The following is a 144179-nucleotide window of genomic DNA, read 5'->3' as shown; positions in this document are numbered from 1 at the left end:
TTCTGAGAACAGAAGTGAACATTTCACATGTTCTGGAAACGTTTATTTTTTAGGTTGCAGGGAGGTTCTGAAAAGGTTTTACTCTGGTTCCTTTAAAGTTAACCTGGGAGTTTTTATTAATGCTCTGACAAAAAAAAGATAGATTATTTGAAGTTAATTGAATAACATTCTGAGACCATTCTCTAAATGTTGTGAAAGTTTTGTTATGCTTATTATTGAACACTTTGTTAACGCTCTAAGAAATACATTTCAAGGTTGAAATAATAATTTAATAACACTGCAAGCACAGATAACATATGACACATGGAAATGAAAATACAGTTTGTATTTTTGTGACACTTCATCAGTGAGGTTTGAACCTATCATCTTCTGTTCTCTGTGCCTGAAAATAATCCACTACGCCACCAGGATGGAGCTAGCACGCCATGTTTTATTACGCATACAAAGCTGTTCATTTTGTACATTCAAACAGACACCATTTCAAGGAGTGCAATGTCAAAAACATATTGTTAAATCATTTAATAGTGCATTTGACCTGGAAAGCAACAGTGGCTAAGGAGGGAGGTGATTGACAATTAGTGAATGACTTTATTATGCAGCCATCAATAAAAATGCTGAAAAACATCCCCACAGCGTGATGCTGCCACTACCATGCTTCACCATAAGGATGAGACCAGGTTTCCTCCAGACGTGACGCTTGGCATTCAGTCCAAAGAGTTCAATCTTGGTTTCATCAGACCAGAGAATCTGGTTTCTCGTGATCTGAGAGTCTTTAGGTACCTTTTGGCAAACTCCAAATGGGCTGCCATGTACCTTTTACTGAGGAGTGGCTTCCGTCTAGCCACTCTACTATAAAGGCCTGATTGGTGGAGTGCGGCAGAGATGGTTGTCCTTCTGGAAGGTTCTCCCATCTCCACAGAGGAATTATGGAGCTCTGTCAGAGTGACCATTGGTTTCCTGGTCACTTCCCTGACCAAGGTCTTTCTCCCCCAATTGCTCAGTTTGGTCGCCGGCCAGCTCTAGGCAGAAGACTCTTGGTGGTTCCAAACTTCTTCCATTTAAGAATGATGGAGGCCACTGTATTCATGGGGACCTTCAATGCTGCAGACATTTTGTGGTGCCCTTCCCCAGATCTGTGCCTCGATAATCTACGGACAATTCCTTCGACCTCAAGGCTTGGTTTTTGCTCTGACATGCACTGTCAACTGTGGGACCTTATATAGACAGGTGTGTGCCTTTCCAAATCATGTCCAGTCAATTGAATTTACCACAGGTGGAGTCCAATCAAGTTGGAAAAATGCATCAAGGATGGTCAATGGAAACAGGATGCACCTGAGCTCAATTTCAAGTCTCATTGCAAAGGGTCTGAATACTTATGTAAATAAGTGTTTTTGCCTGTTTTCGCTTCGTCAATATGGGGTATTGTGTTTGGATTGATTATGAAAAATGTATATTTAAGTAATTTAGAATAAGGCTGTAACATAACAAAATGTGTAAAAAGTCAAGGGGTCTGAAAACTTCCCGAATGCACTGTATATGAGTGACTGTGTTTATTGGTTGGTGATACGGTTTCGGACATGTCCTTACACTTTGACAAGCGATGATATTGAGGTGAGTGAAATAAGTAAACAGCAGATATATGTTTGGTGTTGTCGATGTTTGATACTGTGAAACTTGGGGGATAGCCCTCAAAATTAGCAAGTCCTGTCATGTAATGAATAACTTGGTTGGCAAAGGTGAGCACATCAGTGGTGAATCTCGAATGATTGCTCTATGTCTCATGGAAATAAATGCAGTGTTTAGCTGTATGTAGTCAGTATCTACTGATGTACTGTAATTCATATGGAAATGACAGAAGCTGCTTGACATAGCTAGCTACCAAGCTAACAAACTCAGCAAAAAAAGAAAGGTCCCTTTTTCAGGACCCTGTCTTTCAAAGATAATTCGTAAAAATCCAAATAACTTCACAGATCTTCATTGTAATGGGTTTAAACACTGTTTCCCATGCTTGTTCAATGAACCACAAACAATTAATGAACATGCACCAGTGGAACGGTTGTTAGGACACTAACAGCTTACAGACAGTAGGCAATTAAGGTCACTGTTATGAAAACTTAGGACACTAAAGAGGCCTTTCTGCTGAAAAACACCAATGGAAAGATGCACAGGATCCGTGCTCATCTGCGTGAACATAACTTAATAAACATGCTGCAAGGAGGCACGAGGACCGCAGATGTGGCCAGGGCAATAAATCGCAATGTCTGTACTGTCAGACGCCTAAGACAGCACTACAGGGAGACAGGACGGAAAGCTGATCGTCCTCGCAGTGGCAGACCCAGTGTAACAACACCTGCACAGGATCGGTACATCTGAACATCACACCTGCGGGACAGGTACAGGATGGCAACAACAACTGCTTGAGTTACACCAGGAACGCACAATCCCTCCATCAATGCTCAGACTGTCCGCAATAGGCTGAGAGAGGCTGGACTGAGGGCTAGTAGGCCTGTTGTAAGGCAGGTCCTCACCAGACGTCACCAGCAACAATGTTGCCTATGGGCACAAACCCACCGTCGCTGGACCAGACAGGACTGGCAAAAAGTGCTCTTCACTGATGAGTCACGGTTTTGTCTCACCAGGGGCGATGGTCGGATTCGTGTATATCGTTGAAGGAATGAGCGTTACACAGAGGCCTGTACTCTGGAGCGGGATCGATTAGGAGGTGGTGGGTCCGTCCGTCATTGTCTGGGGCGGTGTGTCACAGCATCACCGGACTGAGCTTGTTGTCATTGCACGCAATGTCAATGCTGTGCGTTACAGGGAAGACATCCTTCTCCCTCATGTGGTACCCTCCCTGCAGGCTCATCCTGAAATGACCCTCCAGCATGACAATGCCACCAGCCATACTGCTCGTTCTGTGCATGATTTCCTGCAAGACAGGAATGTCAGTGTTCTGCCATGGCCAGCGAAGAGCCCGGATCTCAATCCCATTGAGCATGTCTGGGACCTGTTGGATCAGATGGTGAGGTCTAGGGCCATTCCCCCCAGAAATTTCCGGGAACTTGCAGGTGGAAGAGTGTGATAACATCTCACAGCAAGAACTGGCAAATCTGGTGCAGTCCATGAGGAGGAGATGCACTGCATTACTTAATACTGCTCGTGGCCACATCAGGTACTGACTGTTACTTTTGATTTTGACCCCCCCCCCCCCCCCCTTTGTTCAGGGACACATTATTCCAATTCTGTTAGTCACATGTCTGTGGAACTTGTTCAGTTATGTCTCAGTTGTTGAATCTTGTTATATTCATACAAATATTTACACATGTTAAATTTGTTGAAAATAAACGCAGTTGACAGTGAGAGGACGTTTCTTTTTTTGCTGACTTTAGTTAATCAGGCCAGAAAAGTTGTGCAATTAGTTGGATATTTGAATAGTTAGATATTTGTATTGGATATGATGATGAGTTGAATATGACGAGTTGGATATTTGTATACATAGCCAGCGAACAAGTTGCTTTTTTTGTCCTGTTTCTACCAATGCAATTTATTTGGAAACTGTTTTATCTTCGTAACTAAATTGCAAACTCTTTAATAAGTCTGTTAGGCAAGAGCGTTGATTGGAGTAGAGAGAGCATGTGTCTGTGTGTGTGTGTGGAATGGGAGGTGTGTAACTGTATCACATTATTTATTTTGGAAACCCCTTATTAGGAAGAGAGTATGTGTATGGTTGAGAAAAAGAAAGAGAGGAAGGAAGAGAAAGACAGTGTGACAGGGAGAGAGATTATGTTCCTGACTACAATTGTATCCTATTTGTTGCTCTTCTCCTCTCCCTCTTTTACTCTGTTCCTCTAGGTCAGTGAAAGTGAAGGAATTGTTATGGAGAGTCAGGGCTCAGCAGCAAAAGGCAGGGAGGAAGAGGAGTTAGAGATGATTGGAGGGATAGAGATGTGGAGCGAGAGGAGAGTGGAGGGAGAGAGGAAAAGGAGAGTGAAGGGGAGGGAGAGGAGTGTGGAGGGAGAGGAACATGGAGAGTAGAAGGGAGAGGGAGAGGAGGAGGAATAGGGAGGGGAAGAGGGAGAGCACACCCAAGAAAGGAGCCTACATTTCCATGGAGTGTGTCTGCCCCAGGTCCCACCATTCACTGTACCACACAGCCTGGGCCTAAAGTGACAGTAGCAGGGGTTTTGGAGCTATTTTTAAAAGTGGTAGGAATGTATATCTGTACCAGAGCTTGTAATAGATTACAACAAGAAAATTAGCAGGGTTGACCATCTTGTCCAACTGTAATGTATATGCCAGGACCCAGAAAGCAGCTGCAGAAGATACATTTAATACTGAAGAGATACAAAAGAACAAACATGGGAAGCGTACTGAACGTTAGAGAAAACCAATAAAAAGTCCAGGTGTGCGTAATGATGGTTGCCAGGTGTGCGTAATAATGGGTTGCCAGGACCGGTGTTTAGTAAACCAGCACTCGACGTCGAGCACCGGAGCGAGAGTAGACGTGACACCAACTGAGGAGCAATTACAATGTTGGACACACAGGCAGAAAATGGTGGAAGTATGTGTTTAGGGGGATGCTCAAAGGCCCTTTCCCAGAAACCTCAGGCTCTGGTCCCTGAAGGCATTCAAAATGAAGCTTGTGCATTCACTTGTCGATTGACTACAGTGGCAGGAAGAGTGTGCCACCAGGGCATGTGGACTGATTTGTAACTCATTTGAAAGCAGGTGCAGTTTGAAGGACGCAAATAAGGGTGTGTGGTGTGCATCCAGAGTGGACGCAGGGCAAGAGTGGGAGATGTATAACATCTCCTTTGTGTGGTCTACGTGTTCTGAGCCACTTTGCAGGATGGGGCCATGCTTCCAGAAGTTCCATGACATGTTGTAGGCTAAATGCAAACACTAAAGTGACAGTGTTGTCACACCCTGATCTGTTTCACCTGTTCTTGTTATTGTCTCCACACCCTCCAGGTGTCGCTTATTTCCCCCAGTGTATTTATCCCAGTGTTTCCTGTCTCCCTGTGCCAGTTCGTCTTGTGTGTTTTCAAGTCAACCAGCATGTTTTCCCGTGCTCCTGTTTTCTATTATTTTGTTGTATTCCTCCCGGTTTTGACCCTCACCTGCCTGCCTGACCCTTCTGCCTGCCCTGACATCGAGCCTGTCTGCCACTCTTTACCTCTTGGACTCAGAATCTGGTTTTGACCTTTTGCCTGTCCATGACCATTCTATTGTCTACTCCTTTTCGATTATAAATAAACTATAAAGACTCTAACCATCTGCCTCCTGTGTCTGCATCTGGGTCTCGCCTTGTGCCCTTATAGTACGAACTGGCCGTGACAGACCCAACAGACTTGGACCAGCTCCACCACGCTGTTTCCCTGCAGGAAGCCACCATTAGGAGACATGAGGAGTTGGTACAGGGCCTTTTGGAAGGGCTCAGGTCCTTGACGGAACACCACGACCATGGATTAAAGGCTGTTATGGAGCAAATCAGGGAGTTAGCTCAGAGGCTACCTGCCACCTCTGAAAAACCCCAATCACCCAGTAATTTTTCCCTTATCTGTGGTGAGTTTGTACAGCCTATACCGGCTCCCCGAGAACTCCGCTTACCTCCTCCGGAGTAATATTCGGGGAATCCTGGTACCTGTTCGGGTTTTCTTTCTCAGTGCCTGCTTATTTTTGAGCTGAAGCCATCTTCGTTTCCTTCAGACAGATCGAAGATAGAGTATATTATTACGCTAATGTCGGGAAGGGTGCTCTCCTACGGCAGTTTGGGAGCAACAATCTGCCATTTGTGGTCATCTGGAGGAATTCATGGCAGAAGTGAGAAAGGTATTTGAGTTTACAGTTTCCGGGAGAAAAGCGGCCAGTAAACTGCTTGACTCACGTCAATACTCCCGTAGTGTGGCAGACTACCCTATTGATTTTCGCACGTTTTCCGCCGAGAGTGCCTGGAATCCGGAGTCTCTTTTCGCTACTTTTTTGCATGGATTATCTGAGGAGGTAAAGGGTGAGCTAGCTGCTCGGGAATTCCCGATGGATCTCGACTCCCTTATTGCCCTTCCCATTTAAATTGATGGATGCCTAAGGGAATGCAAGAGTGAGAGGAGATCTGGTCTCAGGCACACTCGTGCACCCGCAATGGCGCGTTCACCTCCAAAGGAATCCGAAGTTTCCAAAGGCAGCTCTTCAGAGAGGATTCGAAGCCACCCGAGCGCTCTATGACGGGTGAAGAATCTACGACGGGTGAGTTGGATACTCCTGAGCCTATGCAGTTGGGAAGAGCTAGGTTATCAGTTGGGGAATGCTCACGAAGGATGAATAATAACTCTTGTATGTACTGTGGAGGGGCAGGCCATTTTATAGCTACCTGCCCTATTCGGAAACCCTTGTCTCTAGTGGGTACCAGTACTATGGTGAGTCAGAATGGGAGTTCCCAAATTCCCATCCCCCGCACACCCCTTTTTGCTCTTGTGCTGTGGGGAGACCAATCTATGTTTCTCCGAGTGCTCATTGACTCTGGGGCTGATGAATGTCTTGTGGATGCCACAATAGCTTTGGAGCTTGGTATTCCCACTCAGCCTCTCTCTGTGCCTATGGATGCTAGGGCTCTGGACGGCCACTCTATAGGGGAAGTCACCCATAGTACTGTGCCCGTTCAATTACGAGTTTCTGGTAACCACAGTGAGACAATACAGTTCTTCCTCATTGTATCCCTCCATGTTCCGGTTGTTTTGGGATTTTCCTGGCTTCAAAGCACAATCCGAAGATTGATTGGACCAAAAGCTCCATCCAGGGTTGGAGCCCATTTTGCCATTCCCACTGCCTTCAAGCAGCACAGCTTCCTCAAGTCTTCTTCCTCTGGATGTTAGCAAGACTGTGGATGTCTCTGCTATCTCCACAGAATACCATGACCTCCTGGAAATATTCAGAAAGGTTCCCCGCACCATACTTATGATTGTGCCATTGATCTTCTCCCAGGCACTACACCACCTCTGGGTCGATTGTATTCTCTGTCTGAACCAGAGCCAAAGCTATGGAGGAGTACATAGAGGAGTCTCTGGCCACTGGGGCAGTCCGTCCGTCTGCATCTCCTGCCGGTGCAGGGTTTTTCTTGGTGGAGAAGAAGGACAAGACCCTGTGTCCGCACATTGACTACCGGGGACAACCTCTTTGGGATAGGGGGCAGTATTTTCACGTCCGGATGAAAAATGTGCCCAGAGTAAACTGCCTGCTACTCAGGCTCAGAAGTAGAATATGCATATTATTAGTCGATTTGGATAGAAAACACTCTGAAGTTTCTAAAACTGTTCGAATGATGTCTGTGAGTATAACAGAACTCATATGGCAGGCAAAAACCTGAGAAAAATCCAATCTGGAAGTGGGAAATCTGAGAATTGTAGTTCTTCTTTTGAAGAAAAAATTTCAGGTAGCCTTCCACAAGCTTCCCACAATAAGTTGGGTGAATTTTGTCCCATTCCTCCTGACAAAGCTGGTGTAACTGAGTCAGGTTTGTAGGCCTCCTTGCTCTCACACGCTTTTTCAGTTCTTCCCACAAATTTTCTATAGGATTGAGGTCAGCGCTTTGTGATGGCCACTCCAAAACCTTGACATTGTTGTCCTTAAGCCATTTTGCCACAACTTTGGAAGTATGCTTGGGGTCATTGTCCACTTGGAAGACCCATTTGCGACCAAGCTTTAACCTCTCTAGGGTAGGGGGCAGTATTTTCACGGCCGGATAAAAAACGTACCTGATTTAAACTGGTTACTACTCTTTTCCAGAAATAAGAATATGCATATAATTGGTAGATTTGGATAGAAAACACACTAAAGTTTATAAAACTGTTTGAATGGTGTCTGTGAGTATAACGGAACTCATATGGCAGGCCAAAACCTGAGAAGATTCCATACAGGAAGTGCCCTCTCTGACCATTTCTTGTGCTTCTGTGGCATCTCTGTCGAAAATACAGCATCTCTGCTGTAACGTGACAATTTCTAAGGCTCCCATAGGCTCTCTGAAGGTGCCAAAAAGTGGAATGAGAGACAGATCTCTGCTGTCTCTGGGCTAGGTACAGGAGCGCTGTTAGTGAGTGGTCAGGCTGGTGGCTCAGAGACAGGAGATGCGCGGCCCCGAGAAGTGTCCATGTTTTGTCCCACATACCCGAGAGAGGTTAACCGCTATGGGCTAGGCGGGACATAATCGTCCCACCTACGCAACAGCCAGTGTAATCCAGTGGCGCGATTTTCAAATACCTTAAAAATCCTATTACTTCAATTTCTCAAACATATGACTATTTTACAGCTATTTAAAGACAAGACTCTCGTTAATCTAACCACACTGTCCGATTTGAAAAAGGCTTTACAACGAAAGCAAAACATTAGATTATGTCAGCAGAGTACCCAGCCAGAAATAATCAGACACCCATTTTTCAAGCTAGCATATAATGTCACAAAAACCCAGAAGACAGCTAAATGCAGCACTAACCTTTGATGATCTTCATCAGATGACAACCCTAGGACATTATGTTATACAATACATGCATGTTTTGTTCAATCAAGTTCATATTTATATCAAAAAACAGCTTTTTACATTAGCATGTGACGTTCAGAACTAGCATACCCCCCGCAAACTTCCAGGGAATTTGCTAACAATTTACTAAATTACTCACGATAAACGTTCACAAAAAGCATAACAATTATTTTAAGAATTATAGATACAGAACTCCTCTATGCACTCGATATGTCCGATTTTAAAATAGCTTTTTGGTGAAAGCACATTTTGCAATATTCTAAGTACATAGCCCAGCCATCACGGGCTAGCTATTTAGACACCCGGCAAGTTTAGCCTTCACCAAAATCAGATTTACTATAACAAAAATGTTATTACCTTTGTTGTCTTCGTCAGAATGCACTCCCAGGACTTCTACTTCAATAACAAATGTTGGTTTGGTCCCAAATAATCCATCGTTATATCCAAATAGCGGCGTTTTGTTCGTGTGTTCCAGACACTATCCGAAATGGTAAATCAGGGTCTCGCGCATGGCGCATTTCGTGACAAAAAAATTCTAAATATTCCATTATCGTACTTCGAAGCATGTCAACCGCTGTTTAAAATCAATTTTTATGCAATTTATCTCGTAAAAAAGCGATAATATTCCGACCGGGAATCTCCTTTTCGGTAAACAGAGGATAAAACACAAAGACGGGGGCGGCCAGTGCACGCGCCTAAGCCCACTGTCCCTTGATCGGCCACTTGAGAAAGGCGATAATGTGTTTCAGCCTGGGGCTGGAATGACGACATTCAGGTTTTTCCCGGGCTCTGAGAGCCTATTGGAGCCGTGGGAAGTGTCACGTTACCGCAGAGATCATAAGTTTTGGGATGAGATGTCAAAGAAAGACAATAAATGGTCAGACAGGCCACTTCCTGTAAAGGAATCTCTCAGGTTTTGACCTGCCATTTGAGTTCTGTTATACTCACAGACACCATTCAAACAGTTTTAGAAACTTTGGAGTGTTTTCTATCCAAAGCCAATAATTATATGCATATTCTAGTTACTGGGCAGGAGTAGTAACCAGATTAAATCGGGTACGTTTTTTATCCAGCCGTGTCAATACTGCCCCCTAGCCTTAACAGGTTAACTTCCTGACTGATGTCTTGAGATGTTGCTTCAATATATCCACATAATCTTATCTACTCATGATGCCATCTATTTTGTGAGGTGCACCAGTCCCTCCTGCAGCAAAGCACCCCCACAACATGATGCTGCCACCCCCGTGCTTCAAGGTTGGGATGGTGTTATTCGGCTTGCAAGCATCTTCCTTTTTCCTCCAAACATAACGATGGTCATTATGGCCAAACAGTTCTATTTTTGTTTCATCAGACCAGAGGGCATTTCTCCAAAAAGTTCGATCTTTGTCCCTATGTGCAGTTGCAAACCGTAGTCTGGCTTTTTTTATGGCGGTTTTGGAGCAGTGGCTTCTTCCTTGCTGAGCTGCCTTTCAGATAATGTCGATATAGGACTCATTTTACTGTGGATATAGATACTTTTGTACCTGTTTCCTCCAGCATCTTCACAAGGTACTTTGCTGTTGTTCTGTTGTTCTATACATATAAACAATGGTGTGTGCAATCAGTAATCAGTAGTGTAAGTGAGTGGTTGCGTGATTACATGTGATATTGAGGAGTGTTGAAAGATGCCAAAGCAAGCCACAGAAATGCCACAACCAAATTCAAACAGTGTGTCTGCATGAAGAGAGTCTCCTCAATGAATGGGGAAGTGATATATTTATCCCGGGACCCACCCGGGCCAAGGTGTGTCCCATTTCGCTGATGACCCTCCAGACTCCACAAACCGTCCTCCTATTAAGGAAAACAAGAACAAAGATAAAGACTTTGGCAGACAGAGTAGAAGGGTCCTGTGGGTGGGGTTATATCCTGCCTGGTTGGCCCTGTCCGGAGGTATCGTCGGACGGGGCCACAGTGTCCCCCGACCAACCCCTGTCTCAGTCTCCAGTATCTATGCTGCAATAGTCTATGTGCCTGGGGGCTAGAGTCAGTCTGTTATATCTGGTGTAATTCTCCTGTCTTATCTGGTGTCCTGTGTGAATTTAAGTATGCTCCCTCTAATTCTCTCTCTCTCCCTCCCGGAGGACGTGAGCCCTAGGATCATGCCTCAGGACTACCTGACCTGATGACTCCTGGCAGTCCCCAGTCCACCTGGTCATGCTGCTGTTCCAGTTTCAACTTTTCTGCCTGCGGCTAGGGCACCCTGACCTGGTCACCGGACGTGCTACCTTGTCCCGGATCTGCTGTTTTCGGCTCTGAGGGGCTGGCCACCCCTCAGAGCCTGGTTCTACTCTAGGTTTGATTGATTGATTTGATTGATACTAAGTACGTAATTGCTCATAGGTAACTATGTAGGTAACGTACTATGTAGGTCCACAATAATTACAAGTGCCCTCAGGTTACACTACATTTAAACTAGAGAGGTCCTGTGTAACACCTGGTAATTGCATTGTACTCTGTCTGGGGTGTACTAATGTGTTTATCATCCCACTTGGACGGCAAGGAGGTTCAGGTTGTCATAAAGTGGAACATACACATTAATTAAAGGTAAAAAATATATATCATCTGGGATTACACCCGTATGGTAGACCCCAGTCAGTGAGGTTGATCTATATCTGATCTGTTTCTGTGAACTCAACCAAGTTAACCCAGATTATATACTTCTGGGGGGCAACTTCTAACAACAACATTGAGTAAAGATTTTGAAGAGTACGCATTCACGGGTAAGTACTTAGAGCCTATTGAGCCTCCAACCTTGTTAATCTTAGACACCCAGCGTATCTGTCCCTGAAAGATTACAACCCTGTAACAGTTGTTACTGAACCGGATGCAGCTGAGAAGAAACAACACTAAATTGGTGAATTTAGTGGAAACTTGCCCATTTGTAACAAGCCTGGCAACAAACAAATCTTGTTACACCTCTTTAATAACAGACTGCAATTATCACCAGTTACATGTTGTTATTATAAGTTATTACAATTAACTACAATACTTGTTAAAATGGACTTAGACATGTAATTGCACTGCAATAATGACTCCTTAAAGTGTTACCCAAATTCATTATATTAAGCAAAGTATACAGCACGATTTTCTTGTTCTTGATTTATTTACGGATAGCCATTGGCACCCTCCAATACTCAGGCATCATTTACTACTTCTAATAATCATAAAATCACATTTTTATAACGCCTTTCCACCTATAGAAGGTGCTCAAATCACTTTCCATAGTAAGGGAGAAACTCACCTCTTCCACCACCAATGTGTAGCACCCACTTGAACGCTAGAACGCTCACAACAAATCAGCTATCATTGTGGAGCGTTTGTCTTAGTCCGCCAGACCAGAGGCAGTAGGGATGACCACATTTTCTCATGATAACTGCGTAAATTGGACCATTTTCCTGTATTGCTAAGCATTCGAAATGTAACAAGTACTTTTGGGTGTCAGGGAAAATGTAGTGGATTACACTCCTTATGTCTCACTTTCACACACACACACTCCCTCTTTCACATGCACACACACACACGCCCACGCACACGCACACACGCAAGCACACACACACACACTCCCACTATTTGTCCTTTTTTCTTCCCAACGTGCACCTGCTCCCACTCACGTTTATAGCTTCAGCTTTTCAGTGTCCCTGGGGAACCACTTTTCACAGAACACCATGTTTTCACTGGATTAAATAAGTCCCCTGCCGATTACAGTTTTTTCTGATTGCTTAGGCACTATCTTTGAAACTATAGGCTATTTTTGCAAAACTCTACACACTAACCACAAAAACTTACACCAAACCAGCAAAACATTATACATCTCTTGCAAAAGCAAACAATTCTTGCAAAACTCTTCAAACTCTTTTAAACAATTGTGTTTTTGTGTCAATACAGTACACACAGACCATCATTTGAATAAGCTCATGAAGCACCAACTATGCACTGATAGTATAAATGAAAAACACTTGTGGCTTTTGCTTTTTCTGTGTGCAGGGCATAGCAGTTTGCAATAAAGTTTTGTCATACATGTAGTAAACACACATATACACAGGTATCCAAATGTGTAAAGTATGGATGTGTATTCCGAACATAACACACTATCAATACAAATAAGGGGGTAAAGTTTGTATTTTTTTCTCAAAATGTTCTAGCAATCCTCAAACAACAAAAGTGCAGTAGAAGAAAACAAAAACATTTGTGCTAGAAAAATAAGAACAGATAAAAATTAGGCTACATCTCACCTTCTTTGTGGGTCAAGCCATAAGACTTCATCCACATCACATGTGATGTTGTCTTGAGCTAGGCAGCGTGGAAAGTATCGCCTGGAGTGCCGTATCCTGGCCTGGCATGACCCCTGATCGATGTCTCCACAAGCCTCCACCACTGCCTGTAGAAGGGGTATGTGTTGGTGGGGCTGGCAATCATACACCTTCCAATGCCATGCAGAGAATAATTTTTCAATAAGATTCAAGAACAGAGAGTATGGGGGTAGATTGAGTGCGATGAAAAGTGGGTGACCTGTGAACCAATTGTGGACCACAGCAGCCCGGTGGAAACTACCATTGTCCCAGATGATAACATACCTGGGCTGCTCTGGCCCCGGTCATTAGGGATTAGTCTGTTGTGGAGGGTGTCCAGAAATGTGATAATGTGTGCAGTGTTGTATGGGCCTAGGATTGCATGATGGTGAAGGACGCCGTTTTGACTAATAGTCGCACACATTGTTATGTTGCCACCATGATGTCCCGGGACGTTGATGATGGCACGGTGTCCGATGATATTTCTGCTGTGGCCCCTTGTTTTTGCAAGGCTGAAACCTGCCTCGTCCACATATATTAGCTCATGATGCACTGCATCTGCTTCTAGCTCCATGACTCTCTGAAAGAGACAAGACAAAACAATGTAGCACAGTACGAAAAGACAGTGGTCAGTCAATATGATGTAGCACCATACACTTCCAGATCCAGTACCAATGATAGTATAGCATAGCTTACCTGCACATATTCATATCTCAGTTGTTTTACACGGTCTGAGTTTATTGTGAAAGGGACTCTGTACAGCTGCTTCATCCTAATTCTATTGTGTTTCAGTAGGCGAGACAGACTCGCTCTGTTGACGTTTTGGAATATGGTGTTATCTGCCATTATGTGGTCCTGCAGTTCTCTGAGTCTGATGCAGTTATTTGCAATGATCATATTTACAACGTGGGTCTCCTGCTCTGGGGTGAACAGTCGACCTCTTCCACCAGATACTAGTTTTCTTGCAGTTCTGTCAAGACATTTGAATGGTTCTAGTGATAGATCCTTCTCATTATGAACGTACAGTACATATTACTGTACCAGTAAGACTTCAGCACTTACAGTTACTTACCGGTTCTCTTTTCGAAATATCCGGATGATACCTGCAACAGTATAGCGGCTCAGATATGGTTGAACCCGTTTCCCAGCCTCCCTCATGCTCATCCCATGATTGACAACATGGTCAACCACAGTCGCTCTGATTTCATCAGTTATTGTGTTCCTGAGTCCTCTTCCTCTTCCACGTCCTCTCCTTCACCCCGTCCTACTTCACCTCCTTGTCCTCCTCATCCTCCTCCTCATCCTCCTCCTCCTCTAGTTCTCACCCCTCTTACTCTCTGTCCAATATTGGCCTCCATTGTTGTCCAAACCAAATGTTTACCTGTGGCCTATTTATAGTGCTCAATCTCTGATTTCTAAGTGAACTCATTACCTAAAAGTGTTTTCACGTATCAATGTGGAAAGGCAATTGGCAAAATAGTGTAGCAATGTAGAGACCAATGTTACAGTTTTGATAGAAGTGTGTTATTAAATTGCAAACTGTGTGTAAAGCAGTGAGTTGTGTTCACAGTTTTGCAAAAAGTGTGTTATAAAATTACAAACTGAGTGTAAAGCATGCATTCAGTTTGGCACACTTGGTAAATGCATTGGCTACAAGTGTTAATGGTTTCAGAGATAGTGCTTCAAGAATCACTGTTAGTGTTTAAGCGTTCAGAATAAAATACAATTAAAGCTCCAGGAAAATGGTTGCCATAGATAGATAGCACACTGCTGGTAAGACAACATACTGCAGCACATGGTTCCATCATGGTCCACAAAACCAGAAATAAACAACTGACCACAGCACCTGAAATAAATACACTAAGCAACTGACCACAGTACCGGAAATAAATACACTAGCAACTGACCACAGCACCAGAAATAAATACACGAAGCAACTGACCACAGTACCGGAAATAAATACACTAAGCAACTGACCACAGCACCAGAAATAAATACACTAAGCAACTGACCACAGCACCGGAAATAAATACACTAAGCAACTGACCACAGTACAGGAAATAAATACACTAAGCAACTGACCACAGCACCAGAAATAAATACACGAAGCAACTGACCACAGTACCGGAAATAAATACACTAAGCAACTGACCACAGCACCGGAAATAAATACACGAAGCAACTGACCACAGCACCGGAAATAAATACACTAAGCAACTGACCACAGCACCGGAAATAAATACACTAAGCAACTGACCACAGTACAGGAAATAAATACACTAAGCAACTGACCACAGCACCAGAAATAAATACACGAAGCAACTGACCACAGCACCTGAAATAAATACACTAAGCAACTGACCACAGCACCGGAAATAAATACACTAAGCAACTGACCACAGCACCGGAAATAAATACACTAAGCAACTGACCACAGTACAGGAAATAAATACACTAAGCAACTGACCACAGCACCGGAAATAAATACACTAAGCAACTGACCACAGCACCAGAAATAAATACACAAAGCAACTGACCACAGCACCGGAAATAAATACAGGAAACAACTGACCACAGCACCTGAAATAAATACACTAAGCAACTGACCACAGTACAGGAAATAAATACACTAAGCAACTGACCACAGCACCAGAAATAAATACACGAAGCAACTGACCACAGTACCGGAAATAAATACACTAAGCAACTGACCACAGTACCGGAAATAAATACACTAAGCAACTGACCACAGCACCGGAAATAAATACACTAAGCAACTGACCACAGCACCGGAAATAAATACACTAAGCAACTGACCAAAGCACCAGAAATAAATACACGAAGCAACTGACCACAGTACCGGAAATAAATACACGAAGCAACTGACCACAGCACCAGAAATAAATACACTAAGCAACTGACCACAGCACCTGAAATAAATACACTAAGCACCTGACCACAGTACCGGAAATAAATACATTAAGCAACTGTCCACAGCACCGGAAATAAATACATTAAGCAACTGACCACAGCACCAGAAATAAATACACGAAGCAACTGACCACAGCACCAGAAATAAATACACGAAGCAACTGACCACAGCACCAGAAATAAATACACGAAGCAACTGACCACAGTACCGGAAATAAATACACTAAGCAACTGACCACAGCACCGGAAATAAATACATTAAGCAACTGACCACAGCACCGGAAATAAATACATTAAGCAACTGACCACAGCACTGGAAATAAATACACGAAGCAACTGACCACAGTACCGGAAATAAATACACTAAGCAACTGACCACAGCACCGGAAATAAATACATTAAGCAACTGACCACAGCACCGGAAATAAATACATTAAGCAACTGACCACAGCACTGGAAATAAATGAGTGACCATTAGACCAGAAATAAATGATTGGGCACAGAGCTGGAACTAAACCATTGACCACAGGAGGGGAACTAGATGGCTGACCATCAAGTGAGGAGCGGGCTTAACGCAGAGGGCTTGACAGCCGTGGGCCGTGCATGCACTCCCTGACTGAGCTCTGCAACTCAGTGGCTCTACTGTGAGTACAGCATCAGTCTCAACTCCTAGTCCAAGCTAGCTGTCCCTGAAGATATGGGTCAGCCACTCCTAAAGGTTGGAGTCTGTCACTCCAGAGGAGCCAGGTCAGCTGTTTGAAGAGATTACTATCAATCGGCTACTGATGTTTAGAGTCTGTGGAGTGTCACTGACAAAGGCCTGTAGCTGATACAAGTGGGTAGAGTAGGTAGCTCTTCAGCTGTGACTGTGTTGACTGTGAATGTATTAGAAGGAACTACGAATACATGATATGAGGCTTGGGAAAAGCATAATGAGGCAGGTGCATATGGCCATGAGAGGATGCGAGACTATGAAGGTAGAACAGATTGCATAATGGACAGTGATGGTAGATGATTTACCTCTACGGGTATAAGGTATGAGTATATGTGAGAATATTATGCCCTGAAAGTATGTGAGTCAATGAGAGCCTGTGACAGTTAGAACACTATCTCCTGGGCCTGTGTGTGTTATTGCGTACAGTAGTAGACATTGTGAGTGCACCGTATGAGCCTCTAATGGCTAGAAGAGTGTGAGGTGGAAAGGAAGAAAATGCTCATCTATGCCGACGATGGAAAAGGCAAACAACGCTAATTCCATTTGGATTTATAGTTATGGCTAATTAGATTACTGCTTAAGTGTCATGTTTGTCAGGTTTAGAGATGTAAATGGGAGCAGTTTAAGTGTATCCTAGGAGGCAGGCGACGGGCAGGCAGGGAAGTGATAAGCAAGCTCTCACAGCTGACACAGAGATCTTGTAGCCTTTATACAGGCTATAGTACTGCACGTTAATCCCTAACGGATAGATGCTAGGCCTCCATGATTTACAGCATATAATACTAAACCTTTAGGAGCGTAGAGGGCATAAAAAACATTGTGTAAAAATATTTTATAGACCCTATAATGAGATTTAAAGCATCCCATTGGTCTGTCCAGCCAAAATGAACATTTCAACCGTCTTGATGAAAATAATTAACTAAACTCAGCAAAAAAAGAAACGGCCCTTTTTCAGGACCCTGTCTTTCAAAGGTAATTCCTAAAAATCCAAATAACTTAACAGATCTTCATTGTAAAAGGTTTAAACACTGTTTCCCATGCTTGTTCAATGAACCACAAACAATTCATGAACACGCACCTGTGGAACGGTCGTTAAGACACTAACAGCTTACAGACGGTAGGCAATTAAGGTCACTGTTATGAAAACTTAGGATACTAAAGAGGCCTTTCTACTGACTCTGAAAAACATCAAAAGAAAGATGCACAGGATCTGTGCTCATCTGCGTGAACGTAACTTAATAAACATGCTGCAAAGATGCATGAGGACTGCAGATGTGGCCACGGCAATAAATTGCAATGTCCGTACTGTGAGACGCCTAAGACAGCACTACAGGGAGACAGGACAGACAGCTGATCATCCTCGCAGTGGCAGACTACGTGTAACAACACCTGCACAGGATCGGTACATCTGAACCTCACACCTGCAGGAAAGGTACAGGATGGCAACAACAACTACCCGAGTTACACCAGGAATGCACAATCCCTCCATCAGTGCTCAGACTGTCCGCAATAGGCTGAGATAGGCTGGACTGAGGGCTTGTAGGCCTGTTGTAAGGCAGGTCCTCACCAGACATCACCGGCAACAACGTTGCCTATGGGCACACACCCACCGTCGCTGGACCAGACAGGACTGGCAAAAAGTGCTCTTCACTGACGAGTGGCGGTTTTGTCTCACCAGGGGTGATGGTCGGATTCACGTTTATCGTCGAAGTGATGAGCGTTACACCGAGACCTGTACTCTGGAACGGGATCGATTTGGAGGTGGAGGATCCGTCATGGTCTGGGGCGGTGTGTCACAGCATCATCGGACTGAGCTTGTTGTCATTGCAGGCAATCTCAACACTGTGCATTTCAGGGAAGACATCCTCCTTCCTCATGTGGTACCCTTCCTGCAGGCTCATCCTGACATGACCCTCCAGCATGACAATGCCACCAGCCATACTGCTCGTTCTGTGCGTGATTTCCTGCAAGACAGGAATGTCAGTGTTTTGTCATGACCAGCGAAGAGCCCGGATCTCAATCCCATTGAGCACGTCTGTGACCTGTTGGATCGAAGGGTGAGGGCTAGGGCCATTCCCCCCAGAAATGTCCGGGAACTTGCAGGTGCCTTGGTGGAAGAGTGGGGTAACATCTCACAGCAAGAACTGACAAATCTGGTGCAGTCCTTGAGGAGGAGATGCACTGCAGTACTTATTGTAGCTGGTGGCCACACCGGATACTGACTGTTACTTTGATTTTGACCTTTGATCAGGGACACATGTCTGTGGAACTTGTTCAGTTTATGTCTCAGTTGTTGAATCTTGTTATGTTCATACAAACATTTACACATGTTAGGTTTGCTGAAAATAAACGCAGTTGACAGTGAGAGGACATTTCTTTTTTTGTTGAGTTTATGTGAAATTTTATCAGGTAACAATAATGTCTTTGCCAAAGCCTGCCAGCCTATCTTCCAAAGGAGATGTTTCTTATTAAGTGCCTAATTGTAATTTCTTCCACTGTACTTAGTTTTTTTGTGTTTTTTGTTGTTGTTGTTGTTTATGCATATATTTGTATATATTATTTAATGTATTATAGATGATGGCTGTACCATGTTTGACCATGACTGTTTTTAGTGTCTTAAAACTCAATTTGAGTGATACACAATTTGGTTGAAAAAAAATCTGTATTTTGTATTGTTGTATCATTTTGGAGTGACACTTAGCCTCCTGCTGTGTTCCGGTCGAATTGGACCAATTTACAAGTTTTCTCTTGGAAAAATGTAGTTAATTTAATCTGATTGCCATAAAGTTACATGACTTTGTCCACACAGGGCATTTGAACACACAACATACATTTTGATGATTTTCATTACATTTTGGGTGTTTTATTTAACTTTTGTACACCTGTGGTGTTCTTGGTCATTAGAATACTATGGGTGAGACTACAATTAGTGTATAAAATTGAGTTCAGGCACATGCCCATTCATCAGATGGACACACTTCCTCTCCCAGACCCCCACATGTATGTGTGTTTGAGCACACACACACACACACACACACACACACACACACACACACACCACACACACACACACACACACACACACACACACACACACACACACACACACACACACACACACACACACACACACACACACCTCACTTCCCTTCTTGGCTTCCATGGCAACCCCCACGGGAACCTTTCCCCAATATAATCTTTCCCCCACGGGAACCACACCTGTTGGCATTCTCACAAACAATCGCAACATTGTTTCAATAATATAACTTTTCTCGCAGCTCTGGTATATAAAGCTTTTTTGAGGCCTTGTTCACAATTCATTCTGTGGCAGCACAATGACCAAAGATATACTGTATGTGAGGCTCTTGATAATATCTTTGATCATGACACTGGTGAGGAAGAGAGGCCAGGAAACTGACAGTGAAGATGTATTAGAGGAGGAAGTTTCAGACGTTGAAGACAACACAGAAATATGATCCAGACGAAGAGACAACCGATGTGGAACAATCCAGTGATGAGGAAGATGGCCCTGCTGAGGTTGTTGTTACATTCCGGTCAAAGAATGGGAATTTGTCCTGGTCTTCATCCCCAACGAGGGGAGAGATCGGCTGTCGGCTGACAATGTTATCACGATGACCCCAGGGCCAACGAGATACGCCATATCCCGGGTTGATTACATAAAATGCTGCCACTATTGAAAAATGTGAAATGGTTTCAAAACAAATGTCCTTGTTAAACTTTGACACAAAGGAGTCTGTGATACATAGCACAATATGTTTCATCTGAGCATTTGTTATAGTCAAAATAATCCATACATTATGTTTTTTTTTACTCAAAAACAAGTTGTATGAGCTCAGGTCAATGAGGCCTACAGGCCATAAATAGCAAATAGAAGTTCAAAACTTCTAATGTTCACAAGAACTTAAGTTGAATAAAAAGATCTAACACAACATTAGGTAATAATATATGTATTATTATGGATTTATAATCAGCTCTAATGGGGCGGTCATTTAGTAAACATTAGAATTAGCAAACATGAAACGAACATAACTGGACGGTTTTAAATACATTTTTCTAACTCTAACTCTGTCTGAATTACAGGATATTGATGGTTTTCATTAACGCCATAGTCTGTCCGTATATATGTTAAAGCTGTACTGTTTCACTCTGTTCTTTAAAAACAGTAATGTTACAATGGAGGAGGACTGGCTGCAAAACACGATTTTGGGTTACTTTACTATACAAACAGCAAATGTTGCCTTTTGCTGCCATTGGCCCTGATATGCTAATGAAATGCAGGACAGAATCGCTTTTACAGATGCGTCAATGTTTTTTTTGTGTGTGACAATATCCTATTGGAGGCTGTAGGAGTGGAAATTGAGGGTAACAGTCATTTGTTATACTTAATCAGCTGTGTAATGCCAAATTTGAATGGAATATTGCTGAATCGGCAAGTACTGTACAAATTGAAAATGTTTCAGCAACAGCTTTTGAGAGGAAAGAGGATCATAATGCTAAAAAAATGTTTTGTGGTTTTTGTATGGTGATTTTCATATATTTTGATTAGTGCAGCAAGGCATAGAATTCCAATGGCCAATATGCTAACATTAGCTGTTTGCAAGTAAATTGGGGATTGCAGCCAGCCCTCCTTCATACACCATGTATCCAGAACCTATAACGATTAAGCAATACAGACAGCGTTAAACTGTGGGGGAATGGAGTGGAACAGATGGGAGACAGCACACAGTGGGAATAGGATAGACTACAGTTTAAAATGATCATGAAAAAGCAATACGTCTACATATTGGGGACACCTAACAAAATTTCAATGTAGTCCCCCATCAATCTAACAATCCAATGGTATAAGGGATTTATGAGGGATTTATCACCGTGTGCATTTTCATTGGTGAATATTTAATAACAACTCTGAATGTGTGGGCCTGGCTGTGTGCCTCAGACTGATCCTGACTCTGGGTGATCCCATTGGATGGTCAGAGTCACATGGATATGTGGATGATTATGTGATTGATTCTTGATGTGTCTGGGTCTAGTGGTGGTGGTTGTGTATAAGGCAGGGTACAGTGTTGGATGTGAGCTGGGGGCCTCTCTCCGAGTGGCCTGTGTATGTAACGCGGGAGCTGTGTCACAGCTAATGGAAGGCTCACAGGTATTTCAGGAATCAGAGACGATTGGGAGATTGAGGTGGGCGGTAATAGACTGTCACATGAGTATGATAGCGCTTTCAACAGAGTAGAGAGAGGTTGCTTTTAGAAATGGGCTGATAAGTGTGTGTTTTTATTCCTCACAGAACCTTTGTGTGTGTGTGTGTGTGTGTGTGTGTGTGTGTGTGTGTGTGTGTGTGTGTGTGTGTGTGTGTGTGTGTGTGTGTGTGTGTGTGTGTGTGTGTGTGTGTGTGTGTGTGTGTGTGTGTGATTGTGTGTGTGTGTGTGTGTGTGTGATTGTGTGTGTCTTTGTGTGTGTTTGTGTAGTATGGGGGTTTGTGCGTTTTAAATAATGAAGTTGGTTTATGTAGGACATGCAGTGCGGAGTCTTCCCAAGTGTAGTTATCGACTTTACACCAAAAAACTTCTGTAATTATGACGCACTTTAAATTGGTCCATTGATTTTAACCCAGCAATTACATCTTTAGTGTATGAAAGTCAATACATAAGACAGTAATACAAATGGCTGGCTATGATTATACACCAGTGATTTTCTATGGGAGTTAAGGGCTTATGAACCACAAACCTTACTTCACTGAAATATATGCTCTGTTAGTATCGAGGACAGTCATGCATAATAAAATATATGGTAATTGAAGGCACGTTTGAATGGATATGTATCTGGGTGTAGAATGAACTGTAACTCCTGTATGAATGCTAAAGGAAAAAAAGAAATACATATGTTCACGTGTGCATTACCAGGGAACACATGATGATGTGTATCAATCAACCATCAAGTTTTTTCCAAATCATGTTTAGATGGTGTTAAATGTTGTTGGGAACATGTTCCTGCCTAAAGGAGCATGGATAATGCTTCTGAAAACATAGCATTTGGAACAATAACATCTTAAAATGGAACCTGATCCATTTTGTAAATGTACTTAGCATATTTGTAAGAAAGATGGCTTTTGGACATATTCATCTTCCAAAGCAAGCAGCACACAGTTCAGGCTTTTAGAAACATTGCTGTGGGGCACATGGTTTATTATATAGAGAGTGGATGTAGCTCTAAGAAACATTGCTATTTGACAGTGTTTAATTGGAGAGTGCGTTTCAAGGCAGCCAGCCCTGCCGCTGGTTTTATTTCTAATTGCCAGCAGCAGAGCGTTTAACGAAGCGAGCGTGCGTGGGTGAAAGAGAGAGAGAGAGAGCGGCCAGGTTTCCACGGCAACGGCAGATCTACAGCAGCAGTAGCCAAGGCGTAGTTTCATCTTGAGGAAATGGCTACAGGAGCACAGTGTTTTCCCTGCCGGAGCTGTTGAAACACAGTACTAACTGTCCCTGCACGCATCAAAGACTTGTCATTGCATCCCCATAACTAGTCATCTAATAATGGTATTCATACTCTATCTTCAATCTCAGAAACCTAATGGATAAGGATGAGTAGAGAGAGAGAAATAAATGCAATATGTCTCAGGAAAACCTGGGAGTCCCAAGATTGGACGACTGTATCTTTCCTCCATATATATCCTCATTATTTCTGTCCAACAGTTCACAGTGCAGTTTCTTCAGCATCCAGAAGGGGTCAGTTTGGTCTGCCTCAACCTGCATTGTGTCAAGTGATTTTGTAGCAGGTTTAGCATTTTCGCTAACCCTATCCATATTCCTAACCTTAACCTCAGTCTCTTAACCTGCAACGGTAATTCTGCAAACCTGCCGCGTAAGTTACCTGTAATAACCTGTTATGAAAAAGTCACTTCGGTCTCGAAGTGCAGTGAAAGAGTGTTTCCCGTGAGGCTGCATTGTGCTTTTCTGACCACTGCTGTTTAAAATCTCTGACCAGTTTGAATTTACACTCTCCTACTTGAGTTGGTGTAAACAATAACTTAAGACTAGGTAATAATTTCCGTACTAAAAAGTATTGGAACCACTGCCTAAAATGCTGCACATGTAATATGGATTCACTTATTAACTAATGTTTTACAGTGCCATCTTCATAGTCGTGGCTTTATTGTATGGTTGATTATTGTGGGGTCTTAGGTCTGTCCCTCTATCTGGTTAGCTGACAAAACAGTGAGTGACTTCTCTGAATAGCAATGTAGACACTTCCATGAGTCCTAAAATCAGGTAATATCCTTGACATTGAGCCAGCACATCCCTCAAGTGAGAGGCTCTCCTTCATATTTGCAGAGTGCAGACACATTAATAATTGATTGATAGACAGTCAGCACTACAGTGTAGTTCTGAAATGCGATGGCTTGCCCTCATACATGAGCCACATTGCAGCACGATAGGTCCTAGAGGTGTCAGATAAATGTTTCACCACAAGGCTGAAATGCAATACCTACCATGTCCAAAAAGCAATAGACACTAGCAGTCAGAGAACATGCTTTTCAGAGAAAATTTTAAGGAAAATCAAAATATGGCGAACTGCAAGAGCAAAGGGTATGAGTCATCACCTATCGACGCTATAAGAATACTAAACACTACCAAGCTACATGTGATGGGATATTTTATGTATTTACACAGAGTAGTGGATAAATGTACCAGTAGAAACAATTACTCGAATATTCTACCAATAACCACACTCAACACTCAATAAGTCACTGAAACCATTGTTTTTACTGGACTCATTTTATTACAAAGTTCTTGAGGACTTATTACAAGGGATTTTTCCTTAACATGCGAAAAACAGAACGAAACGGAACACATGGGAATTGAACAAACAGGTAGGATCCGACAATCCACTGTTCACGATAAACATAAGTTCTGATAAAGCCCTCGGGAGCAGGGAGCCAGTGAATGACTACGGTGCAGGCATAGAACGGCCACATTCACACTGACTCAGCAAAGATCAATCCAACCAAGGCAAGATGTGCACATCTCAAGAAACACATTACAATGTTTATATGCCATCGGCTTTTGTCATACGTTTTAAAAAGCTTCACTTGCATGTACATAAAACTGTACAAAAACATGGCATCACAAGCATTTTGTCCTATATAAATATAACCAACAATTAGGATAACAACTTGGTACTCTCCTGCTAAGACATACTTTCAAGGTAGCTGTCTTTATTTTAGTGTGAACTGTCTGTGACAGTGATGAAATGTGCAGTGAAGTGAATGTCAGCTCATTTGGGGAGAGGGGTCTTGAACAGAAACCAGCACTAACACCTCAGCAAAAAACAGTAAACAATTTCTACCAATTATCTTTGGAATTCATGCTAAACTCATAGCCTGCCTGACAGCACACACGGGGACGTGTAGATCTACATATGTACAGTTCACCTTCAGGAAAGATTTGTCACATACAGCTCACTTTGATTTACTATGTAACACCTGCAAGGAAAATCCTTTGCCCATTCTCCAGTGTTTCATAATGTCCCAACAATCTATAGCCACAATCACCATATAATACCACTACAGAGAGGCAGAGGATACTCAGGTGAACTTCACATTAAATAAAATATCAAAAATACAAACTAAACATGACTGGACATACTGTGGAGTGTATCAAAGATTTTCATGCTGTCCTCTACTTTGATAAAGGACAACAACCCTGCTTTCTCTAGAGAGCAGTCGACACAAATAATAAATTCAGCATGAGTTCAAAAGACAGGTAAAACCATGTGATTCAGTATATTCAAGGAATCAGAACAATTGATATAGGCTGGAGAAAAGGAGTATAACACAGTTATTCAGGCCGAAAAAACAAGAAAATGGATGCAAAGACCGGTGTTGGTAAGGACTCAAACTCAGTGGTTTGATTTTAATATGGTCTTGAGTCAAAACCAGTGATTCAGTCAAGCCAGAGAGAAGTGATTCAGACTGTCATTAGTAAAGAAATAAAACTGGTGATTCATGCCAGATCACTCAGGAGCTTCAGGCTCGAGTCAGAGGAGTCGGTGAATCACAGTAGTCAGACGAGTCAAAGCCAGTGAATCTGAAAGGAGTCAGACATAGCGTAGGAGCCAAAGCCAGTGATTGAGTCTGTGTGACGTTGGCTTTATCACTCATCGCTATCTTTCACACTTCTCATTAATTCCAGGTCAGTGAACTCACCCGCAGCTGTAGCTCTGTAAAGCTGCTCTGTTCTACACTGAGAAGGGGGTGGGGGGCAGCGAATGGTTCTTCATCACAGTGTATCATGACTCGCTGTATTTTATTTCAGCGGCTAAACCCTTGCAAAAATAAAAACATGTACAAGTTGCAGTTTCGCATGTACATTTTTTATGTGATTTATTCACACGTGTGTTCACACGTGTCCGAAACCACGTTTGTTTCACATGGGATTTTTTCTCCGTTTTTTTGTTGTTGTAAGAGAAATGGCTTTGAAAACAGCATAATGTGAATTTTTCCCTCAAGGCTAGGATAATCACCCACCTTATTTAGTCATGGCCGTGTCCAGTCATTTCCATATGTTTAATTATTCTACATGTGCTGCCAACGGCAGTGTGATGAGGTAAGTGCAGATAAAAATACCCCTTTTTAACTGATTTTGCGGATGGATTTGGATTATCTGGCTGCTGTGTTGTCCTCAGGGTGTGTGCTCAGTGCTCACATATGCCCTGGCTCAGGACTCATTACTCACAGTAATTAGGGGAGCGGAGCACCAATTCTAGGCCCTTCCACCCTTACTCAGACCATACCCACTGTTTCTCTCGCTATAGAAATACACTGCGGTCAAAACTAAGGTACAAATCTAATCGAATCAGTGTACAAATCAAAAGCTATGAGTAATGCTACTGTGCTGCAAGGCGGGCTGGTGGCGTTATCATCATCCAATTACATACTAATAGTACTGTGTCCTCCAGACGTCTGATTTTAAATGACTTTGAAATTATGTATTTGTAAAAGATAGCTGCTGCAGCCTACAGGAATGTCCTCTATCTACATCATACTCAATTGAAGAGTGAGGAACAACAGCTAACAAGCTAACATAACCTGTTGGCCTCAATGAAAGTCAACTGGAAATGGACTGGAAATATGGGACAGTAAATACACTCTTGCTACCAATACTTAACTTTATTTGAAATGGCACCATTTCACCATTGTTTATAACATGCACCAATGGATGCAACAGGTCTATTCAAACAAAATGGTGACCAGAGTGTTTTCTAAGGCATTGACAACCGCTTCCCTTCTTTGCAAATTGAAATGTCTCTTAGTCCCAGATTACTGAAACCTTTCAGGAGTCAGCCTGGGAATGTAAAAAGCTTCGTTTCTGTGAGACAGGGGAGTTCAGTCACAGCACTCTCAGTCACTTCAGTGGTTCTCAGGACTGAAGAGTTCTGTGCTGAAACTCGTGTGAATAACTCCTCATGCATTCATCAGAACCATTGAAATTCCTGCGGATCGTGAAGAGAAACCCTAACGAGGCTGGAGACACAGGGTTGAAGTTAATGGTGACCTCTACGTGGAGAGCCACTGATTAGCTTAGTGTTGTTCAGGCATAGGGAGGCCTAGCATTGGAGAGGAGCTTTTCACACAAGACAGAGAATATAGTCTCATCTAGGTGGAGAACCACAGGTTCTAAAGGAACTAAACTATAAAGGATTGGATAAAGGATTGGGAAAGGATTGGGAATGGTCAGTGCGACCAGGGGCGGTGGCCTCTAACTGTACTGTTTCCAGGAAAAGAGACAGGTCACAGTGCTGAGACTCAGTGAAACACACATTGTCTGATTAAATGCTGCCACACAGCTCTCCTCACTGGCTGAAGAGCTCTCCAGAGAGCATGAGGTACAAGGCCATGGTTCTATCATGATTGGGGGTCACGGGTGTGTATGTGTAGAATTCAATCAAGAGCTTTTCCACACTGTTCGTCCAAGCTTTAGGAAAACATTTCAATCAAGTTTTAAACAGCAGCAGCTCAAATGAAAGAAAAGCTCAACTGCAAAAATTCTGAGGCTATTGTTATCAGCTTGAGCCAGACAGAAATATGTACAGGATACAGTGTACACCATTCAAATGTATTTACAGCACTGTACATTAAGAAAGACCATTCAATTTGATTTGTAATCAAAAGCATTGTCTACCCTAGGGATTTATCGCCTGTCAGTTGAATGTTATCTGGTTATGGCACTAAAGCACTGATCACACATTAAAGTTCCAGCGAACATTCCACAGGCTGGGGCTAAGCTAAGTAAATCAGTAGCGTTTGAGGGATTGATTGTATATTTTTTTGTGTGATATTACCACAAGTGTTCAACCAATGCTTTCAAATAAACTGCATCAATAAATGAATACATTAACTAATTAATACATTATTGAACCAATAAATATGTAAATAAATAAAATAAATAAACTGAAAAACTCCTATTGCACATACCAATGGTTCCACGAATTACAAACCATATTTCCTACAGAACGGATATTTATTTAAATAAATGGACATTTCAGATCCTCATGCTGAGTTCTTAACCAAGTGGGAAGGTGGTAATTACCAGTTGTGAAGTCGTAAATACCAGTTGGATGCATTCGCATGCTTTAAATCTTTTGAAAAATGCAGATTGGCTAAAGGCCAACAAGCTACTTCAAACATAAACTAAAAGTACAGCTATCATGCTTGTAAACAAACTATAGTGTTAAAAAACCATATGAATAGATTACTTTTTATAAATACTATCTTGTCGTTGCATTTAACTGCCGAAAATGCTGTTATCAAGGTAATTTCCTTAGTAAGTGACAGAGGTGAGCATGTGGGAGAAGTCGGAGTTTAGGGATGATAGATGTGTTTCCCACTAGTAATTACCAGCTGGAGGGGCGTTGGAGCCGATTTTACCAATCTTATGAGGTAATTACCACCTTCCCACTTGGTTATGAATGCAGCATAAGAGCATGTTTCTTTTTATAAAGTGGGTGTGTCTCTGTGGCTCCTCTATCTGTGCACCAATCAGACATGGGAGATGAAGCTTTCTCACAGGTAGATCTCTCGTTTGGGGGTGTGGCTAGGAGGGGAGGTGGAAGGGAACTCGGTGGCCACGCTCATGGGCACCTCCTCCAGGGGAAAGTCCTGACTTGGGGCGTGGCCGCTGTTGGAATAGGCACTCCGGGAGGGTGGAAGGTGGGCTCGGTGCTCCTCTCCACCCAGCCTGGCGCTCCCATTGGCCAAGCGGCCCAGGCTGCCTCTCTCCTGGTAAGGCACGAAGGTGGAGAGTTTGGGGGGGTTTCTGGTCTTGCGCACTGGGGAGGGCTGCCCAGGCATCCAGCAGGCGTCTGAGTGGCCCAGCTCGCTGCACTCTTGAGTACAGTTCCCCGTCATGGCCACATCAGGAATGGATCGCATATCTGCAAGGAGAGAAGAACACCCATGTTCAGAGAGGTTCAAATGTTAACAGAGAAGAAAGACAATAGAGAGAGTTTCACTGCTGATATAACAACGCCCAGTCTGTGAAAACCTTCCTGCTCTGTCTGCTATTTCCCTTGTAGTTGTTGCTATGCACAGTACAGCTGTTGCTATATAGCTGTTGCTATGCACTGTGCCATGGATGCTACAGTAGTTGCAGTCCGGTGGTGTGTTCTATGAAGTCCTTTCACTGATTTGGGCAATCATCGCTAAGCACTGAGCAAGGGTCACGACCGTGTGTCTAGTGGTGATTGATAGTTGCCATCATTTCCCTGTTGTTGCCATGTTCTGTGCTGCCCCGTGGCTGTATTGTGTTGTATGTAGGTTGCCATCTAGTATGCAGTGGGTGTAAATGGCGCCCCCAATGTGTTTCCAGGGAGAAAAAAAAGTTTAACACACAAACACGCATGCATGATCAGGCAACACACCCACACACACACTGCTGCATGTGGCTCCACAGGGATCCCTGCAGGGCCCCAGGGTAAACCCATTGTGGTATGGTTGTTATTGACTGGCAGGTCTGAAATGAGTCCATGTCCTTGATTGTTATACATTTTCCATTCTACCGTTCCTAATTAATTAAATAGGTCCACGACCTACTGACCTCATTCCAAACAGCACAGATCCAAATCAATAGCTGTTTTGCATACCTACACCCTTTTTGGGCAGTCACAGAAAATACAAGGTATGGTGACTGGGTCACAGGGAACACCCTCTCAGTCAATATGTACAGTAACTTGATAGCACCTATGAACCTCAAAACACAAACAACAGAGATATTCTGTCAGTTCAGCTTTCTGTGCAGTTCACAGGGAAACAAGCATGCAGAGGAACCCTTACATGTGTTTGCCTGGAAATTGCAGGCGGCAGCCTGTAGGCCTTCTTAGCAGCCCAGGGGACCTGTTCCCCACTGGTCTCTCTGTGTCTGTACACACAGCTAGCGCTAATGCAGCCATTATGTAGGACTTCTGGGCTGTTCCACCTGCACAACACAAAGCCACAGTATTGACCCTTTTACCTACTGTGCACATTCAGTTCAGCACAGCTCACACTGCTGAAATAAACAGACCCCAAACACACAGTGGACATGGAAGATACATCAAAGAAGTTGCACAGTAGGTTAAAGGAGCAGCCAAAGAAAGGTGAGGGAAAAGGAGAATTTTTTCTCCTGGAGTGGAGCCTGGAATAAATCAAGCTCTAGGCCTGAAACAAACCCTTTAAGAGTTCACAGTCTCATGTGTCACGGATGGAGAGTGCAGCTTCAAAAGGCCGGGAGCAGGAAGAGAGCGGGCAGCCCAGAGAGTGGATGGGTGAGCCGCAGCACTGGCAGGGCACTGGCTTTAACAGGGAGGTGATTGGATTTAGAGAGCAGGTGATTGGGTTTTGAAGAAAGGAGACTCAATGCCATTTTTCTCCCTACACAGCAAGTCCTGAACTCTCCAGATCTGGAGACAGCCCAGTGCAGCCCATGTAGCTATCGCTCATTCACTTACAGTCTGTTTCATTTATAAGCATATCTATTTCATATATTCCAATCATTACATCAGACACACTTAGCCATGAACAACAGGAAACCCTGCCGAGCAACATTCAATATCCCATCCACCTCTCGCTTTTTGATTCCCAGTGAACTTCATCATTGATTTCAAATGCACTTCCTTCACACTTTTGTAATACACACTCTGCCATGCACAGCCACAGAGGAGAGGAGAAGGGGAGTACATGCAGAACTTAACCCCCCAGCTGATACACGTGAGGGGTGGGTTTGCATGCTGCTTGCATCAGGGTGCCAGTGGGAGGTGTTGGCTGTCTGAGCCAGGCTTCCTCTCCGTCTGATCCCCTGCCCATGGGCATGGGGGGGGGGGGGGGGGGGGAAGCTGCTCTTCCTGAGATTTCACACTGCTCCTCTCTGTTTGATTGCAAATCCTCCCTCTCCCCACCGGCTGCTTTCCAGTGTGTGCCACAGCGCTTGTGATCGATGGGGAACAGACATTAGAGACCCGCAGTTCATAGAAAGATGGAGGAGAACAAAATAAAGTCATTATAGCTGGAAATTGACTGTGTGGTCTTATAATTATATAATTGTGGTTAATGCTAAAATGTTCATTTATGAATGAAACATTTATTCAAGGCACCCCACGGACAGTGGAAACAACACCCAATGTATTCATATATCTTTACATACTCTAGGCGTTCTCAATAGAGATGGAGCGTGCTATCAAAACAGGCTGTGATTAGATAGTGATCTGTTCATGCATAGTAGGATAAATACAATTCCGGGGTCGTGTTTGTTTTTCAGTGACATACTGAGCGTGTTTACTAAAGCATTCACAACAGTTCCCTTCGGTAAGCAGTGATACCTGACACTTTGTCTCCCTCAAAAAGAGGGAGTGAGAAAACAAGAGGCAAATAAAATATGTGGCAAAACAGAAACACAACAAAACACTAAAAATATCACATGTACACAAGGAATACACAATTTTCACGAATGAAATTGGGACTTTTCCTTGTTTTCTAGAAATATTGTTTTGACGTGTTTGGGATCATTTAGCATATACATTCTGCATACGCAGAATAACAGTCAAATTGTCATGGGAATTGTGGGGATTCTCTTTGAGAGGCTGACACTCGAGTGAGAGGAGAGGCAAACAGCATATCCTCCCAGTGATCATCCCTGCCCATCCTCCAGTCTTTAGCTGCTCTGTGGAGCCTTTCCTCAGGCTAAGGAAGCAAATCTCAGCTTGTGAATTTTTTACACAAAAAAAATGAGAAGTGGATACATTTCAAGAGAATATTTGATTAATTATTGAACCTGTGTCTGGTTTACTTTCTCACCGATAACGATCCCCCTTGAAGAGAGAAAGCGTCAGTAGAGCTTGTCTGAAGGCCACTCGGCCCCTGCCTACCACTCCCACCCTCCCAGTTGTTCCTGTCTGTGGACTAATCCCTTTCATTCAGCTTCCTGTGTTTCTGACCAACTTTTAGCTACGAGGAAGAGAGGTCAGCGCAAAGGTCCTTTGAAGAAAGTCTTGGAATCCTTAGATAGAAATAACCAAAGTAAAAAACCACGGCAGATCTAAGAGTGGCTCAGATGTGGCAGAATGGGCAAGAGAGGAGAGACACAAAGGCTCAGGTGTTTCTGTGAGGCCAAATGTTTTGGTTAAATGACCTTTAAAGTGCATAACAGAGCTCCCAACTGCCCTTCACTGATGGTTTTGTGGGATCAGCTGCCTACTGCTGCAATAAATCATGCACTATAGAGTGTAGTTTAATATAGGTCTACATTCAATGCAGCATTTGTATTGGCATGACATTGGCCTTATTACACTACCAGGATGTTTGGAATGGTTTGTTTTGTCCTAATACATTTTAATGTGCTTTGGCTGAGTAAGGATACTGGCTCTAACTTGAGGCTTATCATACTGATATTTGCCTACTATGGTATCTTGGGATCTTTGAGATCAATGCTACTTACATTTGGCTATGATAGTAGCCTATGTTTTGGTTTTATGATGCTTCAGTAATATTTGTCAGTTTGGTGAGAGCTTTGTTTGAGCGTGTTTGGAGAGCAGGTGGGGAGATCTTCTGTGTGACTGCAATGCTGCACTGTTCCTTGTTGAGGAGGCAGTGGCCATGAACCCCAGTGAATTGTGGGACACACTCCACTGGCTGTGAGAAAGCCTTAAAGGCCACAGCGGCTCCATTCCACAGTGACTCGCTGGAAATAAGGAAGTACATGTCAGACCCACACAGTTCCAGTCCCTCAAGTGCTATCCATCATGGAAGGGCAGTGCACTAGTTCGAGAGCTGTTGAGCGGCTTTCGGTCCCCGTCGCACTGTGATGGAGAGATGACCCCCAGGGCCTCTCTCTAATGCCAGTCTGAGCAGCCCAACTGGGGCGGAAAACGATGTGGCCCCAAGCCAGCTCCCCTCCCCAAATTACTGCGTGTTACCTGCTCTATGAACCCAGGGATGGTGAGACTGGGCTTAGCAAACCAACGCCACTAAGACCCACAGAACTCCATCACCACTTTCTATATCTGATCCTCTAATGACCCCCTTCCATGCCGCCCCCTGCCTGCCCTGGACCCCCTGTTGCTGCAGTGGGACCCACAGCCGAATGGGCCCTCTCCAGTGGCTGGGAGAAGAGATAGGCTAATGGAGACATTGTTCTGCCTTTCTCTTTATAACCACATACTCTCAAGTCCCAGCTCTCACAGATATCATCACTTCTAAATCTGCAGCTTCAGCTCGCCGGTTCCTGCTGATAAGGTGCTAGCAGGCACAATCCTATCCGAGATTTTTCTATGTACAGAGAATGATATATTTCTATTAAAGTAATACATGCACACACATTGTAAATAGAGCTTTGAGATACTGGCACACTCGTCCACTTTACAAGCTTAGCCGTAAAACCGTACATTTACAGTGAGTGCGTGGTATTAAGAGCAGTCATTTAATACTTGGAGAGTGTAGTTAGAAAGATTATTTAAGGGACCTAATGTGTATTCATATCCGTGTGCTCTGACTCTGACAAATAGCTACAGTAATTCATAGTGATCATCTATGTTTCACAGCACTGGCATGGCTTTAAAGAGGCTTATTCATTCACCCAGTTTTAATTTCAAGTGAAAAGGATTTCGGGATTTTGTCAATAGAAACAGAACGAATGTCAAAAATGTGAATAATATGAGAATGTTAATAAGCACTGTTTGATTCAATCACGTCCCTCGTGATTTACGCTCTTCTCATAATACTGTGGCTGAAACCCCAAAAGTGACTTTGATGAACACAACAGTGAAGAAATGGAAATACAGAACAATCTCCCTGACATCCATTTCAAATGCGACATGGAATATAGCCAAAATGAATTTAAGTTCCTGTCAAAGCAGCGCTGTTATCAACAGTATTATCAAAGCCTTACAGCGAACTGGACTGGCCTCACTGAATGATGAAACTTTTGGGAAATCTTTTTAAGTGGAAGAAAAAAATTGTGAAATTGCCGGCAATGGGTAGAATTTGGGCAGTAGAATAATAAGGACAGCATCGTAATGTGGTTGCTACTGCATGTTGTGGCTGCAATCTGTTTTATAAGCTTCCATTCCAATCCTCCAGGAAGGACAATGAGCCTATCTCCTATATGATACGGTCAATGGTTTGGTCCTTACCCTGTCCTCACTTAGTCCATCCCAATGGTCTCTCTTCTCTTTAGGGGTATCATTTTACAGTCATTGCAGTGAGTGGGTCGATGCATTGCCAGTGATTACAGACAGATAGATAGGAGTTTTCCAGACTGATATTTAATTTAATTATTTAACATTCATTTAACTAGGCAAGTCAGTTAAGAACAAATTGTTATTTACAATGACGGCCTACTCCGGCCAAACCCGGACGACGCTGGGCCAATTGTGCGCCGCCCTATGGGACTCCCAATCACGGCCGGATGTGATACAGCCTGGATTCAAACCAGGGACTATAGTGACACCTCTTGCACTGACATGCAGTGCCTTGGAGCACTGCGCCACTCGGGAGCCGAGGGGCCTCTAGAGACATCTATGACACCCTAAAACATCATCACTACATTAGCCTTTTGTGTTCAGCTCCATTGCCCCATAAACACATCACCAAAAGGGATATTGTGAAACATTGTCCATAGTGTCAAAGCTCGTGGCAGGTTAGAGAATGTAATTCTGCTACAGTAAGAAACTTCTCTACCACTGACCTGCTTGCTCTGCAGTAAAGATACCAACAACAACTAAAAGAATTGGGGGCAACAAACAGCAGCAGCTGATTGGAACTGAGCACAATAGCTGTGCCAGAATGTGCTCTGTATTAAGGCCAGATTGCTCATGACAACTTGCCTCAGGGGGACCCTTTGCATGGGACTGCATTGTTCACACATTTTCAACCAGGCCCAAAATAAGCTGTGAGTCACATGACCTATCGCCTCTAAGGTGGTGGCAGTCCCATGATATGCCTGCATAGGCCACTGTCCTGGGAGAGGCTGGCACAGGCCTCTGCAATCAATTCTACTAACAGGCAGGGACTCTGACAAGGCCCAGCACCATCTGTCTGGGCAAAACCATGCCCCCGCATCGCCACGCCACACTGGCACCCGGGCAGCAGCCCAAACTGGCACCCGCAAGACAAACAAGCCCCCTCAGACTCACACTGACTCTCAGTCTGTCTCATTCTCTTTCTCCATGTCCCCCTCTCTCTCCCTCTTTCTCCTTCTTTCTCCCTCAAACACAACAAAAATCAGTGCAGTACACACACACACACACACACACACACACACACACACACACACCCCCCCCCCCCCCCCCCCCCCCCCCCCCCCCCCTGCACTCACATACACACAAGTATGAACATGGACACACGCACAGACAGAAAAACATGCACAAACCCACCCACCCATGCACAGACACACATACAGGTGCTCAGTGGCATCCACATATGGCACCCTAGTGTGACATTAATTAGTTACATGTAGTCTGTTGGGTAGAAGGTGGGTGCAGAGCTTTTGAAACAACCACAGAACAAAACAATCTCTGATAGGAGTTCAAAAGAACAGAAATATAAGGCTACATGCATCATCGGAGACATCTGAGGGAGAAAAATCACACAGCATCGCTAATGGTCCTCATTATTATGCAAATGCCATTTTATTAAATTTTATCCCTTTCTCTCACTGGCCCATATGTGTAGTGAGTCCGCACAGAGGCAGACAGAGTGAGGCCCCATGCTGAGCACCTAGCCACATGGAAATACCTCCATCTGGGGTGCCCAGAGAGACTGTGTGTGTCAGTGTATGTGTGTGTGAGTGTGAGCATGCCCTGGTACCTGTCTCCAATACACAAGGGGTCCCATCTGTGCCAGTGCACACGCCACCACAGCCAGGGGGCTGAGCACTGATCCTAGTGGGAATCATCACCAACCCGGGGGAAAGAGGACATGACTAGAACACTGGGAGTAATGTTTTCACTGACCCAGAGTTTATGAGAATCCTAATTATACTGCTGGTCACCACTGACCCAGAGTATGCTGCAGCAGTCACTGACCTAGAGTGTATCATCTATGAGTGGGGGCTGTGGGCCCATTCAGGGTCCCCAGTGACCCGGACAGAGGGGATGTAATGGGGACAGTGGAGTGTCAAACACTTGAGGTCATTGATAATGTGAGGCAATGGCTGCGCTGGGGCTCGTTACTGGTCTGGGTTACTGCCTCATTGGTTTAGATATGATGGAAATGAGCTAATAGAAGCTGCAATGAGCATAGCTTCTCATAGTCATGACAGAAAGACTGGCGGCATTTCAGAACTCATATGAAGCAGAATCAAAACAACTCAATTAAGCGTTGAAGGAAGTACTATTTTACATCTGCAAAGACTTAGCTTGTGAACACCCCCACCACACACATGCACACCTAACACAGACACACACACACACACACACACACACACACACACACACACACACGGTGTGTGCACATGCACACTCAAACACTCACTCCCACTGCTTTAGACGCTTGTTGCAGATGTGCTAAAGTGTAAAAGGGTGAAAAAGGCATTTGAATAAAGCAGAATTCATGCACATGTATACACCACAGTGGAGAATGCACATGGGAGAAAGAAACCTAATGTAGAGCACTCCAACACAGCCTGGAGTCAAGAATGGAAATACAGAGGAGGCCTACAAAGAAAGGAACTGGAGAAATCAATAGCTGCAGATCATGTAGCATACAAATCAAATATCACAGATCTTCCGAACGCTGTCTGAACCTGCTCTCTGAAGACAAGAGGCTTAGCACCAGGGAAGTGCATGCTTCCGTCTCTATCAGTGATCCAGAGCCTGAGTCAAAGACCACACACTCCCACCCACACCACACAGGCTTATACCACCCGAGCAAGAGAACACATTCCATTACACAGTATCAACCCCAATTGCTTTCACAAAACTAGCCTTAATATAGTGGTTAATTAAAAAGCCACAAGAAACTACCACACATAGTTTCTTAGGTCAATCAGACTAGACATAGAAACCTAGGAAATTAGCTTTTTTGCAGTACATTTTCTCACATATGGTGAGCAGGAGATATTTCTGTATAAGATAGCTTGATGATAACGAAGGGTGTTGAGAAATCTACCAGAGTAGTTTGGAATTCACGTTGGCACTCAAATAAATGTGGGATTGTTGTAGTGTGGGTTAGCAAAGTTAATTGAAGGTCTAGTTTCAGTTTCTTTTCAGAAAGACTAACTTCATGCGACCTTCAAGGCATCCTGAACAACATGAACAAAGGAGGAAGTGTAACAAAAGACAACAGTGAATCATAACATCACTGAGTCATCCTAACTTCAATCTGCTAATACAGACTGACTACCAGTTCACACAGCAAAGGACAGAGCTGGACATCAACCATTACAGCAGGCAGCAGCACTGATACAGACAGATCCAGAAAATCCAGAGTTCATAGAACAGAAGGCCAGAGTGAATCATTAACCACAGTTCCTCCTGCTGTGGGCCATAGACACACTTTTAAAATGTAGATTTCCCATAACAAAAGGCCAGCCTGCATTGTAAACCACATACACGTCATTCCATCTGCGGGCCAACGACACACACGCTGAATGTTTCGAGTTCACATATTGCTTTTCATCCACCTTAAATGCAGTGACACCTCCCTGCTTTCCACCTGTCAATCATCTCAGGAGCCGTGAATAAAGCTCGGCATTGGTACAGCCGGTCACCCTGTCGCTCAACTTCGTTCTAACAGAGCAGGAAAAAGACCAGGTGGAGCTGGGGAGGGAGCAATCCCTCTGTCTCGCTCCATTCCTTTCACATCCATCCTTTTCTGTGGGCCTTCTCTGTAATCTCCCTGAAGTGAGTATCACATTTTAATTAGGTCTATCCATTGTTAGCGGTTCATCTCCCAGCTCCCAGTCCCTACATGCTGCTACGTGCTCACCCTGTTGGCTTTGCATCTCTGTCAAAGACGACACAGTCCCGGCTCCCTGTCAGCATCCAACATCTCCCTCATCTCTCTGTCTTTTTCATTCTTTAACCGCTCCAGCTCCGATCACAATCTTGTCCTCCTGCCACCAACAACAAACAAGACAACAAAGTCCTCTGTTCTTTAAATGGAGTTTTTTTTCTTCTTTTTCTCAGCCAATATGCTTCCTTGGAAAGAATACAACACAACAACAGAGCCAGAAAATAAAGCATGCATAATATATCATATGTGAGGGAAGTGGCTGTGAACGCACAGAGCAGGAGACTGGCCCCACCTGTTAGCGTGTCACTCATCCTCTCCCCCAACACACATCGTTCCCGGGTGGAGCTGACATTTCTCTCCCTAACGTTTCCTTTCTCTTCCCTGTCTGCTGCTGGGCGGCTGACAGCCACTCCCCACATGGGGCGACTGAGGCTCTGGGAGAAAGCCACAGGAAGCCATGTTTTAACCAGAAAAAAAGGAAACAAAGACAAAGCCATGCTTTGGAGTAAAAGCAGTGGAATAGGTAAAAAGGCTTAATATTGGAGACGAAACCAATGAGGACATGTTGTGGAACAGTAAACTATTGGCAAGCAAACATAGTTGAAGCATTGCCCTTCTGGCTGGTGCTTGCATCCAGTGTATGATTTAGTGCATTGTGGTACAGGACTAACAATGCACTACGCTGAGCCTTAAGGACCCGCGGTTCTTATTGTCAGTGCATGCATGGATAATCTTAATAGGGTTATTGCTCTTTGCTATGGGTAAAGGCTTTTCCATGGACCTAGATGTCTGTGTGTATTAGGCATAGTGCACAGCACAGGAGGTTGATGGCACCTTAATTGGGGAGGATGGGCTCGTGGTAATGGCTGGAGTAGAATAGGTGGAATGGTATCAAAGACATCAAACACAAGGTTTCCATGTGTTTGATGCCTTTCCATTTGCGCCGTTCTAGCCATTATTATGAGCCGTCCTCCTCTCAACAGCCTCTACTGGTGCACAGCATATATGGATGTGGTATTGTGGTTTGAGCACTCTATACATAGCAAAAGGAAAGCATATCTCTATATCTGGCACACCTAAGTACACTTGGCTGCAGAGAGAAAGCTTGGCGTAAAGAGGGGAAAATGTTTACGGCAAACACACTGTTGTCTACACAGATATCACAGAGCAGATTTATTTGGAGGCCAAACGCTCCATTAGTTGGGGTTTTTAATTAGCACACTTGTGAGAGAGGGTCATTAGGAATGACTTACAGCTCTGAGAGAGGGATGAGAGGGCCTGCTAAGGGAAAAGACAGAAACACTGCTGACTCCCTCTGACACCACAACACATAGATCTATCTACCCACTGGTCACAGACATCAATTCAACGTCTATTCCACGTTGGTTCAATGTAATTTCATTGAAATGACCTTGAAACAACGTTGATTCAACCAGTGTGTGCCCAGTGGGTATCTATCTATCCATCCATCCATCCATCTGTGCCACCAGCCAAAACAACAGCAAAAATGTCAATACAACGCTCTGCAAACACAAAACACATAAGATGGCACCAGAGAAGAAGGCTAATGGTTTACGTGTCCCTAATCGATTGTGTTTTTTTTTTTATTTTGTACATAACGTTGCCGCTACCTTCTCTTATGTCTGAAAATAACTTGTGGACGTCAGAACTGCGTTTACTCACCACGAACTGGCAGAATCCTTTTTTTCCTTTAACCTCTTGGGGCTATGTGGGACGCTAGCGTGCCACCCGTGGTGCACCCCATCAACAGCAGGTGCATTTCAAGAGCGGCAAATTTGAAACCAAATAAATGTCAAAATTCAAATTTTTCAAACATACAACTATCTTACACCCTTTGAAAGATAAACATCTCCTTAATCTAACCACGTTGTCCGATTTCAAAAAGGTTTTACGGCGAAAGCATAAAGTTAGATTATGTTAGGAGAGTACATTGACAATAGCTGTGTGTAATGTTTTGTCAATTCAAAGACAGGCGTCACCAAAACCATAAAACCAGCTAAAATGATGCACTAACCTTCGACAATCTCCATCAGATGACACTCCTAGGACATTATGTTAGACAATGCATGCATTTTTAGTTCTATCAAGTTCATATTTATATCCAAAAACAGCGTTTTACTATGGCGTTGATGTTCAGGAAATCGTTTCCCTTCAATAACCGGCAGTCAAGTCAGCACCACAAATTAAATAATTAAAATTAGAAAACATTGGTAAAATATTATATTGTCATTTAAAGAATTATAGATTTACATCTCTTGAACGCAATCGACTTGCCAGATTTAAAAATAACCTTACTGGGAAATCACACTTTGCAATAATCTGAGCACTGCGCCCAGAAAAATACGCTTTGCGATACAGGCAAACGGCCATGTTGGAGAGATCTAAAATCGAAAATACTATGTAAATAATCCATTACCTTTGATTCTCTTCATCAGATGTCACTTCCAGGAATCCCAGGTCCATAACGAATGTAGTTTTGTTCAAAAAAGCTCATCATTTATGTCCAAAAAGCTCTGTGTTGTTAGCACATGATCTAAGCCCGCCGGACTTCACTTCATGAACGAGGGGAAAAAATATATTTACGTTCGTTCAAACATGTCAAACGTTGTATAGCATAAATCATTAGTGCCTTTTTTAACCAGAACATGAATAATATTCAAGGTGGACGAATGCATTCTCTTTTAAAACGTATTGGAACGAGGGTACCCAACATGACCTCGCGCGCCAGAGTCTAATCGGCCATCACCGTTCCAAGGCTCTTGTTCGGTCAGATCTCACAGTATAAGACTCAAAACACTTTGTAAAGGCTGGTGACATCTAGTGGAAGCAATAGGAAGTGCCAAAACATTAATCAGCCCCTGTGTGTTTCAATGGCATAGGCTTAAAGGTAATTCAACACATCAGGTATCCACTTCCTGTCAGAAATGTCTCAGGGTTTTGCCTGCCAAATGAGTTCTGTTATACTCACAGACACCATTCAAACAGTTTTAGATACTTTAGGGTGTTTTCTATCCATATATAATAAGTATATGCATATTCTAGTTACTGGGTAGGATTAGTAACCAGATTAAATCGGGTACGTTTTTTTATCCAGCCGTGAAAATACTGCCCCCTAGCCCCAACAGGTTAACAACTCCAACGAGCCCGACGTGAACAACGTACTGCTTTCCCGGGAACAGGCCCAGATACCGGTCATTTGTGTGAAAAGAAGATGGAGAAAAAGGGGCCGGAGGGCGGGCTGCCTTCTGAGAATTCAAAGGCGATGGAATAATCCCCCACTTCCTTCCATTCTGCTAGCAAACGTGCAATCTTTGGAAAATAAAATCAATGACCTACGCGGAAGATTAAACTACCAACGGGACATTAAAAACTGTATTATCTTATGCTTCACGGAGTCGTGGCTGAACGACGACATTATCAACATCCAGCTGGCAGGTTATATGCTGTATCGGCAGGATAGAACAGTGGCGTCTGGTAAGACAAGGGGCGGCAGACTATGTACTTTTGTAAACAACAGCTGGTGCACGATATCTAAGGAAGTCTCAAGGTTTTGCTCACCTGAGGCAGAGTATCTCATGATAAGCTGTAGACTACACTATCTACCTAGAGAGTTTTCATCAGTTTTTTTCGTAGCTGTCTTCATACCACCACAGACTGAAGCTGGAACTAAGACCGCACTCAACGAGCTGTATTCCGCCATAAGCAAACAGGAAAATGCTCACCCAGGGGTGGCGCGCCTAGTGGCAGTGGACTTTAATGCAGGGAAACTTAAATCTGTTTTACCAAATTTCTATCAGCATGTTAAATGTGCAAACAGAGGGAAAAACTCTGGACCACCTTTACTCCACACACAGAGACACATACAAAGCTCTACCTCGCCCTCCATTTGGCAAATCTGACCATAATTCTATCCTCCTGATTCCTGCTTACAAGCAAAAATTAAAGCAGGAAGCATGATCAATAAAAAAAAGTGGTCAGATGAAGCAGATGCTAAACTACTGTTTTGACTGTTTTGCTAGCACAGACTGGAATATGTTCCGGGATTTCTCCGATGGCATTGAGGAGTACACCTCATAAGTCATTGGCTTCATCAATAAGTGCATCGATGACGTCGTCCCCACAGTGACCGTACGTACATACCCCAACCAGAAGCCATAGATTATAGGCAACATCCGCACTGAGCTAAAGGCTAGAGCTGCCGCTTTCAAGGAGCAGGACTCCAACCTGGAAGCTTATAAGAAAACTCGCTATGCCCTCCGATGAACCATCAAACAGGCAAAGCGTTAATACAGGACTAAGATCGAATCGTACTACACCGGCTCTGACGCTCGTCGGATGTGGCAGGGCTTGCAAACCATTACAGACGACAAAGGGAAGTACAGCCGAGAGCTGCCCAGTGACACAAGACTACCAGACGAGCTAAACTACTTCTATGCTCGCTTCGAGGCAAATAACACTGAAACATGCATGATAGCACCAGCTGTTCCGGAAGACTGTGTGATCACGCTCTCAGACGCAGCAGATGTGAGTAAGACCTTTAAAACTTCTTAGGGATCAGGCCCCTTTTTCTCCATTTCCACCTGAATGACGTGCACAAAGCAAACTGCCGCTCAGGCCCTGAAGCAAGGTTATGCATATTATTGGTACCATTGGAAAGAAAACACTTTGAAGTTTGTAGAAATGTTAAGATAATGTAGGAGAATATATCACAATACATATGGTTGGAGAAAATCCAAAGAAATCCAACCGGATACTTTTTTTGAGATAGACCATCCTCTTAGAAAAATGCAAGAGAAAGCTCATTTGTAAAATAGCTCCCTGGGAGTCAGCAGTCTATGTTCAAAGTTTCAGGCTTGTAAAAAACTAATATGAAAAAATAGTTTTTGTATGAGGACACAGTCTTGAAAATCTGTGTCTTCGCACGCCATGATGTAGTTGCGCTCCTGCTAAAATCGGTTTCCTATTGAACATACTTCTTTCAGAAAGATATATTATAGTGTGATTACATTTTAGGGTGTCTGAGGAGTAAATACAAATGTATTTTGACTTGTTGAAAGAAAGTTTAGGGGTAGATTTTCGGATTCCTTTCTCTGCAAGTTGAACGAGTGGATTACTCAAATCAATATATGGACTTTTTCAGATATAAAAAAAGATTTTATCTAACAAAATGACACTACATGTTATCTCTGGGACCCTTTGGATGACAAATCCGAGGAAGATTTTCAAAAAGTAAGTGAATATTTAATCTTTATATGTGAATGTATGAAACCTGTGCAGGTGGAACAATATTTGGATGTGGGGCGTCGTCCTCAAACAATCGCATGGCATGTTTTCGCTATAATAGCTACTGTAAATTGGGCAGTGCAATTAGATTAACAAGAATTTAAGCTTTCAGCCAATATAAGACACTTATATGTACCTAAATGTTTAACCGCTATAATAACTATGAGAATCTATTTGAATTACGCGCCCTCCAGTTTCAACGGAAGTTGACCCGCTAGCGGGACACTAAACAGGTCAACATTCACAAGGCCGCAGGGCCAGACGGATTACCAGGGTGTGTACTGCAAGAATGCGTTGACCAACTGGCAAGTGTCTTCACTGACATTTTCAACTCTCCCTGTCTGAGTCTGTAATACCAACATGTTTAGGGCAGACCAACATAGTCTCTGTGCCGAAGAACACTAAGGCAACCTGCCTAAATTACTACTGACCCGTAGCACTCACGTCTGAAGCCATGAAGTGCTATGAAAGGCTGGTCATGGATCACATCTACACCATCATCCCAGAAGCCCACTCCAATTTGCATACCGCCCTAACAGATCCACAGATGATGCAATCTCTATTGCACTTCACACTGCCCTTTCTCACATGGACAGAAGTAACACCTATGTGAGAATGCTATTCATTGACTACAGCTCAGCGTTCAACACCATAGTGCCCTAAAAGCTCATCAATCAATCAATAAGATGGGACTAAACACCTCACTCTGCAACTGGATCCTGGACTTCCTGACGGTCCGCACCCAGGTGGTAAGGGTAGGTAACAACACTCCCGCCACGCTGATCCTCGAAACAGGGAACCCTCAGGGGTGCATGCTCAGTCCCCTCCTGTGCTCCCTGTTCACTCATGACTGCATTGCCAGGCACGACTCCAACACCATTATTAAGTTTGCCGATGACACGACAGTGGTAGGCCTGATCACCGACAACGACAAGACAGCCTATAGGGAGGAGGTCAGAGACCTGACCGTGTGGTGCAAGGAGAACAACCTCTCCCTCAACGTGATCAAGACAAAGGAGATGATTGTGGACTACAGGAAAAGGAGGATTGAGCACACCCCCATTCTCATGGAGCAGGTTGAGAGCTTCAAGTTCCTTGGTGTCCACATCACCAACAAACTAACATCATCCAAGCAAACCAAGACAGTCGTGAAAAGGGCATGACAAAACCTATTCCCCCTCAGGAGACTGAAAAGATTTGGCATGGGTCCTCAGATCCTCAAAAGGTTCTACAGCTGCACCATTGAGAGCATCCTGACTAGTTGCATCACTGCCTGGTATGGCAACTGCTCTGCCTCTGACCGCAATGCACTACAGAAGGTAGTGCGTACGGCCCAGTACATCACTGAGGCCAAGCTTCCTGCCATCCAGGACCTCTATACCAGGCGGTGTCAGAGGAAGGCCCTAAAAATTGTCAAAGACTCCAGCCACCATAGACTGTTCTCTCTGCTACCGCACAGCAAGCGGTACTGGAGCGCCAAGTCTAGGTCCAAGAGGTTTATAAACAGCTTCGATCCCAAGCCATAAGACTCCTGAACATCTAATCAAATGGCTACCCAGACTATTTGCATTGCCCCCCCCCCCCCCCCCCTCTTTTATACCGCTGCTACTCTCTGTTGTTATCATCTATGCATAGTCACTTTAATAACTCTACCTACATGTACATTTTACCCCAATTACCTCGACTAACCGGTGCCCCTGCACATTGACTCTGTACCGGTACCCCCCTGTATATAGTCTCACTTTTGCTATTTATTTTTAAACTGCATTGTTGGTTAGGGTAAGGGTAAGTAAGCATTTTACGGTAAGATCTACACCTGTTGTATTCGGCGCATGTGACTAATACAATTAGATTTTGATTTGATTTGATTTGTCACTAACACTGTCTACCCTCTAAAAAACACACAAACAGCCCAAACAAATCCCCGCCTTAGGTCACAACCCTGAATCGCTCATTTTACAAACACAAAACACTTTACAAACACAAAATACCAGACTACAAACTACTATTAGATACAACACACACACTGCAACTCACAGAGAATTCAGGATCGTACCGTTTTCAGGGTGCTCCATTTCCCCGATGCTGCCATCCGGGGTGGTCCTCTCGTAGTGGTCCTCAGGCAGGGTCAGTGGCCCGATGCGGGGGCCTGATGATGACTTACTGCTGGGCGTCTCAGATTCCTCCAGGCCACTGTCATAGTAACTGTGCTGAGATGCATCCTGCACCGGATTGGCTGTGGAGAATGTCACTCTGCGATGGGGGAGCTGAAACCAGAATAGAGCTCCATCAACATAAAAGTCTAACAGAAACCTTCTTAATAGAGGAGCATAATGATAAACGACAGAAGACCATGTCCTATATAAAGCATAGACTCAACTCTATTAGCTGTAATGGAGTTGACTCCGGTGGGAATCTCCCTCTTACAGAGATAAGTTTACTAAATGTCCAGTTGCCATATTCAACAATGGAAAGATGACTTCTCATGGCACACACACAAGCACACTCCCTCACCCATGCACACCCCTCGTAAAACGGAGGAAACCACTGATACAGCATAAAATGCCTTATTGCCTATTCTGTGCTGCTAAGAGTCTGTGGTGGAGATCAATAACCCAGGTCTGTACTCCACTCTCTCCTTCTCCATCCTCCCCTCTTCTTTCAGGCGAACTAAACAGATCCATTTTAGCAGGGATTGGAAGCATTTGGACAGTCATTTTAGCACGTATACTGTACAGGAACCAGCTTTTAGAGCATACATTACCATCAACACTGGGTTGTTCATCAGGTCTACCAGACCACTAATGCTGCCACGATGGTTTCGTTATTATCAATCATTTATAATCTAGCAACTCTTAATTTACTCTCTCTCTCCTCAGTTTCATTCATTCTGTCTTTCTTTCTTTCTTTCTTTCTTTCTTTCTTTCTTTCTTTCTTTCTTTCTTTCTTTCTTTCTTTCTTTCTTTCTTTCTTTCACTCACAATCAGTACTTCCTTTCTGTGTTCTGTAGTGCTGGCCAACATATGCTGCGTGTAAACTTCCTCCTCCCACATGCCCCAGTGCAAATGGTCATGGCCATACAAAAAGCCCATCGTTAACATTTGCACAGGAAAAGTTAGTGAGCTTTATCCATCAATTTAAGCCTTACTAAACGAGATGTTTACTACTTCTAAAATCGCTCTCTCACTGTGTTTGTGTGTGTAATGTACGTGTTTGTGAGTGTGTCTTAGGGCATAATCTTTTATGCGTTTCCTCCCTTAATTACATTATTTGATTTGAAATAAGGACCATAATGTGACGTCTTGATGAGTGGTAAAACAAATGTCTTGAGAACCTCTTACAAACATCCTAACATGCTTCTTAACGACGTCCTGGTAACTGACAGGGAACTACACAAAGGTCCACCAGAGAACATTCCCTTGGGACAATTACGTGATGTCCTACCCTGCAAACAAAAGTTTGTCGTTAGGACGTCCCTGGAGCGTCACAACATTTTTGCCTAAAGTGGTCAGGATGTTGTGTCATGGTCCCCTGCAGGTTTTGTCTAGTTCCCAGTTTGTCCCGGGGATGTCCCCAATAATGTTTTTAGGATGTTCTTGGGATGTTGTGTCATGGTCCCCTGGAGGTTTTGTCTAGTTCCCAGTTTTGTTCCAGGGATGTTCCAAGGACATTTTTAGGACATTCTCGGAATGTTGTGTCATGGTCCCCTGGCATCCTAAAAATGATCCCGGAACTAGACAAAAGCTCCAGGGGACCATTTATTTTGATTTATTTAACCAGGCAAGTCAGTTAAGAACAAATTCTTATGTACAATGACGGCCTAGGAACAGTGGGTTGTTCAAGGGCAGAACGACATATTTTTACCTTGTCAGCTTGGGGATTCAATCTAGCAACCCTTTGGTTACTTGCCCAACGCTCTAACCACTAGGCTACCTGCCACCCCTGCCGACCATAACATAACGTCCTGACTACTTTAGGTGACCATGTTGTGACATTCTAGGGACATCTTAACAGCAAATTTTGTTTGCAGGGACGTTCCTTTTGAACATTCACGCAATGTCCTGAAGATGAGTAAAGTTAAAGTCTTGAGAACAACCTAAAAAGGTAATGACATGGTCCTCAGTGACAACCTGGAAACTTACAGGTAACTAGACAAAGGTTCACCAGAGAATGTTCCCTTGGGACCATCATGCAACGTCCCCTTGACCATCATGAAACGTCCCCTTGTGGTCATCGAATGTCCCACAGATAACGTCCTGTAGGTACCAAATAGGAACCTTTTCGTAATGTTGTCTAATTGACATCAAAATACCTTATTATAAAGTTATTCAGTGACCAAACCGGGACCTGTACTAAACGTCCTCTTATGGTCCTGAGGATAACATCATGTTTTAATATCCCTAGAACGTTCTCAGAACGTCAGTGGGATAACGTCTGGCCAAGACTTAATGGGACCTAATCGGAATGTCGTCTAATGTCCTGAGGACATCCCCTCTTTGCTGGTTTGCTTTACTAGGATGAACCGAGGTAATGGTATTCTCAAGGAGAACTCTCAGACTGTGATTAAAGGTCTCCAAGGCAGACACATTACTATTTAAATGTAAGGGGGCATTTAGTTGTTTAAATATGGATTCTTGCTTAAACTGCTCCTCCAGGCATAGCTACAGAGTCAGCATTTTGGTAGGCTGGGAGGCCGAGAGGCTGGGGCTACGTAGATGGGAAATAAGATTCCCCCTTTTAGTCTGAACACAACTACTCCACCAGGCCTGGAGGGGGTACAAAGAGGAGACAGAGAGGGAGGTGGAGCAGTAGAGGGGGCATCAGGCTGGTAGTCGGGATCAACGCTTGGGGCTAGAGGCGACTTGCAGGAGATTCTAGAGGACTGGAGGCTGGAAACTCGGAAAGATTTAGAGCTGGGGGTGGGGCTAAAGCAAAATCAGAGAGGACTGTATGTAAATGTGAATATCTAATCAATCTGATCAGTGTCACATAGAATTATCCTTCCTTGCTCAATGTCACATGGTTTGATCATGATATGAGTGCAAAAGAATATACAGATGGGATTTGTCTGAATCAGAGAGTTTGAGGCCCAGACTGAGGATTCGTCTGGCCTGGCACAGTAGAGCGTAAATTATGCCCTGTAGCTGGCTGATGGAGCTGGCTGTTCTTCTCACAGTAGGTGTGGTCTGGTGAGAAGTGTTGCTCTAATGGAAGGAGAGACATTCTCAGTTCAGCATGGGCCTGTTGAGGCCGGTGGGAGAGCGTTTTTGTTGTTGTCTGTGAGTGATTCATTCACACCATTACTCCTGCATCCTGTCATTTGAAACGGTGTGAACAGTGAGATTTGTCATTAGTGGCAGCTACATTCACACTGGCTGATGCTGGCTACAATAATGCAGGGCTTCATAGTGACAACATTATGGCATTTCAAGGCCACTGCACTCATTGTTAAGTGCATGATTTCCTGGGTATAGAAAGGTTTTCCCATGGAGGGAAAGGTAGTCTCAGAGACAGTGAAGAGCATGAATACACATGAATATAACTCACCAAATGGCAATATATAAGGGTTTGGTAATCTAGCCATCTATGTGCTCCCTCTCTCCTCTCTCTCCCTATCCCCATCTTTATAAAAAATTATGTTTTTTCCTCCTTCATCCTTATCCTCTGTTCTCCATCCTATCTAGTCTCATCTCCCTCTACCCTAATTCATGTTGACCCCCGTATAGTGTCTCCCTCTTGTTCCTGCCTCTTGCCCCTGTCCCCCTCCCTCCCCCCTCTGTCTCTTGTCCTCTAGTTTTCTGGTAGCTGTGTCTCTTTGATAAGCCTGCAGTTTTGAAGACTCCAGTTCCACACTACTTGCCTCCAAGCTATTGCACCTACAATACAAAAACAACTATATGATAGAGAAAGAGAGAGAGAGAGAGCAAGAGAGAAAACAAGAGGGGGTTCGGTCAGTAACAGAGGAGACGGGAGTGAAATTGAAAAAATAAAAACAGATCTGAATGCAATTCTTTCACTTCTGCTTCACGTTCTATGATTTTATGCTTGCTGCATCTCTTCAGAGGTACACTCCTTCATTGTCATATTTGTTCGTGCAGCTCATATTTTCTGTGCTCTCCTCCACGCCTTCAGAGAACGCGGCTCATTGATCCCCGCGTACACGCCCAGACTACCAGAGCCACAGCGTACTCACAACACACTGTAACTAACTGGGAATGCTGCTAGGATTTACATGCAGGGCGGCTAACAAACTGTCAAGAGTTTACAAAACACACAGGGACTCTCTAACTAATGCCAGAGTTTGAGTTGAACAAGGCACTGTTTATACTGCTATAAACCTATACGACAGTATTGGATAGAGAGTTACAGACACACATGCATTGCATTTTGTTATGCTAGGATTTAATTGATCTTGGCAAAACTATGTCAAATGATTATGTAGTAAATCTCCAGATTAACTTTCAAGAAAAATCCTTGACTCCCTTACACATACTGTGAACCAAAATAGATCACAAGAGGCATCTCCCATACTAGAACTAGCCTTGCAGTAAAGCATCTGACTTTGATCAGTTAGAAAATAGGTAAATTGCTAAACACCCGGTCTCTAAAAAAAACTCCTCTTACTGGAATTGGTAGTTGTTACAAGCCCATTTACCCCCACTTCCTTCTAAAATGTCTACCTTGGCTCTGATTGTCCTAGCTAGACCATTACCCCTTTCTATCCCCTTTTCTCTCTCTTTCTCTGCTGTCTGTTCAATGCTCCCTGCAATTCTCTCTACCTCCCTGGAAAAATCCTACTCTCCCACCATACTCTCCCCGTTGTCTCAGTCTCAATCTCTCTCCGCACTGCTCTCTCTCCCTCCATCTTCCTCTATCCATCCCTTTCTGTCTCTCTGTCACTCTCCCTCTCTTTGGCAGAGTAGCTTGCCATTGGGATTTAGAGGAAATTGAATTGAATTATGAAGGAATTTCTCTGCAGTACGATTGGCATAATTTCCCCCCTCACAATAAAACATCATTCTCATATCTCTCGGTGTGGGAGAATGAAAATAGGCCGTGCACAATTCTTTCTCTCATCCTTTTAAATTGAATTTTTCATATCACAAGGCCATGGAGACATCTGCCATTTCCTTTAAGATGGGCAGAAACCCATTTCATAACATCCGAAAGGCACAGACTGTGATTCAATGGGGAAAAGTTATACTTCCAACAGCAGTGTATGTATTCCTCAACACTGAATGATAACAAAGGGCAGCATAGATCTCAGCAACTTGAAAAGGTAAAAGCATACCAGTACTATAAATTGTATATGTTTGCCTTCACAACCCATTTGGAGCACTTCATTCAAACCTTGGTGGAGCGGAGTGTCTTATTCCTAACCTCACTCTCTCTCTCCCACTCCTGTTGTCTCTGCCTCTCCCTTGGGCATATGAGGTTTTCTGTGTTTTAAAAAAAATATTAAACTGTACTGTGTACAAATAAAGAGGTAGCGGGTCTCATTCAATCTCCACTCCTTTTGTTTTAAGAGAACTAGTACTGAATTGACAAACAAGGTAGGCTTTTACAGAAGATGAGAAAATGCTGCCTACATTAACATAATGAGAAAATGACAGTAATTGTCCTCCTTTACAATACCTCACCCATTCCAAGTAACAAGAAATGTTAAAAACCTCCCTGTAGAATATGAAATATAGTCACACAAGGCTTTGTCAATCAGGCCAGAAAGAGGGTGTGGAGGAGAGGAGAGATGGAGAAAGCCAGACACCAGAGAAATTAATCCGCAATATCCACTCCCTAGTGGGTACCTTAGTCCCCCTCAAAGTTCTCTCTTTCAGGGTGAATATCTCTATTCCTGCGCTATCGGGCTGGGAGGCATGCATGGAGCTCCAATTGCTTAAAAGAAGTGGAACATAATGGGGTTGTGAAGTGAGATGACAAAGCCTTCAAGCATGCTTAAAACTTTTTTCTGGGCTTCCTCTTCCTTTTTTTTCCCCTTAGTCTTTTTTCCGGAATGTCTATTAATAGCGTCTCATATCCTTGGTGATCGTCTTCATTTGTTAGCCTACATAGGAGATGGAAGTTCTGATTGACAAGTCATTTTATGAGGAAGGGGATCTTGGAAATGCATCTCCATCTCATTCCTGCGCTCTAAGTAATCCGTTGGAAACAACTTGACGGGCATTCCATGTGTCCCTTCATCTTATCAAATCAAGGAACTGATGACATTAAAAAATCATTCTTAATTAGATCCGGAGCTGCCTTTTTCATCTCTGGCTACAAGCACCCTGCCACTGCCAAAGCAGTGGGACATGTTCCCTCCATTGATCTATCTCAGCAGACCAGGGGATTCAGCAGGGCCATAACACTGTGAAATGAGGCAAAAAAACCCCGACATACCAAAAATCATCAGATCAAGAGATTATTCTATCTGAGCTAGCGAGATGTGCTGTGTGTCCTCTATTGCCTCTCAATCACATTGCTTGGCAGGCTAGATAGAATGTAGTCAGAAAAAATCTAAAGGTATCAAAGGCTGAGAAGCATCAAAGCCTAGGAAACAAGCAGTCCAGATGATCCAGTGGTACATACATACTGTAGCAGTGTTTATTAGTGGCGTGAGGTTTAGCTGTTTGTTCACCCACATCCGACCACAATTGCAAACATCCCAACCCATCCACAACCCCCAACTATATGTGATAAAGTGAAAATCTGAGGCCCGCACCCGACCCTAACCCGCTAATATAAAATGAGCTGTTGGCTACAGTCACAGACCGCGTAATGATTTATTTGACAGGGGGTGCATGATTTTCTTTTGCCTGATTTAGATATGGTTCTGCTTATAATTTCAGACATTTTGGTAGGCTATTTGTTAGTCCACTTGTCTATAATTAGATACATGCAGCTTCTCTTCTGTCATTATATGTTGCCCTAGAAGACTACATAAACCCTTGCTCAGCAGAATAATGTCATAAATCGATAAAATAAATGCTTCAATCTAGTTGACATCAGTAAAGTTCTCTGTCATCTTTCGTGGCGCAAAAATGTTTAGTGACTGGGGAGAAAAATACGTATGACATTAGTTTGACTGGTTGTAAGGAAATAGAAAGCTCTAAAAATGACATGTTTTGATAAGATTTCAGTTCAGCATATTAAGCAAGAAATTAAGCAAGAAATGCTTAATTCTGCAGGAGTTCATATTAAGGCTATGTAAGAGAATATAGACCTATTGTCATTGTCCAGATTTCAGTTTCCGTCGAAACCATCTGAACAGTAGGCTACAGTTCCCTTGACGTGCCATAGGCCTATTTCAAGTCCCGTCTTATGACTGTTGAATTTGTATAGCGCCTCACAATCATCACACATAACAAAGCCGGCACTGCTATCATCCTCTTTTACAACTTCACCAAATCTTTCCCAAACATTACTTTTCTGTCCCTCCCTTCTCTTTATTTTTAACTCTCCATTTCACAGCTTTTCTTTTATTCAATTAAATTCCGACATTGTCCTTTTTGGATCGACGTTAACTTTTTCTGCCTGTTCCCAAAGCATTTGGTGATTGGCTGTGTAGGATATTTGGAGCACGAACAGTTAGGCCCTGAATCTCAGGCTGACACACTAATGCCAGATAGCCTAAGATAATGAAAGAAAAACCTTAATGTAGCCTATAGATATGACTTGCACAAGAGTTATACATATATGTCTTTTTTAAGGTATTGTTTTCTCTTTATTCAATCCGCCGCCACCCACCCTTCTTTCATCAACACAATATTTCATGACACTAAACCCCCCCCCCCCCCCCCCCCCCCCCCCCCCGTGGATATAACAGCGGGGACTGTGGGTTATGAGTCAACCCGCGCATCACTAGTGTTTATCCAGCACGCTGTAAAGAGGCCAGGCTCAGATAGATGCCAGGCTGATGAATCTGCAACTTTCTCCACTTAATGAATTTAAAGCTGATTAGTGATCGATAGGGACAGGGCTGGCTGTTGGGGGAAGGGGTGCTAGGCCCAATCATAGAAGAAGAGGTTTTGTGAGGAAAAACACAGGTCAACGGTTGAAAAGCACTGTCGTAAACAATAAACAAACTATCCAATGAAGCCTTGTAATCAGAATGCATTGATCCAGCATTTCCAATTAAGTGGGAATGGATGTTGGGGTGAAAAGTTTGGAGAAGTGCTCACTCACGCTCGTGTTTGCAGGGTGCAGTAAAGCTCTGATGAGGGCTTGGTAATTAAGACAGGATTTTGAACATCTCTCTCTAAAACATAAATCACGTAAGCTTTTTTTTCTCTAGCGATGTGCCCAGAGTATGTTAAATAAACTCACACCAACACACCAACTGTTTATCATCTGGCCACAAAGCCACAAGCAACCTAACTGGAGAGATGCAGTAATACTGTCTTTTTAAAAAGATTGCTGAGAGCATTGCTATGGTTTTAAAAATGAAACACAGTATGTCTTAAAGAGAGTAGTATTGAGTTGGATACAATAACTAATAACAGTGCCCAGGCTAGGCCGTCGGATAATGTGTTATTGTTGAAATAGATCCAGCATGAGATTGATGACAGATCTGATTAAATGATGGCTGAACTAATAACACTGGGCCATGGTGGAAGTCCCTAAGCACAATATCTGGCAAAAATATTGTATCCCAATGTCCCTTCACAGCTCATTTGAGTCCTATGTGACATATTCATGGCTCATCGTGTCAAATTCTGGTCATCAGAGGACAAGAACGATGAACCCTATAATTACTGAGGGCCATTCTGTCATCTCCTGTTAGAAAAACACTGCTGATGCTTCAGGAACAACTTGAGTGTCTGATGTTCAGACTACTGCATGCGTGAGAAGCTAATTTCATCACTGTGGATTTAGTGAGTGGTTAGTAGGGTCAAGTAGGACAGGGTGTGGACTGTAGTCATGAGAGGTTAAAACATGTTGTACTGTCTATGGTGTATAAGGGTTGTAGTTTACAGGAGTAATCATAAGACAAAGCCAATGTAGAGATGTCAAAACATACTGTTTTATAAGGGGGAAAGGTTGTTATCCAAGTTCACTGCATATGAACAACCCCACGCACTGCTGCTATTCGCTGCTTATTATCTACGCATAGTCTCTTCATCCCTACCTACATGTATAAATTACCTCAACTAACCTGTACCTCCGCACATTGACTCGGTACCGGTACCCCCTGTATTTAGCCTCGTAAATGTTATTTTATTGTGTTACTTTTTTTACTTTAGTTTATTTAGTAAATATTTTCTTAACTCTATTTTCTTTAAATTGCATTATTGGTTAAGGGCTCGAAAGTCAGCATTTCACGGTAAGGTATACACCTGTTGTATTCGGTGCATGTGACAAATACAATTTGATTTGATTCGATATCACGTTGAAGTTGATATAACCAGCATGTCAAGTTTTACTTTAACTTTTAATGAACAACGTTGGATGCATTAGGGTCTCAAGAGGTACAAGTTATCACAGCGCTCATAAATCCAATTCCTTTACAGTGAATTAAAGTGCCAAACTATAAACAAGTCCCTGTAATCCACAGGCTACAACATTGATTTACTGTTAAACAGTAGAAATTCCTTAGACTGAAACCTTTAAACTATTAGCTAAGGTGGGCAGAGACTTCAAAAAAGAGCATCCTCTATTCTCTGCATGCTTATTATAATGGGAGCAAAGCAATATTGCCTTTGCTGTTGTAGGTGGCAAAGCAACGCAGCAACACAAATAATTGTCTTTCAGTAGCTGGCTGTAATTGCTACCTATTGTGCACCTAGGCCTGCAGGGTTACCGTTTTTGTCATCACACAGGATTATATAGCATGAGATAACGAATATGATCCGGGGGAGATATACTGTAAGAGATAGTGGAAAGTGATAGGCAGGATAGGATGAATGGCTGTTGCCCCTCCATTCTTTTAAATAATTGATCAGAGCGCTAGAGTTAAAACTAATTTGTATTTTCATTCTATATGTGTCTCCCAATAACTAGCCCATAAATTACACATCAAAACATGGCTGCATCAGAAAACACAACTGTACGTCTGTCAATGGGGCTGTTGTCCATAAAATGAATACAGAACTGACAAGCTGACAAGTGATGGACACACACACCCCCCCACACATACGCACGTGTGTACCCACCCATGCACACCCACACCTGTCTCATTCTATGCTGCTCACAAATAAGCCATGTTTATTTCACACTGAATAATGCTAAGTGTTTACGCAAAGGGACCCAAATAAGACATTGATTGAAGATGTATTCAGTGCCCAACCAACCCAACACAGAGCCTCTCAATCACACAAATGCATGATTAATACATCAAACAGTACCAGCTCCCCTCCCTTTACTTGTACATGCACACACACGCACACACACACACAAGTATGAACACAGACAAACACACACACACGCATGCACACACACGCAGTACCCACATACACACAAGTATGAACATGGACACATACACACACTCACACTGCCCCCTCCCTCATGGTTAATACATCAAACAGCATTAGCTTCCTGGATTCCTAAAGCTTAGACAGACACGGTTCTGACAGCCCATGATTCCTCAGTCGCTGCTGCCTCCCCCTCCAGCTTCACCAGCTTCTTTACTCCCTATGAAGTCTACTGTATTTGTGTGGTTACAGAACATGCTGCCAAACTAGATTCACTTACGTATTACCTTCTCTTTTGTAAGCTTGTATAATGTCAAGTTAGAAAGCAAACCATACAACAGGATGACAGTGGCGAAGGGCTTTATGTAGACTCCAGAGACATAGCAATCAATAAACACATGCATTGATCAACACCTCCTTATTGTAGGAATGCTACATCCAATTGGTATAGTGGTTATTAAGAACGATGTCCTTTATGAATACCCTGCACTAGTGGTATATCTGGAATCAGTTCTTGGATAGGTAATTTCACCATCCATCAAAACATTCAAATCAACATACACTGAATGAGTTAAATTACAGTGTGCCCTGTGCAATTAGGCTGCTTTTCTTTTAACCATTTGTAAAGCAGCAGTGAACAAGGCCTCTTCTGAAAACAGGCCAGTGAATGGAGAGAGCAGGTGGCCTATTGGATCCAACCCTAATGAAATGGACACTCATTAGTATATCAACAGCATTGAAATGCTTTATAATTACCATGGCAACTCCATGGCCTGTTACCCTATAAATACTGGGTTTAAGTGCCCCCTTTCCCCTTCACATTTACAATGCTTTTATTATGCTATTGGATTTAATTATTGGATTTAACTATTGGATTTTAAACAGGGTGTTGTATGCTTGCTGTGGCCGCATGAATTAAGCAACAAAAATACGCTGTCTTTAGCCTTCACTTTGATGCCTATCAACCACACAGGAACTATAATCTTGTTCCTGCCTCACACCGTTCAAACATCATCAATGTCTATGAGCTGTTTTTCACATCAAATGGATTTATAAAAAAATCCTATTCTCCCAAGTCTCCATTTGGTTACAATTTCTCATGTGCATTAGAAAATACAACTTGGACGCTATGAAGTTCTAAATGTGCCTTGACAATCTGAAGCCCAATTATTATGCCAACTTAATATTAGCATTGACATGCTACTATCTGGAGACTGGGGTGGTGTTATCTCCAATTACCTGATCATTTTCAGAGTGAGCAGGTAATCCGTGAAATAGCCTGTTAGGCTGCAAGGACAGAGATGCAACGTCTGTCTCATCTTTTTTACACTAGGACATTTCATTAACTTAAACCAGCAGTTCAGACGTTTCGACGTAAGACACTTAGCAGATGGATTTAGGTGTTTGAAAGGTATCCGGGGAGTATTATGCCAGTCTAAATGATGTCAGAGTGAAAAGGGGAGGGCTGTCTGTGTTAGGGGCATCCCATTGGGCCGCTGATAGCTTAAGCGTGGCGAGACTCAAATGGATGTGATCCGCTATACTGCAAATCCTAAAAAGCGGATAGAAGAGGCTTTAAAATCACATTTCCAGGAGCATCATGCAGCCAGCCAACCACAGCAGAGCAGAGGAGTCACGTAAATAAAGACCATGGTGTTAGACCCTGTCCATCAGCACATTGACAGGACCTGATTTCTTAACTGTCCACTGCAGCCATGTACACTGAACAAAAATATCAACGTAACATGTAAAGTGTTGGTCTGGTGTTTCATGAGCTGAAATAAAAGAGCCCAGGATGTATGTCTGTAATAAAGCCCTTTTGTGGGGAAGCATGTATTCTGATTGGCTGGGCCTGGCTCGCCGGTCGATGGGCCTGGCTCCCAGGCCCATCCATGGCTGCACCCATGCCTAGTCATGTGCAATCCATAAATTAGTGCATAATACATTTATTTCAAATTACTCATTTCCTTCTATGAACTGTAACTCAGTAAAATCTTTGAAATTGTTTCATGTTGCATTTATATTTTTGTTCAGTATAGATTGATGTGTTTCCTATGTCAGTCAGTCACAGACTACAGGGTGGGTGTCAGTGCAAACTAACAGGGCCTGATTCACTGGCCTGCGCTGCACTCACTCTCAATAACAGCACCAGTTTTGATACCCGTAGAACAACAAGGGCCAATTTAACTGAACTACGGCTGCTTGGATTCTTCATAAATCTCCTCAGTCATTTAGGCTGCCATTGCATTTTTATGGAGATGGAAATAGAAGCTTGGATATCACTCTGGGACTCTTTGGAATCCACCCAACTGACACAAAAGTGCCTCAAAATGTGAGGATGATATGGATTTCTGGAAGGGATAGTGTGTGTGTGTGTGTGTGTGTGTGTGTGTGTGTGTGTGTGTGTGTGTGTGTGTGTGTGTGTGTGTGTGTGTGTGTGTGTGTGTGTGTGTGTGTGTGTGTGTGTGTGTGTGTGTGTGTGTGTGTGTGTGTGTGTGTGTGTGTGTGTTTTCAAGACTCCTTTTATCATTTCAGTTCTGTATTAATTTGATGGATTGTTGCCATATCATAAAGCATTATATTGTCTGTTACAGCTATGTTAGGCTACACAGTGAGGACATAGGGAAGTAGGATGTGGATGTACAGTACAATACCAGTATAATGTGAAAAATGCACATCAGTGGTATTAAAAGTGACATAGCTCCACTTTTATTGGCAGAAACACAAAGAAACAAATTGGACATTGTTACACAGCAGGGTGTGCCTCACCACCCACAATAACTGTGTGGGCGAAGACGCACACACACACACACACACACACACACACACACACACAGAGAGAGAGAGAGCGAGAGTGCAACTGAGGTTTCACTGGAGGAAGGTCGGTTGGGTTTACTGACAAGATTCTTCTGTTTTCATTAAAACGACAGAACTTTTTCATAGACCACAATCTTCTCTTCCAGAAGAATCCTACTTAAGGATGAAACCAGTCAGTGTGACATTTCTAGAAGTGTTTTCTGCGTATCAGCCTGACATCTGCCTTCACCATAAACACATAAGGCAGACATACGAGAAGACTCCTAACACGCTGCAAGAGTTCATATCAAAGGGCCCCACATTAACTTGTCAGGATGGAAATAAATAATGAAAAGAAAGAGAGGAACACATCCCAAGTCAGCTAGTGTGGCAGTCCTTTGATACACTATCAAATATAGAGGATGTTGTTCCCACTATTGAAATAAAGTTTCTGCTCCAACTCCACTACGTGTGACAATACTGGGGGAAAAAACTGCACAAACAATCGGCTTGTTTTAAATAATTTCATTGTAATCTACATTTGATTTCCTGCCATTGTACTGCTAGCTGACATTCTATGAGTGTAAGCAGATCTACTGGTGTGACTCAGCGGAGAACGGTGATATTTGCTGGCAATAATGAAGAACCACTCGAGGAATCCTGCCAATAATTTTTTTTTAAACGTTGGTACACTCACAAAAGGTGATATCTAGAACCTAAAAGGGTTCTTCAGCTGTTCCCATAGGATAACCATTTGAACAACCCTTTTTTTTCCTAAAGGGTTCTCTTATGGGGACAGCCTAAGAACCCTTTAGGAACCATTTTTTCTAAGAGTGTAGAGTCTGTGAAAAATGCCTCCATTTCCCTGCTGGCATTTTAGTGGCATTTTGATGTGAGGGTGTCTGGAGTGTCCCCAGGAGGGTGTGCTGAAATCCAATATAGACATTACATATAACGATTTCCCTGCACTAGATAACCATCCCATCCCTAACATCTCAAATCAATAGCTAAACCCAAATCCAGATGACCATCTTAAATCAATAGGAAGAAATGAAATGTACTTTAACATTTCATTATACTAACTCCCCCATCCTTTCATGAATAAAGTGAGCATTTCTCCTCATTGTGGAGCATTTGGCGGATATAGAGCGGGTAACTCCCAGGTGGAGAGAAACAGTGGGAGAGTGGCTCATTTTTGGACTGAATGCAGTGGTGGCAGGTTTTCTCTGGTCTCTGCGGTAGGTTTGCAGGCTTTATTTTTCCCCCGGTTATGTAAGGGAGACGGAGCAGTGCTGGGCTGGGTGACTCAGTGGCAGGCGCTAGCAGCTTCCTGCTTTATTTATGAGAGCTGGTGGTTTTCTCCTGCGCTTCCCTCCCTGCCCCAGTGATTCATGAATGGACTGGACAGCCCCGGCCTGCATTAGAGTAGAGGTGCAATGGGACCATCCTCAACAAGGGTAGCAGGTAGCCTAGTAGTCAAACCGTTGGGCCAATAACCAAAAGGTCGCTAGTTCCCAATCCCTGAGCTGACAAGGATGAAAAATATGTTTATGTTCACTTTAGCAAGGCACTTACCCCTAATAGTTCGAGGATCATCATTAACAATGGCAGACCCTGGCCGTGACCCCACTGGAGTGTTGGGATATGCAAAATAAACATTGTCAATACACAAATAGGACAAATATAAGCACCCACCAAATTATTATTAATAAGGGAGCAACAAGGACTCTCTCCTATTCCCCTTTAACTCTCCATGTGACTCCAATCAACAGCGTTTCTGAGTGGTTGAGAAGGGTAGCTACGCCATAAGATTGTCTTCGAGACACTACCCCACTTTGGTGTATCTTGAAAGACAATTTTTCGTTTATTAATCCTCACTGGAAATGCACAGCACCCATCTAGTGTAATGACTGCTCGGCTGAGGCAGGCAGGCACGGTTACACTGTTAGGGCAGAAAAGAAGATGGGAGGATGCATGAAAAACTAGAACTAACGGTGCTGCTGTAATAGTCAAGGGGGTTAAGATCATAGCAGAAAACCCAATAATACTGCTCGGGAGCTTTTAACAGCGGGTTTATCATTAAGATGAATACTGAAGAAAAGGAGTGGAATAAGCCACAGTAGCTAGACAGCCGAGCAACATGACCCAGCTCCTGCTCATCATGACACTTTCATCTACACAGCTACAAGGACCAGTGAATAATAAGAGGGAATTGTATTTATTCTCCTTTCCCTCTCTCAACCCCCCCCCCCCCCCCCCCCCCCTCTCCTTGGCTCTCTGTCACTCACTGTCTGATGGGTGGAAGACCATGTCGGACATGCTTCCATTAGAGGGGAGACTGTTCAATTACCTCAGCTCAAGATGTTTAAGCCCTGCCAATTACTGAAACATCTTCCCTTTAAATTATGCATACACAGAGCTGCTAAGGTGGTGTGTAATGATTTTCTCCTTTTGATACCATCCTAGTGTGTTCTAGTGTGTCGGGTTCAATTCGCCCGTGAGATAGGGAAAGGCTCATGGATATCTCATGTCTGTTTCAGCTCCCATGATGCACCAGTACTATATAGCCCAAAACCCTGTGTGTAACTCTAGGCATATTTTTTTAATGAGCATGGCCTTATTTCTATTACAGCATATTGGATGACTGTCATTCATATTCCATTCACCCAGTTCAATGTAACATCAGTAAGTTTAGGCTACTACATGATACTCTAATTCTCCATGTACCCATCATGAGGTTGATACATCCGAGCCTATGAATTAAAGTTTACAACGTAGATGCACAGGTCGAGATAAGTTTTAGTAAACAAGGTAATAGACAGTGCCTTGCCTGCATCTAGCTGATATAACAGTTCCAAATTCTGGTACGTTTATCCCCGTTTCATTCCGTTTTCTTCCGTTTAACAAATGTTTTTCAACAGAATCGGCGGAATGAATACACCCCTGAATACACCCCTGTTCACTTTCAAAGCAGACACATAAAAACAGCATGATCCCTTTGCTCGTTGTATATATAATTCCTTCTCACAACTATCTACGAGCTCTCCTCCTGTCACCTTTTCCCTTCGCTTGCGGACTTTAGTGCACAACACATCAGCTGCCTGTGACCAGGCAAAAAAACTTGAACTAATGCTTTAGTAAACACGCTACAATCATGCAGTACAGTGTACAGTCAGAAAGCAGCTTAGCAGTTACACCTGCGGGCACCGCTGGCAATAAATTAATAAAACCAAAAGCTTACTTTGACTTGGAAGAGTTCCAGTGTTAGATAGCCATAGCCAGCTAGCTAACATAGCATCCCTCTCTGTTTGAGTTGGGGGTTTGAGTAGGCTAAACTAGCTAGCTGCATTTGCTAACTGAAAGTGGAAGTTTAAAAAAATACAACCAAATATAGCTAGCTAGCTAGCTCTCTCTCTCTCTCTCTTGCTTCTGCTTAATGTTCAAAACTGTTAAACTATTGTCTTTCACTCTCTGAGTCAACTACACACATAATTGTATGCACTGCAGTGCTAGCTAGCTGTATCTTAGGCTTTCAGTACTAGATTAATTCTCTGATTCTTTGATTGGGTGGACAACATGTCAGTTCATGCTGCAAGAGCTCTGATAGGTTAGAGGACGTCCTCCGGAAGTTGTCATAATTACTGTGAAAGTCTATGGAAGGAGGTGAGAATCATGAGCCTCCTAGGTTTTGTATTGAAGTCAATATACCCCGAGGACAGAAGCTAGCTGTCCTCCAGCTACACCATGGTGCTACCCTACAGAGTGCTGCTGAGGCTACTGTAGACCTTTATTGCAAAACAGTGTGTTTTTAACAATTATTTGGTGATGTGAATATATGTAGCATAGTATTATATAAAAATGATAACTTTTTAACGTTTCACTATTTATATTTTTATGAAATACACTGAGGAGGAGTTTCCACTGATACAATCCTAGGCTAAAGTAATCTGCAATCATTTGGCCTAGTCTGCCTAACATAAAATTCACACAGTCTCTCTGTATGCTCTGAGAAAGCACCCCCCTCTCTTGTTCCCCTGTATCCTAGCAACCCCTCCATTTCAGACACAAGGGATGCACTTCTGCACCTTCCCAGTCACGATGCTTCTCGCCTCCTCTTGCTGTCCTCTGACTTCCATCCTTCTACCTTTAACTGACCTCAACCCTCAGGTGAAAAACTATAGTAGGTCCACTGCTCCACATGGCCATGTCTGTCTCCATCTTCCTCCGACTCTACATGTTGGTTCTTCTCAATCCTTTCACACAATCCAGGCCTCAAAACTGCAACCAAAACACTTGTATTTACAACACTTGGACTGGGCAGTGCGACACCAATGTTTTATTGGCCGCAAGTGTGCCAGTGGAAAAAATATGTAGCTGGTCACATTAGTTTTTGGTTCACAATTTGCTTATTTTTTTATTATCATGATTTATTCAAACAGTAATGTGCAATTGACCAAAAATAAACCACATGAAAGTATCTGCCTGTCCCTGTTTCGCTGTCGGCTGCTGTGTGAGCGAGCCACTCCCTCTCCCTACTGTGCCCATGGAGGAGAGAGAGGTGCATTCTAATAAACACAACAACATGATCGTTGCTCAAAATGCAATTGCGTGAAAAATATAGTTCTTAAATTACTGTTGCTCTAGTTACAGAGAGAATAGTTACAGCTTTCTGTGTATATACCGTATAATCTACTTCTTACATCTCAATATTGAGTTCAAAGCACCACTTTACAACCAGAGTAGGCTATGTAGTATGGTTTTGATGCACCAGCAGAGCGGAGCCAAGCGGAGTGCACCATTTTGAGTGAATAGGCCTGCATCAAGTAGTCTTTAAAGGCCTATAGCTGGAAAGTTTTTGTAGGGCTTTACATTTACTGATAGATTAATCAATTAAATCTGCATGTCTATCTAGCATCATGATCATATTTAGAGTTAGCAATCTAGCTAAGTGTTTTGAGTTCCCACTGTCCTCAGGTGGTAAATAATATAGCCTATGCACAAAAATTTCTGGATAATTCGGAATATATTTTGACATGTATTCCCTTGATAACCCTACTGAAAAAAACAACATAGACCAGAATAGGCTGGTGACCAGCCTTAGTTTTGGACGCTGGTGACCCGTCGTTTTTGTGGTTTCACTGGCGACCAGCCTTCGCTGTTTTCGCTTTTGACCATCCTTCATTGTGTTTTCGCTGGTGACCATCCTTCATTGTGTTTTCGCTGGTGACCATCTTTCATTGTGTTTTCGCTGGTGACCATCTTTCATTGTGTTTTTGCTGATGACCATTAGGGCTGTGGCAGTCATTACATTTTGTCAGCTGGTTGTTTTTATGCAAAATAGTGCCGGTCACACTTTAATTGACCGTTAATTAAAACATTTTTTACCTTTATTTAACTAGGCAAGTCAGTTAAGAACAAGTTCTTATTTTCAATGACAGCCTAGGAACAGTGGGTTAACTGCCTTGTTCAGGGGCAGAACGACAGATTTTTACCTTGTCAGCTTGGGGAATCGATCTTGCAACCTTGATACAAACCTTAGAATGTCTTAGAAATCAAAACATACATGGGCTGCGTGATCCAACTACAGGCTATTGATGATTTGAGAAAGTTGCAAACAAAGCCTCACACTGTTCTCTCATCAAGTGATCATATTATCGCCCATCAGACTATTCTCAATTTAATATTTTCTTTACTAATATGTTAAATTAGTTTAGATTTAGAACGGGCCAATATCAAATGGGCAGGAACAGGGTCAGGGGAAAAAATACAGGGTATATGCATTTGAATAGTGAACGGAAGGCTACTCTGGTTGTTTCACGCCACACACCAACCAGTGTTTGAGAAGCATTCAGCCTCTCACTGCGCAACAGGTGATATTCTGTCCAAACTCTGTATGCCATGGACTCCCCAACCCTGTTCATGAAGCTACCAACTGCTTGATTTTGGAAACCAAGTGAAATCTGTTTGGGAACATCGAAAGAAACATGTTTTCACAACGAAACCTATGTAATTAAACTGTTGACAGCTCCACTCTCTGCGTGCTTGAGAAGGTAATAGAGAGAGGGGAGGAGATGGAAACGCACGGTGGTGAGATATTCTGTAGCTAAAGGTAGCCTAATGTGTCTCCCTGTTAATTAGGAAATTATAAACAAATTCTCTAAGACTAGGCTAATCAAAATCAAATACAAATTCTCTATTGTAGGCTAACTCTGTAAGCCGCCCTGCATAATCAATGAACCGACAGCATCACCTACAGTGAGGGAAAAAGTATTTGATCCCGTCACGTCCTGACCAGGTGAAAGGGTCATTTGCCATAGTAGTATGGTCAGGGCGTGGCAGGGGGTTTGTTTTGTGTGTTTTGGGGTTTGTTGGTTTCTAGGGGAATGTGTTCTAGTTTTCATTTTCTATGTTTCGTTTTCCAGGTTTGGCCGAGTATGGTTTCCAATCAGAGGCAGGTGTCTTTCGTTGTCTCTGATTGGAAGCCATACTTAGGCAGCCTGTTTTCCTTTGGGTTTTGTAGGTGGTTGTTTTTCGTATAGTCGTTGTACCTTACGGAACTGTTGTTTGTCGTTTCTTGTTCTCTCAAAATAAAAGGAAGATGAGCACTATATACGCTGCGCCTTGGTCTATTCTCTACGACGCATGTGACAGAACCACCCAACAAAAGAAGACCAAGCAGCGTGGGAGGAGGTACGTGGAATCATGGACCTGGGAGGAAATCCTGGATGGGGCAGGACCATGGACAAAGCCGGGAGAGTATCACCACCCGCCGGAGGAGATAGAGGCAGCGAAGGCGGAACAGCGATACTGGGAGGAACGGCTGGAGCGGCAAGAGGAGGCTGAGAGGCAGCCCCAAAAACATTATTTTGGGGGGGGGGTCATATGGCTAGTTTGGCTAGGTCAGGGGGGAGCCGGAGCCAAGAAAGGAGTCAAGCGCCGAGTTCGATGCGAGATTCCCGGAAATGGTGGTGGCGGAAAGGGCACTGCGGAGCAGGCGTGCAGAGGGGCGAGAAATGCATTACGGGGTAGTGCGCACTATCTCGCCCATCCGCACGCACAGTCCGGTGAGGTCGGTACGGGCTCCGCAGCGTTGCCGTGCTAGAGTTGGCACTCAGCCAGGAAGGAGTGTGCCTGCTAAGCACATCTGGCCGCCAGTGCGTCTCCTCGGCCCAGTTTATCCTGCGCCTGCTCTACGCACAGCAGCCCTCATTCCCCAGCACAGCCCAGTTCGCCCTGTGCCAGCACTCCGCCCGTGCCGGGCTACAGTGACCATCCAGCCAGGACGGAGTGTGCCAGCCCTGAGCTCCAGACCTCCGGTGCGCCTCCACGGCCCAGTGTACCCTGTCTCCTGTGCGTCTCCCCAGTCTGGTGAGACCGGTTCCAGCTCCCCATAGGAAGCCTCCAGCAATGATCAACGGTCCGAAGCCTCCAGCGATAATCCAGGGCATGAAGCCTCCAGTGATGATCCATGGCCCGGAGCCTGTAGGGATGATCCATGGCACGAAGCCTCCAGTGATGATCCATGGCCCGGAGCCTGTAGGGATGATCCATGGCACAAAGCCTCCAGTGATGATCCATGGCGGTCTGCAGCCCAGAGTCTTCAGCGACGGTCTGCAGCCCAGAGTCTTCAGTAATGGTCTGCAGCCCAGAGCCTCCAGCGGGGGTCGGCAGCGCAGAACGGGGGCTACGCCCGGAGCCAGAGCCACCTTCGTAGCTGGAGGATTGGCAGAAGAGTTGGGTGTAGCACAGGAACCGTCGTAGACGGTGGCCACCCTCCCTTCCCTCCCTTTAGGTTTGGGGGTGTTTTTGTGGTGTTTTTGTTAGAGGTGCAGTCGGGGTCTGCACCTTCGGGGGGGGGGGTACAGTCACGTCCTGACCAGGTAAAAGGGTCATTTGCCATAGTAGTATGGTCAGGGCGTGGCAGGGGGGTTGTTTTGTGTGTTTTAGGGTTTGTTGGTTTCTAGGGGAATGTGTTCTAGTTTTTTCTATGTTTCGTTTTCCAGGTTTGGCCGAGTATGGTTTCCAGTCAGAGGCAGGTGTCTTTCGTTGTCTCTGATTGGAAGCCATACTTAGGCAGCCAGTTTTCCTTTGGGTTTTGTGGGTGGTTGTTTTTCGTATAGTCGTTGTACCTTACGGAAATGTTGTTTGTCGTTTGTTGTTTTCTCAAAATAAAAGGAAGATGAGCACTATATACGCTGCGCCTTGGTCTATTCTCTACGACGCATGTGACAGATCTCCTGCTGATTTTGTACGTTTGCCCACTGATAAAGAAAGGATCAGTCTATAATTTTAATGGTAGGTTTATTTGAACAGTGAGAGACAGGATAACAACCAAAAAATCCAGAAAAACGCATGTCAAAAATGTTATAAATTGATTTGCATTTTAATGAGGGAAATAAGTGTTTGACCCCTCTGCAAAACATGACTTAGTACTTGGTGGCAAAACCCTTGTTGGCAATCACAGAGGTCAGATGTTTCTTGTAGTTGGCCACCAGGTTTGCACACATCTCAGGAGGGATTTTGTCCCACTCCTCTTTGCAGATCTTCTCCAAACCTACCATTAAAATTATAGACTGATCATTTCTTTGTCAGTGGGCAAATGTACAAAATCAGCAGGGGATCAAATACTTTTTCCCTCACTGTAGGCCTATACGTTCTCTTCCAGACTCATGGATAGAAAGTTTGGAGCGTAGCATAAGGTAACCAGTCCATCCAGTATACATAATAATACAGTTCAAATTCAAAAGGTGATTACTAGAATTTGTTTAATTTTGGAATATAGGCTAGACCAATTAAAGACATCTTAAATAATTTTTTTCATGTTTTTTCTGTGTTGTGTAAAATGCGGTAGGATATGTATTGTATAATGAATGGCACAATCATTATTCTAATGTCGTTTTTTGGGGGGGCTTGGGCTCATAAATAGGCCTACGCATAAGCTCTAATATGTGTTAATCGGCACCTTATAAAGTACTGTCCATTTCGTTGTTAGACTTTGAAACAACATCAACAATGACCATGTTTTCCACTCAGTTTCAACCTGTTGTTGAACTTCTTTCTTCAAATTGATCAATCACAGTGAGGGGAGTTTTAAAAACACAATACTGTGTTTGAGTGTTTGATGTGATTTTCGATTGCATTGATGTCAGAGTGGTTAGAAGGACAATAGAGCCCTGAGTACCAGGCCATTAGCGAGTTGGATAGTACCAACGTAAGTCCTGAGTGTATAAAAGGAGATTACTGTGACTCAGCGGTCACGTAGAATTTTACTGCGGTCATGACTTATGACTGCCGGTATGGCGGTGATGCAGTTACTGCAACAGCCCTAGTGACCCAGCCTTCGCTGTGTTTTGGATACATATGCTGGTCACCCACTAAACCAGCATCAAGTCACATTATGCTGGCTTGTAAAGTGATGTCTAATTCCTATTGGAATCAAGCCTGACTGGGGATATTCCAAAATGTGAACTTTTATTCACTCACAATGTGCATTCAGAATGTATTTTTTTTAAAGCCTATAGATGGCATACAGACACTATAAACAGGCTTCCTGTGCAGCATGTCAGGATTTTGTTCAACATCGAGTCAGTATATCATTTGAATAAACTAGATATCCTAAATAGTGCTATATTTGCATTGGCTCAAATAGGCAATACAACTACAGGCTATACAACACTAATTTAGACAGCCAGGAGTACCTGTAGGTGAGGATGGGGGAGAGTGACTGATCAATTGTTTCATACAGGAGAAATGTTACATCAGAGCAGGGCTCAATATCATTTGTGAAGTAAAATAGAAAAAAGTAATAATATTCAAAAGATCCAAAAATAGCCATAAACCCGTTCATTAATGTGTGGTAGTGTTAGTTAGCCCTAATTAAATCAGACTTTATTTGTCACATGCGCCGAGTACAACAAGTGTAGACCTTACCGTGAAATGCTTACTTACAAGCCCTTAACCAACAGTGCAGTTCAAGAAGAGTTAAGAAAATATTTACTAAATAAACTAAAGTAAAAAATGATAAAAATGTAAACAAAATAACAATAACGAGGCTATACACAGTCAGTGTTTATTTTTTTCATTTTTTTATTTTACCGTTATTTTACCAGGTAAGTTGACTGAGAACACATTCTCATTACAGCAACGACCTGGGGAATAGTTTCAGGGGAGAGGAGGGGGATGAATGAGCCAATTGTAAGCTGGGGATGATTAGATGGCCGTGATGGTATGAGGGCCAGATTGGGAATTTAGCCAGGACACCGGGGTTAACACCCCTACTCTTACGATAAGTGCAATGGGATCTTTAATGACCTCAGAGAGTCAGGACACCCGTTTAACGTCCCATCCGAAAGACGGCACCCTACACAGGGCAGTGTCCCCAATCATTGCCCTGGGGCATTGGGATATTTTTTAGACCAGAGGAAAGAGTGCCTCCTACTGGCCCTCCAACACCACTTCCAGCAGCATCAGCAGCATCTGGTCTCCCATCCAGGGACTGACCAGGACCAGGTGTGCGGGGGAACAGGTTAGTTGAGGTAATTTGTACATGTAGGTATGGGTGAAGTGACTATGCATAGATAATAAACAGTGAGTAGCAGCAGTGTACAAAACAAATGGAGGGGGGGTGTCAATGTAAATAGTCCGGTGGCCATTTGATTAATTGTTCAGCAGTCTTATGGCTTGGGAGTAGAAGCTGTTAAGGAGCCTTTTGGTCCTAGATTTTGTGCTCCAGTACCGCTTGCCGTGCGGTAGCAGAGAAAACAGTCCATGACTTGAGTGACTAGAGTCTGTAGCACCTTACGGTCAGATGCTGAGCACTTGCCATACCAGGCGGTGATGCAACCGGTCAGGATGCTCTCGATGGTGCAGCTGTAGAACTTTTTGAGGATCTGAGGACCCATGCCAAATATTTTCAGTCTCCTGAGGGGAAAAGGTTTTGGTGTGCCCTCTTCACGACTGTCTTGGTGTGTGTGGACCATAATAGTTTGTTGGTGATGTGGACACCAAGTAACTTGAAACTCTTGACCCGCTCTACTACAGCCCCGTCGATGTTAATGGGGGCCTGTTCGGCCCGCCTTTTTATGTAGTCCACGATCAACTCCTTTGTGTTGCTCACATTGACACTGCCAGGTCTCTGACCTCCTCCCTATAGGCTGTCTCATCGTTGTCGGTGATCAGGCCTACCACTGTTGTGTCGTCAGCAAACTTAATGACGGTGTTGGAGTCGTGTTGACCACGCAATCGTGGGTGAACAGGGAGTACAGGAGGGGACTAAGTACCCACCCGAGGGGCCCCAGTGTTGAGGATCAGCGTGGCAGACGTGTAGTTGCCTACCCTTACCACCTGGAGGCGGCCCATCAGAAAATTCAGTATCCAGTTGCAGAGGGAGGTGTTTAGTCCCAGGGTCCATAGCTTAGTGATGAGCTTCATGGGTACTATGGTGTTGAACGCTGAGCTGTAGTCAATGAACAGCATTCTCACATCGTTGTTACTTTTGTCCAGGTGGGAAAGGGCAGTGTGGAGTGTGATTGCTTAGTGATGCTATGAGATTGCTATGTTGCTACTTACAAGTAATGTCGAGCAGAATCCCTTGCATGCTCAAATGCGTAGTTAAGGCCATTCCTTGCTTGCTCGAATGAGTCTTCCACCAAAACAAGTCCACTCGCTGAAGAGCAACTAGCCAAACTGGGGTCTAAGCATTTCGGTGAGGGAAGGGCAGTGCTGGCTATGTTTACTGAACAAAATATAAATGCAACATGTAAAGTGCTGGTCCCATGTTTCATGAGCTGAAATAAAATCTATTATTGAGAATAGAATTGTATTGGACTCACCGTTTGTGTACCATGTCTCCTAGAGGTCTGAACCAAGAGTTTGATATCAGACCATTTCTTATATAAATAAGTCACTTTGACTTGTCTTCCAGGTTACCCACCTGGTCATTTTGTAAATATATATTATTTGCTGGGACTAATACATATACCCATATCATTGTTATTAAATTATTAGAGATACACAAAAAGTTTTTGCACCTACCATGCCTCATATCCACAATAATCATGTGAGGTGACGTGTATATTTTGGGATGTGAGCACTCAGTTTGTTTAAACTGATGAAGATCCGTTTCGGATCAAAAGGTTGTCTATAGATTTGTGAATTGGGAGCTTTAACAGTGTGTGGGAAAAGATTCCAGAAATTTCCATACGCACAAAAAGCTTATTTCCCCCAAATGTTGGGCACTAATTTGCTTACAACCCTGTTAGTGAGCATTTCTCCGTTGTCAAGATAATTCATCCACCTGACAGGTGTGGCATATCAAGAAGCTGATTAAGTTTTAAAGGAATTGACAGGTGTGCAATTGACATGACTGCAGGAATGCACACCAGAACTGTTGCCAGAGAATGTAATGTTAATTTCTTTACCATAAGCTTCTTCCAGCGTCGTTTTAGAGGATTTGGCAGTACGTCCAACCAACCTCACGTGTAACCACGCCAGCACAGGACCTCCACGTCTGGCTTCTTCACCTGTGGGATAGTCTGAGACCAGCCACCCTGACAACTGATGAAACTGAGGAGTATTTCTGTCTGTATTAAAGTCTGGTGATGTTGAAACTCTGGTTTTAGAAAATCTGGGATTTCAATATCTCTTTTGAAAAGCAGTCTGTCTTAAAGGGGCAACGTCCAATTCTGAAATGTAAAAAACATCTTTAATTGACAGGCCTACTTTAGAAACAAAAATGTATCCAATTAATGCAATGCAATTCTACAGAATAGAGTAATGTCTTACATTGCTGAATCAAATTGGGCTCCAGAGTGATGCAGCGGTCTAAGGCACTGCATCTCAGTGCAAGAGGCATCACTACAGTCCCTGGTTCAAATCCAGGCTGTATCACATCTGCCTGTGATTGGGAATCACATAGGGTGGCGCATAATTGTAAATGTAAATGCAGAATTGTCCCAGCGTCGTCTGGGTTTGGCCAGGGTAGGCCGCCATTGTAAATAAGACTTTGTTGTTAACTGACTTGCCTAGTTAAATAATGGTTACATTTAAAAAATAAATATCAAACCGCTTTTTAATACATAATTCATTAATAATCAAATGTAGCCTATTACTAGCTGAATATAGAGAGAAAGTATACACCCCAATTTATAAACTGCCAGTGAGATAAAAAGTTAACATTGAACCCTGAGTAAATCTATCCAAATCAATGTTAGAACACAAGGGCATGCTAATGTAAAAGATGGCTAGTCATTATTAGCCTAGTTCTGTATGGAATGCAGGCACATTATGGAACACAGGCAGGTCATTCTCACCGTGCTGCTGTAGAAAATTGGTGAGACCAAAACATGTGCTGGTGCTATCAACTGAAACATTTTTGGTAGCACCAGTGCCACTAGTTGAAAAAGTCTAGAGCCATGAATACCCTTAAAAAAATATAAAGTCTCATTTTCAAAATACTGTACATGCCCATCTCTATCGATCAAGTAATACCGCACATTCACTTCTCAGTCTCTCTCGGAATGCTCTGCCACAGGTGAGCTAGAGGTGAATTTGCCCTTTAAAGGGAAAAGTTGTAGCATTCACTGGGGCTCTCTAGAGGTACAGTGAGGGAAAATAGTATTTGATCCCCTGCTGATTTTGTACGTTTGCCCACTGACAAAGAAATGATCAGTCTATAATTGTAATGGTAGGTTTATTTGAACAGTGAAAGACAGAATAACAACAAAAAAATTCAGAAAAACGTATGTCAAAAATGTTATAAATTGATTTGCATTTTAATGAGGGAAATAAGTATTTGACCCCTCTGCAAAACATGACTTAGTACTTGGTGGCAAAACCCTTGTTGGCAATCACAGAGGTCAGACGTTTCTTGTAGTTGGCCACCAGGTTTGCACACATCTCAGGAGGGATTTTGTCCCACTCCTCTTTGCAGATCTTCTCCAAGTCATTAAGGTTTCGAGGCTGACGTTTGGCAACTCGAACCTTCAGCTCCCTCCACAGATGTTCTATGGGATTAAGGTCTGGAGACTGGCTAGGCCACTCCATGACCTTAATGTGCTTCTTCTTGAGCCACTCCTTTGTTGCCTTGGCTGTGTGTTTTGGGTCATTGTCATGCTGGAATACCCATACACGACCCATTTTCAATGCCCTGGCTGAGGGAAGGAGGTTCTCACTCAAGATTTGACGGTACATGGCCCCGTCCATCGTCCCTTTGATGCGGTGAAGTTGTCCTGTCCCCTTAGCAGAAAAACACTCCCAAAGCATAATGTTTCCACCTCCATGTTTGACGGTGGGGATGGTGTTCTTGGGGTCATAGGCAGCATTCCTCTTCCTCCAAACACGGAGAGTTGAGTTTATGCCAAAGAGCTCCATTTTGGCCTCATCTGACCACAACACTTTCAGCCAGTTGTCCTCTGAATCATTCAGATGTTCATTGGCAAACTTCAGACGGGCATGTATATGTGCTTTCTTGAGCAGGGGGACCTTGCGGGCGCTGCAGGATTTCAGTCCTTCATGGCATAGTGTGTTACCAATTGTTTTCTTGGTGACTATGGTCCCAGCTGCCTTGAGATCATTGACAAGGTCCTCCCGTGTAGTTATGGGCTGATTCCTCACCGTTCTCATGATCATTGCAACTCCACGAGGTGAGATCTTGCATGGAGCCCCAGGCCGTGGGAGATTGACAGTACTTTTGTGTTTCTTCCATTTGCGAATAATCGCACGACTGTTGTCACCTTCTCAACAAGCTGATTGGCGATGGTCTTGTAGCCCATTCCAGCCTTGTGTAGGTCTACAATCTTGTCCCTGACATCCTTGGAGAGCTCTTTGGTCTTGGCCATGGTGTAGTGTTAGGAATCTGATTGATTGATTGCTTCTGTGGACAGGTATCTTTTATACAGGTAACAAGCTGAGATTAGGAGCACTCCCTTTAAGAGTGTGCTCCTAATCTCAGCTAGTTACCTGTATAAAAGACACCTGGGAGCCAGAAATCTTTCTGATTGAGAGGGGGTCAAATACTTATTTCCCTCATTAAAATGCAAATCAATTTATAACATTTTTGACATGCGTTTTTCTGGATTTTTTGGTTGTTATTCTGTCTCACTATTCAAATAAACCTACCATTAAAATTATAGACTGATCATTTCTTTGTCAGTGGGCAAACGTACAAAATCAGCAGGGGATCAAATACCTTTTTCCCTCACTGTAGCTTTCCAAGCAGCCATAACCCCTACTGTCTGGTAAGCATTATTACCAGTGAAATCAAGGAGAATTAATTGAATTATGTTCAAGTCATCAGGGTCCCCCATAGGTAATTGTTTCTGAGTCAGTGACCGTGGCCAACAGCGGATCACACAGGCTGAGAGACACAAACAAGCCCTCAGCTGGAAAACTAAATAGCACATAGTCACAGAACCGTAATCAAGCAGTGCATAAATAGCTATAATCAAATATGCAGGCTGTATCGAATGAGCACAGAGTCCTAGACACACACTGAGACGTTATCAGATACACAGATTGTATCAACAACAAAAAAAATTATGACAAAAACAAAAAGCCATTATCAGATTCACGGGTCATGTGTGCTCGCGCAAGCAGTCGGAATGTGGCTTTGTCAAATACAAACACACAAAGAACATGAACTAAATGAACAGGCTAAACCAACACAGACACGCACACGCACAATACCATGATTACAGATACACTATAGGCAGGGAGGTGGCCTAATACAGTACATAGGCTTTAAGACAATTAAACAGAGTGAGGATCAAATATACAGTTTTAACCAATTCACAGAGAACCTTGATCAAAGACACAGGCTTTATGAAGAGCAATAATCAAAAGCACTGGCTTATCACACACTCACAGGGCTGCGATTAAAAACACGGGCTTATCAAACTCACACAGAAACCTTATCAAACACACACACTCTGTCAAACACACTCTGGGACCCACCCTGTCAAATACATAGGCTCCCTCAAACACACACAAATCTGTGTGTGCAATACTAATCTGTCAGATTTGGGTTTCTACACACAGTTCATGTTATGTAATAAGTACAGAATAAACTCTCTGGGAAAAAATGTCATTATTTGACTCTGGAATTGTTCCGATATGACAGCAATATATAATCCCAAGCTAGTGTGTAAACCCTGGTCAACATACACTACCGTTCAAAAGTTTGGGGTCACTTTGAATTTCCTTGTTTTTTAAAGAAAAGCTCATTTTTTGTCCATTAAAATAACATCAAATTGATCAAAAATACAGTGTAGACATTGTTAATGTTGTAAATGACTACCGTAGCTGGAAACTGCAGATTATTTTATGGAATATCTACATAGGTGTAGTGAGGTCTAGAAGGCCAGCATCCCGGAGTCACCTCTTCAATGTTGACGTTGAGACGGGTGTTTTGCGGGTACTATTTAATTAAGCTGTCAGTTTAGGACCTGTGAGGTGTCTGTTTCTCAAACTAGACACTCTAATGTACTTGTCATCTTCCTCAGTTGTGCACCGGGGCCTCCCACTCCTCTTTCTATTCTGGTTAGAGCCAGTTTGAGCTGTTCTGTGAAGGGAGTAGTACACAGCGTTGTATGAGATCTTCAGTTTCTTGGCAATTTCTCACATGGAATAGCCTTAATTTCTCAGAACAAGAATAGACTGATGAGTTTCAGAAGAAAGTCCTTTGTTTCTGGCCATTTTGAGCTTCTAATCGAACCCACAAATTCTGATGCTTCAGATACTCAACTAGTCAAAAGAAGGCCGGTTTTATTGCTTCTTTAATCAGTACAACAGTTTTCAGCTGTGCTAACATAATTGCATAAGTGTTTTCTAATGATCAATTAGCCTTTTAAAATGATAAACTTGAATTAGCTAACACAACGTGCCATTGGAATACAGCGGTGATAGTTGTTGATAATGGGCTTCTGTACGCCTATGTAGATATTCCATAAAATATCTGCTGTTTCCAGCTACAACAGTCATTTACAACATCTACACTGTATTTCTGATCAATTTGATATTATTTTAATGGACAAAAAATGTGCTTTCTTTCAAAAACAAGGACATTTCTAAGTGACCCCAAACTTTTGAATGGTAGTGTATCTCCTATTTGCCTTCATGGATAAAGGCCAACATCAATATTAAATCACTTAAGTTAACAGTCATTGTTAGCACAGTCGTTTTTGCCACCGGGAAAAGTGACAGCAAACAATGAGATTGACTGTGATGAATAAGATGCTTCAGAAGTAGTCAAAGAAACCACAGGCAGGCATGTGGGGGATCATGGCTCTGAATCTTTCTATTAAGACTTCTTCTCTGTGACAAATTAGTGTGTTAAAGATCTCTACAAAAACAACATTTGATTAAGCTGATTGATCGATATCAGGGGGACATGGTTTCAAGACAGCCTGAAAACACACAGATAACCTGTTGGGAGTAGCTGTTGGGCTTGTTGACAGAATTGACTGAATGTGGGACAACACTGATATATTGAAGCTAATTGAAGCCGTATCCATTATCTGGTGTTAAGTCGGAGACGTTTTCTGATAATGCTGCTCCTTTTCTGGAAATAAGTTGCTTTTATGGGCAGTTCACATATTCTTCCTGAAAAGTTCTAGGCAGTGGTGACCCGTCATTCAGGGCAGGCAGGGCAGAACCCACCTGTTCAGCTCAAATAAATATATACCAGTCAAAAGTTTGGACACATCTACACATTTAAGGGTTTTCTTCATTTTTACTATTTTCTACATAGTAGAATAATAGTGAAGACATCAAAACAATGAAATAACACATATGGAATCATGTAGTAACCAAAGAAGTGTTAAACAAATCAAAATATATATTAGATTTGAGATTCTTAAAAGTAGCCACCTTGATGACAGCTTTGCACTCTCTTGGCATTTTCTCAACCAGCTTCATGAGGTTTGCTTTTCCAACAGTTTTGAAGGAGTTCTCACATATGCTGAGCACTTGTTGGCTGCTTTTCCTTCACTCTGCGGTCCAACTCATCCCAAACCATCTCAATTGGGTTGAGGTTTGTTGATTATGGAAGCCAAGTCATCTGCACTACTCCATCAATCTCCATCTTTGTAAAATAGCCCTTACACAGCCTGGAGGTGTGTATTGGGTCATTGTCCTGTTGAAAAACAAATGATAGTTCCACTAAGCACAAACCAGATGGAATGGCATATGCTGTGGTAGCCATGCTGGTTAAGTATGTCTTGAAATCTAAATAAACCACAGACAATGTCACTAGAAAAGCACCCCCATACAATCACACCTCCTTCTCCATGCTTCACGGTGGGAACCACACATGCAGAGATCATTCGTTCACCTACTCTACATCTCATAAAGACACAGCACTTGGAACCACAAATCTCAAATTTGGACTCATTAGACCAAAGGACAGATTTCCATCGGTCTATTGACCATTGCTCATGATTCTTGGCCCAAGCAAGTCTCTTCTTCTTATTGATGTCCTTTAGTATTGGTTTCTTAGCAGCAATTCGACCATGAAGGCCTGATTCACGCAGTCTCCTCTGAGTAGTTGATGTTGAGATGTGTCTGTTACATTTATTTGGGCTGCAATTTCTGAGGTGCAGGTAACTAATGAATTTATCCTCTGCAGCAGAGGAAACTCTGGATCTTCCTTTTCTGTGGCGGTCCTCATGAGAGCCAAATTCATCATACCTCTTGATGGTTTTTGCGACTGCACTTGAAGAAACTTTCAAAGTTCTTGACATTTTCCGGATTGACTGACCTTCATGTTTTAAAGTAATGATGGACTGTAATTTCTCTTTGTTTATTTGAGTTGTCCTTGCTATAATATGGAATGGTCTTTTACACACTAGGGCTACCTTGTCACAACACAACTGATTGGCTCAAACACATTAAGAAGGAAAGAAATTCCACAAATTAACTTTTATCAAGGCACACCTGTTACATTGAAATGCATATTGAATGTGAGGAGTGTGCAAAGCTGTCATGAAGGCAAAGCATGGCTACTTTGAAGAATCTCAAATATAAAATATATTTTGATTTGTTTAAAACTTTTTGGGTTACTACATGATTCCATATGTGTTATTTCATAGTTTGATGTCTTCACTATTACTCTACAATGAAGAAAATAGTAAAATGAAGAAAAACCCTGGAATGAGTAGGTGTGTCCAAACTTTTGACTGGTACTGTATATATTTTGTTGTTATTGCCTGTTCTGCATTTTGCTTTGGCATTAATACGTGTCACATATCAGTTTGCTAACACTGTATTTAAAAAAATTATTGAGTTAATAAAACCGCATACAAACATGCTTTTTGAGTAAGGCAGCTCCAAAATGCAGGTGTTTCAGCCTAGCTCAGTGCTTTCTGTGGTGGTGGAGGGGCCAGCGGAAAATACATAGCGTAGGGGTTGGTAATGTTATCTAGTTGCGCTGTGATTGGCTCAGTGTTCTATCACTCATGTGGACACTACGTCACCGCAAAATCTATGGGGAGAGCTAAAAAATTCAAGCCCCGTGGGTGCTGTCATAGATTTACATTCAAAGTGCCCATCCAATAAGGATCAAGGTCATTGGCCACAGATAAAATTACATCAAATCACGTTATATCTACCATAGCTTTGATTGGACTGATCATGTCAACATCATACTTTCAAAATCTTAGTTAGCAAGCTAGACAAGCAGTCATTATCATGAATCATGTCGTCAATCTTCTGGCAAATTTTTTCAACCCTTGTCATAAATTATAGGTAAAACGTATCAGTGCTCATTGGCAATTGGACATAAACATCGCACAACAAGTTGGAAATCGCAAATACAACAATGAATGGTTTGGAAGGAATCAGTGGCTAACTGCGAGGATTGCAAAGCAATCACTAGCCTGCTATTCAGTGGAGTGGGTGGGGGGTCCAAGTCTGGGATTAAGGGTTCTTCTCCAAGTTTAAAAGGATAAACATTCACATGCCATAGGCCAGAAAAGGTTAAGAACATTGGCCATGCTGTCAATCCAGCATGACCTTTGCCGCATTCAGATCAACTGGAAACTCGTAAAAGGGAAATCTCAGACTTCAATGAGTTAGAGACAACTGGGAACTCTAGAAAAAAATAAGCTTCGACTGGGAAAATACCATTTGAAAGGTCATTCAACTCAGAATTCCAAGTCGGGAATTCTTTCTAGAGCTCCAACCTGAAGATCACTGACGTTATGATTCAACCTTGTTTTTTTCCGGGTTCCTAGTTGTCTTGAAAGCACCATAAATTCAGAGAATGTCAGACTTGGCAAAGTTTGATGACATGTTTTGCCCACAAGAAGGAGCACCGCGTCACCTTCCTGTTCAAGTGAGCACAGCACAACAAGGTAAGTCCAAAAATGTATTGTATGCTGCTGCAAAAATTATGTAATATGCCAGGGAGATACAGTTGAAGTCAGAAGTTTACATACACTTAGGTTGGAGTCATTAAAACAGTTTTTTCAACCACTCCACATATTTCTTGTTAAACTATAGTTTTGGCAAGTCGTTTAGGACATCTACTTTGTGCATGATACAAGTAATTTTTCCAACAATTGTTTTCAGCCTTCACTTATAACTCACTGTATCACAATTCCAGTGGGTCAGAGGTTTACATACACTGTCCCTTTAAACAGCTTGGAAAATTCCAGAAAATGATGTCATGGCTTAAGAAGCTTCTGATAGGCTAATTGACATAATTTGAGTCAATTGGAGGTGTACCTGTGGATGTATTTCAAGGCCTACCTTCAAACTCAGTGCCTCTTTGCTTGACATCATGGGAAAAGAAATCAGCCAAAACCTCAGAAAAAAAATTGTAGACCTCCACAAGTCTGGTTCATCCTTGGGAGCAATTTCAAAACACCTGAAGGTACCACGTTCATCTGTACAAACAATAGCACGCAAGTAGAAACTCCATGGGACCACGCAGCCGTCATCCCGCTCAGGAAGGAGATGCGTTCTGTCTCCTAGAGATGAACGTACTTTGGTGCGAAAAGTGCAAATCAATCCCAGAACAACAGCAAAGGACCTTGTGAAGATGCTGGAGGAAATAGGTACAAAAGTATGTATATCCACAGTAAAACGAGTCCTATATCGACATATCCTGAAAGGCCGCTCAGCAAGGAAGAAGCCACTGCTCCCAAACCGCCATAAAAAAAGCCAGACTACGGTTTGCAACTGCACATGGGGACAAAGATTGTACTTTTTGGAGAAATGTCCTCTGGTCTGATGAAACAAAAATAGAACTGTTTGGCCATAATGACCATCATTATGTTTGGAGGAAAAAGGGGGAGGCTTGCAAGCCGAAGAACACCATCCCAACCATGAAGCACGGGGGTGGCAGAATCATGCTGTGGGGGTGCTTTGTGCAGGGGGGATTGGTGCACTTCACAAAATAGATGGCTGCATGAGGAAGGAAACTTATGTGGATATATTGAAGCAACATCTCAAGACATCAGTCAGGAAGTTGAAGCTTGGTCACAAATGGGTCTTCCAAATGGACAACGACCCCAAGCATGCTTCCAAAATTGTGGCAAAATGGCTTAAGGACAACAAAGTCAAGGTATTGGATTGTCCTTCACAAAGCCCTGACCTCAATCCTATAGAAAATTTGTGGGCAGAACTGAAAAAGTGTGTGCGAGCAAGGAGGCCTACAAACCTGACTCAGTTACAGCAGCTCTGTCAGAAGGAATGGGCCAAAAATCACCCAACTTATAGTGGGAACCTTGTGGAAGGCTACCCAAAACGTTTGTCCCAAGTTAAGCAATTTAAAGGCAATGCTACCAAATACTAATTGTGTGTATGTAAACTTCTGACCCACTGGGAATGTGATGAAATAAATAAAAGCTGAAATAAATCATTTTCTCTATTATTATTCTGACATTTAACATTCTTATAATAAAGTGGTGATCCTAACTGACCTAAGACAGGGAATTCTTACTAGGATAACATTTCAGGAATTGTGAAAACTGAGTTTAAATGTATTTAGCTAAGGTGTATGTAAAATTCCGACTTCAACTGAATGTATACTGTACTAAGGAAAGTAATACTAAGTGTATGTTGTGTAGCAAGCTGTTAGTAGCCCATGTGCCTCACCCTAATCATTTTGTCCCTTTCCCCCTCATAACTTAGCCTACTGTTTTGACTTGGTGGTGCACATGTAGCCTACAGACAGTTTGAAAGAAATGTAATTGGAACGTCTGCTTCCAACTCACACCCTCAAACACGTAGATCCCCTGAACGCAGCTCACTTTCGAGCCCACTTTCCAGCTCACACTCTCAAACACCTAGATCCCCTGAATGCAGCTCACTCTCCAGATCCCAATCACCTGAATTCTAATCACCTGTTCACACACCTGTATGTCATTATCACACACTATTTAGTTCAGTTCTTTGCACCCCATCACTGTGAGGTATTGTTTGTTTTGTGACACACGGCTTTCAGAGCGCTGGGTTTTCCTGTGATTTACTCATTCCTTGTGTGATAGTTTTTGTCTGCCTCACTAATGACACCTTTTGGCTATTCAATGCCTGTACTTTAACAGGATTTCCTGTTTTCTACCTATTGCCTGATCTCCCTGACTATGTTACTAGCCTTTTCCCTGCCTGTACTGTTGCCCTTTTGGACGCCCTGTGTATGACCTCGTGCCTGGAACTAGCTACCTGCCTCCTCCTGTGGTCCTTTGCAATAAACACCTGCTGCGCCCGGTGCTTGAAACCAGCTCTCTGTCTCCCATTGTGTTCATTACAGTAGTCATCAAATATTTTAAGAGCATTCATTGTCTGCTTATATGCCCCCTTTATTTATCCTTCGGTTCTGACTTTGTGTACAGGGAGAATACTGTAAGAACGGCCCATGTTCTGAATTCTGTTATATTGACTACTTCCGCAAAAAACGCTCATTAATGTCTTAACTGCTCGTCACAGTTATAGTGCAATTAATGTATTGTTTAGTATTGTGTTGTGTAGTGGCTTGGCTGGCATGCATCTAAAAAAATGTTGGGGAGTTTTCCGTCACCAATATTGACATGCTAAAATCGCCACTGATTCTAGGTCAGTAGGTAAGGTGTATGGTCAGTGTTTCTAGTTATAGCCTCAGATACACATTGATTGAGAACAGAACCAAGACTGACTATATGGGCACACAGTACATTTCTGAGATGGTTTTTCAAATGTCTCTTACTTGACAATGATGCCATTGTATGAGCACAGAAGACTGTGATAATAGTAGAATAATGGAAGCAGTGCATCCTAGCATAAGATGCCTTAGTGCTCCTGCTGTGCAGCCATAGAGATGCCAGGGTGCAGGACCGCAGGCCTTACAGTAGATACAGTCCACACTCCAACTGTGTTAGTAAACCTCGGAGCAGCTGGAATCCAGGACAGGAGCCCAGCAGACCCATTTGATCTCCAGCTGTGCTACCATGGCAATGGCAGAATGCAGGACATGGGAAGTACACATGCATTTGAACCCCCCGGCTGTGCTGCCAAGACAATGGCGGAATTAAGGAACTAGAAGTGCATTCCGCCTTCAGCCCCAGCTGGGATTCCCTGTTGATACCAATATCGACGTACAGATGGAACGCTTCGAAGATCTACCATGACCTAACCATGTGTTGTAAAATTCAATAGCACACTCTTAACTTTCTAAACTCATGTGCAATAGCTACAGTATGAACGTGTGCCTATTTGGCTGTCCAACACAGTAGGTACATTTTGATGACAATAGTTTTGATAACCCGTACTTTATGCAGCTGTGGAAACTAGCTTCACTGATTACTCCATTCACACAACATGGCAATTTAACTTTCCCCTAGTCAAATCCGGAGGGTGGGGTAAGCGAACAGTGTGACTAAACCCAGGGTGAAACTCTGCCAAGGTGAAAAACGACAATTGAACCGTCCTGTGATCTGTATGAATGAGAGATATGAACCCTGTTGACTTGTAACACAGTTTTTGTGCCAACAGCTAAACAGCATAATGAGGCCTCCAGTCATGTATCAACAGAGGGCGACAATCATCTCCGTGGATAATAATTAGCTTTATCACACAATGACACGGGTCACCCGGAAGGGCATAATTCTATCAGTAGAACAATAGCAGACAAATGTTGCGGCTCAGTGGAAATCTCCAAAGGGGATTGGCTGCTTCATATAATACTTGTCAAATCCCAGGTGCCATTTCATATGGCTGTAAATCAGAGGAAATCTGTCCCGGGGAGAGCTCCTGCAGTTCTGATAATAATTTTGTTGAGAGAGAAAAAAATCCCACGGGAGTGCTTTGTTTACATTGACATTTATCAAAAAAGGATAGGCGAGAGATACAATCAGATTTTCTAAATCGGTAGGCATGTCAATATAATGTTGGTTTATATGGAAATGGTTGCAAATTGCAAATACTAAAAACACAGTCCAAGAAATAAATCAATTTAGCGCTGTGCAATATTGACTGTGCAATGTAGATAGTAGGAAGCAAATATGGTTTATTTTCTATTTCTTAGGTATGAACAAAATAATTTACCAGCCCTGCAATAAGACATTTGTGCAATGCTAAATTGCCCCAGAATTGATTAACAATATTTGTGTGATATTTGTGTTATTTATCATGCCTCCCATTACTCACAGCGGACCATTCTCTTAATGACACTCCATAGTGTGCCTAGCAGAGAGGAAATGGGCCGATAAAGCTACATATTTGTCTGAATCCATCTGTATAATCGATGTGTTCTTGATCATATGTTGATTTATATACACAATTTGTTATTCCAATTTCATTAGATATTCAATATATTCTCTGGTGATTCTGATAGATTTGCATTCATCTTGTATGCACTGCACTGTATACTACTGCTGTATGGGCCCTACAATTTGCAATATAATATACTGTCAGTTTCCTGTGTGCTGTATTCCATTTATTAACAAGAATGTGTAAGCTTTGTATAGGCTGTACCGTAACTGCTCTACTGTGTTGTTAATATTGAGTATTGCCTTTTATAGTCCTCTTACTATTGCATAACACTGGGTAGTCTTCAGCAGAGTGGGGCTACTGTATTAGCATGGACATGATGGGTCTGGGAAGGGTATCATGGTGGCTCTGCTCCTCTCTCTCTCTTATCAGGCTTCAGGCCAATACATAGAATAACAGGACTAGAGGTAGACCGATTATGATTTTTCAACGCCGATACCGATTATTGGAGGACCAAAAAAAGCTGATACCAATTAATCAGCCGATTTTTTTTTTTATATATATATATTTGTAATATATGACAATTACAACAATACCGAATGAACAATTAACACTTATTTTAACTTAATATAATTGATCAATAAAATCTCAAATTTAGACTCAAATAAATAATGAAACATGTTCAATTTGGTTTAAATAATGCAAAAACACAATGTTGGAGAAGAAAGTAAAAGTGCAATATGTGCCATGTAAAAAAGCTAACGTTTAAGTTCCTTGCTCAGAACATGAGAAGATATGAAAGCTGGTGGTTCCTTTTAACACAAGTCTTCAATATTCCCAGTTTTAAGAAGTTTTAGGTTGTAGTTATTATAGGAATTATAGGACTATTTCTCTCTATACCACTTGTATCGCATATACCTTTGACTATTGGATGTTCTTATAGGCACTTTAGTATTGCCAGCCTAAACTCGGGAGTTTATAGGCTTGAAGTCATAAACAGCGCTGTGCTTTAAGCATTACTAAGAGCAGCTGTTTGAATGAATGCTTATGAGCCTGCTGCTGCCTAACACCGCTCAGTCAGACTGCTCTATCAAATATCAAATCATATACTTAATTATAATATAATAAACACACAGAAATACAAGCCTTTGGTCATTAATATGGTCAAATTCGGAAACGATCATTTTGAAAACAAAACGTTTATTCTTTCAGTGAAATACGGAACCGTTCCATGTTTTATAGAACGGGTGGCAACCCTAAGTCTAAATATTACTGTTACATTGCACAACCTTTAGTGTTATGTCATAATTATGTAAAATTATGGCAAATTAATTACGGTCTTTGTTAGGAATAAATGGCCTTTCAACAGTTCACAACGAGCCAGGCGGCCCAAACTGCTGCATATACCCTGACTCTGCTTGCACTGAACGCAAGAGAAGTGACACAATTTCCCTAGCTAATATTGCCTGCTAAACATGAATTTATTTTAACTACATATGCAGGTTTAATACTTGTGTATTGATTTTAAGAAAGGCATTGATGTTTATGGTTAGGTACATTACTGCAACGATTGTGTTTTTTTCGCTAATGTGCTTTTATTAAATCATCACCCATTTGGCGAAGTTGAAGTAGGCTGTGATTCGATGATAAATTAACAGGCACCACATTGATTATATGCAACGTAGGACAAGCTAGATAAACTAGTAATATCATCAATCATGTGTAGTTAACTAGTGATTATGTGAAGATTGATTGTTTTTTATAAGATAAGTTTAATGCTAGCTAGCAACTTACCTTGGCTCCTTGCAGCCACAAGGTCCTTTTGATGCTGCGCTCGCGTAACAGGTGGTCAGCCTGCCACGCAGTCTCCTCGTGGATTTCAATGTAATTGGCCATAATCAGCGTCCAAAAAGGCCAATTACCGATTGTTATGAAAACTTGAAATCGGCCCTAATTAATCGGCCATGTCGATTAATCTGTCGACCTCGAAACAGGACTGGGAAAAAAACAACAACAAAGGAAGCCAAGCAATGAATTATATTTCCCTGGCATCCCATTTAAACAATCATGCAAAGAAAGTATATTAGAGAAGCAGGATGATCATTAAAGCTCAACAAACCACTGAGTGTACAAAACATTAGGAACACCTTCCTAATATTGAATTGCATCCCGTTTGCCCTCAGAGCAGACGGGGCATGGACTCTACAAGGTGTCAAATGTGTTCCACAAGGATGCTGGCCCATGTTGACTCCAATGTTTCCCACAATTGTGTCAAGTTAGCTGGATGTCCTTTGGGTGGTTAACCATTCTTGATTCACAAGGGAAACTGTTGAGCGTGATAAATCTAGCCGCGTTCCAGTTCTTGACATACTCAAACCGGTGCGCCTGGCACCTACTACCATACCACTTTCAACGGCACAAATATTTTGTCTTGCCCACTCACCCTCTGAAAGGCACACATTTGTCTCAAGGCTTAAAATGATTGTTTAACCTGTCTTCTCCCCTTCATCTACACTGATTGAAGTGGATTTAACAGGTGACATCAATAAGGGATCCTAGCTTTCACCTGGATTTATCTCGTCAGTCTACATCATGACAAGAGCAGGTGTTCCTAATGTTTTGTACACTCAGTGTATCGCTTCATCATCACTTCAGTTAAATAACACTAGACTGTGACCATACTGTTCAAAAGCAATAAAATGTTGATACATCCCTAGGCAGTCTATGGTATTTAAATGTCGTATTAGTGGCTCTGATATTAGGCAAGCTTGAATCATAAGCTTTTTTGTGTGCCGAAATTAACATCAACAAAATATTATTATGCACAGAGACCTTTTCTATGGTAATAGCTTCCTGTGCTTAGACAGCAAGGAAGGACAAGGGAGAATGTGAGCAAGCCAGAGGAGAGAGAGAAGCTAAAAGAAAGAGAGATGGAGGGTAAGAGCAGAAGGAAGAGCAAGAGAATAAAAGCAAGAGAAAAGTGGAAAGAAGAAGGAAATGTAGGACAGGTGGATGGAAGGCAGAGAAAAAGGTGGAGAGGTGAAAGTAAGGCAGGAGGGGACTGAGGGAGGGAGAGGGAAAGAAAGAAAGAAAGAAAGAAAGAAAGAAAGAAAGAAAGAAAGAAAGAAAGAAAGAAGAAAGAAAGAAAGAAAGAAAGAAAGAAAGAAAGAAAGAAAGAAAGAAAGAAAGAAAGAAAGAAAGAAAAAGAAAGAAAGAAAGAAAGAGTATAAGGGTGATATGGGGGAGTTTGAGAGGGATGAGGCTGGGGGGAGAGGAGATGGTTCATTTGTCACTGTCAGATCGGTTTTCTTCTCCTTCATAAGAGCGAGGACAGGCCCTTCCCCATGACCCCCCCCCCTCCATCCACCCTCCGCCCCCACTTCATTCACCCATCCCCCCACCACCCACCTCCCCCACTCATCCTTCTGCCAACTCGTTCTATGTATAAAGCCCTAGTCTGTTTAGCGTCGTTCCATGTATAAAGCCCTAGTCTGTTTAGCGTCATTCCATGTCTAAAGCCATAGTCTGTTTAGCGTCATTCCATGTCTAAAGCCCTAGTCTGTTTAGCCTCGTTCCATGTATAAAGCCCTAGTCTGTTTAGCCTCGTTCCATGTCTAAAGCCCTAGTCTGTTTAGCCTCGTTCCATGTATAAAGCCCTAGTCTGTTTAGCGTCGTTCCATGTCTAAAGCCATAGTCTGTTTAGCGTCGTTCCATGTATAAAGCCCTAGTCTGTTTAGCCTTGTTCCATGTATAAAGTCTGTATAGTCTGTATAAAATACACTACAGCTAATAGATGAAAGGATGTTAATGCTATTGAAATCTTATTTAGAATACAAATGTAAAGAGATAATTTGCAGAATTATCATAATGGAGTGTGTTATGTGCTAGGTAATAAAGTACATTCATATAATCATATTAATTCTTACAACTGCGGTTGGAGAGGATGAGTGGACATTTTGATTTGGTGAAGCGGTAGCTAATATGCTGGAAAAACACAGCGCTTGTGCTTGCCCATTGCACCCCTGGACCCCTCTTCCCCCCTCCCTGTATGTATCCCTTGTCCGGGAGCAGAGTGGACGCTGATGTAGCACTCCTGGATGCATCGCAGGCAGAATTGGACAAACTCATTTATTGGCTGTGTGTCCACTGCGACCACCTCCATGTAATGAATGGTGCAGTCTGCCTCCTCAGTTAAAACCTCTCTTTCAAAGCAGAAAAAAACCTATTTGGCTCAGGAAGCATTGCGTAGTGGCAACCAGACTTATGACCTGGAGACTGCAGGTTTAATCCCCAGTTGGGGACACTGCTGTGTATTCTTCAGCGAGGGTAATTAACCTTAATTGTCTGTGGAGTGCAGGGCCGGATCTAGCCTTTTGGGGGCCCTAAGCGAGATTTGGTTGGGGGTCCCCCACCTCGCAGCAAATCATTTTTGTGGCCCCCTTCTTGACTGTGGAGAGAAAAATGCCTCCTGCCATTCTACTCATTTTGCCATGGGGCAGAGATAAAAAAAAAAAGTTTTACGGCTAATTCCCTGCAATTCTCCCATTTTGCAATGACTTACGCCATGTTAATATGATATATGAGTGAGAATGACTGACAAACAAAAGCAAAGGTTGCCCACTGGAGGTCAGGGCCCCTGGGCTATTTTACTATTCTTACTCAAAATAGTAAGTTGAGACCCTGAATGAGTACCTAAAAATCTATACAGTATCTCTTAATTGATACTTTTTTCTGGTCAGGGGGCCCCTAGTGGCCGGGGGCCCTAAGCGACTGCTTATGTCGCTTATGCCTGGATTCGGCCCTGGCGGAATGCACTCAACTGTGTAATATGAAAAACCCAGAGATATGTTATCCAGCCTCTCTGGATAAAGACATCCGCTGAGAAAGTAAACAACTACGGTAGTATTTTTATTATGATTTATAGTATGAGTATTATCAGAGGTCTGTGATGTCTGTGATGTCTCATGGTTGGGTCTTCCATAGTGGTCAGCCTCTTGCAGTCTAGAGCTAGTCCTACAGTGGGAGAGGAGGAGTATTTCACCACCAACACAGAGACACTACGGCAAATTACCCCTCTCATGCCTCTCTCTCCCATTCACTCACTAAATCTCCTTATCGTCTCACATACAATTTATCAAAATTTCTCACTTGTTTTAAAGCACTTTAATTGGAATTCATCATCCAGACAAGTGCTTTTAGACAGATAATTATCACTGGTGCTTCGTCCACCTCTCTCACACACACAAACCCACTTCATCTCTGTTTTTATCCCTCTCCATTTGCCCTATGTGTTTAAACACCCTTAATGTTGGAGATAATCTTGTAGAACCACTATGAAAATAATAATCTCTCCATAGGCTTTGGTTCACTGACGCACAAATCTCTTCTGAGAAATAGGAAAAGCACAAACCTCTGAGCAGGCAATCGTTTGGAAGGTCAATACAGTGGAAAGCCCTCCAATTGGTGGACAGAAGGAATGTATTAATAACACAAAAGTACTTTATATTGTATAAAAAAATATTTCCAAACATGATATTGAGATGAAACTATAACATTGAGGAAAATCTTTAACATTGACAAATGTTAAAGACTTCAGATACTAGCTATCTGTCACACCTACAGTAAATCAGTATTCCCCAATATAATCATAATTCTGCTGCATACCAATTAATCAACAGACAGTTATCTTCAGAAGGTTAATAAGGAAAGAGTTGAAATACCCCAATGACACTTGCATGCCCTACAGGCCTACACCTAAAGCATGAGCTGATCATTATTTTTCGCCATAGGCTAAACCAGTACATTCAGATCCAGAGTCATGCATCGTAAACCGAAAGAGATCGCAGGACATTAACATGGCTCAGAGAACTATTCAGTATGCACAATAAACTCTCCTTTTGACTAAAAACACAATTAAAAGCCTGGTCACATAGGCCATTAAAGCTGAGAATGCAAGGTTTTGTCTTCATCTATTTCAAGGCTTCTTTTCATCTGTTATGCTGGAACATATTGAGTTCAACAAAGCTGTGTATGACTCTGATACTGGCAGGCCGAGCCATCAGAACAATTCCCATTGTCATAGATGCTGAGTTCTCCCCTCATCCCATTTTCAGAGATTTATGCAATTAAGCCATGTTCTTCTTCAGTGCCAACATGAAACAGCAGTGAACATCTTTTTGGAGCAACCCAAGAGCCAGCAGGGTTCAATATTCATGAAATATTCTAATATCCTTGGTCTCTAGTGTGGTGAAGACACAGAGAGTAATGATCACTTCTCATGTCAGCTAGCGTTGGTCAGCAGGGGAAATGGAATTATGCAATAACTTATTTCAGAGTGTTTTTTCCAGGGCTTTTAGGGGATTTTGAAAAGTGGATTATTATCCACAGCAATACACTAGGAAACAATAATTTACGGCCAAGTCAGGGGAATCAGCTGTGACTTTACTTTGGATTTAGAAATTCCCACTCTCTGCCTTAAACACGTCGGCCTCTTATTAAAGATTTGGGTCAAACACATAAAAATGTAATCAGCACTGCACTAATCACAAAAGGGTTCTTTGAATGTCCCAATACGAGAACCCTTTTTGGTTCCAGGTAGAACACTTTTTAGTTCCATGTAGAACCCTCTGTGGAAAGGGTTCTTCAAAGGGTTCTGCTATGGGGACAGCCGAAGAACCCTTTTAGGTTCAAGATAGTGGTGTTAGTGTTAGTTAGCCAGCTACATAGTTGTCTGTGCTGTCTCTGTATCTAAGATAATTGTGTAGCTTGAGTTTGAGTATTATCGAGGTGTGCTAGCCAGCCGCGACGCGGCGCCAGACTTACTCAACACACCTAGTCATCATTAACCCACTGCCAGATAGCCATCCGTCACCGACTAGCAGCGCTGTAGTTACTAATACTTCACAACGGAACGATTTGACTAGTGCAGTGTTACCTAGCGAGCTACCTAGTTGTCTTTGTCATAGCTTGATAATTGTTAATTGATAATTGTTAGCTAGCCAGCCATCGAGGTTAGCTAGCCAGCTATTTCCGTCCCCCGCGACGCCATTTTTCCTAACCTAGCCAACTATTACCGACGAGCAGCATTGTTGAAACTAAATACACTACAAGGAACGTCTTGATTAGTGTTATGTTAGCTAGCTAGCTACAAAGTTGCTTTGTATCATGACAAGGTGTAGTACTGAAACTACCGAGGTTACCTAGCCAGCTACACGTTCAAAGTCAACAACGCAGCCACTGCTAGCTAGCCTACTCCACCAGCCAGCAGTACTGTATCATTTTAGTCAATAACATTTTTGCAACGTAAGCTTAACTTCCTGAACATTCGAGACGTGTAGTCCGCTTGTCACTCCAATCTCATTTGCATTAGCGTAGCCTCTTCTGTAGCTTGTCTACTATGTGTCCGCCTATCCCTGTTCTCTCTCCTCTGCACAGGCCATACAAACGCTCCACACCGCGTGGCCACTGCCGCTCTAACCTGGTGGTCCCAGCGCGCACGACCCACGTGGAGTTCCAGGTCTCCGGCAGCCTCTGGAACTGCCGGTCTGCGGCCAACAAGGCTGAGTTCATCTCAGCCTATGCTACCCTCCAGTCCCTAGACTTCCTGGCGCTGACGGAAACATGGATCACCACAGATAACACTGCTACTCCTACTGCTCTCTCCTCGTCTGACTACGTGTTCTCGCATACCCCTAGAGCATCGAGCCAGCGGGGTGGTGGCACTGGAATCCTCATCTCTCCCAAGTGGACATTCTCTCTTTCTCCCCTGACCCATCTGTCTATCTCCTCATTTGAATTCCATGCTGTCACAGTTACCAGCCCTTTCAAGCTTAACATCCTTATCATTTATCGCCCTCCAGGTTCCCTTGGAGAGTTCATCAATGAGCTTGACGCCTTGATAAGTTCCTTTCCTGAGGATGGCTCACCTCTCACAGTTCTGGGTGACTTTAACCTCCCCACGTCTACCTTTGACTCATTCCTCTCTGCCTCCTTCTTTCCACTCCTCTCCTCTTTCGACCTCACCCTCTCACCTTCCCCCCCTACTCACAAGGCAGGCAATACGCTTGACCTCATCTTTACTAGATGCTGTTCTTCCACTAATCTCATTGCAACTCCCCTCCAAGTCTCCGACCACTACCTTGTATCCTTTTCCCTCTCGCTCTCATCCAACACTTCTCACTCTCCCCCTACTCGGATGGTATTGCGCCGTCCCAACCTTCGCTCTCTCTCTCCCGCTACTCTCTCCTCTTCCATCCTATCATCTCTTCCCTCTGCTCAAACCTTCTCCAACCTATCTCCTGATTCTGCCTCCTCAACCCTCCTCTCCTCCCTCTCTGCATCCTTTGATTTCCTCTGTCCCCTATCCTCCAGGCCGGCTCGGTCCTCCCCTCCTGCTCCGTGGCTCGACGACTCACTGCGAGTTCACAGAACAGGGCTCCGGGCAGCCGAGCGGAAATGGAGGAAAACTCGCCTCCCTGCGGACCTGGCATCCTTTCACTCCCTCCTCTCTACATTTTCCTCTTCTGTCTCTGCTGCTAAAGCCACTTTCTACCACTCTAAACTCCAAGCATCTGCCTCTAACCCTAGGAAGCTCTTTGCTACCTTCTCCTCCCTCCTTAATCCTCCTCCCCCTCCCCCCCCCCTCCTCCCTCTCTGCGGATGACTTCGTCAACCATTTTGAAAAGAAGGTTGACGACATCCGATCCTCGTTTGCTAAGTCAAACGACACTGCTGGTCCTGCTCACACTGCCCTACCCTGTGCTTTGACCTCTTTCTCCCCTCTCTCTCCAGATGAACTCTCGCGTCTTGTGACGGCCGGCCGCCCAACAACCTGCCCACTTGACCCTATCCCCTCCTCTCTTCTCCAGACCATTTCCGGAGACCTTCTCCCCTACCTCACCTCGCTCATCAACGCATCCTTGACCGCTGGCTACGTCCCTTCCGTCTTCAAGAGAGCGAGAGTTGCACCCCTTCTGAAAAAACCTACACTCGATCCCTCCGATGTCAACAACTACAGGCCAGTATCCCTTCTTTCCTTTCTCTCCAAAACTCTTGAACGCGCCGTGCTTGGCCAGCTCTCTTGCTATCTCTCTCAGAATGACCTTCTTGATCCTAATCAGTCAGGTTTCAAGACTGGGCATTCAACTGAGACTGCTCTTCTCTGTGTCACGGAGGCTCTCCGCACTGCTAAAGCTAACTCTCTCTCCTCTGCTCTCATCCTTCTAGACCTATCTGCTGCCTTTGATACCGTGAACCATCAGATCCTCCTCTCCACCCTCTCCGAGCTGGGCATCTCCGGCACCGCGCACGCTTGGATTGCGTCCTACCTGACAGGTCGCTCCTACCAGGTGGCGTGGCGAGAATCTGTCTCCGCACCACGTGCTCTCACCACTGGTGTCCCCCAGGGCTCTGTTCTTGGCCCACTCCTATTCTCGCTATACACCAAGTCACTTGGCTCTGTCATATCCTCACATGGTCTCTCATATCATTGCTATGCAGACGACACACAATTAATCTTCTCCTTTCCCCCTTCTGACAACCAGGTGGCGAATCGCATCTCTGCATGTCTGGCAGACATATCAGTGTGGATGACGGATCACCACCTCAAGCTGAACCTCGGCAAGACGGAGCTGCTCTTCCTCCCGGGGAAGGACTGCCCGTTCCATGATCTCGCCATCACGGTTGACAACTCCCTTGTGTCCTCCTCCCAGAGTGCTAAGAGCCTTGGCGTGACCCTGGACAACACCCTGTCGTTCTCCACCAACATCAAGGCGGTGACCCGATCCTGTAGGTTCATGCTCTACAACATTCGCAGAGTACGACCCTGCCTCACACAGGAAGCGGCGCAGGTCCTAATCCAGGCACTTGTCATCTCCCGTCTGGATTACTGCAACTCGCTGTTGGCTGGGCTCCCTGCCTGTGCCATTAAACCCCTACAACTCATCCAGAACGCCGCAGCCCGTCTGGTGTTCAACCTTCCCAAGTTCTCTCACGTCACCCCGCTCCTCCGCTCTCTCCACTGGCTTCCAGTCGAAGCTCGCATCCGCTACAAGACCATGGTGCTTGCCTACGGAGCTGTGAGGGGAACGGCACCTCCGTACCTTCAGGCTCTGATCAGGCCCTACACCCAAACAAGGGCACTCCGTTCATCCACCTCTGGCCTGCTCGCCTCCCTACCTCTGAGGAAGCACAGTTCCCGCTCAGCCCAGTCAAAACTGTTCGCTGCTCTGGCACCCCAATGGTGGAACAAGCTCCCTCACGACGCCAGGACAGCGGAGTCAATCACCACCTTCCGGAGACACCTGAAACCCCACCTCTTCAAGGAATACCTGGGATAGGATAAAGTAATCCTTCTAACCCCCCCCTTAAAAGATTTAGATGCACTATTGTAAAGTGGTTGTTCCACTGGATATTATAGGTGAATGCACCAAATTGTAAGTCGCTCTGGATAAGAGCGTCTGCTAAATGACTAAAATGTAAATGTAAATAGCACCTTTTTTGGGAGACAGTATGCAGAACCTTCACACCTTCATTCAGTGTTCCCTATAAATTATGCTACAGAGGAGGTGCTAGAGGAGGTGCTGTGTGTTGGAGTGCAGTTTAGTGGGATAAACTACAGGACAGGCAAACAATACACTATTTCTGCTCCATTCTTTTCTGTTTTTAAGTCAGAATATACTACATAATTCATGTCATGAAATTTTTATGTTGGGAATTGTTTGTGCCTTATTCTTGGTTACATGATGGTTTACTACAGTAACCTTATAAAACAGCACTTGCTGCCAAGCCTTGACCTCAGGTAAGCCAATCAGCTTTAATGAAGAGCATGTCATCAACTTCAAATCAAATCAAACCAAATGGTATTAGTCACATTCACCGAATACAACAGGTGTAGACCTTACACTGAAATGCTTACTTACGAGCCCCTAACCAACAGTGCAGTTTCAAAAAACATGGATAAGAATAAGAGATAAAAGTAACAAGTAATTAAAGAGCAACAGTCACAAATAACCACACAGTTGAAGTCGGAAGTTTACATACACTTAGGTAGAAGTCATTAAAACTTGTTTTTCAACAACTCCACAAATTCCTTGTAAACAAACTATAGTTTTGGTAAGTCGGTTAGGACATCTACTTTGTGCATGACACAAGTAATTTCTCCAACAATTGTTTACAGACAGATTATTTCACTTATAATTCACTGTATCACAATTCCAGTGGGTCAGAAGTTTACATACACTAAATTGACTGTGCCTTTAAACAGCTTGGAATATTCCAGAAAATGATGTCATGGTTTCAGAAGCTTCTGACAGGCTAATTGACATAATTTGACTCAATTGGAGGTGTACCTGTGGATTTATTTCAAGGCCTACCTTCAAACTCAGTGCCTCTTTGCTTGACATCATGGGAAAATCTAAAGAAATCAGCCAAGACCTCAGAAAAACAATTGTAGTCCTCCACATGTCTGGTTCATCCTTAGGAGCAATTTCCAAATGCATGAAGGTACCACGTTCATCTGTACACACAATAGTACGCAAGTATAAACACCATGGGACCACGCAGCGGTCATACCGCTCAGGAAGGAGACGCGTTCTGTCTCCTAGAGATGAACGTACTTTGGTGCGAAAAGTGCAAATCAATCCCAGAACAACAGCAAAGGACCTTGTGAAGATGCTGGAGGAAATAGGTACAAAAGTATGTATATCCACAGTAAAACGAGTCCTATATCGACATATCCTGAAAGGCCGCTCAGCAAGGAAGAAGCCACTGCTCCCAAACCGCCATAAAAATGCCAGACTACGGTTTACAACTGCACATGGGGACAAAGATCAGACTTTTTGGACAAATTTCCTCTGGTCTGATGAAACAAAAATAGAACTGTTTGGCCTTAATGACCATCGTTATGTTTGGAGGAAAAAGGGGGACGCTTGCAAGCCGAAGAACACCATGCCAACTGTGAAGCACGGGGGTGGCAGCATCATGTTGTGGGAGTGCTTTGCTGCAGGAGGGACTGGTGCACTTCACAAAATAGATGGCATCATGAGGATGGAAAATTATGTGGATATATTGAAGCAACATTTCAAGACATCAGTCAGGCAGTTAAAGAATGGTCGCAAATGGGTCTTCCAAATGGACAATGACCCCCAAGTATGCTTCCAAAGTTGTGGCAAAATGGCTTGAGGACAACAAAGTCAAGGTATTGGAGTGGCCATCACAAAGTCCTGACCTCAATCCTGTAGAAAATATGTGGGCAGAACTGAAAAAGCATGTGTGAGCAAGAAGGCCTACAAACCTGACTCAGTTACAGCAGCTCTGTCAGGAGGAATGGGACAAAATTCACCCAACTTATTGTCTGAAGCTTGTGGAAGGCTACCCGAAACGTTTGACCCAAGTTAAACAATTTAAAGGCAACGCTACCAAATAGGTGTATGTAAACTTCCGACTTCAACTGTATATACAGGGGGGTTCCAGAACAGAGTCAATGTGTGGGGGCACCGGTTAGTTGAGGTAGTATGTACATGTAGGTGGCATTAATTGAAGTGACTACGCATAGATGACAACAGAGAGTGGCAGTGGTGTGGAGAGGGGAGGTTGGGGCAATGCAAACAGTCTGGTTAGCCATTTGACTAGTTGTTCAGGAGAAGCTGTTCAGAAACTTCTTGGACCTAGACTTGGCGCTCCAGTACCGCTTGCCATGTGGTAGCAGAGAGAACAGTCTATGACTAGAGTGGCTGGAGTCTTTGACAATTTTTAGGGCCTTCCTCTGACACCGCCTGGTATAGAGGTCCTGGATGGCAGGAAGCTTGGCCCCAATTATGTACTGGGCCATTCGCACTACCCTCTGTAGTGCCTTGCAGTCAGTATGTATGTACGTAATCGACAACATCAATGATGCACTTATTGATGAAGCCAATGACAGATGTGGTGTACTCCTCAATGCCATTTGAGGAATCCTGGAACATATTCCAGTCTGTGCTAGCAAAACAGTCCTGTAGCTTAGCATCTGCATAATTTGACCACTTTTCTATTGATCTAGTCCCTTGTCTTTCCTGCTATAATTTTTTGCTTGTAAGCAGGTATCAGGAGGATTGACTTATGGTCAGATTTGCAAAATGGAGGGCGAGGGAGAGCTTTGTATGCATCTCTGTGTGTGGAGTATAGGTGATCCAGAGTTATTTTCCCTCTGGTTGTACTTTTGACATGCTGATAGAAATTTGGTAAAACTGATTTAAGTTTCCCTGCATTAAAGTCCCCGGCTACTAGGAGCGCCGCCTCTTGGTGAGCGGTTTCTTGTTTGCTCATGGCGGAATACAGCTCATTCAATGCTAACTTAGTGCCAGCCTCTGACTGTGGTGGTATGTAAACAGCTACAAAGAATATAGATGAACATTTTCTTGGTCGGTAGTGTGGTCTGCAGCTTATCATGAGAAACTCTACCTCAGGCGAGCAATAGCTCGAGACTTCCTTAGATATCGTGCACCAGCTGTTGTTTACAAAAATACATAGACCGCCGCCCCTTGTCTTACCAGACCCTGCTGTTCTACCAGCTGTTCTTCATCAATAAGTGCATCGATGCTGTCGTCGATTACGTACATACCCCAACCAGAAGTCAAGTTACAAACAGCGCAGATAAACAAACAAAAAAATATAAACGGTTGGGGGCACCTAAAACGTCTGCCGTCTGCTCCGGCGCCATCTTACACATTCAGAGATAGAAACACCGTAAACACATGCGAAAATTAATCAGTGAATAACGGTTACCGATAAAATCAACTTCAGTTTTGCTGACATCCATGTCTCTGTTAACTTACTGAAACATTGTGTAAATTGGAATTATCATACTAATAATGATGTATTGAAATGAGCCTCGTGTAACCACAGCTGAGCGGATAAAAATCTATTGGGTCTAAAGATTTCCAATGAAATGTGGCCTTTGGCTGACTTGGGTATTATGCAAAACATGACATTTTAATCTACAATGAAATAAATAAACTTGATTGAATCTGTGTAACTGGGCACCTCTGTGGCTAAGTAGCATTAAAGGTGTATACTTTCCTAATGGATTTTTTGGTGCTCTATACAGGACCTCTAATGGGGTTATGGGTCTGTTGTCTGTTGATGAGTCTCTTGTTGTTCTCCTACTGACTCTCCCAAGCTCTGTCTGGGTTCCTTATCTGACCTGTAGACTTTCTCAATTCATTTCAATTCAAGGGGCTTTATTGGCATGGGAAACATATGTTAACATTTCCAAAGCAAGTGAAGTAGATAATATACTCTCTGTCTCTGTCTCTGTCTCTCTCTTTCTCTTTTTCACTCTCTCTCTCTCTCTCTCTCTCTCTCTCTCTCTCTCTCTCTCTCTCTCTCTCTCTCTCTCTCTCTCTCTCTCTCTCTCTCTCTCTCTCTCTCTCTCTCTCTGTCTCTCTCTCTCTCTCTCTCTCTCTCTCTCTCTCTCTCTCTGGGACTAAACGCCTCTGCAATGTTAAACATTCTGGAGGTTCTGTACATTTCCATTGGTTTGACCATCCGAATGCTTGGTTAGAGACAGTCTAGTCTGGGTTTTTATCTTAATCAATTCCCACACTGGATAGCTGGGAGCGATTACTCTGACTTTATTTTTTTATTTAACCTTTATTCAACTAGGCATGTCAGTTAAGAACAAATTCTTATTTACAATGACGGCCTACCCTGGCCAAACCCGGATGACGCTGGGCCAATTGTGCGCCGCCCTATAAATAATCATGATAGTTATCTGGACTTCAGAAAACAACAATCTTTTGACAATTAGCCAAACCCTGCTTAACTACACACAGGCAGATTTCACACTGCTCACACTTACAGATGAGAGGATGGTTAACAATAGTCAGAGTTAGAGAAAGTGGGAAAGTGAGAGAGGAGAAAGAGTGCAAGAGAGAGAGGGGAAGACATAGGGAGAGAGAGAGGGAGATGGGGAAGAGAGAAGAGTCTCAGAGTTATAGCAGCAGGAGAGAAAATACCATGGCACATTATTGAGGGACGCTTTGGCGGTAAGCTGCTTATTGATAAAAGCACTAATCTGCCTGGCAGAAGGTAAGGAGGCTGGGATGTGTGGTGATAAAATATCTGAGCTAAAGGCAATGCCATCAGGGAGCTGAGCCTCCACACAGCTTTACCTAAAGGAGCTTCTCATTAAATGTTTACATAAAAGTGGGAATCTGACCATGGGCAGCCTGCAGAAAGCATCTCTGTCTGCAGAGAAGTGAGAAGAGAACATAGGGAACCAAAGGCTCAGCTTTCCATTGGGTTCAGATAGATGCTGGGAGTGTCACTTTCTAATATTATTTCCCAATTATTTTCCAAATGCATCAACAAGTCAGGTAATTTGATCAAATCAACAGAGGTTATGGTTGGGGAAAAGGGAATAGAATTCTATTGTGTCACAGATATGAATACATTAGTGGTATTGCCAGAATCATGTTATAGGGGAGCATGTTGTGCTTGAAGATCATTATCGTCTTCCTTTTTCCTGTGTACAGGTGCCATATATAAGTTAATATGGCAACCCATCTGTAGGTTTGCTCTAGCTAGCCTGTGGGTTTGGTTTGGATTGAATGTGCCCCGTGAGTCTCACTTGGTATCCAGCTGTAATCTCTTTTAACAGGTAATCAAGGAAAAGTTAGCTTTAAATTGCCCACTTCAACACAGCGGCAGTGCAGAGTGCACTGTGATTTCACTTTACATTCTCACCGTTCACACCCAACATACCGTCTCAGAGTCCACCCAGCCCAGACAAGTCCATCTCAGAGAGGTTGCACACTTGCTAATCCCTTAATGCAAGGCCAGGCCAGGCAATCTCAGATGGCAAACCTAGACTACTCGGTCTAAAAGTCCCATGCCAATGAAATCAATCCCTTTGTCCTGGTTCAAAGATCCCCACTTTCATTAGAGCCAGTGTGCTAATTGAAGTTGTTTGCTTCTCGGCTGTCTTCCTTGTCCTCACTGTGTTGACTCTATCACCCCAGTGGGAGGCTTGCTGTAGCTCCAGGTGTATTAGAATTAGTCATTACATGGTGAATTTCCCTCAGTGGGACATGTCTCTCCAGTATCTACGAACAAAATATTTGCAGATAATTGCTGTTGTTCCCCTCAGGGTGAAGGCGGGTCTTGGTCTGCTACCAAATACTTCCTCCTAATTCTACGTTGTTCCCTGACTAAGTTCTGCTACAGAGGATGTGAGTGGGAAGTGTCTGGTAGAGTGTTTTGAATCAGATAGTAGAAGATGTATCTGCACCATGTGTCTGAGTGTGGGTGTGTGACTATGTGTCTGATAAGGGTGACTTCCAGATGGATGGATCAAGAGAGAAATGGTTAGAGGAGGGGGGAGAAAAACAGAGAGAGAATAAGCGAGGGAGCAGAAGAGAGCGAGAGAACGACTGCAGTTAAATACATCATGGATGTGCTCTGATCTGAGGGTTTCTGAGGTCTTAGGAGAAAGCAAGAAACGGAGTATTAGACATGACCGTGTTGTAAACCATCTGTGGAGATGAGGAGGAGATTCTGCTTGTGGCCTCGCCCCCTGAAATGCATCTCTGCACCTCTCAGATAGCGAACCCAAATTGGGTTAATCCCAGCTCACAGGGATGCCTAGAGTTCATCCAGTGTATGGCCAGTTGAACAATGAAGTAGGGTTAATTAAGGCTAGCCCTGAATCCTCTGTGAGAATCCTTCAGGTTGGCTGGAGATGGAGTTAGCTAGCTGCCCACTGCAGTGCCGAGATGAAGGCGGAGCCCCACAGGGGGACAACACTCAGCTATCTCTGACTAATAAGGCATTTTAATTGTGTGGATTTAATTTAAGTACAGATTTACGGCTTCACAAGCACTCATCACGCCCACTTAAAAATGAACTGGGAAGGCCTTTCCCTTGATCTTTCACTGTGTGCTAATATCTCTCACACTGGTTCTTTCTCTCCTAAGGAGGAGGGACACATCATTAAAATGCAATGTAAAAAGGTGTCCAATCTTTGGCCTGAATGGGCTAATTATCAACAATGGGCTCAATGTAAGCTAATGGTCTCCCCGGCAACCATCATGTAATTTCACACATTCGGAGTGAGGGAGAACACGTTGGGAAAAACTATAAATGCATCCCTGAACCCAACCTCGTGACCCCACCTTGCCTTATTAACGTCAAGCTCAATCAATCACTCACACAAACACAAACACACGTAAGCTGTATAGGCTGTGTCCCAATCGACAAAAGCAGCATTTCTAGGCAGAACATCAAAATTGGCATGTACCGATCCTAAGGTAACTTAAAATGCTGCCTTCTAAGGTGCCTTCATTGGGGCGATTTTGAAGGCAGCATCCCAAAATTCCCCAAATGTTGTCCCCACTTGGGAAAACATTTCTCAGAAGAATAAGGAATAAGTATAACGTTTATTTAACATCGACATTTTGTTAAAATTACCAACAGATCACTTTCATATGATGTTTATCAACTGGTGTTTATTAGCCCATTGCCAACATGCCAGACGCGACAGCTAGCCAGTAGTCGATTTCATCCTGTTTATCGGTTGTTTAGAGATGAACATGTAAACTAACTAGGCCTAATCATAGATTCAGCATTGCGTCAATTATGAAGACTCGGACAGTTTTTAAATAATGAATTGGTGAACTTGCTAGCCAGCTAAAGACATGCAGCAAATAGTTTTTTCCCATCTGTTTTCAGGGACTAAAGTGGGCACCACATTGCAATGGCTTGGCAGGAGAAAACAGCTCTGCCGGACTCGTTTGGAGATAAGACATTTTATTAACAACATCTGATGAAAACTATAGGAAATGCAACCAGCTGTGTTCTGTTCAATCTAGGCTTGTTAGCCAGCCAAATAATTTGTGCATTCCGTTGATGACTCTGTATGCAGTTTGCTAGCAAGCTAGAAAAACAGTGTCTGTTTACCTAACGTTAGCTAACTTTCTCTTGTCACTTTCCCTTCCCCTATTTTGTTGCACCATTGGGTTTGGTGTTACTAGTTTACATTAGAGGCTAAGTTATTCTACTCTTAGTGTAAACAACTTGATCAAGCTTAAAAATATGCAAAACTGTTACCAAAACGATTGCACATTAATAAAGGTAGTTGTGGCTTCAGCAACTTGAACCAGCACTGATATTTGAGGTTAATTTCTCCTCTGTTGTCTCTGCTTGTTCCAGGTTGAAGGACATCCCATCCTGACACCCTACAGATGTAAATAACTTGTTGGGAACCTCCCAGCAACCAGGATAATCACCATATCCAAGGATATTATTCAGGAGTGTGCAACATCACAATGTTAGAGATAAATAGATTCACCCATGTTATGGTTTATCATGCAGATTTGTCAGGAAATTTTAACTTATGAAGCTCATTCTAAAATACAGATGTGATTTTCTGTCCCAGGGGAATGCACAGTGTGTAAGTCTTCAATGTAGACCACAATTAGTTGACCTAGGTTAGTGAAGGGCTGGAACAAAAACCTGAAAACTCCTCGTCTGTCTATAAAAACAAGAACCTGTAAACTCCTGGTATGTCTATAAAAACAAAAACCTATGGCTATCATGACAAAATGTGCCCTCATGTATTGAACAAGCTTATGTATGTTGGAAGCTAATCTCATTGATGTCCCTCACTTGGGAATTGCTTCTTTTGTACAATGGCATGTGTTTTAAGGACTCATGCACAGATACAGGAAAACCAATACAAACGTTAACATTTATTCAAAATGACAAGTGTTGATGTCTCCACATGTTTTGAGTCTTGGGCATCTGGTGACTGCAGTTCATCTGACTCTGCAAGAGAAAGACATCAATAATATTACTATGCTGCATTAATTTAATTGAATATACTGTGCATTCGGAAAGTATTCAGACCCCTTGACTTTTTCCATATTTTGTTTACATTATAAACTTATTCTAAAACTGATTAAATAAAAAAAAATCCTCATCACTCTACACACAATACCCAATAATGACAAAGTGAAAATAAGTTTTTTGAAAATGTACCAAATGTATTAAACATATAAACAGAAACACTTTATTTATTCAGACTCTTTGCTATGAGAATCGAAACTGAGCTCAGGGGCATCCTGTTTACATTACACTGTTTACATTTACCTTGATATGTTTCTACAACTTGATTGGAGTTTACCTGGGGTAAATTCAATTGATTGGACATGATTTGGAAAGGCACACACCTGTCTATATAAGGTCCCCACAGTTGACAGTGCATGTCAAAGCAAAAAACCAAGCCATGAGGTCGAAGGAATTGTGCGTAGAGCTCTGAGACAGGATCGTGTCGGAGGTACAGATCTGGGGAAGAGTACCAAAACATTTCTGCAGCATTGAAGGTCCCCAAGATCACATTGAACTCCATCATTCTTAAACAGAAAACGTTTGGAACTGCCAAGACTCTTCCTAGAGCTGGCCTCCCGGCCAAACTGAGCAATCAGGGCAGAAGGGCCTTGGTCAGGGAGTTGACCAAGAACATGATGGTCACTCTGACAGAGCTCCAGAGTTCCTCTGTGGAAATGGGAGAACCTTCCAGAAGGACAACCATCTCTGCAGCACTCCACCAATCAGGCCTTTACGGTAGAGTGGCCAGATGGAAGCCACTGCTAAGTGAAAGGAACATGACAGCCTGCTTAGAGTTTGCCAAAAGGCACCTAAAGACTCTCAGACCATGAGAAACAACATTGTCTGGTCTGATGATACCAAGATTGAACTATTTGGCCTGAATGCCAAGCGCCACGTCTCGAGGAAACCTGGCACCAGCCCTACAATGAAGCATGGTGGTTGCAGCATCATGCTGAGGGAATGTTTTTCAGTGGCAAGGACTGGGAGACTAGTCAAGATCGAGGGAAAGATGAACGGAGCAAAGTATAGAGACATCCTTGATGAAAACCTGCACCAGAGCGCTCAGGACCTCAGACTGGGGTGACGGTTCACCTTCCAACAGGACAACGACTCTAAGCACACAGCCATGACAATGCAGGAGTGGCTTCGGGACAAGTCTCCGAATGTGCAGCGATGGTCCCCATCCAACTTGACAGAGCTTGCGAGGATCTGCAGAGAAGAATGGAAGAAACTCCCCAAATACAGGTATGCCAAGCTTGATACCACAAGCTTGGCACACCTGTATTTGGGGAGTTTCTTCCATTCTTCTCTGCAGATCCTCGAAAGCTCTGTCAAGTTGGATGGGGACCGTCGCTGCACAAGAAGACTCGAGGCTGTAATCGCTGCCAAAGGTGCTTCAACAAAGTACTGAGTAAAGGGTCTGAAAACTTATGTAAATGTAATAGTTCCGTTTTTTATTTTTAAAATATTTGCAAGAATTTCAAAAAAATTATTATGGGGTATTTTTTGTAGATTGGTGAGGGGGAAAAACAATTTTCCAATAAGGCTGTAACGTAACAAAGTGTGGAAAAAGTCAAGGGGTCTGAATATTTTCCAAATGCACTGTATATTCCTGTTTGGTATGCATTTACATAAGTATATTTGACATGTTATCCTTTATCACATGCCAGTATATTTTTGGGGTATCCAATGCATTCAGCTAACATTAGGATGAAGTAGCCTTCCAATCTAGTTAGATTGCATCATATCACCTTTCAATATTAGTTATCAACAAATATAAAATCATGTTATCTTGAGATCAGAGTCATTTAATAATATGTGCGGGTGTGATAGTTTAGGAATCACAATGCAAGCCTACTCATTAGAATAAAACATTAGCAGCTCTAACGCAGTATTAGCTTCACAGTGAAACACTACTATTCTGGCTATTTATCATTCTTAAACAGTCAGTAAAATAGCTTAGCTATCTCAAAAAACTGTAGTTCGTATCATGCATGCAAGCTTACCTGTCATGTCCACATTCCACAAAGATGGACCTGCAGACCAAGCAATATGCTAGAGGAGGACCCTATACTGTAGGCTAAGTATTCTGGTCGGTGTCAACTTAATTCATGGACAGGTACTGAGGAGATCAATCCTGTTACTTGTTTACTTTTTATTTGTGTCAGATATTTCCATTTTGGGATAGTTGTTCACTGAATTGCTAGCACTAGTTGCTCATGGTGCTACAGTGGCTACAATGTAACTAAATGTCTCGCGCTTGGTGGAACCTATATACAGTTATTGGGATGCTGCCTTAGAATCCCATCCCTATCAGCAGTTGCCTACTGGAAAGGTTCTACCTACAAAGGTAGGTGAGGCAGGTAGGCATCAGGCAGCTGCCTTTGGATTGGGACATAGCCATAGGCTTCACACAGCTCTGTCCAGACCAGATCACGCCACTGGGAAATTAAGTGGTTGTTTACTTGATCCTAATACACTGATTGTACAAACATTAAGAACACCTTCCTAATATTGAGTTGCACCCCCTTTTGCCCTCAGAACAGCCTCAATTTGTCGGGGCATGGACTCTACAAGGTGTCGGAAGCGTTCCACAGAGATGCTCGCCCATGTTGACTCCAATGCTTCCCACAGGTGTGTCAAGTTGGCTGGATGTCCTTTGGGTGGTTGACCATTCTCCATACACATGGGAAACTGTCTCAATTCTCTTAAGGCTTCAAAATCCTTCTTTAACCTGTCTCCTCCCCTTCATCTACATTGATTGACGTGGATTTAACAAGTGACATTAATAAGGGATCATATCTTTCACCTGGATTCACCTGGTCAGTGTATGTTCCTAATGTTTTGTACACTAAGGGTGTTTTTCAATATGCGTACTACCCTGCTCCACATTCTCATGCTGTAAGTGCATTCTCCAATGATGTTCTCTTGAGTACGTTCTTGTGAGGATAAGAGTGTGGAGAATGCATAAAACATTATATTTGTAAAGCACTCACACTCTCCCTACTGTATTACCTCTCGCTGCAGCTTCCCATTCACTGAACCTTCTTCCAGCCAGGACAATGGCAACAATAGAGACAAAACAATTGTAATAATCTAGCTAGCCAGCTAGTTAAACCGTCACAAATGACCTAAAACTTATGTTATGCAAGTTAGATGTACATTATTCGTGGGTAGCTAGCTGCCAATTCTTAGTGGCTTGCTAGTTAGCCAGTTCGCCCTATTGATTTACTATGGACTTACCCATTCAATGAACCTTCTTCCAGCCAGGACAATCGCAATAGAGACAAAACAAGATATACACAAAGAAAATGTTTAACTATCAGCTAGCTATATGTGAATCATAATAATGTAGCTAACCATACAGTTTAACAGGAAAACAGGACCTATAATGAATGGTTAGATTCTTCGTGGGTAGCTAGCTAGCTAATAATTCTTTGTGGCTATTTGGCTAGCTAACAGTAGTAGCTAGTCAGTTAGCCCTATTGACTTACTATGGGCTTGCAATTTACGCAAGTCCATAGCTGTTGTAGGCAGGTATCAAGATAATGTATCAAGATAAAATATTGTAGTCAGGCATCATATGAGATGTGAATAGGCAACATTTCATTCCGAAGTCTCTCACTTCAGCTCAAATAATGTCCGGCATTTTTTACTTGGTTGCGTCATTTTTCTGTGCATACTTTCTGTTGAAGCTTGAATTGATGCATGCTGTAAAATATGTAGAAATGGAGTATGCATTAGAGAAGTGCTAGCCGTGCTCCGTTTCGCATACTGTACTTTGATTTGGGCATACTATGACACTCCCGTGCTCCAATTTTCATGCTCAGAGCATGGTAGTATGCATTTTGAGAAACACCCTCGTATACCAGTTATTGGAGCTAAGTCTAAAAAGAGAAGAGGTGAAACTGCCAGAGATATGAATATGTGCTGACAGCGAATGGTAGCACCAGTGTGTTTACATTCAGCACTGCCAAGAATCCTTGAGAAGCTCAGTTCTAGTCACAGACACCTGAGCACATCCCCACTGAAAATGTGAGTCATTGTTTAGACCAGCATGGTTGACCAGAGTAAGCTCTCCACTCCACATCTGTCACTCCAATAGGCAGCAACTTTATTATTTATTTTGGTCAATCTGTTCTTCCTGATGTGAGAGGGGATGCCATACATGAGGTAACATCTGCTGAGGTATGTCACATGAGTTTTAACATCTGTCCGTGTTTTTGCGGCACCTTTCCATCAACTCACACATGTTTTGAAACACTTTACACACTCATGCAGAGAAACACAAACAGGGAGAGGTGAGGAGGCTAGCTTGATGCACAGGGGCACACAACACAGACACTAGCAGTAGCATATAACTAGAATTAGACATTTATATCCTCAAATAAAACACAAACACAAAGCCCACCTGGAAACACAGACTTACTCACATAGACCCAAACATGCAAACCCACTGCAGGGCTACAGTTCATTGTCACTTTGCTCGTATATGCTGTCCATCACTGAGACAGTGGTGACTGTACACACTACTGACTCTCTTAACCCACAGGGGCTTGCAATTGTCCAAGCTGTCAGACAACATCTGCTGAAATTACCCACCAGCTACTAGCCAACCAGTGGTGACTGACTGGGTTCTGGAGATAAGCTTCCTTATCCTCAAAGTGTCCCACACATATTCAGAGCCCAGTCACCCATTTCCCCTGAAGAATAGGATAATTTCTTGAACATATTGTACTGCGCAGGTCAGGTTAAGCTAATAGACACTTGTAGATACACACACACACACACACACACACACACACACACACACACACACACACACACACACACACACACACACACACACACACACACACACACACACACACACACGGGCACACAATCAGTCAATCAAGCAAGCACGCATATATGCACAGAGACATACAGACATACTCTCCCTAACTTATTTTTGCATTCTAATCCTCTCTGAGCCTATTAATATTTCTGTTTCCATGGCAATGGTAGAAGTGTCAGAGCCAAGTCAAGTGAAGTGGAGTGCAGTGTAGTGAGAAGATAAGAGCATGTGACCTGTATGGACCACAGGGCGTGAGGTCAAGCAGAAGTGTAAGAGTAAGTCACTCAGACATGAACCTCACCCTCTTCCTCACCTCCTCCGTTCACCAGCTAGATTAATTAACCCATGGGAAGAGGGGGAAGAGGGGGGGAGAAGGGGAAGGAGAGGCAGACTCGTCTCCACCCCCGGTAAAAGAGGAGACCAAAAGCTATTTCTTATTACTCCCATGTGCCCTTTCTCCCTCCAAGTGGATGGAAGTTTTCCTAATTACTAAAGCCTTTTTTAGTTACTGATTGTGTGTGTAAATCAGGCAATGAAAAGCAGGTAGCCAACAGCATTCTGAAACGGCTGCTTGATTATTTTTGGGGTGGAATTTCCAACGTTAATGGCCCCCATCTATAGCCTTAAATATCACAGCCACTCCACTAACAACATACCACCTCCTACCTTTGTCACAGGCAATTTAAACAAATAATTGTTTTGCTTTCGAAGCTCTGGCTCTTACCTGCTTGCTGTTGTACTTTGGCTGGCTGGCCTTGTAGCTATAATCCGAGTACTGGTCTGAGCCTGTTGAATTGTCGTCTCCTCCAGTCCCTACGAAGGTGTTGGTAGCAGGGAGGTCCTGGACTGCCTGGTGCTTCTGGGAGGCCGAGGGAGACTGGGCCTGCAGCTGGATCGATGGTAGGGGAGAGTTGGAGCGGTAGTGTCTGCCAAGGTCAGGGCTGCCTGGGGGGTATGTCAGGGGCAGGTGGATCCTGGGGCTGTCGTTGACCCCATCCAGGTTGAACTTTAGACTCTTCTGGAGACTGACCTCCTCCTCCTCTCCCAAGGGCTTGGGGGACTTGGAGGGCTTTCCTTTCCTGCCCCTCTTGCCTTTTCCATTCTTTGGCCCCTGCTTGGGGGCGTAAAGGTCCTTGGTCTCCTTCTTGCCAGCCTGGTAGCCGCTCTTCGTCTCCCGCTGAATGCGGTGGCGGATAAACACCACCACTATGATCACCATGACAACGCCCGCCACTCCCGCCAGACTTCCGTACACAATGTTACTGCGCTGGGCTGCCAGGCCGTAGTCAGGGTCACCAGCAATGTCTGTCTCCAGAGGGGTGTAGAGACTGTGTCCCACAAGTGCTTCCACCAGGCTGACATTAGCAATGGTCTCATTGACGTAGATGTGCACCATGGCAGTGGCGTGGCGTGCGGGTTTGCCCGCATCACTCACCCTCACCACCAGGCGATGGAGCCCACCATGTTTCCGGGTCAGCTCCTTGGCCAGGGTGATTTCCCCAGTAGTGGAGGAGATGCTGAAGAGTTCATAAGGGTTTCCTCCAGTGATGCTGAAGACCATTTCTGCGTTGGGCCCAGTGTCCAGGTCTTCAGCCTCCACTAGCTCCACACGGCTTTCTGGGGCAGCTAGAGGGGACAGGAGTCTGAAGGAGGAGTTGGAGGGCTTGGTGACCACAGGATCATTGTCGTTTTCATCCAGGACATTGATGGTAACACCTACATATGAGGACCTGGGAGGCTCTCCCCCGTCTACGGCCTTCAGACGGAAGGTGTAGCTGCTCTCTTTCTCCCGGTCAAAGGAGATGCTGGACAGGATGGTTCCTGTTCCATTCTGAATCACAAACTTCCCTCCGTCTGGCTCCACAGAGAGCTGCACTCTGGCGTTCTCTCCCTGATCCATGTCCAGCACAGTCACCATGCCAACGGCGCTGAGTGGGGGCATGTTCTCCAGAACAGAGAAGCTGTAGCCACTTAGCATGAACTTGGGGTCGTTGTCATTGCGGTCCAACACCTTGACCACGACCGTGGCTGTTCCTCTGTGACTGGGAGAACCTTTATCGGACGCAGTGACCCGGAACTCATAGCGTTCTTTATGCTCTCTGTCCAGTGAGCTCCGTGCCCTCACCTCCCCTGAATCGGGGTCAATCTCAAACAGGCCCCTGGTAGATGTGTCTGCTACGATGCTGTAGACCAGCTCGGCATTAGTTCCGCTATCAGCGTCCGTGGCAACCACGTCCACAACCTTGTCCCCTGGCTGGTTCTCCTCTGCAAAGGCAACCTCAAACAGGGTTGGGGAAAACACTGGGGAGTTGTCGTTAACATCAGTCACCTGCACCTTCAATGAGTTAGTACTGGAAAGAGCTGGGTTGCCAGAGTCAACAGCCACAATCTCCACACGGTATTCCCTGACCCTCTCATAGTCCAAGGGGGTTGTAGTCTGCAGAAAGTACTTCCTCTTGTTAGTGGACGAGTCACTAGCCGGGCGCAGCTGGAAGGGCACGTCCCCCGCCACCACACAGGTGACCACTGCATTCTCCCCCTCGTCCCTGTCAGACACCTGGACGAGGGCCACCGCCGTGCCCACTGGCATGTCCTCTGATATGTTGGCCACCCCATCACTGTGGGTCACCAGGCCGATCCCACGGATCTCCACAGCAGGGGAATTGTCGTTCTGGTCAGTCACCTGGATTGTCACAAAGGTCTTGGAGCTTTTGGGTTGGGGACCTTTGTCCCTAGCCACTACGTAGAATGTCAAATCGCTGATTTCTTCCCGATCCAAGGGCCCTTTGACATAGATGATGCCAGTGGAGCGATCAATTCGCAGGAGTTTTGGCACTGGGTCTAATGCCTGATGTAGTGTGTATTCTATCTCTCCATTGGGGCCCATGTCAGAGTCATTGGCTTTCACCTGCAATCAGAGACAAGGGATTAGGTTAGAGGTTGGGATCAGGGTAAGAATTCAGGGATTATGTTAGCATATCTAGGTATGGGTAAGGGGTTTAGGTTTACAGCCCGATGTCATTGAAGTTAGTTTACAGCAAGAGGGCAATAAGCAAGGGAGTCTAAATGTGCATATTATAAACGTATCTTGCCATAATATGAAAACACACCATCCTAGCTTCAGAGAGACACATGTGTAATGAAAATAAATGTACACTGAGGGTTAATTTGACTTAAAAACTGTCAACCAAAATACCCACTCGGGAAGAAACTTTATTGAGTGGGCTAATTGTTTAAAAAAACCTTCAATAAATTGGCTAAGCTTTGCTGCTTTTGGCAGCAGTTCAATAAGACTACACTGTGAAATTGAAAATTCAGTAACTTCATTCAGGCATTTCATCATGGTAAGAACCTAGAAACCCAGCACTGCATGTTGGACCCTAATGAGTTGTGGATATAAAACACTTAGTCTTCTCACAGTCAAAGTTGTATCCAATCTACACAACACTTTGATCACTCTGCTAAATTAATATAATGTTTTACCTGCAAAACAGAGTGTCCCACAGGGCTGTTTTCTGAAACCTCTGCCTCGTACGTGGCCTTCTCAAACTTCGGAGCATTGTCGTTAGCATCAGCAACCACCACTCTCAGCAAGGCACTGCTATAGCGCTGGGGGTTACCTCCGTCCACAGCTTTGATTGTCAGGTCGTACGAGTCCTTGAGTTCCCGGTCCAGACTGCCCAGGACGATGAGCTGGGGCAACTTCTCCCCCCTGTCTTCCGCCACCTGCAGGCCGAAGAGCGTCGCCGCGTCTGGCCCAGCGGTGAGGGCGTAGTCGGCCACCCCGTTCCTCTCCGAGTCCCTGTCTGTAGCCAGGGGGATGGAGAACAGAGCGCCCAAGTGGGTGTTTTCTGGAACAGAGATGGTGAGCACAGGGGAGGGAAACTGCGGCGTGTTGTCGTTGATGTCCTGGACCTCGATGCGGCCCTCAATGAGCCTGGGGCTCTGGTTGTGGATTAGGTCTGTGACGGACACTTCAAACTCCAGGAAGCAGGGCTTGCCCCTGACCATACTGCGGCAGTCCCTCAGTGTCTCCCTGTCTATGGGGATCTCTGTAGTGAAGATGTCCCCTGTCTTCCCATCCACACGCAGGTATGGAGCGCCCACCTCCAGCTTGTACAAGTGACCAGAGTCTGGCAGGCCCTGGTCTGATGCCAGGCTGCCTATCAGCGTGCTGGGGGGCTGCTCCTCCTGGACCCGGTAGAGGATACCAGCCTCAGCCCAACCACAGCAGTCCAACACCAGGACCCACAACAGAACTGCTCCCAAGTGCAGTTCCATGAAGTCCGTCACCAGATTACCTGCCTGCAAGAAAATAAAAAAATAAAATAACACATTAAAGATGAAAAACTATACTTGGGCTTAAAGTTTATCGGTTATGTTGAATGTGCTCTGAAACAACATAGTTAATCAACAGCCATAGTTATACATACAGTATGTATATATATATATATATATATATATACACTGAGCGAACAAAATATTAAGAACATTTTTGTAATATTGAGTTGCACTCCCCGCCCTTTTGCCCTCAGAACAGCCTCAATTCGTCATGGCATGGACTCTACAAGGTGTCGAAAGCATTCCACAGTGATGCTGGCCCATTTAAACTCCAATGCTTCCAACAGTTGTGTCAAGTTGGCTGTGTGTCCTTTGGGTGGAGGACTATTCTTGATACACACGGGAAACTGTTGATACTATATATATAGTATCTTCGTTGGGGTTTAATTAAGATGTTTTATAATTCTCGGGATTTTAACGTTAGTGAAAAAAATGTATTCTCCCAGGTATGTGAAAATAATGTTTCTTCTGCAATGACAATACAAGGAACAATTCATCATATGTGGCATATTTACCAAAAACAAGCTCTCCACAGTGGAATAGATAATATCCTTGTTAAGAGAGCAAGGATTATCTTTTCCCTGTCAACAGGACAAAACCCAGGAAACATGAACAATGAGCATATCATTTCTCCCAAGGACCAGTTTTGCCATGCTTGAAGAATAATGGTTCAGATGTTGGAGATTTTCTCCACTGACTTAGTGACTTACAGGGAATTTATAAAGCAATGAGCACCCAATCTTCTATTTTGAAAGGAACAATTTAACAAATAGGGATGATAATGTCATTCATCTAAATGTGGAATCGTGTAACAATGCATGTTGGGTGATTTTCCCCTCCTTATTTTTGCCACATTAATTAAAACCAAATTGAGCTTTTGCAGCAGTTTGTAACTGTTTACATTCACTAAAACAGATCTTCAGCACAGTGCTGAGGATATTCAAAACGGCAACAGCCAGTATTGAAAACTTGTTTAAGCGCTACGATGAATATATATATTTTTCAAAGAATTGATTTCCAGACAGAGTTTACACAGAAGATAAAGTGAGAGAGGCCCAGTGTGCATTACGGCAGCTGTATAATCCAATGCAGACCTCAAAGACCTAGTACCGTGCCATGGTTCAAGGTTGAGCCTCCTAGACATCATTAAATGTGTATAGAAGCAGCTTGTGGACGCAACACCACAAAAAAAACACTGTTGAACAAACCATACAGTATGTTACGAAACCTTGACGATATGATATAAAGACAAGACTGAAAATGCATAATCTGAGAGATCTAATACTAGAGAGGTCTGACCCACCTAAGGCTCCAGCTGCAGCACCCAGAGTCTCCCAGAGGCAGCAGCACACCAGTGTTTGGCTTCATGTGGAACATGTTGCTGATCTGTAACCTGGCTTACGCCTTATCACAAAATACAGCTTTACTTTTGAGCAGATGAGATCTCCATCCTACTCTGCTGTTATGGGCTAATTTACACACTGTAATGTTCATGTTTGATTTCTAACCTGCTACGCCACCCCATTAATCACTACCCGCTAGTTTAGCTTCTGCTTTGATCCATATTCCCCAAGCTAAAGAATTCACTATTTTTCAGACTGCAAATGATTTTAGACTTTAATTATTTCATGTGTGAGAAGAGTTCTCGCTGTAACTTGAAAGAGGATGAGACAGTTCATTGGAGTGGTTTATATAGTTGTAATGCTCCAGCACATTTCCTTATAGCCTTTGCATGCTGATGTATGTATGTATGTATGTATGTATGTATGTATGTATGTATGTATGTATGTATGTATGTATGTATGTATGTATGTATGTATGTATGTATGTATGTATGTATGTATGTATGTATGTATGTATGTACAGCACCAGTCAAAAGTTTGGACACACTTACTCATTCAAGGGTTTTTCTTAATTTTTCCAATTTTCTACATTGTAGAATAATGGTGAAGACATCAAAACTATGAAATAATACATGTAGTAACCAAAAATGTGTTAAACAAATTAAAATATATTTTAGATTTTAGATTCTTCAAAGTAGCCACCCTTTGCCTTGATGACAGCTTTGCACACTCTTGGCATTCTCTTAACCAGCTTCATGAAGTGGTCACATGGAATGCATTTCAATTAAAAGGTGTGCCTTGTTAATTTGTGGAATGTCTTTCCTTCTTAATGCGTTTGAGTCAATCAGTTGTGTTGTGACAAGGTAGGGGTGGTATACAGAAGATAGCCCTATTTGGTAAAAGACCAGCTCAAATAAGCAAAGAGAAACGACAGTCCAGCATTACTGTAAGACATGAAAGTCAGTCATTCTGGGAAAGGTAAAGAACTTTGAACGTTTCTTCAAGTGCAGTCAAAAAAAAACATTAAGCGCTATGATGAAACTAGCTCTCATGAGGACCGCCACAGGAAAGGAAGACAGAGCTGCCTCTGCTGCAGAGGATAAGTTCATTAGAGTTAACTGCACCTCAGATTGCTGCCCAAATAAATGCTTCACAGAGTTCAAGTAACAGACACATCTCAACATCAACTGTTCAGAGGAGACTGCGTGGATCAGGCCTTCATGGTTGAATTGCTGCAAAGAAACCAATACTAAAGGAAACCAACAAGAAGAAGAGACTTGTTTGGGTCAAGAAACACAAGCAATGGACATTAGACCGGTGGAAATCTGCCCTTCAGTCAAATGAGTCCAAATTTGAAATGTTTGGTTCCAACTGCCGTGCCTTTGTGAGATGCAGAGTAGTTGAACGGATTATCTCCGTTTGTGTGGATCCCACCGTGAAGCATGGAGGAGGAGGTGTTATGGTGTGGGGGTGCTTTGCTGGTGACATTGTTTGTGATTTATTTAGAATTCAAGGCACACTTAACCAGCATGGCTACCACAGCATTCTGCAGCGATATGCCATCCCATCTGGTTTGTGTTTAGTGGGACTATCATTTGTTTTTCAACAGGACAATGACCCAAAACACACCTCCAGGCTGTGTAGGGGCTTTTTGACCAAGAATGAGAGTAATGGAGTGCTGCATCAGATGACTCGGCCTCCACAATCACCTGACCTCAACCCAATTGAGATGGTTTGGGATAAGTTGGACCGCAGGGTGAAGGAAAAGCAGCCAACAAGTGCTCAGCATATGTGGGAACTCCTTCAAGACTGTTGGAAAAGCATTCCAGGTGAAGCTGGTTGAGAGAATGCGAAGAGTGTGCAAAGCTGTCATCAAAGCAAAGGGTGGCTACTTTGAAGAATCTCAAATATAAAATAGATTTTTTTGATTACTACATGATTCCATATGTGTTATTTCATAGTCTTGATGTCTTCACTATTATTCTACAATGTAGAAAATAGTAAAAATAAAGAAAAACCCTTGAATGAGTAGTTGTGTCCAAACGTTTGACTTGTATTGTATGTTTGTATGTAAACTCAGCAAAAAAAGAAACGTCCCTTTTTCAGTACCCTGTCTTTCAAAGATAATTCGTAAAAATCATAATAACTTCACAGATCTTCATTGTAAAGGGTTTAAACACTGTTTCCCATGCTTGTTCAATGAACCATAAACAATTAACGAACATGCACCTGTGGAACGGTCGTTAAGACACTAACAGCTTAAAGACGGTAGGCAATTAAGGTCACAGTTATGAATACTTAGGACACTAAAGAGGCCTTTCTACTGACTCTGAAAAACACCAAAAGAAAGATGCCCAGGGTCTGTGCTCATCTGCGTGAACGTGCCTTAGGCATGCTGCAAGGGGGCATGAGGACTGCAGATGTGGCCAGGGCAATAAATTGCAATGTCTGTACTGTGAGATGCCTAAGACAGCGCTACAGGGAGACAGGACGGACAGCTGATCATCCTCGCAGTGGCAGACCACGTGTAACAACACCTGCACAGGATCGGTACATCTGAACTTCACACCTGCGGGACAGGTACAGGATGGCAACAACAACTGGCGAGTTACACCAGGAACGCACACTCCCTCCATCAGTGCTCAGACTGTCCACAATAGGCTGAGAGAGGCTGGACTGAGGGCTTGTAAGCCTGTTGTAAGGCAGGTCCTCACCAGACATCACCGGCAACAACGTCGCCTATGGGCACAAACCCACCGTCGCTGGACCAGACAGGAGTGGCAAAAAGTGCTCTTCACTGACGAGTCACAGTTTTGTCTCACTAGGGGTGATGGTTGGATTCACATTTATCATCGAAGGAATGAGCGTTACACTGAGGCGTGTACTCTGGAGCAGGATCGATTTGGAGGTGGAGGGTCCATCATGGTCTGGGGCGGTGTGTCACAGCATCATTGGACTGAGCTTGTTGTCATTGCAGGCAATCTCAAAGCTATGCATTACAGGGAAGACATCCTCCTCCCTGCAGGAAGGATGAGCCTTCCTGCAGGCTCATCCTGATATGACCCTCCAGCATGACAATGCCACCAACCATACTGCTCGTTCTGTGCGTGATTTCCTGCAAGACAGGAATGTCAGTGTTTTGCCATGGCCAGCGAAGAGCCCGGATCTCAATCCCATTGAGCACGTCTGGGACCTGTTGGATCAGCGGGTGAGGGCTAGGGCTATTCCCCTCAGAAATTTCCGGGAACTTGCAGGTGCCTTGGAAGAGTGAGGTAACATCTCACAGCAAGAACTGGCAAATCTGGTGCAGTCCAAAAGGAGATGCACTTCAGTACTTAATGCAGCTGGTGGCCACACCAGATACTGACTGTTAATTTTGATTTTGACCCCCCCCCCCCCCCCCCCCCCCCCTTTTCAGGGACACATTATTCCATTGCTGTTAGTCACATGTCTGTGGAACTTGTTCAGTTTATGTCTCAGTTGTTGAATCTTGTTATATTCATACAAACATTTACACATCTTAAGTTTGCTGAAAATATATACAAACAGACCATAAACGTTTCTTGTGTGTGTGTGTGTGTGTGTGTGTGTGTGTGTGTGTGTGTGTGTGTGTGTGTGTGTGTGTGTGTGTGTGTGTGTGTGTGTGTGTGTGTGGTCTGGACCTGAAATTGCCAAAAGTCCCCATAAGGATAGTAAAACAAGGAAAATTCTTCCTCATGTAGACATTTCCCACGTCCCCACAAGGACAGGGCTTTAAGCTTAGCGGTTGGGTTAGAGCTAGAATTAGGGGTTTGGGTTAGGTTTAGAGGTCAAGGTTATGGTTAAGGTTAGGGAAAATAGGACTTTGAATGGAAATAAATGTTACTCTGTGACCCCACAAGAATAGAAAAAGTGTACAGTATGTGGGTGAGTGTGTGCGTGTGTGTGTCAAAAAGCATCCGTGAACAAATTTAGCGATCCTATAGCTGCATATATTTTTAAGCCAGTATTTTTCTGCCCCTCCTTGCATGCAACAATGTTCCAAAGTAGAGCAAAGCAAATACATGTTGAAACTAAACAGCAAAACATGAGCATGTCTAGAATTCCAATTAGAAATCCAATTCCTTTGAATCCGTTAAGATTGGAAGTGCACGTTATTGATGTACTAATTGCTTAGTTATTGATGTGTCCTTTTTACATTTGCAGGGCAGCCTCCAGTCGATGTGGCTTGAATGATAGCATGTGAAGTAAAAGCATGTTTAAAGAGTACATTGTAAAGCACAGATTTTTTAAAAACCTAAGAATACAGCTCCATAGAAACTAAACATGTTGCCATCTATTAAGATTTTATAAATAAACTAAATTAGAGGAGATCAGAGAATACATTACTCTTCCACCCTATAGACCTGTTAATGTGATCAGCTTGTGGTGACAAACATATGGAGACAAATAAACTTAATGACACAATGACAGCTAGTTAACCCAGAGCACATTATCACCCTCATCCTCCATGTCCACCATTGCTGAGGAAGACAGTCATCAAGTTCAACAGCAATGATCCATAACAATATCTCCTTTGAAATTGTGGCTTTACAAAGGAGCATGATGAAAGCAGCATTGAACTGCAGTACTGTATTGACTTGCGTGAAAACAATTCAAAAGCTTCTCAGATGACATACAGTATCTAAGACAGATCCCAAGAGATCCTAAATACTAAAGGGAAAAAAAGATACCACTCACTCAGTTAGGCTAATCATATAAAACTCACTCCCAATAAGTGTCATATGGCCCTTCAGGAGCCTCCATACAGTGAATGAATGTCTCTCAGAGGTTCTTTAAAATGTCTCCTTAATAAAGCCATAACCACACTTTCCTCTAGATAAGAGACTCCAAACACTCATTAAAGGTGATCACATAATCACTTCCAAGGAGATAATTACAACAATATTCTTTCAACAGTCTCCAGATCAGGTACACACACACACAACTCAGATTATAGTCACACATTCATCGTCAGATAAGAGTCTATGAAAGCCTCAATTCCAGAAGCAATACACAGAGTAACAAACATAGCTTACTCATACCTATGAGTGGACTACTCCACTGAAGAGTCTAAGCCCAGTTTCCATTTGAGATAAGAGTCCGTATACTTTCAGGTAACGGATAAGAGCAGATACACAATTACAACTCAACCTGGACTGTAATAACGTGTGCTTTTGAGGGCTGCAGCACTGCAAGTTGTGTGTATCTCCTCAACAGAGGGTGAGTTCACCAGCACTGGAATTTTGGAAAAGCCAGAACGAGTAATGAGGGCAATGGCTTGTGCTATATTCACCCTCAAAAATAATATAATAATAATAATTCTGATGTAATTGTGATATTAAATTACTCATGCAGTTCCAGCATATTTCTAAGTAAACATTAATAAAACATAATCCAAGAGTTCAGAATATGCATAACATTGGATTGCTATCATATTGAGTGAGACAAAATATATGAAGAAGAATATCAACTACTCCATAGAGATCCTATTAAATTACTAGAGGGGATATGTCATAAACTCTCAAAGTTCCACAATGGGGCGAAATAGCAGCCATCATGGTCAGTGAGAAGTCCAAAAGCAGTCTTATTGAAATGAATGGCAGTAGAGGCATAGGTGATGCATTTCCTGCTTTACATATGCAGGAAAATAAAAGTAAGGCATGTGATGTATCAGAAATTGTCTAATTGAATTATTGTGCACCTAACATAGTCATATAACTATAAATACAGTTAATATGGGTTTTATACACATTTTCTGTATAAATAGCTTCTAAAATATATACAAACAGACCATAAATGTCTCCGATTGTGTTTTCTTGGAAAGCTGTGAGTGCTATTATATGATACAATATCAGTGCTTGTTGTTGCATTTACAACTTGTCCTTACATGAACTGATTTTAGCCAGTATATGGCTGTGGATTGACTGCATTATTTGAATGGAATGTTGGTATATTGGCAGTTCATTTTTTTAAATTCTGGAATCATTCCTCTAAAACTGGCTGGCTAGCTAACATACATACATGTACATTGCAGATGCATTCTTCACATTCATTGTTTGACACAATATCTTATTACAGCACTGGCAACCCATGGTTGACCAACTCCCAGACCAACATGGCTGACCTTTGAACCATCATAAGAAGGTTAAGGTCCATTCTAGTATTCTAATTCCTAGATGTATGAAGAACCCAGTCCAGATGTATGAAGAACCATAGCACTAGCCATTACTGGGTAGTTTGCATGCATTGAACAATTATAGACATAAGAATGATCTAATCCTGATGTTTGTCCGCCATTTTCATTATCAGCAGCAGCACAAGCAGCTTTTATCAACAGTTTTTACGAGGCATCCTGGTGACATCAGCCTCCCGTGTGGCAGTGACCTTTTCTCTTCCCCACAGCCTGGTCACTGACAGATCATGGTCATCAGACTGCAACAGGTTCTGGGATAAGCCTCAGCAGCAATGCATCATTAACTGACTCATCATTCCTCTGTCTCACAATGATTCCATTTCAAACACAGTACAGTAGGCCTATATTGCTATGCCACTAATGGTTTCATTCCTTGGGTTCATGCCATATGGCAATACGTCTCTTTAAATCACCCTGTTACCATAGAAGTATAAGGGTTGAAATCACTTTGTCACAAACACACAGAGCTGAATTTGAGGAATGTGAGTGTAGCTCAAAGGCTTGTGTATATCATGCATTGAAAGCTTGAGTTAAGGCATGAATAAGCATGTGTACATACAGTAGGCCTTCACTGGAAATTCAAAGTAATTTGATAAATCAATGTCTGAAGATTGCACATCATAGACATGGCGGTCTGATTGAATAAATGTGTGTGAATGGCCCAAGATGAAAATCCCTTCCCTAGCACTGGCTTTAGCTTCAAGCCATACCCATGCTTAACATCTAATATGTGCAGAAACACATCACTTTATGCTGACTCTAAAACATACAAGAAGCAGCTCACCAATAAACACACAAATATAATTATTAAAACACAGTTCTTGAAAAGGGAACCAAACAACGGGTCTGTCATAGATTCTCAGACGGAACTATCTCCAGAAGAGCTAGTCTATACACTTCATATTGATTTGAGTAGCAAGCCAATAGACTGCATAACAGACTGCTCCCTTGCCTCTCAGTAATCTCTAATAATCTATATGAAGTTAGATGCATAGTTACTTTTTATGACAAGACAACAATAATACTAATCACCACGAGGAGCAATATTTATCCATACTCTGCCCATGTGTACTGCTTGTCAATATTTGGGAGGGTATGGACAAAGCATTGGCGTGTATCACTAAAGAAATGCGTTCAGTCTCTGAAAAATGTAAATACGCACTGTAGAGCTGCGTCTGGAGTCATGTAGACTGTCAAAATGACGTTTAATATGTGGGAAGTGGGAACGCAATATTGATAGACGATGCTAAATGAATATAGCCTGTATGGCTGGTCAGTATGCATAGTTGGTCGATAAGAGCATCTCTTGCTTTCACTGCGGGGAGGGAGAGAGCGAGATAGAGAAAGAGAGAGTGACGACTCCAGACGTTTAAGGGCTTTAGTCAAACAAGTGTCCGATTCAAGCTATTGCACCTGGTTAATCAGATTCGCAGGAAAACGAACTATTGGGGAGTGGTTTGAATGACCCATCTTTTAAATGTGTTTTGTACACTAGGCTATTTAATGAATGACTGTATATTGTATTAGAAATTATACCTACAGCAACAAATTATCTTATCATCAGACATACTTTCCTATTTAGAAAGAGGCAATTAACCTTTACTAAGAAACGTCTGACTTTTAAACATGACATACTGTACATGCTTTTATCTTGGAAAGCATTATTCTGTCAATATATTTAATTTACCTTTGCCAAAGACTTCTTAGGGTGCGATTGTCTCGTGGTTTTTCCTTCTGTCGTCCCAGAGGCAGGTATATAACCCTCAAACCTCAGTATCAATGAATCAATCCAAATACTGTATCACGACGACGAAAAAAATCACCGGTTTAGAGCAAATCCATTAGTACCACTGATAACTTTACCCTCAAATTCGATGAATCCACTCCCATGTCATTGTGCAGCCTTCCATTCTACCGCTGTAAAAAAAAAAAAACGCTATTTTTTCTGACCGCGAAAAATAACACAAATCAAGCTAGAATTAATTTATTTCGTTTTTACAGATACTAACCAATAGTCATGAACTCTATGCTTCTGGCCACGACGTTCAATTGCTTTTCTCTACTCTAAAATCATGTTGCAACTGCACCTTAGCGAAGATATGCACTCTCTCATCTTCAACCTATCTATCCCTTTTAGTCCAAGTTTCTCAAGCGTTGCGAATGTCGTGCGTAAAACCCGCACACCACGAAATACAGATTTAACGATATTTTTTAAAGTATTTAAAATGTCACACGTGTCTTAATCACAAAACGGAATATGTCACCGTGTACAGTAAACGAAGCACGTATTTGTTATGAGAAATCAAGTGAGAATAATTTTTCAGCACTTGCTCTGCTCTCCAGACCGCGCATAAGAGCGTGGTAGGAGGTGGGGCTCCACCGAACTCCGCTCTCTGTCTCAGCCTCAGCAACTTCACGTCCACATCACTGGATGCCACAGGCTGAACACTTGAGACGTAAACACGGATTTACTACCTCAATCATAATGGTGGGACTTCAACAATTTATGTTAAAACAGAGGGTGACTGAAATTAATATTCATTTTAGGCTACTTGAGCTCATACACAGATGTGTTAGTCGATCTCCCGATGGGAGTTTCTATGGATAGGTTTCAGGTGTGATTTTATGTGTCAGTACACTAACCTCATGATATTTTGTTTCTCACAAACTTCTAAAACCATCTACTCACATATGTGATTATTTAGTTGTTGATATATTCAATGTATCATATTTTGGCATTAGTTTGATTGTAATGGAATCCAACTCAACAGAGGAAAGCACAAGGGGCACTATTTGCTCTTTTGGCGCCACCCTCAGGCGACTAGTTTACCGGGGGAAACGTCTCTCTCACCGTAAAGACTTAATATACCAGTCTGACGTCTCGTCTGAAATAATAGGCTAGGCTACTGTACTGTAGGCTACTGTAAACGTGAAATCTTTATTTGATGTGATGATTTGTTGGCGAAGTATATCTATAGTTGCCTACTCATGTGTATCCTATTATCCATTTGATTAAGGGGGTGGACATCAGTGGCCTCTGTGAACAGGCATCTAGCAACAGCTTATTGACCAAGGCATTGCAGTGCTGCACCTCACAAACACCTAATAATGTGTATCATCAATTAGAAAATGCAGGTGGGTTTAGTTATATAACATGGCATAGCTTTGGGCTATAAATCATCATTACTCAACTGGGAACACCATGTCCCTCTCCAGGAACCAGCCTCTGTGTCCCACCCCCCACCCCCAACAGCAGCTGCTGAGCATAAGCAATGGCCCAGGAGCAATGACTCAAACATACTGCTATGACACAAAGGAGAGCCCCGAACATCTTCCTCTAGAGGAAACATTATTTCCCCTCTTTCCAGCCCTGGTAAAGGTAGCCTTTATCAGAGAGTTCCCATCTCTGATACACACTCCTCCTCCAGTCTCTCATTAGCTGCAAACAAACAGCTGTCGGGTTACCTCTCCAGGGTTCTCATTAGGGGCTGCCACTCAAACACACAGCGGCCCGTAGCCAATCACGGCGGAGCTCCCGCCCACACACACCTGAGGGGTCAAAAGTGACACGTCGCCAAGATGCAGGTCTTCAACAATGCCTGTGGCTCTCACACTATTCTTCTTTCAACATTTGCATGTGTTACTCCAAGCATCTAACGATTGGCTGGTGGTGAAGACATCTCGAGAAGGAGAGACACATACAGTGCCTTCAGAAAGTATTCAGACCCTTTGACTTTTTCCACATTTTGTCACGTTACAGCATTATTCTCAAATAGATTAAATTAAATAATTTCCGCAGCAATCTACACACAAAACCCCATAATGACAAAATGAAAACAGGTTTTTAGAAATGTTTGCAAATGTATTAAAATTTAAAAACAGAAATACCTTATTTACCTAAGTATTCAGACCCTTTGCTATGAGACTCGAAATTGAGCTCAGATGCATCATGTTTCCATTGATCATCCTTCAGATGTTTCTACAACTTGATTGGAGTCCACCTGTGGTAAATTCAATTAATTGAACATGATTTGGAAAGGCTCACGCCTGTCTATATAAGGTTCCACAGTTGACAGTGAATGTCAGAGCAAAAACCAAGCCATGAGCTGGAAGAAATTGTTCGTAGAGCTCCGAGACAGAATTGTGTCGAGGCACAGATCTGGGGCAGGGTACCAACACATTTCTGCAGCATTGAAGGTCCCCAAGAACACAGTAGCCTCCATCAATCTTAAATGGAAGAAGTTTGGAACCACCAAGACTTTTCCTAGAGCTGGCAGCCTGGACATACTGAGCAAACGGGGGAGAAGGACCTTGGTCAGGGAGGTGACCAAGAACCTGATGGTCACTCTGACAGAGCTCTAGAGTTCCTCTGTGGAGATGGGAGGACCTTCCAGAAGGACAACCATCCTGTAGCACTCCACCAATCAGGCCTTTATGGTAGAGTGGCCAGACGGAAGCCACTGCTCAGTAAAAGACAGCCCTCTTGGATTTTGCCAAAAGCCAACTAAAGACTCTCAGACCATGAGAAACAAGAATTTCTGTTCTGATCAAATCAAGGTTGAACTCTTTGGTCTGAATGCCAAGCATCACATCTGCAGGAAACCTGGCACCATCCCTACGGTGAAGCATGATGGTGGCAGCATCATGGTGTGGGGATATTTTTCAGCGGCAGGGACTATGAGACCAGTCAGGATCGAGGCAAAGATGGTAAGGTATAGAGAAATCCTTGATGAAAACCTGCTCCAGAGTGCTCTGGACCTCAGATTGAGGCGAAGGTTCACCTTGCAACAGGGCAATGACCCTAAACACTCAGCCAAGACCATGCAGGAGTAGCTTCGGGACAAGTCTCTGAATATCCTTGAGTGGCCCAGCCAGAGCCCGGACTTGAACCAGATCGAACATCTCTGGAAACACCTGAAAATAGCTGTGCAGCAATGCTCCCCATTCAACCTGACAGCGCTTGAGAGAATCTGCAGAGAAGAATGGGAGAAACTCCCCAAATACTGGTGTACCAAGCTTTTAGCTTCATACCCAAGAAGACTCTAGGCTGTAACCGCTGCCAAATGGTCTTCAACAAAGTACTGAGTAAAGGGTCTGAATATTTATGTAAATGTGATATTTCATTTTATATATATATATTTATATATATACAGTTTAAGTCGGATGTTTACATACACTTAGGTTGGAGTCATTAAAACTTGTTTTTCAAACACTCCACAGATTTATTGTTAACAAACCACAGTTTTGGCAAGTCGGTTAGGACATCTACTTTGTGCATGACACAAGTCATTTCTCCAACAATTGTTTACAGACAGATTAGTTCACGTAAAATTCACTGTATCACAATTCCACTGGGTCAGAAGTTTACATACACTAAGTTGACTGTGCCTTTAAACAGCTTGGAAAATTCCAGAAAATGATGTCATGGCTTTAGAAGCTTTTGATAGGCTAATTGACATCATTTGAGTCAATTGGAGGTGTACCTGTGGATGTATTTCAAGGCCTACCTTCAAACTCAAACACCTCTTTGCTTGACATCACAGAAAACTAAAAGAAATCAGCCAAGACCTCAGAAAAAAAATTGTAGACCTCCACAAGTCTGGTTCATCCTTGGGAGCAATTTCCAAATGCCTGAAGGTACTACATTCATCTGTACAAACAATACTATGCAAGTATAAACACCATGGGACCACGCAGCCATCATAACGCTCAGGAAGGACACGTGTTCTGTCTCCTAGAGATGAACATACTTGGTGTGAAAAGTTCAAATCATCCCAGAACAACAGCAAAGGACCTTGTGAAGATGCTGGAGGAAACAGGTACAAAAGTATGCATGTCCACAGTAAAACGAGTCCTATATCGACATATCCTGAAAGGCCGCTCAGCAAGGAAGATGCCACTGCTCCAAAACGCCATAAAAAAGCCAGAGTATGGTGTGGAATTGCACATGGGGACAAAGATCGTACTTTTTGGAGAAATGTCCTCTGGTCAGATGAAACAAAAATAGAATTGTTTGGTCATAATGACCATCGTTATGTTTGGAGGGAAAAGGGGGACGCTTGCAAGCTGAAGAACACCATCCCAACCGTGAAGCACGGAGGTGGCAGCATCATGTTGTGGGGGTGCTTTGCTGCAGAAGGGACTGGTGCACTTCACAAAATAGATGGCATCATGAGGATGGAAAATGATGTGGACATATTGAAGCAACATCTCAAGACATCAGTCAGGCAGTTAAACGCAAAATGGCTTAAAGACAACAAAGTCAAGGTATTGGAGTGGCCATCATAAAGCCCTGACCTCAATCCTATAGAAAATTTGTGGGCAGAACTGAAAAAGTTTTTGCGAGCAAGGAGGCCTACAAACCTGACTCAATTACACCAGCTCTGTCAGGAGGAATGGGCCAAAATTCACCCAACTTATTGTGGGAAGCTTGTGGAGGCCTACCCGAAAAGTTTGACGCAAGTTAAACAATTTAAAGGCAATGCTACCAAATACTAATTGAGTGTATGTTAACTTCTGACCCACTGGGAATGTGATGAATGAAATAAAAACTGAAATAAATCATTCTCTCTACTATTATTCTGACATTTCACATTCTTAAAATGAAGTGGTGATCCTAACTGACCTAAGACAGGGAATTTGTACTAGGATTAAATGTCAGGAATTGTGAAAAACTGAGTTTAAATGTATTTGGCTAAGGTGTATGTAAACTTCCGACTTCAACTGTGTATATATACATATATGTATATAAATACAGAGGGGGAAAAAAGTATTTGATCCCCTGTTGATTTTGTACGTTTGCCCACTTACAAAGAAATGATCAGTCTATAATTTTAATGGTAGGTTTATTTGAACAGTGAGAGACAGAATAACAACAAAAAAATCCAGAAAAACGCATGTCAAAAATGTTATAAAATGATTTGCATTTTAATGAGGGAAATAAGTATTTGACCCCTCTGCAAAACATGACTTAGTACGTGGTGGCAAAACCCTTGCTGGCAATCACAGAGTTCCGACGTTTCTTGTAGTTGGCCACCAGGTTTGCACACATCTCAGGAGGGATTTTGTCCCACTCCTCTTTGCAGATCTTCTCCAAGTCATTAAGGTTTCGAGGCTGACGTTTGGCAACTCGAACCTTCAGCTCCCTCCACAGATTTTCTATGGGATTAAGGTCTGGAGACTGGCTAGGCCACTCCAGGACCTTAATGTGCTTCTTCTTGAGCCACTCCTTTGTTGCCTTGGCTGTGTGTTTTGGGTCATTGTCATGCTGGAATACCCATCCACAACCCATTTTCAATGCCCTGGCTGAGTGAAGGAGGTTCTCACCCAAGATTTGACGGTACATGGCCCCGTCCATCGTCCCTTTGATGCGGTGAAGTTGTCCTGTCCCCTTAGCAGAAAAACACCCCCAAAGCATAATGTTTCCACCTCCATGTTTGACGGTGGAGATGGTGTTCTTGGGGTCATAGGCAGCATTCCTCCTCCTCCAAACACAGCGAGTTGAGTTTATGCCAAAGAGCTCCATTTTCGTCTCATCTGACCACAACACTTTCACCAGTTGTCCTCTGAATCATTCAGATGTTCATTGGCAAACTTCAGACGGGCATGTATTCTTGAGCAGGGGGACCTTGCGGGCGCTGCAGGATTTCAGTCCTTCACGGCGTAGTGTGTTACCAATTGTTTTCTTGGTGACTATGGTCCCAGCTGCCTTGAGATCATTGACAAGATCCTCCCATGTAGTTCTGGGCTGATTCCTCACCGTTCTCATGATCATTGCAACCCCACGAGGTGAGATCTTGCATGGAGCCCCAGGCCGAGGGATATTGACAGTTTTTTTGTGTTTCTTCCATTTGCCAATAATCGCACCAAATGTTGTCACCTTCTCACCAAGCTGCTTGGCGATGGTCTTGTAGCCCATTCCAGCCTTGTGTAGGTCTACAATCTTGTCCCTGACATCCTTGGAGAGCTCTTTGGTCTTGGCCATGGTGGAGAGTTTGGAATCTGATTGATTGAATGCTTCTGTGGACAGGTGTCTTTTTTACAGGTAACAAGCTGCGGTTAGGAGCACTCCCTTTAAGAGTGTGCTCCTAATCTCAGCTCGTTACCTGTATAAAAGACACCTGGGAGCCAGCAATCTTTCTGATTGAGAGGGGGTCAAATACTTATTTCCCTCATTAAAATGCAAATCAATTTTTCTGTATATTTTTGTTGTTATTCTGTCTCTCACTGTTCAAATAAACCTACCATTAAAATTATAGACTGATCCTTTCTTTATCAGTGGGCAAACGTACAAAATCAGCAGGGGATCAAATACTTTTTCCCCCCACTGTGTATATATATATATAACTTAGCAAACAATTCTAAAAAACTGTTTTTGCTTTGTTATTATGGTGTATTGTGTGTAGATTGCTGGAAAAAACAACAACTATTCAATACATTTTTGAATAAGGCTGTTTAGAAACAATGTGGCAAAAGTCAAGGTGTCTGAATACTTTCCGAAAGCAATGTAGACTGCGTTGATGAGCAGGAAGACCTGTGTGTGGACATGATACAGTAGGTCCTGCCTGGCGATCTCTCACTTTCCCAAGTACTTCACAATAGTTTCCATCCATATTAAGGAAATAGACAACTGGTTCTGCGCCGGTTGTGTTCAGTGTTAAAGCAAATAAACGCCTATTAATGGAAGTTTTATGGTTAGGTGGACATTTACAGTGCCTTCAGATAGTATTCACACCCTGCTACTTTGTTTCCATTTTTTTTATTTTACAGCCACTGGCCTACACACAATACCCCATAATGTCAAAGTGGAATTATGTTTTTCAAAATGTTTGTTTAATAAAATATGAAAATATGAAAAGCCATGGCAAGCCTAATTAAATTCAGGAGTAAAAATGTGCTTACCATGTCACATAATAAGTTGAATTGGATTATCTCTGTGTGCAATAATATTGTTTAATTAGATTTTGAATGACAACCTCATCTCTGTACCCCACACATGCAATTATCTATAAAGGTCCCTCAGTCAAGCAGTGAATTTCAAACACAGATTCAACCACCTTGCCTTGCAAAGAAGGGCACCTATTGGTATATGGGTAAAAACAAAGAAGACATTGGGCTCCCGAGTAGTGCAGCAGTCTAAGGCACTGCATCTCAGTGCAAGAGTCGTCACTACAGTCCCTGGTTTGAATCCAGGCTGCATTACATCCGGCTGTGATTGGGAGTCCCATAGGGTGGTGCGCAATTGGCCCAGCGTTGTCTGGGGTAGGCCGTCATTGTAAATAAGAATTTGTTCTTAATTGACTTGCCTAGTTAAATAAAGATTAAATAAAATATCCCTTTGAGCAAGGTGCAGTTATTAATTACACTTTGGATGATGTATCAATACACCCAGTCACTACAAAGATGCAGGTGTCCTTCCTAACTTGGTTGCCAGAGAGTAAGGAAAGTTCTCAGGGATTTCACGAGGCCAATGGTGACTTTAAAACCGTTATAACGTTTAATGGCTGTGATAGGAGAAAACTGAGGATGGATCAACAACATTGTAGTTACTCCACAATACTAACCTAATTTAAATAGTCAAAAGAAGGAAGCCTGTACAGAATAAAACTATTCCAAAACCACCATCATGTTTGCAACAAGGCACTAAAGTAGTACTGCAAAAACATTTTGGAAAGCAAAACTTTTTGTCCTCAATACAAAGTGTTATATTTGGGGCAAATCCAATAGAACACATTACTGAGTACCACTCTCCATATTTTCAAGCATAGTGATGGCGACATCATGCTATGGGTATGCTTATAATCATTAAGGACTGGGGAGTTTTTCAGGATAAAAAATAAATGGAATGGCACAGACACAATCCTAGAGGAAAACCTGGTTTAGTCTGCATTCAACCAGACACTAGGAGATTAATTCACCTTTCAGCAGGACCATAACCTAAATAACCAAGAAGACACTGAATGTTCTTGAGTGGCTGAGTTACAGTTTTGACTTAAATCTGCTTGATCATCTAGCAACGATCAACAACCAATTTGACAGAGCTTGAAGAATTTTGAAAAAGATAATGGCCAAATATTGTACAATCCAGGTGAGCAAAGCTCTTAGAGACTTACCCAGAAAGAAACAAAGCTGTAATAGCTGCCAACATGCATTGACTCAAGGGTGTGAATTCTTGTGTAAATCTGATATTTCTGTATTTCATTTTCAAAAAAGATTCTTAAAACCTGTTTTCACTTTGCCCGTATAGCGTATTGTGTGTTGGTGAAAGAAAAATAGTAGTAATACATTTTGAATTCAGTCTGTAACACAACAAAATGTGGAATAAGTCAAGCGGTATGAATACTTTCTGAAGGCACAGTATGTACAATCATTTGGTGACAATGCTCACTGATTACAGCCCCAAGACGTTCAAAGATTTTCAGCTCCTACGTATGTAAAATATACAATCCCACTCTTTGGCCAGGTGTTGATTTTTCAAGATGTACTGTAGTGGACGTCTCTTTGGTTTAGAGCAGCCACTTAACAGATGAATTAATGGTTGTGATAATGTCTGAACACAAATTACTCCACCGCGTAACACTTTCTCAGAATCAGGAAGTTTTTGTTTCCTGATTGTGCATCACTGGTGACTCATTCTCAGTACAATGTGTGGTAGTGGCAGCCAACTCCGCTGTCAATCACCTGTAGTTAAGCCTTTAAATGTAATTATAAAATGGGTGGTTCAAGCCTTGAATACTGATTGGCTTAAAGCAGTGGCATATCAGACCGTATACCACGGGCATGACAAAACATTTATTTTTACTGCTCTAATTACGTTAGTAACCAGTTTATAATAGCAATAAGGCACCTCAGGGATTCGTGGTATATGGCCAATATACCACGTTGTGCATAAGAACAACCCTTAGCCGTGGTCAAATACCACACCCCCTCGGGCCTTATTGCTTAAATATACTTTATAATGATGTACTGTAAAGTGTGTGTGTGTGTGTGTGTGTGTGTGTCTGTGTGTCTGCGCATGTGTGTCTGTGTGTCTGTGTGTGTGTGTGTGTGTGTGTGCACGCATGTGTGTGTGTGTATGGGGGGGGGGGGGGGTGGCGCACATGGACACATGTGCATCAGGAAGAGAGGAGGGGAAACATTGTACAGTAGTATTCTGTGAATCACAAACAAAGGTGTTTGATTATCCCTTTGTTCAGAGAGAGGACATGAGTTTACCATTTCAGCACACAATCTAACTTTGTACTATAGAAAAGGAGGATGGATTTTCTGCATGACAAAATGTCTGATGGTCTCTTGCAATGTGTCTTTATCACAAAGGGCTATTTCATGATTTGTTTAAAATGTACAATTCAACAATTTGAAGGGAATTCAAGAGTTTGTGTGTATGCTTCATTTTACAGTTTGCTACACCTTTCTGATACTGATAGAGATGATTACATTATAAAATGTTAACTACATCAAAGTTACCTAATAATGACTAATATGTTTATTTGTTTCCTCTCTCTCAAACCTAGTGTGTGGGACAGCGTACCATTGAAAGCACGAACCATCGCGTTTAACCATGGCAATGTGAATGGGAATATAGCCGAATACAAACAGTGTAGTTATTCCCTCCGTAAGGCAATCAAACAGGCAAAACGTCAGTACAGAGACAAAGTGGAGTCGCAATTTAATGGCTCAGACACGAGATGTGGCAGGGTCTACAGACAATCACGGACTACAAAGGGAAAACCAGCCACGTCGCGGACACCGATGTCTTGCTTCCAGACAAGCTAAACACCTTCTTTGAGGATAACACAGTGCCACCGACACGGCCCACTACCAAGGACTGTAGGCTGTCCTTCTCCGTGGCCGACGTGAGTAAGACATAAGCGTGTTAACCCTCGCAAGGCTGCCGGCCCAGATGAAATCCCTAGCCGCGTCCTCAGAGCATACGCAGACCAGCTGGCTGGTGCGTTTACATACATATTCAATCTCTCTCTATACCAGTCCACTGTCCCCACATGCTTCAAGATGTCCACCATTGTTCCTGTACCCAAGAAAGCAAAGGTAACTGAACTAAATGACTATCGCCACGTAGCACTCACTTCTGTCATCATGAAGTGCTTTGAGAGACTAGTCGAGAATCATATCCCCTCTACCTTACCTGACACCCTAGACCCGCTTCAATTTGCTTTCCACCCCAATAAATCCACAGACGATGCAATCGCCATTGTACTGCACACTGCCCTATCCCATCTGGACAAGAGCAATACCTATGTAAGAATGCTGTTCATTGACTATAGTTCAGCTTTTAACACCATAGTCATTAAGCTATAGGCCCTGGATCTGAACCCCGCCCTGTGCAACTGGGTCTGGACTTCCTGATGTGCCGCCCCCAGGTGGTGAAGGAAATAAAAAACACCTCCACTTCGCTGATCCTCAACAATGGGATCACGCAAGGATGCGTGCTCAGTCCCCTCTTGTACTCCCTGTTCACCCATGACTGGGTGGCCACACAAGCCTCCAACTCAATCATCAAGTTTGCAGACGACAATAGCAGTAGGCCTGATTACCAACAATAACGAGACAGCCTTCAGGGATGAGGTGAGGGCCCTGGGAGTGTGGTGCCAGGGAAATAACCTCTCACCCAACGTCAACAAAACAAAGGAGCTGATCGTGGACTTCAGGAAACAGCAGAGGAAGCATCCCCCTATCCATATCGACGGGACCACAGTGGAGAAGGTAGAAAGCTTCAAGTTCCTCGGTGTACACATCACTGACAAACTGAAATGGTCCACCCACACAGACAGTATGGTGAAGATGGCGCAACAGAGCCTCTTCAACCTCACCTAAAACCCTCACAAACCTTTACAGATGCACAATTGAGAGCATCTTGTCGGGCTGTACCACTGGCTGGTACGGCAACTACCACCGCACGCAAACGCAGGGCTCTCCAGAGCGTGGTGCAGTCTGCCCAACGCATCACGGGGGAAAACTACCTTCCCTCTAGGACACCTACAGCACCCGATGTCACAGGAAAGCCAAAAAGATAATCAAGGACAACAACCACCCGAGCCACTGCCTGTTCACCCCACTATCATCCAGAAGGCGAGGTCAGTACAGATGCATCAAAGCTGGGACCGAGAGACTGAAAAACAGCTTCTATCTCAAGGCCAACAGACTATTAAATAGCCATCACTAGCACATTAGAGGCTGCTGCCCTATATACATAGACTTGAAATCACTGGCCACTTTAATAATGGAACACTAGTCACTTTAATAATGTTTATATGTTTGCATTACTCATGTCATATGTCTATACTGTATTCTATACTATTCTACTGTATTTTAGTCTATGCCGCTCCAACATTGCTCGCCCAAATATGTATATATTCTTAATTCCATTCCTTTACTAGAGCTAGAAACACAAGCATTATGCTACGCCTGCAATCAAATCTGTTTAACACATGTATGTGACAAATAAAATTTGATTTGATTTGAAAGTGCACTTTTTGCTGATTCTAGTCCTTCAACATCAATTTGTGCAATCCCTCTTGGCATTAGTGATCACAGCTGAAATGAAGATATTGTTTTGGATTGACAAAAGGAGGTGGAGAGAGATGAGTGCAGAAATGGAAACCAAAGCCGACGGTCCAGGCAGAATTGGGTCTGACAGGACGTGGGATGAGACAGTGGCTGGTTTGATCTCTTGATTAGCCAGCTGAAAGACTACAGTGCTGTTTGATTCTCCACACAGCTCTCCTGACGGCCCATACAGTATCTGCATATTATAAGAGAAGGCCCAAAGGAAAGGATGAGGGCAACACATTAAAACAGAAATTGTGATTTTCCAGATGAGTTTTCCCTCAGCATTCAACCAGCATACACTCACCAGAGCTACAATGCATTCAGAAATTATTCAGACCCCTTGACTTTTTCTACATTTTCTTACGTTACAGACTTATTCTCAAACAAATAAATAGTTATTTTCCCCTCATCAATCTACACACAACACAAAACCCCATAATTACATAGCATAACCGGGTTTTTATAATATTTTGCAAATGTATTAAATATAAAAAACTGAAATATCACATTTACATAAGTATTCACACACTTTAGTCAGTACTTTATTGACACACCTTTGGCAGCGGTTACAGCCTTGAGTCTTCTTGGGTATGACGATACAAGCTTGGCACACCTGTATTTGGGGAGTTTTTCTCATTCTTCTCTGCAGATCCTCTCAAGCTCTGACAGGTTCGATGGGGAGCATCGCTGCAGCTATTTTCAGGCCTCTCCAGAGATGTTCGATTGGGTTCAATCCGGGCTCTGACTGGGCCACTCAATGACATTCAGGGTCTTGTCCTGAAGCCACTCCTGCGCTGTCTTGGCTGTGTGCTTAGGGTCGTTGTCCTGTTGGAAGGTGAAGCTTCACCCCAGTCTGAGGTCCTGAACGCTCTGGAGCAGGTTTTCATCGAGGAACTGGCTGTACTTTACCGTTCATCTTTGCCTCAATCCTGACTAGTCTCCCAGTCCCTGCCACTAAAAAACAGCATGATGCTGCCACCACCATGCTTCACCGTAGGGATGGTGCCAGGTTTCCTCCAGACATGGTGTTTGGCATTCAGGCCAAAGAGTTCAATCTTGGTTTCATCAGACCAGAGAATCGTGTTTCTCATGGTCTGAGAGTCCTTTAGGTGCCTTTTGGAAAACTCCAAGCGGGCTGTTATATGCCTTTTACTGAGCAGTGGTTTCTGTCTGTACACTCTACCATAAAGGCCTGATTGGTGGAGTGCTGCAGAGATGGTTGTCCTTCTGGAAGGTTCTCCCATCTCCACAGAGGAACTCTGGAGCTTGGTCAGAGTGACCATCGGGTTCTTGGTCTCCTCCCTGACCAAGGCCCTTCTCCCCTATTGTTCAGTTTGGCCGCCGGCCAGCTCTAGGCAGACGAGTCTTGGTCTTGGTTGTTACATTTAAGAATGATGGAGGCCACTGTGTTCTTGGGGACCTTCAATGCTGCAGAAATGTTTTGGTACCCTTCCCCAGATCGGTGCCTCGACACAATCCTGTCTCTGAGCTCTGCGGACAATTCCTTCGACCTTATGGCTTGGTTTTTGCTCTGACATGCACTGTCAACTGTGGGACCTTATATAGACAGGTGTGTGCCTTTCCAAATCATGTCCAATCAATTGAATTTACCACAGCTGGACTCCAATCAAGTTGTAGTAATAACTCAAGGATGATCAATGGAAACAGGATACACCTGAGCTCCATTTCGAGTCTCATTTCAAAGGGTCTGAATACTTATGTAAACAAGGTATTTCGTTTTTTGGAAACATTTCTAAAAACCTGTTTTCGCTTTGTCATTATGGGGTATTGTGTGTAGATTGATGAGGAACATGTTTTCTTTAATCAATTTTAGAATAAGGCTGTAACGTAACAAAATGTGGAAAAGGTCAAGGGGCCAGGATACTTTCCGAAAGCACTGTATGTAAGCCAACGAATAGCCTTCACAAATCTGTGTGCTTATATACCTGTGTAGTTTAAATGCAAAGAAAGACTATCCTTGACTCCTGCTAAATGGTTAGAGGGAGAGAATCTGTAAGGCTCTGGACATGGCATGCACGGGTTGTCTTATGTCAAGTTATGTATGGTAGGAGCCAGTAGAGCTGGGTGTTGTTGTTGGTGTTCCTGTTTACCTCAGGACTACTGGCATAAGGTTGTGTTGTGCCTCATGTCCGAACAGGCATGTAGTTGTGCTCCGAGTAGTGTCGAACAGCCTGGGTAAAAAAACAACAAGGTTGTTGTTGAAACAGGAGAGGAAGAGGAGAGAGGGCATCCGTTGATTATCACGGAAAATGGCACTCTTTATTATACCCAGTACACACGCCAGTCTATAATGCTCATTGGTTTTGGCAGGGAGAGACATCAGACACCAACTATATTGTGTTTGGATGACTACAAGCTGTATTGTTTATAGTCTGATCAATTAGAAAACGAACCCATCATTGTCATCCGGCATAATAACAATAGGAAACAGAAACAGCAGATGTTTCTTAGAATGATGATTATATTGCTTTCATTTTTTGTGCAAATGTACAAGATGATTTACAAGAGATGATTTACAAGCAGCCAACCATGGCGAGTCTGTAAAAATCAATAGCATCATTACATGAGCGGGCTGTCAGCACTCAGCACACTGATTAAATGTCTTGCATGCCAATCCTCCTTATGGATCAAGCAAGACAATACCAGGTTGATTATCAATGTAGGAGTTACTACTAGTAATCACACGCCCTATGATGTCGTGAAGAAACAAATGGAATGTGTGAATGTTCTATAGATTTATTTCCTCATATGACACCTTATTATCTGATTAGATCCAGAGATTCTTTGGCCAGATCAAGCTTAGGCAGAGCTACAGACGGGGACTTGGCAGGGAAATCCCTGATTGACAGCTTCAAGGGGTGAATGATTTAGGCTACCCTCTAATCTGTTCAGTAGCTGTCGATCAGTAATCACCTTTCCTCACATACGCTTGCCCACTCACACACATGCCTCCCTTTTTCCAGAGAAAAGCACAGAGCCTTGGTGAGAGAAGCTTGGTAGTGAATAAAAGACAATGGGATGAAGAATGGAGGAAGGATGGAAGAAGACAGGGGTGGAAAACAATAAGGAGGAGGCACCAACAGACTCAATGAGTGTGTGTTAGTCTATAGCAGGGAGATAGATGTGTATGGGATTTTTCCTCTAATATCTGAAACAGGTTTCCCTAGACAGGGGTGATACCTTTACCAGCAGGCAGCATCCCCTGACCATTACTCTTGCTGAGAAACGTCATGTCAGGGCAGCCAGATGAGGTTTTAAATGACTGTCACGTCCCCCTCTATTTCAAATGGCCTCGTGTTATGGCATCCTATAGCCATTTATTTTATTTACGGCTTCTGCTTCCGTCTGCTTTCCTTTATGGGCCAGAATATAAACTTGATCAAAGCAGGGGGGCAGGTTTGGCCTTGTCGTGGTGGGGCCGGTTTATTTATTTGTATTTTACCTTTATTTAAGCAGGGAGTTACCATTGAGACCAGGGATCTCTTTCACAAGGGAGCTTTGCATATACAACATTAAAAATGTAATACAATATAAATGTCACGACTTCCGCCGAAGTTGGTCCCTCTCCTTGTTCGGGCGGCGTTCGAAGTCACCGACATTCTAGCCATCGTTGATCCTCTTTTCATTTTCCTTTGGTTTTGTCTTGTCTTCCATCACACCTGGTTCCAATCCCATCAATTACATGTTGTGTATTTAACCCTCTGTCGGTGATTGTTTTTTGTAAGTGCTTGTGCACGTCTGTCCTGGTGTGCGTTGGGTTATGTACCCATTTATTTTATTATTCTGTTTTCCGGTGGGATTTGTTACTAAACTGCGCCGTTGGAAACACAGTTATTTCTCTCCTGCGTCTGACTTCTCTGCCGCCAGTTTGCACCCCTTACAATAAAACCAGTAAAATACAGCACAACACAAATATTCAAGAAAAACAGTTACCTTCCTCAATAAGTAGGTCCCCAATCAATAGTTTTAATTGCCTGAGCGACGCCATAACATCCAATTGTAATGTTTTTTGTAATTGGTTCCAGCAATGAGGTACTTTAAAACTTAAAGCGGATTGACCTAGTTTGGTGGAGACCCGAGGAACCTCAAGAGTTAACCAACCTCGTGAACGGTTTGGTATTTCATGTTTTTATACAGGCGATTTTGTGAGAAGACCGATTTTCTGGATGTTTCATGGTCTGCCAAACACCACTCTTGCTCTGTCACCTTTCACTGCAGATGCGGAAGTGCGACATCGGTGGATGCGGTAGATTGAAACACATTCAATGCAGATATCTCTTGCTTAAACTGACAGATGTTTATAGGGATTTGTATCATTATGCTGATTAGAGTTCGGAAGGCGCAGGCGTCGACTCTAGTGGGTTAACAGTTAGGTAAGTTGGAACCTTGTGTTGTAGAGCTTTGTAAACAAAAAGGGAATAATGCAGTGATCTACGGGACTTTAATCAGGAGTGTGATGCTGTGGTACTAACATAGGCACTAGGACACTGGAATGGATAAAACACTGTGCTGCTCCTCCACCCCACCTCTGATTGAGTATTTAAAATTGTATTAAGCTTTAATGAGCACTGGGCATTGCCTCTGCCAGGAACAGGAGAGAATCTGGAGAATCTGGGAAGAAGATCAGAATGGATGAAAAATAGCCTAGTTAATGTGGACTTGCTGTTGGATGGAGTTTGAACAGTAAGAGGAGGGGTTTAATAGGACTATGTTGGTGGAGAATAGGGGATCTTAGACCAATGGAAGACACCTATAAAGACTCGGTGGAATGCCACTTTGGGTAGTCAGATAAGTGGCTCATTAAAAGGGTGTGAGAGAGGCATTAGACCACTAAGACCACATATTACTAAGAAACTGGAGAGGGGGGGCACAGAGAATGAAGTCCTGAGACTTATGGAAAGGAATGGATCTGAACATTTTTAGATTTTTTTATTTATTTAACCTGGCAAGTCAGTTAAGAACAAATTCTTACTTACAATGACGACCTACCCCGGCCAAACCCGGACGACGCTGGGCCAATTGTGCGCCGCCCTATGGGACTCCCAATCACAGCCGGATGTGATGCAGCCTGGATTTGAACCAGGTACTGCAGTGACGCCTCAGTGTCTTAGACTGCTGCACTCGGGAGCACAAAAAAGAAATATGTACATATGACATAACTCAAGGCATCTTTGAGAGACACAAAGCAGCAGCCACATTGTGATCAGTGGGTTTTTCAGAGACCCCATGCTAAACAGAACACCAAAAGAGGGGAAACATGCATTTTAAACAATTTTAAACTTTTAATCTAAAACTGCTCATTGGGCACTGCAGTGTGGCTGCCCCGTTCCAGCCTCTCCAGCCTAATGTGCATGTGTGTGTGTGCGTGCGCGTGTGTGTGTATTGGATTAATGCAGAAGACACATTTCCATCAGGTATGTCCTTCAGTGATGGGAAAAATTCGACTTAAACCAGGAGAAATGGGAGATGTTAAGGCCGCACTTTACAGCCCCTGAAACCTTTGTGTGATGCCTCCCCTCTCCTCTCTCGTCTCGTATTCTTCTCTGCTCTCACCAACTTTAATTTTGTCTGTAGATCTTAGTAATAAAGGTAGCCTCTGTGTTGCATACTATATATAATGCATACATAACTCTCTTTTCGGGTTAGTGTTGTGCAATAATGTATTGTAAGTGTGTGAACATGCTGCAAGCTAATTCTCCCCTTACTTTTTTAGCTATGTGTTTACTCGTCTCACAGACGTTTGTTTTTTAGCTGCCGGGCTATCTGCCACCGGGCTGTTTAGTAGGATTAAATCTCCATGATCCCCACAGCAACTGATGCACAGCGGAAAGAGAAACATGACTGATAGTGAACCAGTGGGGCTCTTTTGTTTCCTGCACTCATTTACTCTCATATACCAAACATTGAGCAAATCCAGAAAAAAGAAACAGCAAATTAAGCCGCTTAACGTTTTGGTCCTCCTTTTAAAATGGTTTGCCAGCAGAAGCCTTAAATCAATAGCACAGATTTGAATGGATTAGTAAATACAGTGTCTTTCATAACATTCTTGTAGTTCTGGATATCATTAGTCTTATTAAGCCTATTTTTTGCGTTGGATTAATACTGCCCCTTGGAAACCCTATTAATTTATGCAGTATGTATCATCCTTGGGTGCTGGTAATTATATATTGATAAATACTGTAGATGGCTAACTGCAGAGAAACAAATAGGTCTCTGTATTGAATACTGGGTAATGTCCTCTTGTTGTGTTTAATACGTGAACTAAACTCCATGCAATATAAACTTGGCAAAAAAACAACCATAAGCTAGGCACAGATGAAACTCTAACAATTAATATCTCACCTATGTGTATTTCCACATCAGCAGGGGTCTATCATTTTCCCACATATCCCTGTCTCTGACATATCCCACACCTTATCACTGACAGATTCCAAAATAGCATAATGTCAGTCTGCTTCTGCATTATCACTCCTAAGCTTGCAGAAAGCTTTACAGCTACCACATACATCTATGAATTGCTATGCTTCACTGTTAATCTCCTGAATGTAGTGACTCAGGACGGAGAACTTTGTTCAACTGTAAACTTTTCTGGCCTTCAAGTGGTCTTTGTGGCACATCAACAATAACAAGATCACAATAACCCATTTTTGGGGTGCACAATAGCATGCCTGGTTCATGTACATAACGTATACCCCTCTATGTGTGTTGATTTTGCCTATGAGAATACCAATATGTTGCCATGTCTAATTTCAGACCGATAACCCTTCACTTACAATGTGTCATTGGAAAGATTGGTACGGCAGACCCAGATATTTGTGTGTGTAATAAAGAGGTGTGAACACAGAAGGGTAATGCATGCTTGGCGATAATGGGGGTAAAGTACATGGAAGCTACTGCTTTGATGTTGTGTGCTCTGCGCAATACCGCTTTGATCTCATAATGCGAACAGTCTGGAGCGGGCTGTCAGTGTATTACCTACTGCTTAGGGATGTACCTCATACACACTAACAGAGAGAGTATCAATCTGAACAAGACCACTCCTCTTTTAAAACTATTATTTACCTAAAGAAATTCCCTGTCAGACTAAATAAAGTCATCCTTACACGTACAGGTCGATGAGTACACAAACACACCCAAAATTGTGTTTTAGGCCTTTATTTCCACTGTAAAATGAGAGAACGGTCAAAGCTATCAAATTCCACTCCAGTAATTCTGATAAATGTAGTCACGTCATGTGAGATAATGTCCTTATTCTCACCTTTCCGTAAACATGGCAGCTGATGGAGAAGATGTCCAGATGTGCTGGGCCCTCGCTACCCCCTATCCAGACACACATGGCTGCCCTATAGCAATGGAGTGGGGGGGATAGAGGTGGGGAGAGGAGGGGTGCTGTGTGTGTGTCTGCATAGCCGCAAGGGTCCGCAACAAGGAAATGATGCAATTGCACAAGGATCTGTGCCGAAGCACCATCCACAGACCTGCACCTGGCTACAGGCTTACTAAAAATGAGTTTTAGCCGCCAACCACACTGTGACTAAATGCATATGTCAATAAAAGCATTATAAAGTATGAATGCTTACTTGTCGCAGACATCACATCCACATCCACTAAGAGAAAGTCCCAAGACAGCCACAACGGTTTTGGAAGTATTTATGTCTTATTTATATCAGACCATGCAGCCTTTATTCATGTATCGTCTTTGGAAGACTATAAATAACCCTGACTGTTCTTCTGCCTCTGTGCCTGCTCCTTACCCAAGCCCTGTAGACAATGGGCATCCTTATCAAGTCCTGAAAAGCCAAGTTTAAAGATACTCCTATTTTCTAGAGGATATCTTAAATAACTCTCACGACCCTCCCATAAATGCACTAATTGTAAGTGGCTCTGGATAAGAGCGTCTGCTAAATGACTAAAATGTCAAATGTAATGTAAATCTAAAACGTTGTCATCGCCATCCTTGCATAACAAAACAAGTTAAATAAGGTGACCAAATAATGGCATGGTAGGACTTCCCTGAAGCCTCATTGTGGTACTATACTTTCTCCATAGTTTAGATTAGAACACCTATTAAAAAGCATGTGGAATTGCGGCCCCCAGACCGAGGGCCATGGTACCCATTTACAGTGCCCTGCTGGGTAAGTGTTAGGTAGAGAAAGAAAAGTGCAGCGGTGCTGTGAAAAGAGAGCTGAGACCTGTCAGAAAAAAAACAGCACAGGGTAGAAAAGTGTTGCTTTTTTCCCTGTCATCCTAATTAATCCTGATTATGAATCTCACTTTCAGACACCTACCCAAGAAATTCAAATGGCAAACCAATTATTGAATTTGTCATACATGATAGCTTCTCCCTGTAAATGAAGAGTTTTATTTTTTATTTTTTTTCTAAAACAATATATCGACTATTTTTTTCATCTGAAATTATGACTTAAGTGGGCGGGTGGGGAACCTTCATATTTTTTATTTATAGGTTTTAGATGTGTATGAAAGCATGTTTTTTTGCAAAATGATATATATCCATTGTTTAGCTGGACTGGAATGTTTGTATCCGGTATATTTGACTGTGATATGTGGTTGTCTCACCTTGCTATCTTAAGATGAATGCATTTACTGTAAGTCATTCTGCGTAAGAGCATCTGCTAAATGACAATAAAAGTCAAATGTACATTTTTTACATACACTGTAACGGAAAACTGTAATGTATATGGTAATTTTAGGTATTATCAGCAGTAAACTTACACTACCATTCAAAAGTTTGGGGTCACTTAGAAATGTCCTTGTTTTTGAAAGAAACATTTTTTTTCCCATTAAAATAACATGAAATTGATCAGAAATACAGTGTAGACATTGTTAGTGTTGTAAATGACTATTGTAGCTGGAAACGGAGGCCAGAGGCCCATTATCAGCAAACATCACTAATGTGTTCCAATGTGTTCCAATGGCACGTTGTGTTAGCTAATCCAAGTTTATCATTTTAAAAGGCTAATTGATCATTAGAAAACCCTTTTGCAATCATGTTAGCACAGCTGAAAACTGTTGTTCTGATTAAAAAAGCAATAAAACTGGCCTCCTTTAGCCTAGTTGAGTATCTGGAGCATCAGCATTTGTGAGTTCGATTACAGGCTCAAAATGGCCAGAAACAAAGAGCTTTCTTCTGAAACTCGTCAGTCTATTCTTGTTCTGACAAATGAAGGCTATTCCATGTGATAAATTGCCAAGAAACTGAAGATCTTATACAACGCTGTGTACTACTCCCTTCACAGAACAGCGCAAACTGGTTCTAACCAGAATAGAAAGAAGAATGGGAGGCCCCGGTGCACAACTGAGCAAGAGGACAAGTACATTAGAGTGTCTAGTTTGACAAACAGATGCCTCACAAGTCCTCAACTGGCAGCTTCATTAAATAGTACCTGCAAAACACCAGTCTCAATGTCAACTGTGAACAGGCGACTCCGGGATGCTGGCCTTCTAGGCAGAGTTGCAAAGAAAAAGCCATATCTCAGACTGGCCGATAAAAAATAAAAAAAAGATTAAGATGGGCAAAAGAACACAGACACTGGACAGAGTAATTCCACCCCACAGAATACAGTGTCGTACCGTATCTTTGGAGCGCCAAAAACCACTAGTGGGTGCATGGTATTGCTGTTCCTTGCTCATTAACATATTTTGAGCTGTGCCTTGCAAGAGACAATTTATTACACCCGTGAGTGAGAATCTACTCAATGTTATGCAACATGGTAGGGGCAAGTCCATCAGTAACATAAAGATGCTATTGAATAATTCAGCAACAGAATAATGTGTTAACCTGGTCCGTAAAGCCATTTTAATTACTTCTTTCAGCAAAGGTAGGCTACATTCCATTGTACTGTATCGTGCCGACCTCTTGTTTTTAAATCCTGCAGAGTTTCTCTAAAGCTAAGGATTATTATTAACAAAGAAGTTGAGGAGATGTAAATGAAAAGCCTCTAATTTCTTCAGTCCAATAGAAATTGGTCCTGTTGGGCAAACCTTGCTGCTCTTTCATGCCTTCCTCATGTCACCATGGCAACACACCAACCCCTGCAGGCGTCTGCCAAACTGACAGTCCATGTAACAGAGAGCGCACACATACACCAATTCACCCACCAACCCATCCACCCACACACACAGAAGTACACACGCACACACTTGCGTGCACCATGCACCCACCCACACATGCACTCACACCCTCATATCGTCATGTAGTCGATAGTTGATATCTTTAATTGTGCAGTTTTATGTGAAGTCCTTTTACTGATAGCACATCAGCTTTGGGATTTGTCATATATTTGTAATAAAGCCAGTATTTGCTATATTCTTAAACCAGGGCTAATTTGCAATAATTCTAGAGACGTAAATGGCCGTAGGCAATGCACATCTTGCGATGCAGATCTGGCTAATGGCTTTATGTTGAGATAGAATCAGGCCTTGGGGGCAGGATCACACAGAGAGGAAGCCGATCACAAGCCCTTCCCCGCGGGGCGTAACGGCATTTTCCACGGATGAGCTGGGCTGTCGCTGCGCTTTTAGGAAACTTGAGACAACGACACACTCAATGTGACAGTCTACCACCTTCTGCAGTAGGTCTACAAATTGTGAACTGCCATCCTGCCTGCCAACCACTTCTTAGGAGATGTTCAAATGCCCCCTGCATAAAGATTCTGCAGAACGGATGCTTAGAAAGTGAACATGTCGCTGACTATCAATTATCATTTCTGGGTAGATTAAGTCGCAAAAGAAAGTTTCTCATGTGTGACAGTAATTTGACATAATTAGACTGATGATGGCAGTAGTAGCGGTTGCATCTAGAAAGAAAAAAAATAGGAACAATTGAATACAACCACAGTATTTATGCAGCATTAGGGCATATAATGCCTTCCGGGTCCATTTTAGCAGTTTTCCAATTCACTTGAGTTCAAGACAGCTTTTGTCTCATTCACACATTGAAAGAGCTCTCCGATGACCTAGCTCACTAATGAAAATACTAATTGGAGTGTGAAACAAAACCAACTTTAAAAAAATATTTTTGCAGATGTTTCCACTTGTACATGCTTAGTAGAGTAAAGCAAATGCTAGACATTTATGCACACATATACGATTGTTTTGTAATGATTCTGATATATGCTTCTTTTGTTGTTTTCTTGACTTCATAAATAGTGCATAATCAACTGAAGTAAAAGACATTGGCTGTCATTGAAAATATTCTAGACCTTCTAGAAATAGCCTGTATTGTGCCAAGTTAGTGTCAGAATTGTGAACAGCAGTGTGAATCATGATATCTGCAAATACAGCTCCCTGCCAAACTACTCACACATAATACATAAACACGACCACTTACCCATACCTTCACACACATGCACAGAGACATACACACACATGCACAGAGACATACACACACATGCACAGAGACATACACACACATGCACAGAGACATACACACACATGCATACACACACATGCACAGAGACATGCATACACACACACATTCACAGAGACATACACACACATGCACAGAGACATACACACACATGCACAGAGACATTGACACACATGCACAGAGACATGCATACACACACATGCACAGAGACATACATATACACACATGCACAGAGACATGCATACACATGCACAGAGACATTGACACACATGCACAGAGGCATGCATACACATGCACAATCACAGGTCTTAGGCCCCTCCACCGTGCCAGAGATTAAAATGATCTTCGCTCGTTAAATTAACGGTCCCTAGTGCAGTCTAATTAGCATGAAATAGGACACCAAA

The 144179-nt window shown here is 43.0% G+C and overlaps 1 protein-coding gene across 1 annotated transcript; it reads right to left on the bottom strand.

The window, feature by feature from the left end:
* Nucleotides 1–24281: 24281 nt before the first annotated feature.
* Nucleotides 24282–121175, bottom strand: LOC106603262 (protocadherin-1). Its single transcript, XM_014196662.3, has 5 exons — nucleotides 120484–121175; nucleotides 110382–111203; nucleotides 107623–109806; nucleotides 45367–45577; nucleotides 24282–28957 (listed from the first exon to the last, which is right to left on the bottom strand). The coding sequence occupies exons 2-5, from the start codon at nucleotides 111177–111179 to the stop codon at nucleotides 28587–28589; spliced, it is 3564 nt and encodes a 1187-aa protein (XP_014052137.1). The 5' UTR covers nucleotides 111180–111203; nucleotides 120484–121175; the 3' UTR covers nucleotides 24282–28586.
* Between the last annotated feature and the right edge of the window lie 23004 nt (nucleotides 121176–144179).

This window comes from Salmo salar, chromosome 04 (genome assembly GCF_965601325.2).
Source record: "Salmo salar chromosome 04, fSalSal1, whole genome shotgun sequence".
Classification (NCBI taxonomy): domain Eukaryota; kingdom Metazoa; phylum Chordata; class Actinopteri; order Salmoniformes; family Salmonidae; genus Salmo; species Salmo salar.
This window is presented reverse-complemented; position numbering and strand designations above follow the sequence as displayed.

Excerpts from the sequence above, each read along its gene's own strand:
- LOC106603262 (XM_014196662.3), bottom strand. The coding sequence starts at position 111,179 with ATGGAACTGCACTTGGGAGCAGTTCTGTTGTGGGTCCTGGTGTTGGAC. Across the intron at positions 45,578-107,622 it reads CAAAGTACAACAGCAAGCAG|CTCCCCCATCGCAGAGTGAC; the intron begins GTAAGAGCCAGA and ends TTCTGGTTTCAG. Across the intron at positions 28,958-45,366 it reads AATGGAGCACCCTGAAAACG|ATATGCGATCCATTCCTGAT; the intron begins GTACGATCCTGA and ends CTCTCCTTGCAG.